We start from the raw sequence: 144,179 nt of genomic DNA, 5'->3' as shown, positions 1-144,179 counted from the left end.
AATTCGCTGAATCTTTGTGCTTGATTGCGTGAATCTGTTATCAGACTGTCATTCAAGTTTTTCTTCTTCTTCTTCTTCGTTCCTTGAATTTGTCGTTTTCTTCTTCGATTCAAGTTCTTCCTTTTTTTCTTGTTGTTCTATCGAATCTTGTTTCGTTATTGTTGAGTTATGCATCTCCTAATTTGTAGGAAGTTAGTTAGAGTGATGGTTGCTTGTGAAGAAGCTATCTATAGTTAGTTAGGTGAGAACTTATATATATACACATATTTTAAGCACAATCATCGTTCAATAAGATTCAATGGATATTTTCTCTTCTATTACTTTTAGGAAATAATTTTGATTTTCTCTTCTTTTACTTTTAGGAAATAACTTTGATTTCCATTGGATATTATTCATAATCCGATATCCACTACTAATGAAATAGGCTTAGTGGAACTGGACCAAATCATTAACAAAATGGAGAAGATTAGCAAATATTATCAATTAAATAATTTTCTTTTTCGAGACTTCCAAGTTAATGATTTTTTTTTTTCAAATAACAATGGCTTATAAAGTCATAGTAACGAAATAAACCATCTTTTCTAAACTAATTTAAATAAAATAAATTATAACACATATATCACACTCAATAAATGAAATAAATAAACTTAGTTATATAATTTAATTAAACGAAGGATGTCACAATTTTCTTAAATTCCTTAAACATAAAATAAGTGGTTGAACCGTTGAATCAATAATAAACTGAAAGGACATATATGATATATATATATATATATATATATATATATATATATATATATATATATATATATATATATATATATATATATATATATATCATGATATTACACCTAACAATGATGTAATAGTGGAGCGACAAGATGAACCATTATTCTGACTAAAGGAGATAACCGAGTTCCGATAGTTTATTTACTTACCACTTGGTGATTCATAACTATCAGGATTCAGGATATATTTGAGTGTGTTGATTTCATCGATTTCGGTGTTATTAAACAATAAGTTGTTGTCTGCAAATAAGAGGTGACTAATGGGAAGGCAACCCCTACAAACTCGAGCACCGTGAATAAGACCTCTGGTTTGATGATTTCAAATAAATGACGAAATACCTTCACAATTGAGAATATATAATAAAGTGAGACGAGTTCACCTTGACAAAGACCACAAATGGAATAATTAGGCTAACTCTATCATTATTAAGCCAAACATGATAATTCACTAAGGTTACTGTTAGCGGGCTCAACCCGAACCGGCCCAAAAGAATTATCTGCAAACCAGTTTGGACAAAGAGCTATATTCTCAAGTGAAGATGGACCAGTGTTATTTAGTTTAGGCCCAAGCCCAATGATGTATTAGGTCAAGAGACCTCTTCCCTAGACTATTTAAAGGACTGTAGCTCTATCTCTCCAATCATGAATAAACTTGCCGTTTCTTTATTTTGTCTTATTTTCTTGTCTTCATAGCAGTAGTCGTTTTCATCTTTCATTTTGCATAACTTAGGATTTTGGTTCTAGCTGATAGCGATTACCATCATTGGTGCTTTCATTAGCTTACTCTATGCCTCCCAAACCCACAAACCTCACCACAAAAGAACTGGAGGAAGCCCTTCAAGCCACCCAACAACGGTTTGAAGACTCCATCCATGCCACCCACACACACTTCAATGAGCAGATGGGGTTAATGAATACCAAGCTTGATAATCAACAACAGCTCCTGGACTCACGAGACGAGAATTTTCACTGCCTCCTTCAAGCTCGTCACGACTCCCTCGCCGCTTTGATAACTGAAGCACTGAAAGCTCGGCCGCCGCCCTCGGATCCGCCGCCGTTAAGCTCACCAGGTAACACTAGTCACCTTTCAAACACAAACCACTCCTCCACCTCCCACACATCTACACCACTCATAACCACAACTTCTTCGATCATCCCTATCACCGTACCACCACCTACACCTCCCCCCTTTTCACTACCCCCACCGTTTTCGCCCCAAGTTATCTCTCAACAACACAACACTCATCCACAAATTACCTCTTCAACCACAACCATACCCGTATCTCTACCCACCCCGTTCACCCACCGGATCCAAGAAACACCTAATATATTCATAAGAATCATAACAGCTTCAAGATATGCCCAATTAACTTTATCAAAAGCTTTACTTACATCAAGTTTTCAGGCCACACCAAGTTGTCTTAAATTTCATATAACAAAGGACTTCAAAGGTAATGAAAGCAATATCAAGTATATCTCTACACAATAGAAGAGCTACCTGAGCATCTGATATGTATTTATGAAGTTTTGAGACGAATGGCTAAGAATTTGGAGATAATTTTGTAAATTACATCACAAAGCGAAATGGGGCACATGTCTCATATACTTTCGGGAATATCCACCTTTCCAACAAGAGCTATGTTAGTGTCCTTCAGATTCACTGGAAAGTTGCTGCTTCGAGCAAACAATAGCATGCTTCAAAAACTTCTCTATAAATGAAGTGCCAGAATTTTCGAAGAAAAAAAAAAAACTAGGTTAAGTACATTAATTACGGCCAAGTGATTTGTTAGGATGCATTCTGAAAGATGCACCACAAAATTCTTCGTAAGTGAAAGGTGAATGTAAGCATATGATTATCTTCAACAGATATATACAAGGCTTCATGGTAGAGATGACAAGAGTATGATCGCCTCGATTAGGAGATTAAACAGCCCAACCTGATATGAAACCACTACATTATCATCCCTTCGAAGCTTCTTTATTGTGTTACGCCTTCTTCCTGCACCATCTGAAGCATGAAAAAACTTCTTGGTAGTGTCACACTCTTTTAACCAAAAAAATTAACGTTGCTTTCAATATTTATCTTCATGCAATAAGACACAAGACAAATATTCAAGTGGTTAATGAGTTTCACAACCCATGTTTGATTTTAGTGGAACAATTATTGGTCAGACTGTAGACTGTAATTATTGCACGACTGAACGCTAAATTATCACGCCCCTTTCCCTAGAAACTGGAGGGTTAACACAAATAAATATATGTGTCTAATTTCTTAAAATATATATATATATATTTTTTGAACAAGCTAAAATGGTATATATATATATAATAATAACGAATCACCCAGCACAAGATGTGCAAAGGATGAACAATCCAAAGTATTTACAGAGTCAAAGTGCTCCTAAACACACGAGCACTAACAAAACAGTCAATACAAATGGAGTCCCATACACAATAATGGGTGTTTCCACCAATCGTGATAACTGTAAGAGAAGGCAACCTGTTTAGATCTAACCCACAAAAAAGAATTTAGTTTTACTTTTTCTAGTAGCACGGAAGGGTTGAAAGCCACATTGTTGAAGACGCGGTTGTTCCTTTCCTTCCAAATCACCCAAACAGATGCAAACCAAATTATCCGTAAATAAAGATAAGAAAAAGTAGGCAAACCAGCCATATGAGTGAACTGCACAAAATGTTGACGAAGCTCACCATGAAGAACCGATGTAATACCTAGCCAATCCAACACTAATGACCAAAGGGAGCTGAAGATATCACACCCTAAGAACAAGTGAGAAGCCGTCTCCACTTCACCGCAATCTGCTGAGCAAGCCGTGTCTGATACTTGAATAACTCTTCTCCTTGCCAAATTATTTTTAGTTGGCAATCTATCACGAAGAAGACGCCACACAAACAAAGACACCTTGGAGGGAATAGACTTGTGCCAAACATCATCAACCATCGATCTGTCAACACCTGCCCCTGAAGTAGTGAGAAAGTGATATGTTCCACGAACAGAGTAACCATGAATCGGGTCAAGCAACCACCGCCAACTATCAGTCGATGTTTCCTGCAAAACAGCGTTATGAAGCATAACAGAACACTCCTCCACACTTTCCTCCTCCCATGCTAGTAAACGACGACGCCACTCCCACGCTCCTCCTCCTACTTCCCACCCAAACCTCTTCATCTCCTCCACTGTTCGCTCTTTATTCACAGCTAAATCAAATAGGCGGGGAAATTTAAATCTTAAAGGAACTTCCCCCACCCAATTATCATACCAAAATAAAGTCTCCCTACCATCTCCCACTATCCTCCTAATATTATCATCAAACCAACTACCAACACCTAGCCCAACCCCCTCCCGAATCATACAAATCGACCTCCACCAAGAAGAACTCAAAATCCCCCCATCCTTCAACCTGGCCCCCTCCTCCCCGTACCGCGATTTCAAAACACGATACCACAACCCCCCCTTATCTACCACCATCCTCCAACACCACTTACCCAACAAAGATATATTAAAATCTCCCACCCTCCTAACCCCCAAACCACCATCCTCCTTAGGAGTACATATAGATTCCCAATTTATCCAGGCAATTTTCCGACTATCCTCACCACCCCCCCAAAAAAAAGATTTAAAAATAGATTCAATAGAAGAAATTATACCTGCAGGGGCTTTGAAAAAGGAAAGAAAGTAAACCGGAAGTGAGGACAGGACAGACTTCAGAAGTACCAGACGGCCACCAAAAGAAAGGAATTTATTATTCCACGACGACAGGCGAGTAACAATGTGATCGACAACCGGTTTCCAAAAGGACAATTTCCTAGAATCACCACCAATAGGGAGGCCCAGATAAATAAAAGGAATGGTACCCCGACGACAATTCATCACTGAAGCAGCCTCCAACAACCAAGAATCTGAGATATTCACACCTGTCAACATGCTTTTGTGGAAGTTCACCTTCAACCCCGAAATCTCTTCAAACAAAAAAAGCACCGCACGCATAGTACGCACGTTCAGCCAACTTTTATCCCCAATTATCAATGTATCATCCGCGAATTGAAGATGTGTCAGTTTAACACCACCAACCGTTCCCACCCCATAACCACTGAAAAGTTGCGCCTCTACTACTGCTGACATAAGAACATTAAATCCTTCTGCAGCTAATAAGAATAAAAACGGAGATAGAGGGTCACCCTGCCGAAGACCCCTTTCAAAAGAAAACTCATCTGTTGGGCACCCATTCACTAAAACCGAACCCGTAGCTGTACCCACACACTCAGATATCCATTTCCTCCACAAAATTGGGAATTTCATTTTAGCCATAACGGAGTCAAGATATTTTAAATCCACCGAGTCATACGCCTTCTCAAAATCAACCTTAAACAAAAGTAACTCTTTTTTCAGGCGTCTGGCCTCATCCACTGCCTCATTTGCAATTAAAATTCCATCCAAAATTTGTTTCCCTTGAACAAACGCAGATTGAGAATCAGAAACAACACTGCTGACAACTTTCCTCAGCCTATTAGCAAGAACCTTCGCAAGCACCTTGTACATACATCCCACTAGGGAAATAGGCCGAAAATCATTAAGCCTCTGCGGACTAGTCACCTTCGGAATCAAAGCGATAAACGTAGAATTAACACCCTTTGTCAGCTTCCCATTACGATGAAACTCCGTCAGAAATCTCATAAAGTCATCCTGAATAAGGTCCCAAAATTCTTTTATAAAACCAAAACTAATACCATCCGGACCTGGACTTTTAAAACTGTCACAGTCCCAAATAGCTTGCTTCACCTCGGCCTGCGAAAACGGAATTATTAAAGACCCCGCTTCCGCACGTGACAGCTGACGAAACTGAAGGCCACCCACTCCTGGCCGATTAGCACTTAAAGATTTAAAATGAGTAGAAAAATGAGTAAAAACAGCTGACCGGATATTATTTACCCCTTCTACATTTGCACCATCCACCGACACCATGTTAATGGTATTATGCCGCTTCCTGCCGGCCATTACCCCATGAAAAAATTTTGAGTTAGCGTCACCCTCCTTCAACCAATTCATGCGAGAATTTTGCCAAGTGATACTATTTTGAACCTTTGCCATAGAATGTAAACTAACAGACAAATCATGAATCTCTTGTAACTCATCTTCACAAAGTTCTGACAACTCTGCTTTAGAGTCTAAAATAGAAATCTGGTTTTTGACTGCCACCATCTTACCATCCAAATTCTTTACATGCTGCTGATGCCAATCCTTCAGACTAAATTTCAACATTTTCAGCTTCTCTTTCAAAACATGGCCACCCCACCCTTGACACTGAAAAGAGCCCCATTTTTCACGGACAAAGTCACCGTATCCTGGAAATTCTGACCAACATTTAAGCATACGAAGCGGCCGAGGCCCCCAATTCGCTTCTTCTGTTATCAACATCAAAGGGACGTGATCTGAAAGACCCCTTTGATATGCAACCTGAATAGAGTTCGGCCAATTCACACTCCATTTATCAGACAACAGGAAACGATCCAGCCTGCTCATAGAAACCCCATCTCCTTTGTACCATGTAAAAAGGCGACCGCAAATAGGTAGATCAATCAAAAAGCTAGTGTCTATAAAATCATTAAACACGTCTGCATCCGCCTGTCTAAAAACCGTACCCTCCCTTTCCTCTCTTCTTCACTACGAACTGAATTAAAATCTCCGCACACACAAACATTCACATCATTGTTGCTAATCACCTTATTCTTCAACCTATTCCACAACTCCCTTTTAGCCGCCATGTCACACGGTGCATACACATTAAAAATCATAAATACTTCCGAAGTAAGAGTGACCTTGCCTTTAATAACCAAAACATTTCCATAATTCATTGAAGACCACACAACTATACGCGACGTATCCCACACAGTAACCAATCCTCCAGAAGCCCCTATTGATGGAATATAAGAGTAATCACAAGGACCATCACCCCAAATATTTTTAATCATCACATCCGTCACCACCTGCCATTTACTCTCCTGCACACACAACACCATAGGTTGCTTCTCAGACACTAACCTCCTAACCTCCGCCCTCTTTTCCCCGCCCCCTAAACCCCTCACATTATAAGTTAAAACTTTCATTAATACCCCACGTCACACCGGCCCCTCCACCACCCTCTAACTCAACACCCTTCCACCACACCCTCTATGCCCCTATCACCCCCATACACCTCCTTACTACTTGCTGCCCTCCACTCCCGCCTTCCCTCCTTAGATAATAAATGAAAACAATTATTGGTCTCACACTCATAAGTCACCCCCACCAGCTTACCAATCTCCTTCACATCCTCCGACACCTTCGCAGCTTTACCATGAACCAAAACCCAATTCTCTAGATCTTTATTAACTGAAGAGTTCGAATTTTTTGAAGAGTCCGACGAAGATATAGCTGCTGCCTTTGACAGATTACTCTCCTTACTTGCCCTTCTCTTGCTCTTATGTTTCTTAAGAATCTTTAAAATTTGTTTCCTTTCAATTGCCGGCATTCTAGCAATTCTTTTCAGAAAACCCATTGAGTAATTAGCTGCACCACTCTTCTTTTTGTTTGGCACAAAAAATTGTGAAACTTGAGGATTCCTATCCACATGAAGCGTCTTAAGATTCCTCCCCTTGGAAGTCGAAGTAAAAACCTCGCCCCCCTCACAAATAGGCTTCTGTGAAAGCCAATGTAGACTCCACGGACCATTAATGCCTTGTTCCTTCGGACTTGTAGGTAAAAAAGATTGATTGCTGCTCACTGGACTCAATATAGTTTCCTTCGGTTCTGGTTGCATTTTTAAAACCGCAACGTGATGATCAATTGCTGAAATCGAGCCAACGTCCGTCGTGACAACTTTGATGCTGTTGTCTGGACTCGTAATTTGTTGCTGATCTGTTGTTGGTTGAGAACCGACAGCTTGCTGCTGAACTGCTGTACTCATCACATTCACCTTCAATTCTGGTTGCGCCTTTAAAACCTCAACTTGATACTCAAGTGCTGAAACCGAACCAACATTCTTCTTGACAGATTTATTGCTGTTGTCTGGACTCATAACATGTTGTTGGCCCTTCTTTGTCGCTTGAGAACCTACTTCTTGCTGCTGACCTGCTGTACTGAACACATTAACATTCGGTTCTGGTTGCTCATATAAAACCGCAGCTTGATGAACATGTGCTGAAACCGAGCCAACATCCTTCGTGACTATTTTGTTGCTGTTGTCGAGACTCAAAACATGATGCTGGTCCTTTGTAGGCACTCGAGAACCTACTCCATGTTGCTGAACTGCTGTACCCAACGTTCCATCTTCCTTCCTTTCAGATTTTGACGAATTCACATCATCATGAGATCGAGAAACAGACTTATTTTTGCCTTGGTTACTCCATTCATTATGCAGATCAGTTACCAAATCATCCAATTCCCAAGCACCTTTTACTTCATCAAAAACATCTTCATCATTACAAAGTCGTTCCTCTTCCTGAAATGGCTCCGAATCAACTTCAGTTAAAAAAGCATCCTCCCCTATATTACATCCCCATTCCTCTAGCATGTTAACACAATACTTGCTGCCATCAATAAAAAATTCAATTGTCTTCTTTATAATTTCTAAATGCGGCGTCGACACTAGAATACGTGCGAAATCAAATCTTGCCTTGTCTGCTGTTCCTTCATCTGTCCGCATAAATTTGCCAACTCCAGAAACACATAAAGTAAAAAAATCATCATTCCACGCATGAACGGGGACCCCATAAACACGTAACCAAGCTCCCCGTTCATATGTGAAGTTCTTTGCCGACCATTTATGGATGTTTGTAAATAGCAAACTGAAAAAAGAAATTGATTCATTGAAAATCTGCCATATATCCTCGTCCCCGTTGCAAGAAAGAAAAACCTTATCTCCCCCCATAGGCGTAACAGTCACACGACTGAAACCTGCGTCATCCATCCGTTGTTGTAACGCCAAGACTGAGTCCCCCATGCAAACTGATGCAACCATTCCGGATTGTGCCCATTTAAGATCCTCAGCACGTGATTTATAAGACGGTATAAAATTAGTAACTGTTTGAACATTTTTCCCTTGCGACAAAGCATCCAGCACCGACCGATACTGCTGCTCCTCTCCCTCCAAATTCTCTATCACCGAACCTCCATAAATCTTCTTCCCCAATACCTTCCTCTCTTCCTTCCCCAATACAACCTGAGAACCCTTAACACCACTCCCACCACTCTCCAATCTCTGCAATTTAAACTTTCCTCCCTTTTCCAAAACCGGCTCCTCCACCTTCCCAATTCTCACTTTATTTTCTCCCTCACCATTCTCCTCCAACACCGCCTTTCCCACCCTAACATTTTTAACACCCTCTCCCTTAACCCTAACCACCGGCTTACTGTCAACAGCAATGTGATTCACACCATGATTAACTTCCCTAACATCATCACCTCTAACCACATCATTGTGAGCAAATCTATCATACCTTGCCTCACGTGCCAAAACTCTACTCTGCCCTAGCCAGATATTATTTAAAGCATGTAACAATTTGGTCTTATTTTTAACGTTTACGTACCTTACAAACCCAAACTCTTGGCCTCGCGCATTTCTGTACCGCGCCACGTAAACGTCCGTCATAATGCCGCAGACTTCGAAAGCTTGACGAAGACGAAATAACGGAAGATTGTCAGGAAAGTTTGTTACATAAAAAGAGACCTTGCTGCCAATCGTCCCTTCAACTATTGCAGACTGATTCCCATGCCATTCTGAAGTTGCCAGACCCCCTCCAGAATTATTGAATTGTCGTACCGAGTTCCTATCCCCCCCCCCCCCCCCCCATTATGGTCATGAATTCTGTCAGAAGATATCCTGTCAAAAACCGATTGCCGAGCCTGTCCTCCTCCCTTAGCCGCTCCTCCGAGCCCATCTGAACCCGAAATCCTAGCCTGTCCTCTGATATCCGATTCCGTCGCTTTCCTCTTCCGAGACCGCACCACAGACCAATCTCCCCTATTCCCCCCCGTTTCTGCCACCCTGGCTGGACCCCACACCCCCCCACTCTCAGCCGGAAAATTGCTCCGACGCGGTGGCCCTAGAATTACCCTAGGGTTACCGCCACTCAAACTCTCACGCTCTCTCATCTTTAACTATTATATATATATATATATATATATATATATATATATATATATATATATTCGTGTCAAGTTGATGATATGATGATATCCGATGGTCGGGTAAGAACAAAAACGAAAATATATTTACCAGCTAGAACTAGTGGTATAAAACATCAAACCAAGCAACATTGATTTTCTTTTTTTTTTGGTACAGTAAACCGAGTATTTTTAATTGATCCTAATTCTTTTTTTTCTTCCAAAAATTAAATCAAATAGGTCATTGGTTTACCATTCAAATGAAACTAATAATTTGGAGCTTTACCCGTTCAACTGAAACTAATCTGACCGGTTCAAATAAAAAAAAAAAACAATTTATCCACGTATTTAGACACAATACAAAACTTTTTTGAAGGAAGGGTTATGGAAGAAGAAATTAATGTGGAAGAAGATGGATTCTACTTTTTTTCTTTCCAAATTGGAAGATTCCATTTCCCATTGGAAGCAACAGGTTAATAAGTTAATTACTTACCTACATCATTACTACTAATATTAATTAAGTAATTATTCCCCCATTTAATTTAAATTGATTCATTCAAATCAGGGAATGAAGGAAATGCGGATCAATTTACCCATGCAGCATTCAAATCTCGTTGATTCTTCTGTTAAGGTATACGTATTTTTTAATTTAATTAAACATTACATAACTTAAAACTTCCATGTTTGGTGAAAAGAGGAGCTTAAAACTTCACTTCAATATTCACCTTGAGTTACGAGTCATACGGGATTGTAGGAATTTTTAATTTATTTATTATTTATTTTAAAGTGTTACTATTTTTATTATTAATTTTATTATAATTAATAGTTACTCTTTTGACTTAGTATACAGCACGTTATATTTTCAGTTAACGGTACAATACTCATTACAAGTAACTTAGTCTTTGGTCAATCCTTATTATTAGGAATTATGGTTTTGCCTATAACGTTCCCATACATGTGTTAATTCTTGCTTATAAATAGGAACTGATATGTACGTGTATAGGGGTATATATAGTGGGTTGGGAATAGAGAAATGACATAGTACTGAAGTATAATTGATTCTTCCATCACTTATTTTCTTTTAGTTGCTAATAACAAATATCAATTAAGTTCCCTTGAGCATCCAAGAGTTGTTCCTGTGCCCTTGCTAGTTCACGTGCAGTGTTAGTGAGATGTGGCTGTTGTATCCTGGAGAGCACTAGCTTTGAGGCCAACTGCATCAGGTCATTGACCTGTGGTGGCGAAATGCTCTTAAGCCCAGTGCAATTGCACGCCTCAGCCAACGACCGATAAGCTCATTCTTTCTTCTTTATTTTACTGAGAATTATATCTATAATTGCTGATATATTTCTTGATTATTATTTCTATGTATTAATTAATTCTGTGTCAATTTTTCCAACAATCTTAAGAGCATTTTGATTGGCATAGAATTATTATTATGAAGTTTAATTATTGCATTTCTAATTTTGATTTGTTTATATTATCGTGAATGAGAGAAATTGCTAACCGTGGTATCTTTTGTTGATTCTGAAAAGCAGTATTCTTTTAACAAAGTTTCCGGACGCTTAAAATGTTGATAGTGGTGGTGACCCTTTGATTTAAAGAATGGAGAATTAGTTGCTGAAAATTATACTATAGATGTGTCACCCAGGTTCTATCTACTTCATTTTTATTTATTGTAAAAATAGGATTTATTTGTATTATTTACAAATCATGTGTTTGGGTGCATGTTTATGCTTATTATACTAAATCATTTGAGGCTATGCTAGAGTTTCATTAATGTGTTTAAAATTGTCACATGAATCATCAAATCAGTTTCGACACTACTGGATATTTCGAAACCATTTAGAGTATACTCTAGTGGTTAATTGTCTCATTGATATTAATCTGGTGGAATGGTTTCAATATTTATTATTAACTCTAAATAATTGATTGATTTAAATGTACTGTAGAATTCACTTATCGACATGCTTACACCTTTATTTTTTGGCTTTGCTTTCATGAGTTAGAGGTAATGAATGATTTTTGAGGTTTATGTTACGGTACCGATACTTTTTTATGTGCGACTCATTTTATCTTATGATACACCTCTAGTTTCTTCTATTAATTGTTAGATCTATTGTGAATTATAACTTGAATGAAATTATGTGAGAATATAGTCTGTGTTCGTTAAATTTGAGGTGATGTATTGGTATATAATCATATCAGTGGAGTGTTTTTGCCTTGATAATTAAAATTTGAATACAAACTCAATTTGAAGAAATGTAACATGTTGAAATGCCTACGGATTTGCAATTAAATTTGAAAGGTTGATTACTTATTTTATTGATACATGTTTGTCGACCTTAATTCTTGAAAATTATCATCTGTCATGAGATTAAATATTAGAAGTACCTTGTGTTGGATGGTTTCATGGTATAGTGCTTATATTGTTCATTGATATATAGAGAAACGTGTGGACCTATAAATGTAGTGATATAAAATAAATTGATGCGAAGGTGTTTGTGATTTAGCTGTCCACTATTGTACTGTGCACTAATTGTTATTTAAGTGATGCACTAGACTAATTGCTATTGAAGGATAAAGATATATGATAATCATGAATGAAACGAGTGAAATAGATGTTATGTTGTCGCTTAAAATTAATTTAAGTAGACCTGAATATATTTTGTGGCACTTGCTAAATGTGATGTATATATTGAGATTCACCTTAAATTATTGGTGACATAGTGTAGATTATCCATTGTATTGATAATACGATGATGTGGACATATAAAATTGTGTGGATTTATTTTCCCCAATGTGGGGGTGTTATCACTTGAAAAATAATTCAAGTAGATCTGAATAAAATTCACACATGAATTTATATTTACCCAATGTGGGGGCATTGTCACTTGAAATATTTTCAAGTAGACCTGTTTAATAAATTTAAAAGTAGACTTTATTCTCTCCTATGTGGGGGTGTTGTTGCTTAGAATTTAATTACGTAAACCTATGATAATATATCATGGATGATCGTTAATATGTATGAGATACTGACCGAGAGACGTCTTAGTCAATGAATTATTTGTGATACAACTGTACAGTGAAAAATATATTTACATCGAAGGGGGATGGATTATGTCCAATACAAAAATTGAGAGTGATGATAACCCAACATAAATTGTGAAAATTCGCAAGGTTATGTTCATATGGGTAAGAACAAGTCGCTTGTCAATTTGATGAGACACTATCCAATTTATTTTTTAGAGTTCATCCCTATGGTGTAGGATAGTGTATACTACAGCGTTGTAGGTTGAGTTAATACTCTTAATAAATCTATAGCTCATATATTTGAGTGGTGTGCTTGACTGTGGTGTACACTTGATAGATTTACCTATATGAGTGTTGGAGGTGGGGCCGCCTCTATGAAAGCTTGGGCAGACTTTCTAGAGCCACTCATGAAATCCAGGCATAGGTGCAAGGCCAAAATGCACCACACCGCGTTGAACAAACTTTGGACGAGAGATCAATGTGAGTGATGAGGTCACTGATTCACATACGGAATGAGGTTCATAGAGGTTATAATCTCACCTACATTCTAGTGGATCAAATTTCATTTGCTCTATGTGCTAGTTCATAGTCCAAAAGACACTAGTGCTTATGCATTGATTTTTCACGCTCTTGGGAACACCTAAAACTTTAAAATAAATAATTGTGGGGGATTGTAGGAATTTTTAATTTATTTATTATTTATTTTAAAGTGTTATTATTTTTATTATTAATTTTATTATAATTAATAGTTACTCTTTGACTTAGTATACAGCACGTTATATTTTCAGTTAACGGTACAATACTCATTACAAGTAACTTAGTCTTTGGTCAATCCTTATTATTAGGAATTATGGTTTTGCCTATAACGTTCCCATACGTGTGTTAATTCTTGCTTATAAATAGGAACTGATATGTACGTGTATAGGGGTATATATAGTGGGTTGGGAATAGAGAAATGACATAGTACTGAAGTATAATTGATTCTTCCATCACTTATTTTCTTTTAGTTGCTAATAACAAATAACAATTAAGTTCCCTTGAGCATCCAAGAGTTGTTCCTGTGCCCTTGCTAGTTCACGTGCAGTGTTAGTGAGATGTGGCTGTTGTATCCTGGAGAGCACTAGCTTTGAGGCCAACTGCATCAGGTCATTGACCTGTGGTGGCGAAATGCTCTTAAGCCCAGTGCAATTGCACGCCTCAGCCAACGACCGATAAGCTCATTCTTTCTTCTTTATTTTACTGAGAATTATATCTATAATTGCTGATATATTTCTTGATTATTATTTCTATGTATTAATTAATTCTGTGTCAATTTTTCCAACAATATTGACACCTACATGTTGATACTGACGACGTTGTAAGAAAATTAACTAATTGAATGTAATTATATGTGTGGATGTTGTATCAATATCAAACACGAACACATAGCAGACACCGCACGCACACGCCTCACGTTCAATCAGAGGTGTCGGCGCTACATAACTCATGTAGCACCTATAATTTAAATTGAATTTGTGTTCGATGTTCAACGCCAAAACCACATTGATATATAAGGTTGTTATATTCAATCGATCTATTTTTTAAATTATTAATATCGGTGACTACTTATAACTAGTTTCTATGTTTATGTTTGTGTTTATGTTCGTGCGTGATTTGGTTATAGGAGTCGTCCCTTTTATATGTTACTCGATTTACAATTATTTTTATTTTTATTTATTTTGTAGGCTGGATTTAAGTACTATCATGCTGAGCTTGATTACTTGATGCTTGGATATCAGATCTCTGTTAGGAAGGTAATCTTTCACGGTTACCTCATTCATTTCTCTTTGTCACCAATCATTCATATTTAAATTTTACTGCCTTGAAAATGGGAAGAACAGCACAAGCTTCACTTGACTTTTCTATGTTAGGCAGTACAAGTTACAATTTCATGGCGATATTAACGATGAGTTAAGAGTTGTAAGAAACACTAACACTGACACTGAATACGATATTGACACTGACATCTCAATATCAAGGAATTAATTGAACATACAGTAGAAACTCTTTGAATTAATACTCGGTAAATTAATAAACTTTCTAAAATAATAAATTTGTCCGGTTCCGACTTAGGCCAATGAAAAAAATTGAAAAACTCGATAAAATAATAAGATAATAATTTTTCGGGAGATCCCTTTATAATTTTCGATCCCAAGAAAATCATAAATTAATAATTCATAGAAACTGAAAAAAAATATATTAAGAATACATTGAACACATTTGTTCCTCTTGTTTACATTTACTGTACTTCAAAAGTCATTATTGATTTCCAATGCATATGAACACAGTAGTTACTAATTTACGTTGAGTCCCAAGGTTCGCTGCAACGTAATTCTAAGAGGCATAGACTAATTTGCCTATTTGTTTGGTATGTGCAGTATAATTACTTAAAAACTCTTTAAATTAATAATTATTAATTTATCAATAAATTAATAACTTTCTAAATTAATAAATTTCTCCGGTCCTGACATTATTAATTTATAGAGTTTTAACTGTAATTATATGTACCAGAGTTGTATCAGTGTCAAACACGGACAAATTCCAGACATACATGCCTTGGATTAGAGAGGTCAGTGCTATAGAAATTATGTGGCTTCGATATTATAGTTTAAATTGATGGTGTATATGGTGTCCAACACAGACACAACATTGATAAATATTGTTGAATTCAATCACTTCTATTTCTTAATTCATTATGGTATCTGTCTTAGGGTCATGCTTTATAAGTTAAGAGAAGCCACATATTAGTTATATGAGTCATCCTTATATGCCACTCAATATATATTTCACTTCAGTAACTTAGCTTAGAAAGTGTATGAATGTGAATGTCATTTTGTTTACTGCAACATTGCTTAGAACTTTCATGTTCGGTTACAGTAAGGATTCGGGAAGATCTGAGAACTAGTTAGTAAAGTTAGGTCTTTGTTTTTTCAAAGTACAAAAGCACAAACTATGGTCGATATTCCCACTCTCAAAACTTCTATGTTTTCGGATAGCTTTTTCACAAACAACTAATTATTTTTAATGATGAAATGAATAATGATTTCATTAATCGCTGGAACAATAGTCAAAATTAGTTAACAATATTTTCTATCACTGAAGAGATTACTAGGCTGAGTCGTGGACTAGGTCGCTCTCTCTAGGACGTTTCGTAGCACTGCCCAAAAAATTGTGCAAGAAGATTATCAACCATGACTCCCCTAGAATAAAACAACCCAGCTACAAATGTATCAGAGTCCTACTGCACTTTAGTATCTGTTCTAGAAATTCACCTTCAGGTATGGTGCTAAGACCAATCCAATATGATATTGATACCACTCTATATTATGGTACAAAGACCACTCTTATATAGTATTAGGACCAGTGGACCACTTTAATATGATGTTTCCACCAGTCCAACCTCCAACTTCTCCAAGGGCATAAAACATACAAAGCTACTATATTCTTAAGATCATTCTTATTTTTCGAAGGGACACTTTATCTCAAAAGAGATCATGATCTCAAGAATACTCTTATTTCCGAAGGGACAAAATTTACCGAATGGACTATGCTCTTAAGACCATTCTTAATTCCGAAGGACATTATTTCTCGAATGGAGTGTGGTCTTGAGAACACTCTTTAAATCCGACGGGACATAAAAAGAGAGAGAAGAAAAGAATGGCTCGTCAACACAAACAAAAGGAGGGAGAATAGAGAAAAGTTTTTTGACAACTCAAGAGAACTTTTTGTGTGAGTAGATATGAGGAACGAGAGCTTTATTTATATGTGAGTAGCCAAAGATAAGTTTCATATCCAACGGTCAAGATCATTTGACCGTTACAAAACTAATGGTTTGACCTCACCTCATAAATGAACAATAATCGAGAAAGTTGACATGAGATTTTTGTTAAGGGAAATGCTAACTTGTGCCCTTAGGGCACATGTTGAAGAACCTAAAGTGGAAATTTTGTCTAGAAAATTGTGCCAATTTATTTTTCTTAAGATTGCAAATTAATGTTTTGTAATAAGTATTTACCAATTATGGAATTCTTAGCACGTGCCTTAAGGGTAAAAGTTAGCATGACCGGTTTAAATAAAACCAAAAGAACTTGTAACATGGAGGTGTAGATTTCATTTGCAATGTTGATACGGATACTATTTTAAAATTCGTCTTTTTCATATGAATATTTTACAACTTAGTCTCAATCCTTAAGAATGTTGAATAAATTAAGCATAATTAGGCATGCTATCATCTCAAAATTATAACACTCATTAGCAATAGAGAAAGAGTTCAAATAAACTTATCTTCCGTTAATATTGTTGTAATTTGATGTCGTATCATGGAGGTGTAGATTTCATTTGCAATGTTGATACGGATACCACTTTCTAATTTGTCCCTTTCCAAATGAACATTTTTCAAATTATTCTCAATCCTTAAGAATGTTGAATAAATTAAACATAAATCAGGCATGAAATCATCTCAAAATAATAACACCCATCAACCAAATAGAAAGAGATCAAGTAAACTTTATGTGTTTATATTGTTGTAATTTGGTGTCGGTAGCAACTAAATGAGTCATGAACTCGGCAACAAGGAACTAAGCTATGTATGCTTGTAAACCCGAGGTGTGATATTGTCCCAGAGGACAACAGACTCTTCTCAAATATGAATCAAACTGAGGTAACATAACAACAAAAACGATCTTGCAATAGGAAAATGAGAACCCACGAAGAATTGGAAGAGACGAATATTGTTTGCTATGCCGGTTAGTATTTATTTATTTTTTAATAAGAGGAGTAGTCCCTCATATTTTATTGTTTTATGCACATGAAAGAATATGAGGAGTGCCATCATCACAAGCTTGTGTGTTTGTTTGTTGTTCCTAATATGGAGGAAGAATAAGTCACACTAATAGTTAGGGAGAAAAAAATTTCGGTGCAAACAAACGGACACGCACTACCACAATTTTAGCCTTTAATACACAATATTAATAGCGTTTATGGATAAATGCTATTAAAAATGCAACTCATAGGCCAGTTATAGCACTTTTCAGAAAGCGCTAAGAAAAACTTGTTAAAAAATGGGTTAGATAGCGCTTTTCTACGAACGCTATTATATTGGTTCGCACTAATAGCGCTTTTTAGAAAGTGCTATTGTTGGAGGGGGGTATAGATAGCGCTTTTCGTAAACGCTATCTTTGGGCTTTATGAAAATTAAAAAAGGGCGGATGGTTTTTTTCATTTTCGCGCACAAAACTAAAAAGCATTGGTCATCAGAACCCATACCTTCATTCCACCGTCCAAAACTCTTTACACTCTCTCTCCAAATCTGAAAAAACTTCCACCGTCAAAACTAAACCCATACCACCGTCCTTCATTCCACTCTCTCTCTCTCTCTCTCTCTCTCTCGAAACCAGCTTCATTCACTCTCTCTCTCTCGAAATCCAAACTAGCTTCAGTCAAAATCAAAGTCAGAAGTCACTCTCTCTCTCTCTCTCTCTCTCTCTCGAATTTGAAGTTGAAATCGAAGTTGAAGTCGAAATTGAAGTCGTACTGAACTTTCAACTCGTCGGACTTAGTCATCGTCCGCCGCCATCACTAACAGGTTTTCATTTCTCTTCTATCTATCGCTTTTTTCATTAAGCGATTCCAACGCAATTTTGTGTTAAAGAATAAAGAGATTCACGTTGTAAATAAGCTGAACTTATTTTCCAACGTGATTATGCGTTAAAGCGTTTTTATCCGTAATTTCGTTATTTTGATTTGTGTCAAGTAAGAATAGAAGCTTTTGTAGTTAGTTAAATTTAAGAGATTTGAGAAATGATGCATTTTGGAGTGAGGGGTTTTACGATTTAGGGGCTTTATGTTGCTACCTCTGTTCTTGTACTAAATGAGGAGTTTTGTTTTGTATGTTACTAAATATTGGAAAATCTTTTGGCTTTGTAAAGAAAATATATATTTTTTAAAAAAGGAATCATGAGTTCTTCGCATGTCACTATTGACCCTGTTGCCATATTATGTTATATAATTAAATTGGGGTATTTATGATTGTGAAAATAGATGAGGCCAAAGCTTGTTTGATTATCTGTTTAAAGAGTTATTTTGACTATTTTTGACAATGAACTCACATTGGTTCCTGATTTTGTTAAAGAGGTACTTGGTTGAGAATCAAGATAAATTTTGCATCTAGTTCATTTTTAAAGTTTTTATCATTAATGATATATTGTTAAAAATTGGGTTCAAATTTGCCCTATTCATTCGCTGAGATTTCTGATCTGTTGCATGGTCTAGGTGTTTTATGGGTTTCATTTGGTTTTTCCATTTCAAAATGTAATGGAGTAGTTTTTTTTGGTTCAAACATAACATGTCATAGTGTTGTGTATACAAACTATGTTTGGTGACGGCGATTTCAATTGCAATTTGTTGTGTTATTCTGGAGGTCATTAGGGTTGTTGATGTATCTTGATTGATTGGTTGGTTTACAATATTTATTCTTGTATCTGCAGCCGAATTGCATTGGAATTTTTTGTGCTTAGGCTGACTTTGTATCCTGGATTTACTTCATACAGTGAATTTTTAGTGTTCCTTTTGATATAACACATCTTTCTTTGGTTTATAAAATGAATTTTAGTGTTTCATAATTTATATGTAGAAGAGTACACTTCATTATGTCTTCTTTTTTCCTAACATCATATGTCTGACCTACACAGAATGTGTTACTATATGTAACCTTGAGGAACAGGCTAGGTAGAAAATAGGGAATTTAGTGTTATTAAGAGCCAGTGAGCCACCAACAAAGAATCAGAATGGGAAATAATAAGATTCTTCAGCTGAATAGTGATATAACATAATAAACATCTTTATTACCTTCAACTAATCAGTTATTATCTTTATGAGCAGTCTTGGAAAATAAATTTGTAAGTAAATTGCTCATTAACTAGTGGGAGTATCCTTTTTTTTTTTTTTTTTTTGCTGATACCAGCTCTGCTTAGGAAAAGCTTTTGTTGTTCTTTAAGTTGATCATCAAATTAAATCATTCTTTTTAACTTGTTGTATTGCTTCCAAACTGGTTCTTCAATTTGTTTTTTTAATGGCAAATGTTAGTTTGTTAGATTAAGTATCAGCTATATACTTACACATTCCATTGTGACACAACCATTTAAACATTGTTTTCATGAGTTTTTTCGGTGTAGCTTTATGGGTGCTTGGGTAGGTGGGGGAGTGTTTTTGCAGCTTTGTTAGATACTACTTATTATAATACCTTAAAGTTTAGCTAGTTAATTTTTGTTTCCATTTTCAAAGTATAATTGTACGTAGTGCTCTTTTAGTTTAGATCAAACTAAGTACTAATGTAAATATATTTATATTTATTTGAGTCATGTCCATATATGCAGTTTTTAGAGTTCAGTCGGAGGTGATGTTTTTAGTTACCTATATCTTTTTATAGGACTTAGCATCAATGTATATGTATTACTACTATTGAATTGAGTCAAACTTCGGTAATAAGTCTATATGATGTGTTTATAGTTCTAAAATTTCTTTGATGTGAATTTGGGACAATAATGAAGTGCTCTACAATTGGTTTTTTTTTTTTTTTTTTGCTTGATACATTGTACCGAATTTGGTTTCAAGTTCAACTAATAAAGGCAAAAGTCATACCACACTTGAACTTTAGTACCCAATAATTATGAAGGAATTAGGATTCTTTGCACTTGGTAAGTTGAAATTGTTGAATAAACATCATGCACCTCATGTTTAAGTTCAATAGATCAAAAATTTTAAATTAAAATTTGAGTCATCTGATCTATGTCCAATTAATTCAACCAATTATTGTGCAACACTGTCAAAGCATAGTTGCCACATACGTAGTTGATCTAGAATAAAAGTTTGATACACCATATTTTTGCAGACAATTACCGTCATTAATGTGCTTTATTCAGTGTTGTTGTGAGATTAAGTCTGGTCAGGTCGCTCACAACTGTAGCACTAAATTATGTTCCGTGATCCATTAGTTTATATATGTCAAAGGATCATCAATTAACCCATTCAACATGTGTGCAGATACAACTTAACTTATTGGATTTGGTCAATCACTTTCACAACAGAGACTTGTATCGTTCCAGTTTTTTAAGGTATGTGTTGTGTTCATTTGAATCTATGAGTTATGTTGTGTTAATGTGAACTGCCGATCATATGAGTTGTGTTGAGTTAATTTAAATTTGTAACATTAAGTTTTTTACTATGTTCAATTTTCTTGAAATGAATTTACTTGGACTGTCGCTATGTGATTTCGTAGATGACTTTTGCTATAAAATGTGGATACAATGGCAAAATATTTTAAGCAGTTTGCTCAATCATATGGTGAAAAACCTGGGAAAGTGATATAGGAACGAAGGACAACATTTTTCTTTAATTAGGCATGGTTCTAAATTCTTGTTATTTGTCTCCTAAAAACAATTCATGTTATTGTGAATGGCATGAAGTGACTGACCTCAAATACTTAGTTGTTGGGCAGTGTACATTGATATCATTATATACCTTTTGTTTCTCTTATCTTTCAACATGATATTCAGACCCAGTTAGACAAATCTAGTGGACGCTTGGTGCATTGTTGAATTTCTTGCTCCCGTAAATTGTGTCTTATCTCCATTTTTCGGCGTCAGACCCATTTTTGTCCCCCTATTAAACCTCTTTACTAGTGATTGTCGCTTGCTGCTGTCGGTTTTGATCTGGTTTCTACTCTCACCAGTCGTGTAGTCTCTTTTGTTGTTTTCAAACACATTTTTAGGTCACCTTCATAGCAATCTACCACTGTCAGTTATTTGTTGATGACTTATTAACTGAAACCTACAGAATTAGTACCACCTCCACCCTATCTACATGCTATCGAAATATCAGATCCATCTAACCATCTGTTCATTCTCCGGTGCTACATTTATTGTCAGTGTTTTATCCCATTGTCCGCACAACTGTTAATTTGTAATCATATATATATAGCTAGGCATTCTTTTTCTAACTCAATTTTTTGCTACTTTTATATTTGAAGTATTTTGGAGATTACAAATGTAAAACCTATTCTAAAGATAAGCTAGTTGAGGTCGAGGAGGATTGGGCAACCTTTATGGCTGAGTATCTTAGTGAGTTTCATTTTCTTTTTCAACAATTTTCATTTGCGTTTTTTAATTGAGTTATTTTAAATCGTAATTGGTAGTGCTGGAAATTCTATGTTAATTAATTTTTCGTTTCATATTATATGATACAGGAGGCTATATTGCTGAAAAACTTAAATTGGGTAAAATGCAACACTGATGGTGCTGCCAGCTCTGTTAAAGCTGCTTGTGGTGCTTATTTACAAATTCAGACTCAGGTTTTTTAGGTTACTTTTACTATCAATATTGCTAGGAACAAGACTGGTTTCCCAAATTAGTACTTTTTGGAGGGTTTTGGTTTTATGTCCCCCCTCATCTTCATCTTTATTTTGTACTTTTATCTATTTATGGAATGAATTCTGAAGATTGTAATGAGATTATCATGAATGTAATTTGCTATATTCATATTTCAGTATCTTATTATAGCGTTTAATTATAGCATTTTTGGTTACAAATTTTAAAAAAAAAAATATGCAGCTTTTATTAGCGCTTTTAGTAAAACGCTAAGAAACCCCTATTTGAGTAGAAAGGCTACTATAGCGCTTCTCAGAAAGTGCTAAGAAACAACTGTTAGAAATGCTACTTTAATAGCAATAGAATAAGGCTATGTTAGCGCTTTTCTAAAAGCGCTATTGACGTGTTGCTATTTAATAGCGTTTAGAAAGCGCTATTATAGGCTCCTGACCTTTTATCACGGGGGCTTTCTTAACACTTGAGAAGCGCTATTAAGAGCCAAAATAAGTGCTATTAAAGGGGGTATTTTGTAGTAGTGACGTCAGACCTTTAAAACCCAAGTATTTTTCTAAATTAATTTATTAATAAAAACAATGTCTATTTGATGAGAGATAAACATTTGACAAAGTAAAATTGAGAGAACAACATATGGTCTGATAAGTAAACATATAAATTGAGTCGAAGTAGACATTAGTCAATAAACATTACCACCACCCTTTTCATCATTATGTTCAAGAAAGCCCTAGTTCATTATCCGATTCAGATAATTTCAAGCACCATAGCAAACATTATGTGGTGTATCTGTCATTTTCTCTATGTTTTTTGTTGGTTCTCTTATGTGTGTATTATGTTCATTTATATCATTTGTGATAATAATTATGACCTATTCTATTCGGTCACCGTTATTTCATGCTATGTTCTAATTACGGTGATCGAAGAGAATATGTCATAATTATTGTCAGAAATGACATAGATGAACATAATACACACGTAAGAAAACTGATGACATCCTGTCATTACGTAATATTAGGGACTTATTGTGACATTTTGATAGAGTTCTCATGCAATTTATACTGTTCTGGAGTGCAAAAAGCTTAAAATTTGAAGTCTGTTCGAAGGAAATCGCGCCACGCCAATTTCAAGCCGTGCTGCGATTTTTGAAGCAAAATTACACACTTCCTGTAAAGAGGAAATCGCGGCACGCCATTATACAAGGTGCGGCACGATTTTGATGGGTCAGGCCCATGACTTCTATAAATACTGCACTCAATCTGAAGAACAAGAGTTACGATTTTGGAGAGCAAAGTGCGATTTTGAGACATCAGAGACGGCTAGAAGGGCGACTTCTTCAACCTTTTACCAATTCATGTATGTTTTAATTATTTCATTGATTATGCTATTTGTAAACTCGATTATGAGTAGCTAAATCTCTCAGAGATTAGGTCAGAGATGAATCTATGTAACCCTAATTGATACATGTTGCTGTGAAACTCTATTACTTATTAATGATATTCTAGTTTTCATTCAATTCAATTGTTCTTAATGCTTTTTATATCCTGATCAAATATAAACATGATTTTGTGAGAACGAATGACTACTGACCATAGCTTTCGACTTAGACCTAATTGAATTGTTCTAATAAACATGGTTAGTCTAGGAATGGATAATCGTTTGTTAGTGATATTAGGTTAGCGTGCTTAAACCTTTGATGATTATTGGACCACCTAAGGAATTAGGGGCTGTAGTTTAAAAAGAGGGTCCTAACTCAAGGGATTGATTAGGGCTAATTTGTTAACTATCGTGAAACTAGAGAATCATTAGTAATAATAGGTGCAGTAACCAATTAGGGGAAACATAGAGGATTCGACAGACCTGATCTCATCTCTCTCTCCATATTTTCTTAATCAACTTTATTTCTTTTATTTGATTTCATAAAATCAAACCAAATCTACTGCCTAGTGGCAAACCAAGAATAACTTTTATACATCCTAATTATATAACGTAATTGAATTATTGAAGTTAAAAACAGTCCTCGTGGGATCGATATTTTTACTACTTTGATAGTTATTGGTACACTTGCCAATCGTCTATCAAAAACCAACCAAAGACAAAGAGAAAATGACAGATCCACAACATAATGTGTCCTATGGTGCTTCGAATTATCTGAATCGGATAATGAACAAGGGCTTTCTTATACATAATGCAGAAGAGGGTGGTGATAATGTTTATTGAATAGTGTCTACTTCTACTCAATTTATATGTTAACTTATCTGACCATATGTTGTTATCTCAAGTTTACTTTGTCAAATGTTTATATCTCTCATCAAATAGACATTGATATTATCATTTGCAAAACGATACAACGAGAAAATATGTAAATGTTTCTTTTATACAAAAATATTTTTCCATGTTTCTCAATGAAAATAGATTGGCACAATCTCACAATCTATTTAAAACTTTTGACATATATACAAAATGTACATCAAAACTTGTTTGAGAATATGTTAGCGCCACAAGAATTATTTCATATACCTTCAGAAGGTTTTAGTGACGGAGGCTAAAACAGTAGGTATTGTGTAGTAATGTAGTTTTTTAATTTCTATTTCACATTTTTATATTAAGAACCCTAACCCTAAAAATCCTTAAGAACCCTAACCCTAAAAATCCCTATTCCTGACTCAATTTCCACCTTATTGACACCGAAAAATTCCACAAAATCACTTAAAAAATCGTTCTCTTTTTCAAAATTTTAATTTTAGATTTATTAGTTTTGTAATGCTTCCTATGTATTATTTGTTATTCTGGCACGTTAAACTTACGATGTTCCAAACGATGTTCCAACACAGAACACAGAAAAGCAGATGTTGTATATGATATTTAGAACATTAAGCTAACAGATACATTGCAAATAATAAACAGGAAAGAAAAGAGGCACAGAGAAATTGTTAACCCAGTTCGGTGCAACGTCACCTACATCTGGGGGCTACCAAGCCAGGAAGGAAATCCACTAGTGCAGTCCGTATTCAAAAGCTCTCATCAAACCACGTTTGCACTTAAGACCTAGGACCTACCCCAACTAGACTTCAACCTAGGAACTCCTAGATTTGAGATCCCATCTCACTCCCTTACAACAGATCACAATCCCATGTGATTCCCAAATTATAGACTCAATTCAAATGAGGTTACCCTCGAAAAACAACAACTTGCAACCTTGCTTAAAAGCTTAGATGCAGTCCACAATCTACCTAGCTCCTTGCTTAAAAGCTTCGGAGTAGTGCACAGTATTACAACTCAAAGCACAGTCCTAAACATGTATCAAGATGATACACGAAAGGCTCACAATATGTATGACTCAAAACCTAAACAAAACTCTATTTGTAAACCAATGTCTTGAGTGAATATCTTCAGGTCTTGCAGCCTTTTATATACTGAAGCAAGGCGTGTCATTCCTTCAATCATGCTTCAGATCGGATCAGTGACTTCTTCATTAAGCAATGGACGGATATAGAAACTCCTATAAAATAGGCTTATTAAAAGTCACATAAAAATACTTTCCTAAGTCATTTCATCAATTCCTTAAGAAATCACATATGTTCTGATCTCTTCATAATTGCACACGGTTCTTACCAACACATGCTGGTGTGGATTCCTTCAATCAAGCATGCGCGTGCGTAAACATAGGTCAAGCCCAGAATGTACATAACAACTCTTGATGTTGGAACATTGTGTTCCACATCTGAAGTGAATATTTGTTTTAGGCAAAAGTGAAGCCAACATACAAATATCCAACAATCTCCCCCTTTGGCAAATTTTTGGCTAAAACAAATTCAGCCCACACCTGTTAAAAACAGAGAGATAGCACACGCAACCTTTCCTTCAATCTTCACAAATAAAATCTTCCTTGAAGAAAGGTTCACATTCTCAGACTTCCAAGGATACCAAAAATATAGTTCTTCAGTCATCACACATAATATTCAGGACTAGAAGAAGTATATTATAAGTCTCAGATTCTGCTTCCAATATTTTCACACAACAATTAACACATGGAAATAAGCAGACAAGAGAACTATAAGGTATCAGAGAGAAAATCAGAGTCTTGCAGCAGAGGACGTATAAGGAAAAATAAATTCCTGTACATCCTAAACAGACAGTCAACTGTCACAACACGCTACTTAGAGAAATAGGAGTATAGTACTCAGTAGCTCAAACCATCAGGATGTCCCAACATCCACAGGAACATTCAGGGACACAGAAGCTTACTCCCCCTCAAGGAGTACAAACAGATATTCTTTACTCCCCCTGAATATATGCACAAAATTATTTTTTTATTTATTTTTTTTTAAACCAACACGAATACAAGAAAATTAAAATAACCAGAAGGCCAGAATCGGATGTTTCAACATCCTCAAGCACATAGTCAGGTAACATATAGCAAGGATATACCTACTCCCCCTTTTTAGCCATAAAATATGCCAAATTGAGATGTGATAAAAGCATAAATTACAGCTAAAAGTACCTGACATTTTGAACAGTGGTTGCTATTCCTCATGGATGCAAACACCCAGCTTGCTTCGTAGTTTCTCAAATTGCTTGATATCTAAGGCTTTTGTGAAGATGTCAGCCAGTTGTTCTTCAGTTGTTACATGCTCCAGAGTTACAATTTTGTCTTCAACAAGATCCCTAATGAAGTGATGTCGGATGTCAATGTGCTTTGTTATGCTATGTTGTATAGGATTTTTGGAAATGTTGATAGCACTTAGATTGTCACAGTACAATGTTAGAACATTTTGTTGAACATCATACTCTTCCAGCATTTGCTTCATCTAGACTAACTGAGAGCAGCTACTACCTGCAGCAATATATTCTGCCTCTGCGGTTGATAGAGACACTGAATTTTGTTTCTTGCTGAACCAAGACACCAAATTGTTTCCAAGGAAGAAACAGCCTCCTGAAGTACTTTTTCTGTCATCTGCACTACCTGCCCAATCTGCATCACAATAGCCAATCAACCTGCAACTTCCACCGTGAGAATAGAGAATCCCATAGTCTGTGGTGCCATTTATGTACTTCAGAATCCTTTTAACTTGAACAAGATGACTCATTTTAGGATCTGCTTGATATCTAGCACAAACCCCTACAGCAAAAGTTATGTCAGGTCTGCTCGCTGTAAGATATAGGAGACTTCCAATCATGCTTCTGTACAGGCTTTGATCAACAGCTACACCATTTTCATCTTTGGATAGCTTGACATGAGTGGCTGCTGGTGTTCTTTTATGACTGGCGTTATCTAGCCCGAACTTCTTCACAATATTCTAGCCCCACAAGACTCATTTCAAATTCAGACTGCATCTGATGAACGAAATGTTGAACCATTTGATTCGACATTCCTCCAAACACAATGTCATCAACATAGATATGTGCAATCATGAGTCGTCCTTTGTCCTTCTTAACAAACAAGGTCTTATCTGTTCCTCCCTTCTTGTATCCTTGATGTGTCAGAAATTCTGTGAGTCTTTCATATCAAGCCCTAGGTGCTTGTTTTAGTCCATACAGTGCCTTCTTCAACTTGTACACATGATCAAGAAAACTTGGATCAACAAATCCTTTTGGCTGTTCAACATAGACTTCTTCATGGAGATATCCATTTAAAAATGCACTCTTCACATCCATCTGAAACAATTTGAACTTCAGGATACATGCCACTCCCAAAAGTAGTCTAATAGATTCCAATCTGGCCACAGGTGCAAATGTTTCATCAAAGTCTAACCCTTCTACTTATGTGTAACCATGTGCTACCAGTCTTGCCTTGTTTCTGGTAACAGTCCCATTTTCATCTGACTTGTTTTTGTAGATCCATTTTGTCCCAATGACATTTATGTCATTTGGTCTAGGCACCAGATCCCATACTTCACTTCTTTTGAGTTCCTCTTGCATGGCTTCAATCCAGCAATCATCAGTGAGAGCTTCCTTAACATTTTTCGGTTCAAATTTTGACACAAAACAAGAATTGGAGACAACCTCATTAGATCTCATAGTTCTGATTCCTTGATCTGGATCTCCAATAATGAGCTCTTGAGGATGATTCATCTGAACTCTGATTGAAGGTCCTTTACTTGATTCTGCATTCTCTAGATCTATATCTTCAGAGTTAGTCTGAGGTTCTTCATCAGCTTCAGGCCTTACTTTCTCTTGAACAGATGTTTTAGGATATGCTTCAACACCAGGTACAACTTCAAGCATTGGTTCTTTAACCATATCATCTACCACTACATTGATGGATTCCATAACAACTTGAGTTCTGTTATTAAACACTCTATAGGCTCTGCTGTTAGTAGAGTAACCAAGAAAAACTCCTACATCACTCTTTGGATCCATTTTCCTTCTGTAGTCTCTGTCTGCTAGAATGTAACATTTGCTACCAAAGACATGAAAGTAATTTACAGTAGGCTTTCTCTCCTTCCATAGCTCATACAAGGTAGTTGTAGTACCTGTTCTTAGTGTGACTCTGTTATGAACATGACAAGCTGTATTCATAGCTTCTGTCCAGAAATAAAGAGGTAGGTGTTTAGCATGTAACATGACTCTGGCTGATTCTTATAGAGTCCTATTCTTCCTTTCCACCACTTCATTCTGTTGAGGTGTTATGGGAGATGAGAATTCATGTCTGATTCCTTCTTCTGCACAAAATTCATGAAACCTGGAGTTTTCAAATTCTGTTCCATGATCACTTTTTATCCTGACAATACCTCTATTTTTCTCTCTTTGTAGTTAGATACAGAGTTCCTTGAGTGAGTCAAAGGTATCAGATTTTTCTCTGATGAAGTTCACCCAGGTAAATCTTGAAAAGTCATCAACAACCACCAGAACATACTTCTTTCCACCAATGCTAGCTACTTGCATGGGTCCCATTAAATCAATATGAAGAAGCTCAAGCGTTTTTGTGGTTCCATGATGTTCCAACCTAGGATGGGACATCCGAGTCTGTTTACCAACTTGACATTCACCACACATATTTCCATCAGTGATTTCCAGTTTGGGTATACCTCTGATTGCTTCTAGAGAGATAGCTTTCTTTATTCCTTGCATATTCAAGTGACCTAGTTTTTGATGCCACAGTGTTACCTCTTCAGCTTTGCTCAGCATGCATGAAGATATGAGAGCCTGTTCTTGAGAAGTACATAAATAGCAGTTGTCCTTAGACCTAGTACCCTTCATACTCACCTTACCTTTTTCATCTATGATCTGACACTCAGTTTTACTAAAATTTACACTTAGCCCCTGATCACATAGTTGACTAATACTAATCAGATTTGCAGCCAGCCCTTTGACCAACAAGACATTATTCAGTCTTGGTGATCCTTCACTAACTAAATCTCCAATCCCCACAATTTTTCCTTTAGCACCATCTCCAAATGTGACATAACTTTTGGAATAAGGTCTGACATTTCCTAGAAAATTGTCCATTCCTGTCATGTGACGAGAACACCCACTATCAAAGTACCAATCTTCACTGGAGGATGCTCTCAAGGAGGTATGGGCTATTAGACCTAAGCATTTAGGTTTCCACTCCTTCTTGACCCCTTTCCAGGTTGAACTAGGTTGAAAGTGTCTAGGTACACCATACAGATCAAAACAAACAGATGTTTTATGACCCTGTCTATGACAAAAATGACACTTCCAAGGGAGATTCTCTTTTACTGAGTCAGTTTTAGGATGTTGTACCTCATGTTCAAACATTGGACCTCTATCAGTGATGGTATCTACTTTAACTGAGGCTACAAACTTAATTTTCTTAACAGGCTTTCCCTTCTTGGCCTTATGATAGTGTTCTAAGGCCTGAATATAGCTACTATTTTGTTGTTCCTGTTTCAGGTGTTCATGTGTAAAGCCTATGCCATTTGGTTTACCTATCACTTGACCTTCTAACATCCTATCTAGAACATCAGTTCCAGTGGTCATCATTCTACCTTGTTTGAGGACATTATCAAGTTGAGTATTTAGTAACATTACCTCTTTGTTTAGGTCAGAGATTTTAGTCAGATGACCAATCCTTTCTTCCTGGAGATGATCAATGACTTTTTCCTGCTCCATCATACACCTGGAAGTGTTGTCCTCATGAATGTCTTGACCACAAGACACAGTTACTTTCTCAGAATCAGAATCTTCATTTTCAGATTTAGGTTCCACTCTCCCAGTCATAGCACTGACACGTTTAGCAGCATCACTATCAACATCTCCATCTGTTCCTTCATCATCAGACCAGGACACAATCATTCCTTTCTTTTACTTCTTGAGGAAAGTTGCACATTCAGTTCTGATGTGACCATAACCTTCGCACTCATGGCATTGCACGCCTTTGTATCGACTGTTTTTATCATCATTTTTCTCATACTTTTGATTAGCTTGTTGCCTGTCAGTGTTCCATCTGATGTTCCGCCCATTCCCCCTGGATCTGCTACTTACTTGTTTGAGAATTTTGTTAAACTGTCTTCCTAGCATCACAAAGTCCTCTGGAAGATTCTCATCCTCCATGCCTTCTTCCAGTCCTTCATCATCAGCAGTGTTTGCTGTGAAGGCTATGCCTTTTCCCTTCTTCTCAGATCTGTTATCAACCACAAGATCAAAGTTTTGAAGAGAACCTATGAGATCTTCCACCTGCATGTTGGATACATCTTGGGCTTCCTCAATGGCCGTGACCTTCATGTCAAATCTCTTTGGTAGAGATCTGAGAATTTTCCTTACCAACTTTTCATCTGATAGTTTTTCTCCAAGAGAATCAAATGAATTGGCAATGTCAAGGACATTCATGTAGTAATCCTTTATAGTCTCATCCTCTTGCATTCTTAGGCTTTCAAATTTGGTTGTCAGGAGTTGAATCCTTGAGCTCTTCACCTTGGAGGTACCTTCATGAGCGGTCTTTAGGATGTCCCAAGCATCTTTGGCAACATCACATTTTTTAATTAGTCTGAACATATTTTTGTCCACTCCATTGAAAAGGGCATTTAGGGCCTTGGAGTTTGCAAGAGCCAGTTCATCTTCAGGCAGTGTCCAGTCATCTTCCGATTTCAAAACCGTGGTTTTATTGCCATCTTTGTCAAGAACAACTGGATGTTCCCAACCTTTCATCACAGCCTTCCAAGTCTTGCTGTCAATAGACTTGAGATAGGCACTCATGCGTGACTTCCAGTAGTCATAGTTTGTTCCATCTAGTAACGGTGGCCTGTTAACGAAACCTCCTTCTTTTTCCATATTGCCATAATAGATCTCCTCTGGATCTCACCCAATAACAGGCAGGGTGCCTGCTCTGATGCCAATTGTTATTCTGGCACGTTAGACTTACGATGTTCCAAACGATGTTCCAACACAGAACACAGAAAAGTAGATGTTGTATATGATGTTTAGAACATTAAGCTAACAGATACAATGCAAATAATAAACAGGAAAGAAAAGAGGCACAGAGAAATTGTTAACCCAGTTCGGTGCAACGTCACCTATATCTGGGGGCTACCAAGCCAGGAAGAAAATCCACTAGTGCAGTCCGTATTCAAAAGCTCTCAGCAAACCACGTTTGCACTTAAGACCTAGGACCTACCCCAACTAGACTTCAACCTAGGAACTCCTAGATTTGAGATCCCATCTCACTCCCTTACAACAGATCACAATCCCCTGTGATTCCCAAATTACAGACTCAATTCAAATGAGGTTACCCTCGAAAAACAACAACTTGCAACCTTGCTTAAAAGCTTAGTTGCAGTCCACAATCTACCTAGCTCCTTGCTTAAAAGCTTCGGAGTAGTGCACAGTATTACAACTCAAAGCACAGTCCTAAACATGTATCAAGATGATACACGAAAGGCTCACAATATGTATGACTCAAAACCTAAACAAAACCCTATTTGTAAACCAATGTCTTGAGTGAATATCTTCAGGTCTTGCAGCCTTTTATATACTGAAGCAAGGCGTGTCATTCCTTCAATCATGCTTCAGATCGGATCAGTGACTTCTTCATTAAGCAATGGACGGATATAGAAACTCCTATAAAATAGGCTTATTAAAAGTCACATAAAAATATTTTCCTAAGTCATTTCATCAATTCCTTAAGAAATCACATATGTTCTGATCTCTTCATAATTGCACACGGTTCATACCAACACATGCTGGTGTGGATTCCTTCAATCAAGCATGCGCGTGCGTAAACATAGGTCAGGCCCAGAACGTACAGAACAACTCTTGATGTTGGAACATTGTGTTCCACATCTGAAGTGAATATTTGTTTTAGGCAAAAGTGAAACCAACATACAAATATCCAACATTATTAACGAGTACCCCCAGGCCACTCTTTAAGCATTGCAATAAATGCACAAACTTTCATAAAAGCTCACCGCTTTTGGTGCTTAAAGAGTGCCCCAATGCCCCAGGGGCACTCGTCAACATTTCCTATCTCTCTATAATGACATTTCAATGATCATCGCTTCTCATGCCATATTAGAAAACCAATATACATAAACACTTTTTAATTTATTTGTTGGAATACTTAAGGCTGGCATGCTTGTTGTATTTTGTTAAAGTATTGATGATATTTTAAAAGTTAACATAAATTGATTAATGACCTCTAAAAAAATATTTAATGACTAATGTCTACTTTTACTTGGTCAAATGTTTATCTCTACTCATACTCAAATAGACATTGATGTTATCATTTACAAAATTATTTTTTAATAATAACATTAATTTAGTAAAATACTTGGGTTTTAAAGGTCTCATGTGTCCCGTTTATTTGCACCGAAGAATTTTTCTTCCTAGTTATTAGGAACAACAAACAAACACACAAGCTTGTGATGACGGTATTCCTATTCCAGTTCTTCATCAGTTCTCATTTACCTATTGCAAGATCGTTTTTGTTGTTATGTTACCTCAGTATGATTCATATTTGAGAAGAGTTTGTTGTCTTCTGCGACAACATCACACCTCGGGTTTCCAAGCATGCATAGCTTAGTTCCTTGTTGCCGAGTTCATGACTCATTTAGTTGCTACCGACATCAAATTACAACAATATAAACACACACACACATAAGTTTACTTATCTCTGTCTCTTTTGCTAATGAGCTTTATTATTTTGAGATCGATGATTATTATTTTTAGATGATTTCATGCCTAATTTATGTTTAATTTCTTCAACATTCTTAAGAATTGAAACTAATTTGAAAAATATTCATATGAAAAGGGGCGAATTTGAACATGGTATCCGTATCAACTGCAACGCCCTCAATCTTTAATTCAATAGGTTAATTTCTTTTATTTATTTATTGATCTTATTATTTGATTGGTTGATAATTAGTTGGTATGACTATAATTTACTATTTATTATTATGTTAGTAAGATTAGTATTTGTACATATAAAATATGAGGGAGAATAGAACCAAATAAATAAATGTATATAATGAAGTGTGTGGCGGTAGGTTGAATTAAGACCATCTACAATGGGGAGTCCTTCCCCTATTAAGCACCATTGCAAATAGGCACTCCTTTTGTGACATCAATGAATATGATGCTTATAAAGGTGGGTGCTTTTATAGACACCCTCTCTCTCTTATTGCTCATGGTCCCACTATATATAATTAATTCTATTTTTTTTTTATATTTAATTATTGTATTGTTTTGATATTAACAAGTAATTATATAATAGTTGTAAATAATAGTTGAATTTGATTCCCTAAAAAAAATAGTTGAATTTAAATTTGCTTGTAGCATATAGCCGTTGAAAATTTTAGTTGACATTTCTTGTATTTAATCACTCCTTAAAAAAAAATTGTACTTAATTATTCTGAGTTGCTGGGTTGGAGAGATTGGATGCTTATTACGTATTAATTATAAAACGAATGACGTGTACAGTCGGAACCCATTTAAGCATCCAAATGGGGTGCTGCATTGTGGATGGTATAAGTATGGAATAAGTGGAATTAAAACAAATTAATTGAAGAAGAATATTTCTTCCCCTTTCTTCCAATATATTCGGTCAAACCCTTAATATGTGGAACAACTACCTCTAATTTTCTGTCAATCCACACCCTTTGTTCTCACACAATCTCCTCCCATTTTCTCTCAACTTCCCTTTATTTTAAGGAAAATGCTAGAGTTCCCGAAAACAAATCTCACGAGATTATCCATAGTGCAAAATAGCCATGTGGGCACCACCTCCTTTTTTTCAATAACCCATGTATTCCAATAAAAAAAACAAATCCAACGGCTGGCAAATCTTCGGGAACCTGTCGAGATGATTTGTATCGTGGAAAATAGCAATGCTGTTATTTTAAGCTGCACTATTAAAGGAACTTCACACTATTTCTTCATTGATATCAGCTTTCTCATTCCTACACCTTATTCCGGTGCAAGTGTGAGGTAAGAATTACTCCATCATCCTTCCTTCCCAACTTTCAATTTGGTCCTAATAGTAAACTGTATTTGTTTTAAGAATATTCATCGTTCTGAAAGTTTCACAAACAACTCATCTTTACTTACCAAATTTCGTGGTTTTGGCTGGTAGGATCTCTAAAAACACTTAGAGGTAAGGGCACTTCCTCATACTATTCAGATTAGATTAATAGTTAGGTATTGTAGAGTATAAATTATGATTCATAATGGTTTGAAGAGAGAAGAAATTTAAATATAATTTTATTCAGTAAAGTTTGAATCTTTGTGAGATAAAATTTAATTATATTATATATGATGTTTGTGTATGATATACCTTGGTGCCTCAAAATAAAGCTTTAATTTCCTTTGAGGTGTTTGACTGTTAAATCACGTATTTATTTACTAATATAGGTGATATAGAAGTTCTAATTTTGATGTAGTTGCATGTTAGTTAGTGTATAAGTTTTATGACTATATGATTATGGCTTTCATTTTGTATCACCCACATATATGGACGTACTAGTTATCGAATTGTTGAACTTTATGATGTGTGTGATTAAATTTATAAATTTTAATATGATTATAAACAAAAACGTGAATTTTAAGAAGAAAGTTTTGGTCTCTATAGTGTTGTATATGAAATTGTATCATTATGAGAACTTTTGTAGTCAAAGTGATTCTTTAATATATGGGTGTAGAAATAGTAGGAATGTCTCCTTGTGGTTGCCTAAGTGGTGGGGTTGCAGTTATGTTTTTCATCAGCATGACATGACATATACATTGCATGGTTGCCTCAGCGGCGGATAAAAATGAATAAAAATAATAAGGATTATGTGTGCCTTAGTGACTGATTAAATAAATTATGTTTGCTTAAGTGGCGGCTAAAAAATTTGTGTGCCTTAGTGCAAGATTTAATAAATTATTTTTTCCTATGTCGTGGTTAAAAATTTTGTGTGCCTTAGTAGCATGATGATTTTGGAGTAGTCCTTTCTTTTTAGTCGTTTATGTCTTGTATGATTTATTTTATAATATTGTACCATATGTTGGTTTGATTTGTATGTTTGGTTTATGGAAGCTGATGACCCCTTACACCAACACTTTAGGAACTCAAGAAGATGCATAAGATTGATGGTTAATGCTTGTCCGCGAATGGGAAAACACTATTTTTTTTTTCATCTATTTTAAAATAAGGATTTTATGGTTCTTTAGTTGTTATTTTGAATTATTTACTACGTTTGGAAATGCGGAAACGAGTTATCTTCTGCTAGGAACTTTAGACTAGTTTCACTATTGTTCTTTTTGAAATGAATAAATTAGACTTGAAAAAAAAATATTGTATGGAAATTTGGAATTCAATAGTAATTTGTTTGAAATAAGAAGAAAAAAAAAACGGTAGTATTTTTCTTATAATAACAAAATAGACGTAATGTCTTGGACCAAAAATCTGAGTCGTTGCAATCTTAAAGATTGAGACTAATTTGAAAAATATTCATATGAAAAGGGACGAATTTGAAAAATATTCATATGAAAAGGGACAAATTTGAAAAACATCCAAGATTTATCCCACTAAGCAGAGTCAACTACATGCATCAAATTACGCCATAATGTTCTATCATAAACCATATTTTGATCAAAATAAAAGTAAATTAGTACGAATATGAAACCACATTAAATATAGAAAAGAATATTCGACAACCATTGTTAAAGGCTTTGGATTATTGTTGTTAGCAAAGTGACTAAAGCTGCAAGATGTTAAGAAAGACTATGAAAAAATATGTCTTCATGTCATTTTTTATTAGTCCTTTGATTGTTTGTCATATATTTATTTGTTTGTTTACTTCCCAACTTGAAAGCGATTCATTTTTGTAGTGAAGAAGATTAATTTTAGTCTTTAGGAAAAACTAAGACTTAATTTAGTTCAAGAAAACATAAAAACAAATTTTCTTCTACAAATATAGTATATAAATATAAAAATATTCAGTAGTTAAATGACGATGTAATACATGATCAGTATTGTTTTATTTTTTTTATTTACTAACATAAGTTTTTTACAGTTTCTTTTTACTCATAATATATGTCGATATATACAAATGTTTCTAAGTTTCTCTATTTTTTATGCTTTTGTTCTCTCTATTTTTTCTCATTCAGAGAATAGGTCTATCCTTTTAAAATCATCTAGTTACGGTCATCCCTCCATATGATTTTTGTACTTCATGAGTATTGAACATTCGATATCATCAGGTTGTATGTCACCTCATTTAAAATATGTCAAATCACAAATTTTAATTAAAAAAATAATAATATGATGGAAAGGTACCTGGATGATTTAAAATGGAGGACCAATTTCGTGAATGGATGAAAACAGTGGGATCAAAATTGTAATCAAGCTTTTTTTTATTAATATAATAAATAGTCTTCCTAACAAGTGTCCAAGGACATTGTTTAAGGAATGCAAAATAGAAACTTTTGTCTTGAAAATACAAATCTCACTAACTTGGGGAAGGTTAGGTAGCTCAACTGGTTTCAACTATGAGATGAAGAGTTGGAGTTCCTGGATTCAAATCCAAGTAAAGGATAAAATTAATTTAACAATCAACTACTAACATGTCAAGAAAAGAAAACAAGTGTTTCCTTCCAGGTTGATAAAACTAAAACTACACCAAAACCATTCAATAACACCCTCTCACAAGGAAACAACACAAAGTTAAATACAAATAATTATATCCGACCATAAAAACATCATTAAAGTTACACTAAATTCACTCTTCCATTTTATAATCATCTATTTCCTCAATTTTACTTTTCTCGACCGCCTAAACAACTTCACCTTTTGGTATATGAATCAAAATGCTTGACTTTACCCAAGTTTCAACATTAACAATCCATCCATTATTTTCTACATGGTATTCCAAGTCACTTTCCTTACCAATGTTTATATAAACCATTGTTGTGTAACCACCTTCTTCTCTAGCCACCTTCTAACTAGTCAGCATCGTACACCTACAGAAGTAACAACCAAAAACTAGTTAGTATTTTTAACCATTTACATATTTTATGTTGTATTCTATAACAAAATGATAAAGATGATATAATGCAGTAACACTTACTGAATCATAGCTCTTAGCAAGTATATAATCAAGTGTTACATCTGTCACTACCAATGCAACTCCTCTCACGACCAGAGGACTAATTATATCCTTCATTTGCAACCCCCCAATTGATCATGAGAATGAGGATTGAGTACAACCACTTTGTCAATTCGATTCAACAATTCCGGCCTGAAATGCCTTCTTATTTCCTGAATTACCCGATCGCAAGTAGTTTGCATAATACATTTTCCAGAAAGACCACTTAGGGTATGCTTCGCACCAAGGTTTGAGGTCATGATAATCACATATTCTCAATGTTACTAAAATCCATAATTCTCCCATCATCTCAGACTTGAAGAAGAGTGTTGAATAAAAATGTGTATTTGCTTTCTCCACTTCATCAAAAAGCACCACATTGTAAGTCATTCTTCTTACATCTTTAGTTAATTGACCACCTTCCTAATGACTAACATACATGAATATTCAATCCATAAAATTAGAAATAAAATACATGTTTCCAACATATCAAGTTCGTCCTTTTATTCTCATAGACTAAATGATTTATATTTAATCTCTTATTAGTCTAAGTAAAATCCAGGCTCTGACCCAACAACTTACCTTGGTGCATGTCAATTATCACTTTGTATCAAGATTGATTAGTGCACCGCCACGGTAAGTCGTTGGAGCAGTACCTAAAATTTATTTAGACAAAAGCCTATCTTAGTAACTAAAGATTAAATATATAAGTGTTTGTTCTATGAGAATAAAAGGAATGACTTGATACGTTGGAAACAAGTATTTCATATCAAATTTTTGGATTGATTTTTCATATATGTTAGACATACAAAAGGTTGTCAATTAACTGAAATTGTAAGATAAAGACCATACAATGTGGTACTTTTTTATGAAGTGAAGAAAACATATACGTTTGTGTTCAAGACTTAGATGATAAGAGGTTAACTAATGTACGAGAAAAACATGTGGATTTTAGAAATACTATAATTATCATGACCTCAAACCTTGGAGTTTAGCATCTTCTAAGTGACTTTTTCAGGAAAATGTACCACAGAAGAAACTTCTCGCGGTCGGGTAATGCAATGAATAAGAAGACATTTCAGGTCGGAATTGTTGAATTGACTCGACGAAGTGGTTGTACTCAATCCTCATTCTCTTGAGCAATTGAGGAAGGTTGGGAGGTTGCAAATGACGGATATAGCTAGTCCTCTAGTTGTGAAAGGAAGTGCATTTGTAGTGACAAATGCAACACTTGATTATATACTTGCTGAGAGCTATGATTCGGTAAGTGTTATTGCATTATATCATCTTTATCATTTTGCTATAGAATACAGCATAAAAGTTGTAAATGTATCAGAAATACAACGAGAAAATATGTAAACATTTATTTTATACGAAAATATGTCTCCATGTTTCTCAATAAAAATAGATTGGCACAATCTATTTAAAACTTTTGACATATATACAAAATGTACATCAAAACTTGTTTGAGAATATGTTAGCGCCACAAGAATTTTTATTCATATACCTATAGAAGGTTTTAGTGACAGACGCTAAAACAAACAGTAGGTATTGTTTAGTGATGTAGTTTTTTAATTTCTATTTCACATTTTTATATTAAGAATCCTAACCCTAGAAATCCATATTCCTGACTCAATTTCCACCTTATTGGCACCAAAAAATTCCACATAATCATTTAAAAAATCGTTCTCTTTTTCTAAATTTTAATTTTAGATTTATTAGTTAGTAATGCTTCTTATTTTCTTAAATGCATGATCTAATAATTTTAACAGCTATTTATTTAACTAGATAAATTTAGGTTGAATATGGAAATCACGCTGGAGATCACGTCGTTTACTGCTACCCTTTGGTTTCATGTAACTAGCCCTTGTAATTGAATTGTGTAACAAATAAAAAATTTCACATGACTGTACATTTACTGTAAAAGGGAGGAGGCTTATCGTGCATTCATGAAGGTAAATTTTTCTGCTCTTACATTATCTTTTGAAATGTGATCGATTGTGTCGCGCGTACATATAACTCAAATTGTGAAAAGAATGTTTGGTGTCATATTGTCTTCACTCAGTAAAATTTCATTTCACTTTGTAGCATTAGTCTTCACTGAGAAAGTGTTAAATTATACAATTTTTCATTGGTTCTTTTTCTTACTAGTTACAGGAGTAGAGATGAGTGCTCGAGCTTGAAAGACATAAAGATCTTCATGCCTATCAGCTGTACCAATCACTCTCTTAGTCGAGTTCTGCAAAGTTAAACATTTAACATTGGTGAAATTCAAATGACAATTTAAAGAACCAGCCAATTTAGACATTGAAATTAGATTAACATGAAAGGTAGGCAGTAATATTGTTAGGGATTGTGTGACCATTAGGTTACTTCATTCCAATAGGTTTAACTTGCAGTAATATTGTTGATATTTGATCTATGATTTTTTTTATTGAAAACCTGGTGGATAGCCAAGTTTGATAAAGCATGTTTCCACAATATGATTATTCATACCACAATGTGTACAATAACGAGTCGAAATTCTACGACCAAAACCAGAATTTTTTCTATCTCTACCTCTATTATTGAAGTAGTTGTTACCTCTACCTCCACCTCCCCCATTAGAACTAGAATTCTGAACTTGCATTTCCATAGTCTGATTTTCAGGAGTTATCTTAGTAGAAAATTGATTGCTAAGTTGTCTTTCTTGACCCAAAACTAAGGAAAAAAATTATCTAAAGAGGGTAATGGATCAAGAAGCATAATCTGAGAGCGTACATGTGAAAATTGCTCGTTTAATCCTTTAAGAAATTTTATAACCCTATCTTGTTCTTTATATTTTCATAAATCGGTTGCAGCACCACATGTACATTGAATCACACAAATACAGTCGCGTATAGGTCTATATGAATCAATTTGTTCCCAAAGAGAGGTCAATTTGTGAAGTACTTAGAGGTATTAAGATTACCTTGTTGAAACACATAGAGAAACCAAACTCTAATACCACATTAGATTGAGGAATTAAGAAACACAAAGAGAGATTAAACTGTATATTCCTCATGGGTATTCATTGATATTGAATGAAAGTATATTACAATATATTTTAGGGAAGATTGCCCCAATGTGAATATATACAAAGGGAACCGAAACTAACTATCCTATAATATATGAAAGAGACTAACAAACTATATCCAATTAAATATAACTATAGTTCACAATAAATGGCCTCTTATAGTTTTTAACAATTTGGTAATGGAAGTGAGATTGCTAGTAATTTGAGGGATATAGAAGACATTGTGTAATTTTAACTGAAAAGTTATGGTTATGGAACCAGAAAAGTGAGCAGTGACAACATAATTCTTTTGCGTATGAACCTTAATTGGATCTATCTTATGTAAAAAATAAAAAAGATAGATAGGAATATGAGTAGAATACTCACCAACAAAGAAGGTTACCTAATTTATTAGAGTGATATTTGAGTTAGAGTAGCTGCAAAATCCCGTTACAACTCGATGTCTCAAAGATCCACACGAATATTTCACAGAACACATACAATCTTTAATAGGACGTAAATCCTCTAATTTGTCCCAAAGGGTTTTCAAATAAGTGAAGAGATTAATTACATATCGTTAACCTTGTTTGAAAGAGTACATTTATTTAAGAAGACCTGAGAACTTAAAATGGTTGTCTTTGGTAAATCGTTCTTTGAGATTATCCCATAGGTTTTTGGCATTGTCGATTTAGTCAACCCTAGAAGAAATTTGAGGTGAAAGACTGCGATTAATCTAAGATACCACCAAGCTGTTGCATCGTTCCCAATAATCGAACTTAACATCATCTTAGTTCCATGGTGGAAGGATTTGATTAACAAAAAGGCATGAATGCGGAAGAGGGAAAAATACAGTTAGAGATTAACTACCCGTGACAAGACTTAAAGAGATTTCAATGAGAATTAATCAAGACACCTTCTAATTGGTTTTGCTAATCAAGACATCTTCATAAAGATGAGGAAGATAGCAGGGACCGAGTTCAGAACCGAATTAATCAAGACATCTTCTAATTGGTTTTGCTAGACCAATTAGAAGATGGCTAGAGAATAAGGTGGTGACAGAACTCTTTGGGATGATAATGAAAGAGGAAATCAATGAGAATACAACGGTTTACATAAATGCTTGTCCTCGTTGTAAAATGAATTTTGAAAGTAGGAAGACCTGGCTCATTGAACAATTTTCGTTGTCATCTGATTCCAAAGTGTTGTTGTTATCAGACCTCCCAAAAGATCCTAGTAGTGTTGCTACCTTCCTTTTTGCTTTCATATGTCCATCTATTTTTTCATAAAATCTAGTTCTGATTTCCAATTTCTTGGTCACTAATCCGTATTATTGACCTCTGTATTGCATATTTTTCGTCTTAACTTCTTTACTTTACAATCTGCTAATTGGCTTCTTTTTGCGGGCTTAGGTCAGTTGGTCAGCATATTAACACTCAAAATTTGAAGATTGTGAAAGCTGAAGGGTTGGATGAACCACATGTTTTTTGGTGAGGGCACCGACCATTGATAAAGCTTCACGGCGGTATTTGAATTCTACTCATCTTTGCTGCTCTTTCTATTAATTAGGACACTTATTTTCTGAGACTCTCGGTTATGTATCTTCTTTAAATAGCTCTGAGAAAGCGGAGTTCACAAATGTGAGTAGAAGTAAAGCCTCCCATCATGAGATAGAAGTTATGTAGCAGTTATGAAATGGGACATCCTAACACTGCCCTTTTTTTGTCTTTCTCACAATGGTTTCTTCCAACTGTGCAAACTTAGAAAAAAATTTGGTCGTGAAGAACATTAGATATCATCACCCAACTTTTGGAGTGAAGATAAATTTGGATGAGTACCTTTTGTTATATCATAATTGAATCTTGTTACGATACTGATCATAGGGACTTTCTGAGACAATGCACTGTACACTTTGGATTGAACTGGTAGTGTTGTTTTATTACGGATAACATTTACATGGGTACCTCAGGTACAAATGATTTTCGTTGGAAAAGCCACCACGGGGCAGATTTCCTTTTTTTCGATTATCCTCGGTGCTAATTTGGATGGACTAATTTTACCTATTTTTGGGTCCTTAAAAAATGGAATGAAGCATACGCATAAGTTATTATGGAGAGTCTATTTTTAAAAGACTTCACCTATTTTTACCAATTTTGAATTCAAAATTAATAAAAATAGGTGAAGTCTTAAAAAGTAGACACTAATTTTCCCAATTTTGAACTCAAGACAGTAAAGGAAAGAAATCTTTTGAAAAACTATGTGGTTAGTAAGTAGTAAAATTCAATTTAATTTCGTGACCATATGTTACACACCTGTTTAGAGTTACATCAATATACAACACTTATTCAAAAAGAATCTTAAACATATATCATCATAGATAGCAGTTTTTATCTATTTTCTATTTCCTATCTCTCTATGATCATCGCTTCTCATGCCATATTAGAAAACCAATAGACATAAACACATTTTAATTTATTTGTTGACATGGCTGGCACGCTTGTTGCATTTTATTAAAGTTTTGACGATATTTTAATGGCTAACATAAATTGATTAATGACCTCTAAAAAAATGTATAATGACTAATGTCTACTTTTACTTAATTTATATGTTTACTTACTTATTTAACCATATATTGTTTGTTTCAATTTTACTTGGTCAAATGTTTATCTCTGCTCATACTCAAATAGACATTGACGTTATCATTTACAAAATTAATTTAGAAAAATACTTGGCTTTTATCCCGTTTATTTGCACCAAAGAATTTTTCTTCCTAGTTATTAGCGTGACGTATTCTTCCTCCTTATTAGGAACAACAAACAAACACACAAGTTTGTGATGATGGCACTCCTCTTCCAATTCTTTGTCGGTTTTCATTTGCCTATTGCAAGATCGTTTTTGCTGTTGTGATACCTCAATATGATTCATATCTGAGAAGAGTCTCTTGTCTTCTGGGACATCATCACACCTCTGGTTTCCAAGCATACATAGCTTAGGTCCTTGTTGTCGAGTTCATGACTCATTTAGTTGCTACCGACATCAAATTACAACAATATAAACACAGATAAGTTTACTTGATCTCTTTCTCTTTGGCTAATGAGCGTTATTATTTTGAGATAATTTTATGCCTAATTTATGTTTAATTATGCAACATTCTTAAAGATTGAGACTAATTTGAAAAAATTTCATATGAAAATGGATGGATTTGAAAATGGTATCTGTATCAAGTGCAACGCCATCAATCTTTAATTCAATAGGTTAATTTCTTTTATTTATTTATTGATCTTATTATTTGTTTTGTGGATAAATTGGTGTGACTATGATTTACTATTTATTATGTTAGTGAGATTAGTATTATTCACTAGTATTCGTACATATAAAATATGAGATAGAATATAACAAAAAAAATTAATTAATTAATTAAGGGTCTTGCTAACTTGTGCCCGTAATTCTAAAAATAGCAAGTATGTATTGAGAATAATTAATTCACATGAATTATTTAACTTGTTGGGAAATAAATTAACACAATTTTCTATGCAAAATGTCTATATTTAGTACATTAACATGTGTCCTAAGGGCTAATGTTAGCATTTCCCATAAATTAATATATATAATGAAGTGTGTGGCAGTAGCTCAGTTGATAGTGACAAAGCATAAAATATGCAACATTTGGGGTTCAAACTTCGGCCACCATCAAAAGTGTGTGGCAGTAGGTTGAATTAAGTGTATGGGATAAGTGGAATTAAAACAATGATTAATTGAAGAAGAATATTTCTTCCCCTTCCTATCCAATATATTCGGTCAAACCCTTAATATGTGGTACCACTACTCTCCTCCCATTTTCTCTCAACCTCCCTATATTTAAATCCTCATACATGTTCAAGCAAAGAACGATTAAAGGAACTTCAAACCACTTCTTCATTGATATCAGCTTTCTCATTCATACACCTTATTCCGGTGCAAGTGTGAGGTAAGAATTACTCCATCATCCTTCCTTCCCAACTTTCAATTTGGTCCTAATAGTAAACTCTATTTGTCGTTCTGAAAGTTTCACAAACAACTCTAAAATTACAAGGAAATCACTTAGAGGTAAGGGCACTTTCTCATACTAATCAGATTAGATTAATGGTTAGGTATTATAGAGTAGAAATTATTCTTAATCGTTTAAAGAGAGATGAAATTTAAATATAATTGAATCTTTGTGAGATAAAATTTAATTATATTTTATACGACGTATGTGTATGATACCTTGGTGCCTCAAAATAAAGCTTTAATTTTCTTTACTGTGTTTGACTGTTAAATCACGGATTTATTTACTAATATAGGTGATATAGAAGTTCTAATTTTGATGTAGTTGTATGTTAGTTAGTGTATAAGTTTTATGACTATGATTATGGCTTTCATTTTGTGTCACCCACATGCATGGACGTACTAGTTATAGGAACTATATATATATATATATATATATATATATATATATATATATATATATATATATAAGTTTTAATTCCATTACCTATATATGTTAATAGGTAAGTGCATCCCAGTTAAAATTTCTCATGAGGAACATGCAATTATATAGGCTAATATATATATATATAAATGGTGTCGTCAACATTTCTGTAGAGTTACTATATTTTAGTTATTTATACACAGTTCAGGTGATCCATCAGAACACTATTTAGTGCCTTATTAGTCTAAGGAAGCATGCAGTCACAAAGTATCTACGTGCTGAGATAACTCATCAAAAACAGAAATAATATTAATGTACATACTATAGAGAGATTAGTTAAAGTTTGGCATATCCTAAGGTGTGACATCAATTCTTTGAAATTAATATTCAGTTCCCATGTTAGCATAATTTTGCAACTGTATGTGTGATTATAAGAATTATGCTATGCTAGTTTTGATCCCTACTACTGTGTGCACTCGAATTGTTGAACTTTATGATGTGTGTGATCAAATTTATAAATTTTAATATGATTATAAACAAAAACGTGATTTTTATGAAGAAAGTTTTGGTCTCTATAATGCTGTATATGAAATTGTATCATTATGAGAACTTGTGTAGTCAAAGTGAATCTTTAATACATGGGTGTAGAAATAGTAGGAGTGTCTCTTTGTGGTTGCCTAGGTGGTGGGGTTGCATTTATGTTTTTCATCAGCATGACATGACATATACATTGCATGGTTGCCTCAGCGGCGGATAGAAATGAATAAAAATAATAATGATTATGTGTACCTTAGTGACGGATTAAATAAATTATGTTTGCCTAAGTGGCGGTTAAAAAATTTGTGTGCCTTAGTGACGGATTTAATAAATTATGTTTGCCTATGTGGTGGTTAAAAAATTTGTGTGCCTTAGTGGCGGATTAAATAAATTATGTTTGCCTAAGTGGCGATTAAAAATTCTGTGCCTTAGTGGTAGGTTAAATAATTATGTTTGCCTTGTGTGCCTTAGTGGAAGAATGATGATTTTTTAGTAGTCCTTTCGTTTTAGTCGCTTATGTCTTGTATGATTTTTTTATAATATTGTACCATATGTTGGTTTGATTTGCATGTTTTGTGGTTTATGAAAGGTGACCCCTTACACCAACACTTTAGGTACTCAAGAAGATGCATAAGATTGATGCTTAATAGGAAAAACACTATGGGTTTTTTTGTCATCTATTTTAAAATAAGGATTTTATGATTCTTTAGTTGTTATTTTGAATTATTTACTACGTTTGGAAATTTGGAAATGAGTTATCTTCCGCTAGGAACTTTAGACTAGTTTCACTATTGTTCTTTTTGAAATGAAATAAATTAGACTTGACAAAAAATGATTGTATGGAAATTTGGAATTCAATAGTAATTTGTTTGAAAGAAGAAGAAAAAAAAACAGTAGTATTTTTCTTATAATAACAAAATACACGTAATGTCTTGGACCAAAAATCTGAGGCGTTACATTCTTAAGGATTGAGACTAATTTGAAAAATATTCATATGAAAAGGGATGAATTTGAAAATGGGGTATCCATACCAACATTGCAAATGAAATCTACACATCCATGATACGACATCAAATTACAACAATATCAAGGACATGTAAGTTTACTTGATCTCATTCTCTATTGTTAATAAGTGATATTCTTTTGACATAATTTCATGCCTAATTTATGCTTAATTTATTCAACATTTTTAAGGATTGGGACTAATTTGAATTCATATGAAAAAGGACGAATTTGAAAATGGTATCCTTATCAACATTGCAAATGAAATCTACACCTCCATGATACGACATCAAATTACAACAATACTAACGACAGATAAGTTTACTTGATCTCTTTCTCTTTTTCTAATGAGTCTTGTTATTTTGAGATGATTTCTTGCCTAATTCATGCTTATTTTGTTTAATATTCTTAAGGATTGGGACTAATTTGCAAAATATTCAAATTAAAAAGGATGAATTTTAAAATAGTATCCATATCAACACCTCCATATATTACAAGTTCTTTTGGTTTTATTTGAAGTTGTTACGGGTTTTTATCGCTTTCTTGTTGTTATTGTGTTATATATGTGATTCTCTTGCATTCATAAAACAAAACATAAACGTATCTGAATTACATTAAATTAAAACTCACTTTTACAGTCATACACAAATTTCACACAGCCTACTTAGGACACTAGTATGATCTTATTTATGAAAACTGCTACATCTGCCCAATAGGATGATCATGGTCATTAGAGTTAATACCACCATAATCCAGCAGAAACACACTCAATAAAACCTTCTTTCAAGAAAAATAAAATTCCTCAATAATATCACTATTATGGTTTAACAACAACAACCGTTTTGTCAAAAAAAAAAACAACAACAATCAAGATTTATCCCACTAAGTAGAGTCAACTACATGCATCAAATTACGCCATAATGTTCTATCATAAACCGTATTTTGATCAAAATAAAAGTAAATTAGTACAGATATGAAACCACATTAAATATAGAAAAGAATATTCGACAACCATTGTTAAAGGCTTTGGATTATTGTTGTTAGCAAAGTGACTAAAGCTGCAAGGTGTTAAGAAAGACTATGAAAAAATATGTCTTCATGTCATTTTTTATTAGTCCTTTGATTGTTTGTCATATATTTATTTGTTTACTTCCCAACTTGAGAGCGATTCATTTAGTTCAAGAAAAAATAAAAATAAATTTTCTTCTACAAATATAGTATATAAATATAAAAAATATTCAATAGTATGGTCATCCCTTCATATGATTTTTGTACTTCATGAGTATTGAACATTCGATATCATCAGGTTGTATGTCACCTCATTTAAAATATGTCAAATCACCAATTTTAATTAAAATAATAATAATATGATGGAAAGGTACCTGGATGATTTAAAATGGAGGACCAATTTCGTGAATGGATGAAAACAGTGGGATCAAAATTGCAATCAAGCTTTTTTTTATTAATATAATAAATAGTCTTCTTAACAAGTGTTTAAGGACATTGTTTAACGAATGCAAAATAGTAACTTTTGTCTTGAAAATACAAATCTCACTAACTTGGGGAAGGTTAGTTAGCTCAACTGGTTTCAACTATGAGATGAAGAATTGGAGTTCCTGGATTCAAATCCAAGTAAAGGAGTAAAATTAATTTAACAACCAACTACTAACATGTCAAGAAAAGAAAACAAATTTAATTTGTGTTTCCTTCCAGGTTGATAAAACTAAAACTACACCAAAACCATTCAATAACACCCTCTCACAAGGAAACAACACAAAGTTAAATACAAATAATTATATCCAACCATAAAAACATCATTAAAGTTACACTAAATTCACTCTTCCATTTTATAATCATCTATTTCCTCAATTTTATTTTTCTCGACCGCCTAAACAACCTCACCTTCTGGTATATGAATCAAAATTCCTGACTTTACCCAAGTTTCAACATTAACAATCCATACATTATTTTCTACATGGTATTCCAAGTGATTCCCCTTACCAATATTTATATAAACCATTGTTGTGTAACCATCTTTTTCTCTAGCCACCTTCTAATTGGTCAGCACCATACACCTATAGAAGTAACAACAACAAACACATTTTTTTCTGTTATATTCTATAACAAAATGATAAAGATGATATAATGCAATAACACTTACCGAATCATAGCTCTCAGCAAGTATATAATCAAGTGTTACATCTGTCACTACCAAAGCAACTCCTCTCACGACCAGAGAACTAACTATATCCTTCATTTGCAACCCCCCAATTGCTCATGAGAATGAGGATTGAGTACAGCCACTTTGTCAATTTGATTCAACAATTTCGGCCTTGAATGCCTTCTTATTTCCTGCATTACCCGATCGCAAATAGTTTGCATGGTACATTTTCAAGAAAGACCACTTACGGTATGCTTCGCACCAAGGTTTGAGGTCATGATAATCACATATTCTCAATGTTACTAAAATCCATAATTCTTCCTTGTCCATCACATAACCTCCCATCATCTAAGACTTGAAGAAGAGTGTTGGACACAAATGTATTTGTTTTCTCCACTTCATCGGAAAGTACCACATTGTACGTCATTTTTCTTACATCGTCAGTCAATTGACCACCTTCCTCATGACTAACATACATGAATATTCAATCCATAAAATTAGAAATAAAATGCATGTTTCCAACATATCAAATTCGTCCTTTTATTCTCAAAGACTATATGATTTATATTTAACCTCTAGTTACTAGTTTAGTCTAAGTAAAATACAGGTTCTGACCCAACAACTTACCTTGGTGCATGTCAATTATCACTTTGTATCAAGATTGATTAGTGCACCGCCACGGTAAGTCGTTGGAGCAGTACCTAAATTTTATTTAGACAAAAGCCTATCTTAGTAACTAAAGATTAAATATAGAAGCGTTTTTTCTACGAGAATAAAAGGAATGACTTCATACATTGGAAACAAGCATTTTATATCTAATTTTTTGGATTGATTTTTCATATATGTTAGACATGCAGATGGTTGTCAATTAACTTAAGTTGTAAGATGAAGACCATACAATGTGGTACTTTTTTATGAAGTGGAGAAAACATATATGTTTGTGTTCAAGACTCTATTTCAAGTGTTAGATCATGAGAGGTTAACCAATGTACAAGAAAAAAATGTGGATTTTAGAAATAATATGATTATCATGACCTCAACCCTTGGAGTTGTGCATCTTCTAAGTGACCTTTTCTAGAAAATGTACCACAGAAGAAACTTCTCGCAGTCGGGTAATGCAAGGAATAATAAGAAGACATTTCAAGTCGGAATTGTTGAATCGATTCGACGAAGTGGTTGTACTCAATCCTCATTCTCTTGAGCAATTGAGGAAGGTTGGGAGGTTGCAAATGACGGATATAGCTAGTCCTCTGGTTGCGAGAGTAATTGCATTGGTAGTGAAAAATGCAAGACTTGATTTTATACTTGCTGAGAGCTATGATTCGATAAGTATTATTGCACTATATCATCTTTACCATTTTGCTATAGAATACAGTAGAAAAGTTGTAAATGTATCGAAAATACAACAAGAAAATATGTAAATGTTTCTTTTATACAAAAATATTTTTCCATGCTTCTCAATAAAAAAAATATTGGCACAATCTATTTATAACTTTTGACATATATACAAAATGTACATCAAAACTTGTTTGGGAATATGTTAGCGCCACAAGAATTTGTCATATACCTACAGAAGGTTTTAGTGACGGAGGATAAAACAGTAGGTATTCTGTAGTGAGGTGGTATTGACACCAGAATTCCACATAATCATTTAAAAAATTGTTCTCTTTTTCAAAGTTTTAATTTTAGATTTTTTTTTTGGTTATAAATTTTAATTTTAGTTTTATTAGTTAGTAATGCTTCCTATTTTCTTAAATGCAGGCTCTAATAATCTTAACAGTTGTTTATTTTACTTGATAAATTTAGGTTGAATATGGAGATCACGCTGGAGATCACGTCGTTTACTGCTACCCTTTGGTTTCATGTAACTAGCCCTTGTAATTGAGTTGTGTAACAAATAAAAAAATTCATATGATTGTACATTTATTGTAAAAGGCAGGATGTTTATCGTGCATCCATGAAGGTAAAGTTTTCTGCTCTTACATTATCTTTTGAAATTTGATCAATTGTGTCGCGCGTACATATAACTCAAACTGTGAAAATAATGTTTGGTGTCATATTTGTCTTCACTCAATAAAATTTCATTTCACTTTGTAGCATTAGTCTTCACCTATGAAGCCCGGATACTCCAAAATGGTGCCGTACCCGTGTCGGATACGTATCGGATACCGATACTCCGCGGATACTCCCGGATACGTATCCCAGAAGTATCCGAATGATTTAATTTAATTTTTATTTAAAAATATATTGGATACCTTAAGGATACGTTAAGGATACTCCCGGATACGTATCCCAGAAGTATCCGAATGATTTAATTTAATTTAATTTAATTTTTATTTAAAATTTTTATTTGTATTTTGATCACAAGTATTAATTTTTGTAAATTGGGATCATTATATTGGCCATTACTTGAAAAGGGTGACTATCTTCATACTACCTTGGTATCATCATATTGCAGGTTGTTTATATGGTATGTTTTGGTTTAAAGGATGCTATCTTAGTTGGTGAATGGTCCATTGTATTTTGACTTGGTGTAATTAGTTTTAAGATTTCACCCTATTTATTTTTTGTGCGTTTATGTCTAATATATATATATATATATATATATATATATATATATATATATATATATATATTAAAAAAAATTGTAAACGTATCCAAGCCGTATCGTATCCTAAATTTCAAATTTTTGACGTATTCGCGTACCCGTATCGTATCGTACCCGTATCCGTATCCGTATCGGGGCTTCATAGGTCTTCACTGAGAAAGTGTTGAATTATACAATTTTTCATTGGTTCTTTTTCTTACTTGCAGTTGCAAATTAGAAGGCAATTTTGTCCTTGAAGGTGAAAACATGGAAATTAAGTGGAACTTTTTTAATTGAGATTGTTATAAGACTTTATTTAGATATTATATGCTAACACGACACTTCTTCTTTATCATTAGTATTGGAACTTTTTTAATTGAGATTGTTATGAGACTTTATTTTGATATGTGATTTTTAGATTGAAAACCCGGTGGATAACCATGTTTGATAAAGCAGGGTTCCACGGTATGACTATTCCTATCACAGTGTGTACAATGACTATTCCCCAAAATATATTGTAATATACTTTCTTTCAATATCAATGAATACCCATGAGAATATTGAGGAATAAAGAAACACATATAGAGATTGAACTAAATTTTCAATATCAATGAATACCCATGAGAATATTGAGGAATAAAGAAACACATATAGAGATTGAACTAAATATTCTCATGGGTATTCATTGATATTGAAAGAAAGTATATTACAATATATTTTGGGGAAGGTGACCTCAATGTTAAGATATACAAAGGGAACCCAAACTAAATATCCTATAATATATGAAAGAGACTAATAAACTATATCCAATTAAATATAACTATAGTTCACAAGAAATGGCCTCTTTTAGTTTTTAACAATTTGGAAATGGAAGTGAGATTGCTAGTAATATGAGGAATATGGAGGACATTGTGAAATTTTAACTAATAAGTTATGGTTATGGAACAAGAAAAGTGAGTAGTGACAACATAATGCTTGTGCGTATGAACTTTAATTGGATCTATCTTATGTAAAAAAATAAAAAATATAGGATTATGAGTGAAATACTCACCAGGGCCGGACCTTGGGGTGTGCAAGGAGCTCAATGGAACCGGGCCTTTCCAAGGTATGGGCCTCAAAAACAATTGTATAGCCCAGTAGTACTACTAAGTACTACCCCATTAAAAAAATTCTTTATTCTCTTTCTCTCTGATACCACGCGTTTCATCACCATCACTCCATCGGACTTTCCTTTTCTTCTTCCCTGATTTGATTTCCTTTTCCTCTTCTGCTGTCTTGTTTTAGGCCTATTAGAATTGAGTCCTCTTGCTTTCGGTGTTAGGTGGGTGTTTTTTTGGGAGGGTGGTTTGAGGTTCATCATGTATACGGTAGCGATTTTCACCTTTGGGTGTATTGCATATATACGACATCTTGTATTTATGTTTTAAAAAATTTAAATAGAACACTGTTCTTTTAAAAAAAATATGTTTTTATTTTATTACGGACCTCTTTTCACTTACAGAACCGAGCATCCGGATTCGTAGAAACGACCCTGATACTCACCAAAAGAGAAGGTTACCTAATTTATGGAGTGATATTTAAGTTGGAGTAGCTGCAAAATCCCATTACAACTCGATGTCTCATAGATCTACAAAAATATTTCACACAACACATACAATCTTTAATAGGGCGTAAAGCCTCTAATTTGTCGCAATGGGTTTTCAAATAAGTGAAGAGATTAGTTGCATTTCGTTCAACTTGTTTTGGCATACCTCAATTTTTGACCTAAGATTCCACTGTCACACACTTTTTTTACCCGAAATATTCTTTGACTTTTCAAAGAAAATTTCGGGAGAGAGGTATTTTAAAATACCTCATTTTTGGTTCGTTTTTGGGCCCGCATTTTATTTTATTTTATCTTTGGTCTTTTATTTATTTACTTTATTTTTATTTTTATTAGTTTTTATTTTATTTTATTTTCCATCTTTAATTTTATTTGTATTTTGTTTTGTTTTTATTTTAGTTATTTCTTTTTCTTTTTTTATGTTATTACTTAGAATAGGTCCAAAAAAATGTGTCCAAGGTCCAAAAAAAATTGTCTCAACTACGCCACCATTTGTGGCCAAGTTTCAAGTGTCAACTTTCACATTCCTCTTTTAAAATTCACCATTCAAATCACCATCAAAATCCATTAAACCAGCTTTCCATTTTCATTAACCTTTGAACCTATAAATAGGAGCCTTTGTTGAACATTTGAGAAGACACCAAAAGTTCTCTTGAGTTGTCAAAGAACTTTTCTCTCTTCTCCCTCCTTTAGCTTGTGTTAACGAGCTATTCTTTTCTTCTCCCTCTTTTTCTGTCCCTTCAGTTTTAAAGAGTGTTCTTAAGACCATAGTCCCTTCGGTTTATAATGTCCCTTCGAAATTATGAATGGTCTTAAGAACATAGTCCCTATTCGGTTTATTATCCATGTTTAGATTGTAATTTAGGAAGTTGTAATATAAAAAATCAAAAAAATATGCATTGTCTTTACTTTATTATTTATTCAGCTTTCATATATTAAAAATGCAAAAAAAATAGGTTTAGTTTGTTATCCAAGGGTATAATTTCTCTTATTCCTGTCTACACTCTTTCCTTTTTCAAAGCTTCGTCAGGTATAATTTCTCTCATTGAATCTATTTTTAATAAAAAAAAAATTGGGGTGAGGATAACAGGAAAATTTCCTGGGTTGCTTGGAGCTCTATTAGTTCTCAAAAGGAGTGCAGAGGTCTGGGGGTTAGGAAAATGGTGTTGGAGGATGTTAGTGGATAGAGGAGAGTTTTGGTTTAGGGTTTTGGTGGTGAAATATGGTGAGGAGGCAGGTAGGTTGGAGGTAGGGGCCAGAGTGTTTCACCTTGGTGGAAGGAGATGTTGTAAAATTAGGCATAAGAATATTTCTACAAATAATAATTAACATATAAATATAAGAATCAATTTATGTTAATGAGAATAATCAAAAGAGGTTTCAAGGAAACTTATCTGTCTTGATCTTGTTGTAGAATTAGATCACCGTTTTTGGACAACTTGAATCAAACTCATTGTAGAATCATCAGCAAAGACTACAAGACGAACAAATGATGAAAGTCTGAGACGTGCTGATCGCACTGTCCTTAAGGATTTTCCGCGTAATTATACGCTAATCCCCCAGGATTTAACAGACCTTTCACGGTAAAAACCGAGGATACAGAACTGACAAGAAGAATTATTTTCAGGAAGTTGTAAGCCCAGAGTTAAGTTTAGACTCATGAAAATTCGGTTAATATATTTGTTACTAGAAGCATAAAAGAGAAGGAGTCCTAATTTTCACTATATCATACGTGTGTGAAAAATCTTCTTTTTTTTATAGACAACATAAAACCTATTGCTTGTTAAACTAATTCAGCCATAATATTGGAAAAGCAACGTCATATGTAACCGTAAAAAGACATAATAGGGAAAATTAATTCTACCAGAAAATGAATGTTGATGATATAAAATGATATCAATAGAGAAAACGGTTACACATAAAAGAAATAGTTTTTGACTAGGTACCATTATTGCCACATTCAAGAGACACAAAGCAAAAGAGGTTACAAAAATTTGGAATTAAAAACATGTCTCAAAACCAAGTCAAACCTTATAATTAATTATAATATGATAATAGTTTTCTATTAAAATATTTTTCTATATTTTTCAATTAAAAATACGGGACACAAAATATTTGAAACTTTTGAAATATAATCAAAATTTACAACAGGAGATAGCGAGGATTTGGGATGGAGTAGGAGAGATTGATGGGGGCTGGTTTGAAGAGAGGGTATCGAAAGTTTTAGGGGATGGAACAAACACTCTTCTGGTTGGATAGATGGGTAGGCGATTTTCCTTTATGTAGGAGGTTCGCTCGCTTATTTGATCTATCAACGAATAAGTTTAGTACAGTGGCAGATATGTGTGCGCTTGGTTGGGAGGTTGGAGGTGAGGCTTGGAGTTGGAGGAGAAGTCTGTGGGTGTGGGAGGAAGAGATGGTAGAGGAGTGTAGGATTTTACTTGCTAATGTTGTTGTGCAACCTAATGTTTCTGACAGGTGGCAGTGGGATCCGGACATTCATGACGGTTACACCGTCAAAGACGCCTACCATGTTTTAACATCTATGGCCCCTCTTACTGCTGACGCATCAGAGCACATTGTCTGGCATAAGCAGGTACCTTTGAAGGTTTCCATTGTTGTGTGGCATTTACTGAAAGACAGGTTACCAACTAAACTTAACCTTCAACGGCGAGGGATTGTTCAGGCCGCAGACAACTTATGTGTTTCAGGGTGCAGCAATGCAGAATCCGCAGCACACCTGTTCCTTCATTGTCAGGTTTTTGGATCGCTTTGGAATCGTATCAGATCGTGGATTGGTGTGTCTGGAGTTGATACTGATAATATTCGTGAACATTTTCAACAATTTACTCATTATTCAGGTCATCGTTCGTTCTTACAATTATTATGGCTTCTTTGCATTTGGCTGGTGTGGAATGAGCGAAACAACAGATTGTTCAATAACACAGAAACATCTATTGAGCAGCTCTTAGATAAAATTAAAATTCATTCGTTGTGGTGGTTAAAAGCTAATAAAACCACTTTTGTGTACGGTTCTCAGAATTGGTGGTCGAACCCTTTACTTTCTTTGGGTATCGATTGACCTCCCTCTTGTATATATACTGTGTAACTGTTTATTTGTCGGGTTGGATCCTCTAGTACACCTTGTACTGAGGACTTTCCAACGTCGTTGTTAATATAATTCCATTTTGATTTCTTCAAAAAAAGTTTGTTATCCAAGGGAAAGGGGATTCGCTTTGACCCAGTGTCATCGCGGAACTCTCACTCGTTTCATCATCATTTTTTTTAGGCTTTAAAAAAAGAAAGAGAAAAGGAAAAAATAAACATTCAAATAGTCAAAAAACAAATTTCACAAAAAGAGTTCCTTTTCTAAAAAACCTTGATTCTTATCGAGAGACTTTTTCATTTAATTTTCTTTAATATAATGCATTTAATCATATTCAAACTTTTTTCTAAAAATAAAAAACACCAAACAAATTTTATTTCTGCCATTTGGCTTTTGCTTTTAAAACCTTTTCAAAATTAATAAAAAAATACAAAACAAATCACTGAGTCTTTTTACCTCGACCTACGTGGTTTTGATCCCTCGCGGGTACGTAGGCAAAAGACACTTGTCTTTCCAAATCAAAAAAATAATAAAAACATTTTTCTTTCTTTTTACTCATCACTTTAATTTTCCTTTTAATCAAATAAATAGCCAAAGAAATAAATAAAATCAAGTGGTTCCTATAGGATACTATAGACGTTTAGGGTGCTAACACCTTCCCTTCACGTAAGTAACCCCCAGACCTAAAATCTTTAAAAATAGTGGGTTATTTCGAACTTTTCCCCCTTTCCCTTGGAAAAAATTAAAGGTCGGTGGTGAACCTAAATTTGTGAGTCAACGCTAATCAATAGCTTGATCTCCGAAAATCACCGCGACATGTTTGAAAGAGTGCATTTCTTTAAGAAGATCTGAGAACTTAAAATGGTTGTCTTTGGTAAATCGTTCTTTGAGATTATCCCAGAGGTTTTTGGCATTGTCGATTTAGTCAACCCTAGAAGCAATTTGAGGTGAAAGACTGTGATTAATCTAAGATACCACCAAGTTGTTACATTGTTCCCAAAATCGAACTTAACATCTTCTTAGTTCCATGGTGGAAGGATTTGATTGACAAAAAGGCATGAATGCGGAAGCATAAAATGATGCATCTAATACCATATTAAGAAAATGATTAACAGAATGAATATAGTTCATTGATTGTAAATGATCCAGTTACAACAAATTGAAGAAGGTAAAATACAGTTAGAGATTAACTACTTGTGCAAGACTTAAAAGAATTGCGTCAAATATGAGTATTGTCAAGTTATTAGGCCTGGTATTTTGTGCAACGGTTGTTGTAAGAAAATAATATGACAATTGCTCTTTAGGCACCAAGTGATTGCTCTCATGCACCCACCAAACTTCAATTAAGTATTAACTACTGTTTGGCTCTTTTGAGATCGGTTTAGACACTCTTTAAATCAGTTCACCCGATTTAAAAAGTGTGTCGAACGATAGTTAACTAAGGTTCGGCTTTTCTTGGATGCCTAAAGAGCAATTGTCAAATAACATAATTTCCTCCGTTGACTAACTTTCAAAGCCGTAAAGTTCAAGCCACATGTTTACAACTAACATCGCATTCGATAAAGATAATTTTCTAAATGGTAACCTCATCTCAAATTCTAATTAAGAGAGAGATTATCTTGTTTGTATTTATTGGAAAGTGATAGCACCATACATGTGATGTGATACATTTATGGTTGATTAAGATAAAAATTAACTGTTTTTTAATACAAATATATTCATCTTTTTCATATTAAGAAATGTGCAAAACGTACAAACTCTGTGTGATAATTACTTTAATCAAATGTAAATAAACCACTCATAATTTAAATTATTTATATGTATTACCGGATATACAATTGTTATTTTTGTAATACGGTGATATGTTGATAGAAAGTTTAATTTATGATCACAATTTTAATGTTCCTTACATGGGTTCTAGCGAAACTTCTGTTCATTCCAATACTTTTTTCCCATTGAATACATACGGTCTGTAATTGGTAATCTCATCTTATGTTCTAGTATGGTGAGATATTGGCATGTCTGTATTTCTTGAAAGTAACACCACAATCCATGTGATACAACCAAGGTTGAGCTGCATGAAATTTGTCGTTTTTTATCAGGATGATCTCAGTCATATCTCTTTACCTATGTTATTTACTAAAAAGTAAACTTTTCAAATTTAGTAAAAATAGACTATACACTTATTTTTCATCTTTAAAAAATTGTGGGTCCTATTTCAACACAAGTAAGTTTAGGACATTTGTTAGTATACCCTATCAAATAATAGGTAAACCATGAACAAAAGACTCTTGGAAAGCACACATGTTTAGGCAAGTTTTAGTTTGCTTAATAGATTGAATAGTTTAGTCAAGAAAAAAATTTGATTGGTTAATAAATACATTTTGTAGTTTTTTTTGAAGAATCAAAAATGGAATTATAAACAACGGCGATGAATCCTCTTTAGTACAAGGTGTACTCAAGAGGTCACCCCAAAATTACAATCTGTCTGTGAAAAAAACAATTACAAAGGTCAGTCGATACCCAAACATTGTAACGGGTCCGACCACCATCTCTGATTACCAAATACAAAAGTGGCATTATTAGCTTTTAGCCACCACAAAAAATTAAATTTAACCTTTTCCAACAACTCTAACATAGTACTTTGAACATTATTAAAGAGCCTGTTGTTTCGCTCATTCCAAATAATCCAAACACACAATAGCCAAAGTAACTGCATGAAGGATCGTTGAGTCCTCCGTGTTCCTATGGCATTAGTAAACTGAAAAAAAAATGATCATGAACAGAAAACGGATCAGCTCCTGAGACACCGAGCCAATTCCTGACATGCTGCCATAAAGAACCAAAAATATCACAATGAAAGAATAGATGAAGCGCCGATTCTTCATTTCCACACCCCGCCACACAATTTTTGGCCTCAATTTGAATGATTCCTCGCCGTAACAAGTTGGTTTTTGTTGGCAACCTGTCACGCATCAGCCTCCAGGCTAGAATAGAGACCTTCAGCGGTACCTGTTTATGCCAAACCAGATCTACCATGTCGTCACCTACACCATCTGGCTGGGTCGTAAGAATTTGGTAAGCTCCACGAACAGTGTAACCCCCCACGGTGTCTGGGAGCCACTGCCACCTGTCAAAAACATCAGTCTGCACAACAAAGTTATTAAGACAAATGCGACACTCGCGTAACAACTCCTCCTCCCACTCCCACAACCGTCTCCTCCAACTCCACGCTGCTCCCCCAACCCCCCACCCAAGAGAGAACAACTCTGCCACCGTACTTGACTTATTCAAGGATAACTCAAATAAGCGGCTGAACCGACGACACAAAGGAACCTCACCTATCCACCTATCTTGCCAAAATAAAGTGTCTGTGACATCCCCTACTTTTCTAAACACCCTGTCAGCAAACCAGCCCCCCCCCCCCCCATCCTGTCCTACTCCATCCCTAATCTTCGCTATTTCCCTCCACCAAGAAGAAGCACTCCGGCCCCCAACCTCCAACCGCCCATCCTCCTCACCATACCTCGCCACCAAAACCTTATACCAAAAACCACCTCTATCTACTAACATCCTCCAACACCATTTTCCTAACAAGGCTAAATTAAATTCCTTCCATTGTCTCACCCCCAATCCCCCATTCTCCTTTCGTAAACAGATAGAGCTCCAAGCGATCCAGGAAACTTTCCTGTTATCCTCACTCCCTCCCCAAAAAAAAATTTAAAAAATAGATTCAATGGAAGAGATTATACCTGACTGAGCTTTGAAAAAGGAAAGAGCATAGACAGGCAGAGAGGTCAGGACAGACTTGAGAAGAACTAATCGACCCCCAAAGGAGAGGGAACGACTTTGCCAACCAGTTAATCTAGATTTAATAGTGTTCAAAACGGGGTCCCAAAATGCCAATCTCCTAGGGTCTCCCCCAATCGATAATCCCAAACACAAGAACGGAACCTTACCAACCTTACAGTGGAGTATTGACGCTGCCTCATTCAACCACGAATCCGCGATATTAATACCAACCAAGCAGCTTTTATGAAAATTCACTTTTAAACCTGACATCATCGCAAATAAAGACAAAACCGCGCGTAATGCTCGCACATTAGCCCAACTCTTGACACCAAGTAACAACGTGTCATCTGCAAACTGAAGATGGGAAACAACAGTTGTGTTTGCGTGCCCCACCCCATAACCTGTGAATAAATTATTCTCCACCATCGCTTTCATCATGACATTCAGCCCCTCAGCCGCCAACAAAAAAAGAAACGGCGAAAGAGGGTCACCTTGACGCAAACCCCTCTTTAAGGGAAACTCATCTGTAGGGCTGCCATTAACTAGTACTGAAGCAGTTGCTGTTGTCACACACTCTTTTATCCACTTTCGCCATAAAATTGGGAACGACATTTTACGCATTACCGCGTCCAGATACCCCCAATCCACCGAGTCATAAGCTTTTTCAAAATCTACCTTAAAGAGCATCAATTCTTTCTTTGATTTTCTCGCTTCATCTACCACCTCATTAGCTATAAGGATTCCATCAAGTATCTGTCTGTTTTTTACAAAAGCCGTCTGAGTCTCAGATATGACTGTCCCCATAACCATTCTCAAACGATTAGCTAGCACTTTCGACAAAATTTTGTAAAGACATCCCACCAGAGAAATGGGTCGAAAATCATTTAACCGTTGGGGGCTATCCACCTTTGGAATAAGAGCTATAAAAGTAGTGTTTATACCTCTTGTTAACTTGCCATTCTTGTGGAAATCTGTTATAAAACGCATTACATCCCCTTTGATATCCTCCCAAAATTCTTTTAAGAAGCCAAAATTCACACCATCTGGTCCTGGACTTTTGTAACTTTCACAATCCCAAATTGCGGCCTTCACTTCTGCAACTGAAAAAGGTTTAATCAGACTGCTTCCTTCAACGTGAGATAAGTTTTTAAAAGTCAAATTTCCAATTCCCGGCCTGATTGTATGTGAATCCGCAAAGTGTTGTTTGAAGTGAGATAAAACTGCATCCCGAATAGGGTGAACCCCTTCAACCAGAGAGCCATTCACCATAAGTGAAACAATACCATTACGCCTCCGACGACTAGATAAAATCGAATGGAAATACTTAGAGTTCGCATCCCCATCCTTCAACCACAGTAACCGCGATTGTTGCCAGCTGATACTTGTATTAACCCGCGATAGAGAATGGATGTCATGAGATATACCCCTCAATTCTTCTACTTCTTCTGCGGTCAACCCAACTTCTGCGCCTTTCTTATCAAGATCCGACACCCGAGCATTTAGAGAATCAATTCTACCCGGAATATTTTGCGCATGAGATGAGTGCCACTCCTTCAAAGCGGACTTAATCAAATTCAATTTTTCTTTCAGAACAAAACCGCCCCAACCCTCTATATGATAGGAATTCCATTTCTCTTGCACAAATTGTTTGTAACCCAGCATATCTTGCCAACATTTCAGCATCCGAGAAGGACGCGGTCCCCAATTTTCCTCATCAACCGATAATTGAAGCGGACAATGGTCAGAGAGGCCTCTGAGAAGAGCTACTTGAAAACAATTAGGCCATTGAATGCACCATTCTTCAGATAACAAGAAACGATCAATTTTACTCATTGACAAACCATCGCCCTTAAACCACGTATAACTGCGACCACATAACGGCAAATCTATCAACCCATTTTCTTCAATAAACTGGTTGAAAAATGGACTATCTTGCGCTGCACCATCCCCCCTTAATGATTTTCTTTCCTCCGCACTTCTGACTGCATTAAAATCTCCACACACACAAACCTTCCGACCCCGTAACAACTGCAATCTCACTGACAATGCTGCCCATAACTCCTTTTTAGCTCTAAAATCGCAAGGTGAGTAAATATTGAATAAATAAAATTCCTCGTTAGTCTTGATAAATTTTCCATGAATTTGAAGAACATGATCTTGACTAAACGACGACCACACCTCCACCTCCGAAGTATCCCACACAGTAATTAAACCTCCAGAAGCGCCCACTGAAGGTCGGTAAGAAAAATCAAAATTCGAATCTCCCCACAATGAAGCACACATAACACCATCACACGCCATTAATTTAGATTCTTGGATGCACATAATAAAAGGTTGTTTCTCCCTCACCAACTTCCTTACCTCCCTCCGCTTCTCCAACCCACCTAACCCCCTCACATTCCATGAAATCACCTTCATCTCAACACCCCCCACGCCTCAACCTCCACAACCGCCACCCATCACTAGGCAGCCCCCTCAACCACACCTTCTCCCTCCCCCACCGGCATTACCACTGGCCCTGAATCAACCTTCTTAGAGCGTGACAGAGCACTGAAACTATTATGAAAATTACCCGGAAAAGAAACACCAACAACTTTACCAATATCCTGAACATCCTCTTCAGCAGCCTTTTGACTTCCTTGTAAAGTAACCCAATGTTTCCAGCCATTACTTACCGAAACCAAAGATGCAGATTCATTGTTTGAGCTTTGAGTCACTTCCAGAGACTTAGTTACTCGCTTTCTTTGACGTTGACGATTTTTAACTTTTTGTTTCAACACTTTCATGACATTAGAATGTTGAAGAACTTTCATTACCTCCTCTCTATCTTTACTTGGCAGTCTTGCAACCTTCTTCAATGTAAACACTGGGTGTCGAAGCACTCCTCTCACTTTCTTTTTAACTGTTTGTGACATGTTTCCCCCACCATTTCCTCCCTCTTTCGGCAGCACCTTCCTCATTCGTTTTTTCTTCGAAGAAATAAGGCCAACGTCACCTCTTTGAACATTATGAAGCCATTCCACACTCCACGGTCCAGTCCGTGAAGACCTTGAATCCTCTTGCGAACACGACATTGATTTAATGCGTCGTTTCCTTGAAACCACCTCATCTTGAACCTTTTTAGCATCCAGAACTTTTCCTTTGCGGCTTCCTTGAGCTGTCTTCCCACTTCCTTCTCTAAACGGCTGATTGGGTACAGAAAAAGAATGCTCCTCATTTGAACCTTTGTTGACAGAAATATCGACATCATTTGTTGAAGATGCATCCACTTGATTAATAATTTTAGGACTGTCCGTAACTTTAACTAAAGACACTTTTGAGGCGTGCACTTCAGTTTGTTCCGTAGTCTCTAAGTTCACATATTTATCCGGACGTTCAGAAAAAACCTCCTCCTCTTCGACTTCAGCCAACTCTTTAACAATTTTATCTGCCAATATGTCCGTATTTTTATCTAATTCAAAGCCATCATGAATATCAGGGCCCTCCGAGCCAGACTTAACAGACTTAACGTCCTCCTCATACAAACAAGCATCCTCCCCCATACAAAAACCCCATTCCTCAATAATTTTAATGTCCAACATCACCCCGTCTACCAAAATTTGCTCAGTCACATTCACAACATCTAAGGAAGAAGTGGATATCAGCACCCTTGCAAAATCAAACCTTTCCTTACTTAACGAAACTGAATCCGTGCGTAAATATCTACCACACTCCATTACACATAACTTGAAAAAAATTTCATTCCAGGCATGTAACGGAATGCCATACACACGAAGCCATGCACCTCTCTGAAAAGGCATCAACTCTGTATCCCATTTTACCAGGCTAGAAAATATGAGATCAAAAAATTGTCTAGCTTCTCTGACTATGTCATAAGCACTCACTTCCGATAAAGATTGAACAAATACCTTGTCTGCACCTAACGGAATAATCTCAATGTCATTGAACCCAGCATCCTCCACTCTGTTCTGAATAATTTGAATCGCTTCCCCATTTAACACCGTGCCTATCAAACCTCTCCTAGCCCAGTTTAGATCCTCCGCACTTGACTGATACCGTCGAACAAGTTTTTTAGGTACACTATGAACATCCATGCCATCTTCCTTCCATCCCTTCTTCACAACCTTCCGCTCCTTCCCTCTCTCACCCTCCATCCGCCTAGCATTCCCTCCCACTCTCACTACCACCGACCCCACCCTCACCTCTCGCTCCTTCCCCTCCTTCGCACCCTCCACCTTCTCCCTCTCCTCTACTTTCTCCATACCCGCAAACCTCACGCTTTTTTCTCCCTCTAACCTTACACTTTTTTCTCCCTCTACACACACATTTTTTTCTCCCTCTAACACCTCCTCCCTCCCCTTACTCACACCGCGTTCACCCTCAGAGACAACCTGACCTACAGCCTTACCTCCCTCACCCTCTCTCTCCCTCTCCAACGTCACATCCTTCGAAACCTTTTTATCAAACCTAGCAAGTTTAGCACGTACTTTATACTGGCCAAAGCATACATTATTTAAAGCTCTCAACAGTTTATCCACATCACGCACTTTAGCATAACGTACAAAGCCATAAACCTCACCATTCATATTTCTCTTATTTGCGACCAAAACATCCTCAAGAATTCCACAAACTTCAAATCCCTTCCGCAAGAAAAAATTCGATGCTTGTGGAGGAAAATTAGTTATATAAAAAGTGACAAACCTTTTAAAAGAGGAGTCCATGACTGCACCTTTTCCTTTCACCATACCATCACGCACTAGCTGTTTATTATGCACAACCACCGCACTCCTCCCTTGCTGGCCATTCCTCAACCGCCTCGGTGCATCTTCCTTCATCACAGATTGTCGTGACACATCATCTTCAAAGCCATCATGAACATCCAGCACAGGTCCATGTGATAAATGTTTTGGAATCACAGCCTCCGCGTGCCTCTGCTGTTGTTTGCCTGATATCTGTCGCGGTGCAATTCTCTGCAGCACAGGCTGCTGCCCCACCACTTCATCATACTCAGAATCCGCAAAATCACTGTCCCCCCACCTCAAAGGGTTGTCGTAGTAAGCAACAGAACTTGTATCAGAATTACCAACATACCAGTCCTCCCTAGAAGAAACCCTAAACCTAGATTTACGCTTAGCAAAGTCGTCCCTTTGAAGAAGCCGATCACCACTCTCGTACATGTCCTGTCCAGAGCCATCCTGTCGCAACGCTTTCCTCCGTCGCGGTCTCACGTCGATCCAATCCCCTTCATCCCCCCCTTTTAGTGGCACCCTGCCTGGAACCCTTTCCCTCCCAATATTCCTCACTTTCGGCGAAAGATACCGGCGTGATTGCCTGAGGCGAAGCCCTTGGCCATCACGAAACACTCGCTCACCCCCTCTCATTCGCTCAGAGCTATTTTTTCGTAATTCTATCCAAAAAGAAAATTTTTGGACACGATGTGACTTATTCAACACGATGGAACAATACATTTTGTAGTTACAATGAATTTTCTACTCCCTCCGGTCCTATTTATAAAAGACAATTTACTTTTTAGATACATTAAATAATTTATATATTTGGTTTAGGTTCTTGACTAGATACATACATTATTCAATGTATCTAAAAAGTCAACTTTCTCTTGTAAATAGGACCGGAGGGAGTATTTCAAAACTCTTCACGCGCAGTTGAAATCTCAACTTCCTTATAGTAAACACACACAGATATGAGTTAAGATCCTCTCCATTTAAATTTTTCTCCATTTCTACCATTTGGAGAGATATAGACACATCAAATGGATGGTGGGTCATATCATTAAATAAGTCTCACTATCATTAATTATTTTCAAGAATTTATGTGTCTATATCTCTCCAAATTGTAAAAATGGAGAAAAATTTAAATGGAGAGGATCTTAACTCCACAGATATATAGAGTCATGAAAATATGTCATATAAGTCAATTGGTAGGATCAATACAATATATATATATATATATATATATATATATATATATATATATATATATATATATATATATATATATATAGACACACACACACATACATACATATATATAGGTTTGATTTCAATCCTCGAATTTCACACTTATTCGATGAAATTCTAACCAATATACTTGACGAAAAAATTGAAACAAACAACTTTAAACATATGACACTCGTGCCTTATAATAATTTTACTCGGCTTATTGAATATTTAATTAAATAATTAAATCTGTCCCTAATTATAAGACTACTTACAAAAAAAAGTGTTTGTCCCTTAATATAAAGATCATCTACAAATATCAAGATGCATTTATTATTCTTTTTCCAACTATACCTTTAATTAATACTATCAATGTATCACGGAATATGAAAAGTTAATACTCCCTCTGTTCCTATATGTAAGCCCCCTTTGCTTTTTTCACACTTCTTAATAAAAGTTGTCAGTGTAATTAATGTGTCTGTTTTGTGTGTTAACATTACCAAATTATTCTTTGTTTGTATGTATATTAAATTTGACTATTCATATTTCAAGACAAGTTAGTAGTATTAATTAGGGGTATGTTTAGGAAAAAATAATAAATGCATCTAGTAATTTGAAAAGAGATTTACATTTAGGCACAAAAATAAAATCAAATGGATGCTTAAATATAGGGACGGAGAGAGTATTAAATATATCTATACACAAATGACAATTTGGTAATAAACATATATACCTTGTTAAAACGGAGAATAAGTTAATTAATATAGATCATTTACTTAATTAAACATGCAACTCCCTCCGTCCCAAATTCTATATATCATTTACTTAATTAAATGTATCTTGAAATATGAAAAGTTAATATTAAATAATTAAAAATGATACTCCCTCCATCCCAAATTCAAAATATTTGTATAGATCATTTACTTAATTGTCCCCATGATCTTAACTCAGTTGGTAGAGACAATACATAATATATGCAAGGTCCAGGTTCAAACCCTTGCCACCAAAAAAAATATCATTTACTTGATTATCCTTTTTAAAGTTAATTGTCGAGGTGCCCTATGGGCCACATATACCTCTTTCCCAATGATGATTTGTGCTGCAAAAGATAAAAAACAAGAGGAAAATTCCCTTATGATCTATGATGAAGATTGCAGGACAAAAGAATTGAACAAGAAATGTGAGGATTTTATAAAAAAGATGAAAGCAACGTTCTGTTATGAGGCGAGAGCTTATTATTTTGATTATTATCATAAATCTCTTGTGTTTGTTAATTAATTGAGTAGAAATGAAATAAATAAATAAATAATCCTCGTCCTTAAAAAGAGGAATTATATCAAAATAATTCTGAGTTTGACAAAAATAATAATAATAATAATTCAGTGAGTGGACTATTTGGAAGGAAAGAAATAATAGGATCTTTAATCAGAGGAGCGGCGAATTGGATCAGTTAGCAGACAACATCAAACTTTTATCTTTTTCTTGACTAAAGGCCAAAATGCCTACTATCGCTTTCAGTTATAATGACTGGTGCCGGCATCCGTTGATTTGTATGGGTGTTATTGTGTAGTTTTTTTTCTGTACACTCTTCCGTTGTGTTATTTTGTGGGAAACAGACTTATAACTCTGTATTTTGGTGGGTGGTTCTCATTTGCACACCTTGTGTGAGGTGAATCGCCTCTTGTGATTTAATATATTCCATTTTGGCCTGTTAAAAAAAAAAAAAAATTCACTGAGTGGTACACAATGGTAAAGTATGAAAACTACTTATAGGATGACTAGTATGAAAACTACTTATAGGATGACTAGTATGCAAATTGTAGATAACAGTGCAAATTGTAATGTGATTTTTAACCAACATCATTCGTTAATCTTCCAAAATCCAAAAATACATTTTATTTACATACTTAGAAGAAAAATGTAACCTTGATGATCACAAGTCTCTAAAGATTGATAAGATAAGTACTTAACAACTCATGCCTGCTACTTTATTTGCATCACTTAGCAAAAATCAGAAATCAATAACAAGTGTCTTAGTGGTATTGGCTTGAAATTTGGGAGTGTGCTCCTCCTCGAGATTTCAGGTTCGATTCTCTCCGGTGCCAATTTAGGTATTCAGGTTCGATTCTCTCCGGTGCCAATTTAGGTATGTTAATTTAGCTTCTTTAAAAAATAACAAGTATTAGAAAGTTAAACACTTCTATTAAACACTTCTAATTTGAGCTATATTGTTTACACCATATGTTGATAAACTTGTAAACAACAAACATTTCATTGTTACAAAACTTTGCAAGTTGAGCTATATTGTTTACACCATATGTTGATAAACTTGTAAACAACAAACATTTCATTGTTACAAAACTTTGCAAGAATGGTCAATACCTACCTAACTTTACTGTACAATGGTGGACTATCCTTTGTAAGGATAGATCTGAATTTCCTTTTCACAGGTTCTCCACTATATGACTCTGTTGTATTGGTTCAAGCATCTCTTGTCTTTCATGTCTTTTATATTTTAGTGCTTTGATCGAAAAAATTTACAATCACCCCTAATACTCATTAATTTTTCCAGTTGAAAAACTTTCTTTACCAAGGACCACATTACCATGCTCCCAATTGAGTTCTTCAATATTTTCCAACTTGGAAGCTAAGGATTGGTCTAATTGAAGATTATATCTGTAAATACAACTTCAAAGTCACCAAGGAAGACCAATCAATTGTCATTTCTACCAACTTATTAGTACCAACATTTTGTTAAGAAAAATTAATAAAACAGAAACTAAAGACTAACATAACATCTAATTTCCACTTTCACAACCATAAACCATTAATATAATAATGTTAGGTTACAAGTTTAGAAACATTCCACATTCACTCAAATTTCAAACATTGTTATAAATTCTAAATAAGGAACATACATAACATGTATCCTAAATCTACTTGCTACAACCATATCAGAGCTGCATTTAACCAAATACCTACTAGTACATAATATAACAATTTCTTATAGTCAAGAGAATCAAACGGATACTTCGTCTTACTATAAAAACTTTAATCTCTTCATCGGTCAATAATTCTAAGAATCAATGAGTCAAGCATGAGCATCTTAATGGCTAGGGTTAGACATGCTCATCATCCGCAGATGATGATGAGTTTCCAGAGCCTTGGCCATTGCCGAAAGAAGCAAAGTTAAAACCGGCCGGTGACATGATAGGCTTCATTCCACCAATATCAGTTCTCAATTCTTCGGAAGAAACATGATTATTAATATGAGATGATGTAGGAGGGGCAGTTGGTGCCGAATGATCGACCCTTTGCCTCTTTGGATTCTCCTTTTCTGGAAAAAAACTCGCAACCACAACCTGATGCGTAAAACAATGAGAGGGAAAAGTGATCAGTCAAATGTAACTAATAAACTTGTCAAAATATAGATCCAATATTTTTCTAACCATTTTCTTTTACAATTTTTTATAATAGATCCAACATTTTCAGAAATCTTGAAAGTGTCGAAACACTGTTTTCATTGTTTACAAAAAAAGGATTCTTCCTATGTTCTCTATCAGAATTGTTCACTACATGAGTTTTTCATCACCTTTTTAGCAATTTAAAATGAAAACAGATGTTGGAAAATGAAGACTGAAAAATGTTATTAGAAAATCTGCAGACCCTAAGTTTTTCTTTCATTTAAGTAGTTGATAGCATTGCATAAAAATAAGGAATATGCTTGTTATCCCGAATTGGAACCTCGGGACAATTTCCCGAGCGCTTATTTCAGCAAAATCAGTAAATTTCTGCCTTAAATTACACCCATGCCCCCCCCCCCCCCCCCCTTGTTTTGTGGCCATGAAGCAATTATATTGGTTAATTGAGCTTTCGGGATGTGCTCGGGATAAAACCGTAAAATAATGCATCATCGAAATTCTAATTATCCTTGCCATCATCAATCAGCACCAGTGTTATTTCCTTCTACAACAAAGGTTAATTAAAATGCTCTTATTAACAATTTTTCACAAGCTATGCAGCAACGACAGTTCAGATTGAAGGCGTGTTCGGTGTCATACACGACACCGACACATGTAATTACGTTCAATTATTCTATCTTCTCAAATTATTACATGTGTTGACTTGTGAGTCCCGTGTCCATGTCCACGTCAGTGCTTCATAGTTCACAAGTTTTACTAATATTTTATCAGATACTAAAATGAAACAAATGTTACCTGCACAGAACCAGCAGCTACCAGCAAACCAGCCAGTGCACCCCCAAAAACACGACCATTTGGACCTGCCAATGAGACACTCATTCTACCAGATCTGCTCTTTGTCAATCCATTCTCAGTTGGCACAAATGAGCCGCTCAAGGAAAGAATCTCAAAAACTCCCTGTAAAAGCACATAAATATCTGTCACCCCTTTTTATTTGATGGTTTCATCTAGTGCTGTAATTAGGGGGAAAAATGGTAACAGTGATGTTGAAGATCCGCTATTTGACACTATTTTTGGTGTTGGAAAGAGATTGTAAAAGAGTCTGTTGTTAGCATTTCTTACTAGGAAAATAGCAGTGAATCAACTCGGTGTGAAGTTAGAGCGAGTTAATGGCAAAGAATTTCGAATCAAAACGCAAATTCAAAACATGAAAGAAGTTTTATGTTGATTATACAACCATTTTCCCTTGGAATTGTTGCATGCCACAAGTACAATACAATGTAGCCCCGACACTTAAGATCGAAGATGTGTTCGATGTCCAACACATGTCTGTGTCTAACATTGGTATGACACCGGCACATGTGGTTACATTCAATCACTTTTAGTCTATTAAATTATTACCTGTGTCGGTGAATGTGTTTGTACTTCATAGGTCATAAGCCATATTTACAAGGGACAATCATAAAAAGTATTGAAACTAGGGAAATTCTTTCAATGAAAGGGATGGAATTATGTCAAAACAATGGAGCATAAAAGACCACTTAGCACATAAATAATAGGACACTTCAAAAAAAAAAAAAAAAAACGCATAGATTTTCTCTCTAAAAAATTAACATTTGATATCTAATGCATACAATGGCAGAAATAAAAGGCTGCGTATAAACCACACATGCATTGGTGTTAAATGCTTAGATATCCGAATTAATGTGAAGTTTTAAACAACAATGAACTTCTTTATATCCCTGCTAAAGAAATAGGAATGAACTAACCTCATACGTTGAAGTACCGCCACAAGCATCCGACTGGCGAAGTGTTACATTCGAAATTGTGCCAGTCGCAGACAGAATAGATATAGTATGATATTCTTGTTGAGAAAGAGACATTATTTTCATCGAGACATCCTAGAACATGCCAAAGGAAAATCAACAATACAATTAACAAATATATTTGGGTTTTGGGTTGTACACATCCATACTAATATAAAGAAAGTACTACAAATGAAAGGAGAAAAAAAAAAACGGATCGGTAATTTTGGTAATAAAAAAAGTGAAATGGCAATTAACAAAGGGCATGGCGGCAATCCCTTTCTCTTGCCGCCGGTTTCTTTATTATTTTAAGGAAATTGTTTTCACGCTCATTCCAATTCCAATCTCATGCTTCATATCCAATGGAGCCGATTGTTGTCACAATCTTATGCTCTGCTATTTCTCTTGAAATGTTTTATTTCGAGGAATTCGATCCCTATCCGTGTTTATCATCAGTTTTCGTTGTGTTTTCACAATTCTATATCTTCCGTTAGTAGTAAGGAATAGCAATGGCAGGTTTGATCAAGTAAGTGATGTTTTCTTGTTTTTTTATCTTCGCAGGCTATGTTTGCTTACATTGAGTTGATTTTGTGCTTCAACTTATCGCATTGAAATACTAGGTTTTTCAATTTGGACCTGTGTCAATGCTATTTCTCTACAAACATTTATTGTGAGGACTTCAATCCATACCATGTTTATAATCGGTTTATTCTCATAATTCAGTATTTGTCGGCGGTCCTCATAAATTGATCATAAACAGGATATAGATCGAATTCTTAAAAGTAAAACATTTGAAGAGAATAGCATTGACACAGGTCCAAATTGAAAAACCAATTAAGTCAATATGAACAAATTAAAAGATAGAATCAACTCAAGGTTAAAAAAAAAAAAGGCGCCATGCTATTGCTTACTACAAATGAAAGATACAAAATTATGAAAACACAACGAAAATTGATGATAAACACGGATATGGATCAAATTTTTTAAGAGAAATAGCAAAGCCTTAACGAAAGTTTACCGATAATATTAAAACGATTGGCTACATCGTATCTGAAGCATGAGATTGGAATTGGAATGAGCGCGAGAACAATTTGCTGAGCAGTGGCAAGGGAAAGGGAAAGGGGTTGGAGTATGATTGAGTGAGGTGCAAGTGAAAGTAAGCAGAATGTGTGAGTGAGTAAATGTGAGTGATTAGATTAGGTCAACATCTAGGTCTGGCCACCACACTCTGTTAATTGCCATTGCACTTTTTTTATTACCACAAAAATTGTCGGACCACTTTTTTCTGGCAGCACATACAAAGAAGGGGAAATATCATATATTTTAAAAAGGGGTTTATATTAGATTGTAAATCCGGGGGACCAACCCCACCGACAACTGGCATTTAACAAAATGTATTAAGTTTCAATGAGTAAACAAAACTGATTAACCATTAAGCTTCTTTTGAATATGGCATTCAAATAAGTTTGTAGGATATAATCTAAATATTTTCAGAATATAGGCTTAAAAGGAATGAACAGATTACCTCTCCAGAATTTACAGTAAGCACATGCGTTTTGAAATTGGAATCGAAGGGTGATATTCCATTATCTACAAAATAGACAGGTAGTTAAATCGATAAACAAGTAATAACAATAATAAGTTCTTATTATCTAATTCACAAATAGTTCCAAATGCATAAATCATAGTCATTTTTTTTACATTTACACAAAATGTCATATTAGTCTGTATCCAATTATATCAGCGAAATAGATTCACCCTGCTTCACTAAATCATCATATGCATAAAGACAAAACCAGGTGATGCATTAGACACAGAACTCGCCGATGACTTGAAACGTCTTCATGCAATTAAATGACCAGATAAATCAAAACTGTCATTTTATAAAACCATTACATTCTGCAATGAAGAATTTATTTAAAGATCTAAACTAAAAAAATCAGACAACTAGGCTGTAAGTAAAACTACTGAATTTTCAAATATGCGAATACAACCATCATCCTTTTCACATCACAGATTATACTATTTTGAGTCCTTATTTAGCAATATGTCATAATACAAAGTCCAAATCAATATCCTGCAGGACAATTATTGCCTATGAAACACTAGACATGACACTCACACATCAACACCGGTAAAAATTTGAAAAAATGAATTAACTAAATGTAATCATGTGTGTCGTTAACCCCTGATAAAAACTAATCCCTTCAACTATGAAGCACAGACACTCCTCAGATTAGGCGTGTCCCGGTATCGGACATGTGTCGTGTTCGACACTGACAAGACACCGACACATATAATTATGTGATTTTCTCAAATTATTAGCGGTGACGGCGTGTCAATGTCCGTGTCGTGTCTGGTGTTCGTGCTTCATAGCCCTTCAATTAGCTCGATTTCCGAATCAAATAATATCATTTACCCTCATAGAGGAAAAAAATAATATCATCAAATATATCATGTGTTAAATGATCTGAAAACCGACCTCACATTACTATGACAGCAAAATATCCCCTTCCAACACCCCACATCTTCAATTTAAGATCTGAAAGGGAATCTAAGCTAAGGGTCCACACATACCACTTCTAAACCATGAATCAAATCAAATCCAAAACAAAACATAACACATAAAACATAAACACACATTAAGATTAGTAACTAACAATTACTATTTCCAACAAATGTAACAGTAAAACTAAAAAACATAACAAAAACAAACATAAAACAAACTAACTAACCAGATCAAAGGCTAAAAATAGCAACTTTTATTCCTAAAATTGTCATGTACCTTCATCAAAATCATTCAACTTCAAAGGCTTCTTAATTGATTCAAATGGCTTCACTACACCTCCACCTCCACCACCACCACTTTTCCAACCTGAAAAATCTCCGGTCAACGGAATGGAAGCCGAAATTGGCATCGGTGACAACGCCGGCTTACTTCCAGATTCACTCTTTCTAGGCCTGCCCCTCTTCTTCTTCACCTCCACACCACCGCCAGCCGGCACCGGAGCCGGTAACTCTCCAGTGGACCCAGCAAAATTCAACGTATTTTGAGCCAAATTGAAGCCAGGTGGGGCCTGGTTAACATTAACAGCATGCCCAGAACCAAAAATCTCTCTTTCTTCCATTTTTTTTCTCAGAATCAAACCAAAACTATCACAACCCAAAATCTGAAAATCTTCAAAAATCAAAACTTTAATCAAAAAACACAAACTTCAATGCAAAACTAAGATACCCAGAAACACAAAAATTTCTAACAACACAAAAAAGCTTCAAAGATATAAACTTTTTCAGAAATGATGAAAACCCAGAAGCAGATTTTTCAATTTTGATGGTAAAATCTGAGAAAAACGTAACACTGTAGCTTAAACATTCACCATTGAAGCGAAAGAAAAAAGCTTCAAAAATAAAAATGATTTTTTTTTTAAAAAAAAAATTGAAGTATAACAGAGAAAAACTACAACCCTAGTTTACAGATTCTAAAGAGTGATTTATGAGAATTAGGGTTTGTAAGAAAAAGGTAGAGTAAATAAATAATAAAGTAGAAAACTATATATATAATAAATAATAAAATTAAAGTAATTTCTTAGGTAAAATAATTATGAAAAAGTAATTAAAGAAAAAAGATTTATTTAATTATTAAATGATATTATTTAATTGGTTAATTAAAAGTATAAATTTTGGTTATGAAAATGGTTCATGTCCGTATTGAAAATTCAATAAAGGCATTTCAATTTAATAAATGAACGTGAATATAGTATAGTAGTATAGTACTACTTGATTTGAATGCATTAAAATAATAGGGATAGTTTTGGAAAAGAATGGAAAAATATGTTTTTTTTTTAATATAAGTTGTTGTTTGTTTATTTAATTTTTAAAAAAAAATCAAAATTGTAAAGTTCGGTGGAGCCATTGAACATTATTCCAAATTCTGACAAGTTTTGTTTAGTTTTTTCAATTCAATTAAAGTTGATATGTAAACAAAAAATAATAATATTAAAGTTGACAATAAACGAGTATTTGACAAGAAAAACAATTTTTCTACGTAAATTAAAGTTATACATGTGTAATCGATAATTAGGTCAGTGGAATATGTCTTTAAGACTCTGACTCAACGAACATTAATGTATGTACATATAAATTATCTATTAGAGAGGTCATCATGCTCATGGTGAAAGTTAATGTTCGTAACTTTGTGAATGAGTCGATTTCTTATCGAATAAAACAACTTTTATAAAAAAAAATTGAAAAATATTAACATATTTCTTAAGGTCATGAGTTAAAGTAGTACATTTACTAATTATGTTTTAAAATTATGTATTCAAATCCTTCAAAATATAAAAACTGATTTTTTAATGCAAAATTTATATTTATAAATATCCTTACGAATATCCTTTTGAATTCTCTTTTAGGTGGGGTTATGTTTCCAAGTTTTGTATTTTTTTTTCTTTTTTTAATCTATTTTGAAGCTTATAAAAGAAAAACGTACAAGAGTTTTACAAAAATAAAATTAAAAAATTATAATATTAAATTGATTGAAATGTCCTCCAAGTTAGGCGAATCTACTCAAAAATACATGCACCAACCTCCCTTTTTTTCTCCCACTGTTTTAGCAACCAAAAAGGGAGAATAAAAATTTCTTTGAATGGACTATTTCTAAAATAAAATTAGCAACCAAAATCGTTGAATGGACTATTTCTAAAATAAAATTTCTTTGTTAGACTTTGTTAGCATTTCCCATCAAAACTTGGGATAGTAAAATCAGTCAAGTCTTATAAAAGAGAATAAAAATTCAATTGAAAAAGTTAATTAGTATTTCCCCTCAAAAAAACATTACATGTTTTTATTAATTTTTTTCACAATTATAACATTAAATATCTTCCCCTCAAAAAAACATTACATGTTTTATTAATCTATTTATCTTAGATAGTAAATAAAAAAAGTAATGTCAAAATGAACAAAAGGTTGCAAAAGTAAAGGTAATAATATTCAAAGCACATAGTGTTAAAAGTGTACAAAAATTGATCTGGTGTTTGGTTTGATTCCATTTGAAAAAAGATAAAATCCAAAGATAAATAGATTATTCAAAACAATCTGAGCCAATCAACTTGAATCACTTAATTACCCCTCAAGATAGCTAAAAATAAATTTATTTTGCTAAGTTACTCTAAATGTACCCAAAAAAATGTTGCTCTAAAGTGAGTTTGACCTCAAAATATAACTACTGTTCATTTCCTTTGGTTTCTATAATATATACAAAATGGATATTAAACTAGAATGAATAACACAAATGGTAGAAAATAGCAATGACAACAAAATATTTTTCAGATGAAATTTTTTATTTTGATTGCAAAATTGAAAAGCTCTTCGAAGTTCTAACACCCTATTCCAAGTCTAGTTCAAAGAAGTAGACTATACAAAATCAAAATGTCATGCTAACAAAAAACCAAGCCTTATTTACTCAAAAAAAAAGAAAAAAACCAAGCCTTATTTCCTCAAAGGAATATTCAATATATTGAATCAAGTCACCTCCTAAATGAGCCGGAGTCGTGGCCGTATTCATAGGAACTGACACTGTCTTTGGTGTAGTAGTGGTAGTAGTGGAGACAGGAATAGACTTTTCCTTTGGAGTTCGATTTTCTTCATCGACCAACGTGTCTGTTTTCGGGATAGTAGTAGTAGTGAGTGGCAAATTTTTAGCTGCTAATGTTTTCTGCAAATTCTGCTTCTGCATACTTAATTCATCTGCAGCATTTTCTACATTCTCTTGTGATGATATTGTTGAAGAGATGGTAGTAAAAGGTTGTCGAGTCAAAGGAGATTCGATATCCCGAACAATTCCAGCACCAAATGAGTATTTTCTCGTAGGAAAATCAGTAATATCGAATCCTCTTCTAGCTGCATGAACTCAAGGAAAACAAGCACTTGTAAGAGATTTAGGTGCATGCAAATGAGAAACACAAATAAATTATGGGAAATCTACCAGCTGAGATGTGGCTTTGACCTCCACCTCCAACAACATCAAACAAAAAAAATGCCTAAACCGTTCCATGTTGCCACATAGAGCCTTATAAAAAACCCACCATCAAGAGTACTTGGGAGAATTCGGTGCAGAATCTTCGTCTAAAACAAAGGAAAACATAAACATGTATCCAACAGTCTGAGGTTGTATTTTAAATGATAACTGTGGGAGAATCTATAAAACAGGTATTCGACAATCAAAGGTTAAAATTAGATGGGAATCCAACGCATAACTACATCGATGGAGGCTGCTTATGTCATTGGTTTTAACAAGAAATATTACAGAATGAAAATGCTATGCTATTGGTGGAGACAAGAAAGATACATTTACATTTTTCTTAGCGGGATCTGCACTTAGATAACCTACCAGTCTACCACATCCAAAACAACCCCCTTATCTATTGAGTCAAAACTAAAGGCGACAAAGTCTTAAGAGATTTGCATTATAAATAACTGTTAAACCCTTACCAAGTGAGAAATCTGCGAGCCGGAGATGCAAATAAACAGAAAAACAAAAAGGGAGTAAAGTATAAAGAAAGCTACCTGATGAGAAACATGAAATGGTATCGTCTAGGTTATTTGTTTGCTCAATTTGGTTTACTTTGCCAGTCTTTCTTGTGGAGCTTGATTGAGTAGCTTTTGAATCAGGTTTTAGAACCGATCCTCCAAAGGTACCTCTTCTATTAGCTGCACTTCCATTGGGTGTCCTAGGCGCTTTTCTTGCACTCTGGGCCTTTGAAGGGCTCTTTGACCCGTACAGTACTTCCTGTTCTGCTATCATTTGTACCTGAAGTTTCTTCAAGTCCTGAAACAAGTCCGGATAAAAGAAAATATACCATTATTTGCTGGAATCATAGATCAATGACTTCAATATTTTGAGACAAAACGCGAGGTTCTATAATTAACTATAGGGCAACTTGGTGCTATTAAGTATCTGCCATGGAATTATCTGTGAATTTAGTATAGGAAGCCTTACACATGAACTCGTAAAGCCCTAGTCACATAGAAGCAACTTCATGTATCAAGCTAAGGGTCTCCTTTTCAAGGTTTTCTTATGACTAGATAATAACTTATTTTGGAGAAACATTTAAATGCAATTAGTAATTCGTACCCGCTGTCTACGGCGTTCTTGCTCCTTCTCTTGCCGTAATGAGATGTAGTCTTCAAGCATAGAAACTAAACGGACCTAGAAAGCGACATTTCAATAAAAATAAGTTTGACATAGACTTGAGCAACCAATAGATGCTGAGGTGATATTGCATGCATCTCTAAGAGGGTACTTACACCATCATATACAAACTCGGTGCTTTTATCCTTTTCCCATGCTACTGTTTTTGAAGTCAATTTGTCTGTCATTGCTATGGACATACAAAAGAAAATTAAACGACATTCTGAACTAAACAAACACTCGGTTAAAGAAAAGCAAAGCTGTTTAGTAATAATATCATTGAGCCATGATGATATTCTATAAATACAACTTACAATTAAGGTCTAAAAGTACCTGGAATTTTGTTCACCAAGATACGAGCTTTCTCAGCTCGCTTAAGATTTAGATGAGTACCTCTACCAGCATTGTATCGGTTTTCATCCTAGAAGAAACAAGTGTAGAACAACATTAATAAACTGTGCGATGATAAATATGGCCTATGGGAGTTGGGATCCATTTACGTTGTTCAATAACATAAACATTGAATTTCACCGTCAATCCAACCGTACAATTACACCGTGCATTGTTAATGATAAGCGTCAAAACTTGATGTAATTTACTGAAACAAATATATGAAAGAACATTAAGAAGAAGAAAGAAAAAACTAACTCTGCTATACTCCTCCAGCCAAGACTCTTCGTCACATGCTGATAACCACTTCTCAACATTTTCAAGTATTTCTATTCTGCTAAAAGCTTCCTCTTTGACTTGGGAAATCTGATGCTCAATTTGTTCAAGCACATAAGCAGGGTCTACAGATCCTGCATGAGAAAAGAAGATGCAGGTTTAGGAGTTTAAACAAGAAAGAAAGAATGGCACTCATCCAGTGGTATCGCTCTTGGACATTACCAGACTCAATAGCATTTTCGATCGCAACATCAAATTCTTGAACCAAATGAGTCTTTCTACAAATCTCCTCTAACTCTGCTCTTTTTTTCCAAACAAGCTCTTTCATTTTGCTTGATTTTAAGTCCTCTAATCTAGATACTTCTGCTTCCACCTGCGTGAAATTATTACTTCTCAATGAATTTTCAACAACATAAACAATAAAAATCGCTCCTTCTTTCTACAGTAGCTTATAACTCACATGATTAATGAAGTCTTCAGACAAGGTGTTTGGCTCGGTTACTTCATGTTCAGAAGCTGCGATGTTACATGTAACATTCTGAAACACCTGTTGCTCTTCAATCGGTGTATCCATCAAATTCCAGAGTTCCAATAATGATGTTGCTAGATCTTGAAGCTGCCAGATCATAATCGATTTATGAGTTTCGACCAGAGAAAAAAAAATCATGAAATGGAATTATAAATCGAAGTTATGTTCCATACCTTTTGCATTCTCTGCAATTTCACTCCTCGCAGTTCTTGTAGAACTAAAGCCAATTGGCTTATGGTATCATTATTTACACTCCTGGATCCTTCCGAATTTCCTAAACTGGGATGAACTTCGCTGACTGTCTGCTTAAAGTCTAAACCAAGTACCGAACAGAGAGAACTTAAAGTGTGCAGGTTTTCTTGGACCTTCTTCATACGATCACTCTGCATTATTAAAAATTAAAAATAAAATACTATCACTCAATATGATATTTTGGGTTCATAGAACGATAATACCCCCTCACAACACACACGCAAAAAATAGAAAAATGAAGAGAGAGGGAGAGGCGAGGCATTAACCTTCTCCTTTTGAAGTGTATGAAGTTGTCTGTGCAATTCTTCAAGTTTCCGCAATGACAAATCGGTTTCATCTACAACGAATGAGACATTTTCTCTGGGACCAGAAATCTCGTTTGATATACCATGAATCTGCTCTTGAACTTCTTTGAATTGATTTCTCCGCTCATGCTTTCGCTTTTGCATTTCCTCCAGCTCCAGGAGAATCATTGCTAGCTCTTCCTTCAAGCTTCTAGCCTTTTGACCGGACTATAAAAATGAGAGACATGAATGAACAAATAATCTTGGCATCATAATTTGACAGTAACAACGAACAGAACTACAAAATTTGACAAATTTGTGTATAAGAACAGAACTACAAATTTGACATTAAGCACTGTTTTATTAAACTTAAACTATTTTCTCCATCAAGCAGTATATAGATACATACATATACATACATGCCGTAAATCAGTAATCGAGAAACGAGCAATACATAAAAATATCTAACCTGTCTATTATGTACGGGTCGCTCTCCCATTTCGGAACAGATAGCTGTAAGTTCTGCCTCGGAATCAGCAATTTCTTGCCTAACTTGAGCCCTAGAGCAATTAGCTTTATCTACCTTTCTTCTGTATACTTCTAGACACTTTTGTTCAAGCTCATACAACATCCTATCTTTTTCAGACTCAGACTCCCCAACTTCATGCCATATTATCTAGTTTCGAAAAATAAACAAAGACAAACAATAAGAATTTCTCCGAAGTTTACAATATAATCATTTAAATTGCAGAAAAAGTTGGTTTGTACCTGAAGTTCTTGAAGAAGTGATCCACATGTGGTTTCAGCTTGCGGAAGAGGATGATCGTTATGAGGTTTATGCATTTTGGAGCACCTTTATCATCTAAAAAAGAAAATCCTCTTAGAACATTCCCATTAAAACAATCAAAGAAAGTGAATAGAACTTGATGCATCTCACATAACTAACCCTTGATTAATAACTCAAACAAATCAAGGGTTAGTTATCAAAAGGGTAATCAAATCTACTTCCAATGTGGAACTAGTTATCAAATAAATGGTAGTAACAAAAAGCATGGATGTCATTTAAATATTATCGACTAAAAATCACATTAAATAACAATACAATCATATTTTATTCAGGTTCGATGAAAAAGGTTGCTGCCACAAGAAATCATAGTAAAAGGACCATTTTTGTTGAAGTCAAAAGTCGATAGTCCTATCTCACCATCTGGTTATGTCTCAAATGACGAATTGTTAGAATTAAAGCGTCTACTAAACAAACAATCAGTACTCACAAGCAAAACCCAACACCAACAAAAAAAGTTCATTCAAAATTCCACATAAGTCCTGGTGATTGATCTCAATGTTTATCTTTTTCATTAAAATTTTGATTTCTTTGTTATTAATCAAATGTTAAGAATCAAAAGTTAAGGTTAGTTTGGTCCTGATAGCGCATCAGGATCACAGAAAAGTCTCAAGACTCAAAGAACACTTACAAAAGAATTTATATACTACACACCAACAAGGTCCTCACAAGTCAAAATGGAATCGAGATTAAAACCCATATCCTTGTGAGATATTAACCAAACCCATAACCTTGTTGAAACCTTTAGTCGTTTGAAATCATGATTTTTAACACATATAATTGCGTCGTTTGGTCGATGTAATTATCTATGAAGCACTGACATAGACACTGACACGCCTGACACGATACTAACACTCGTAAAAATTTAAAAAAATTAATTCAATGAACGTGATCACATGTGTCGTGTTGGGGTGTCTGGAACATGCCTTCCACCAGAAGTGTCGGTGCTACAGAGCCAGTTTTTCCTAATAACAGGTGCAAGACCATCTTTCCTAATCCCAAAGGAAAAAATAATAAAAATAACCAAACTCAGAGAAAATTAAAATTAAACCCAGAAATTCATTCATAACAAAGTATCATCAAAATTTCACACGTTTCAAAACAATGTAAAAAAACAAAACCGTAACCAAATTCATGCATTTACGACGATATTCTTTCTTTTTGTTCTTTGCAAGAATTTTTGGAACCTGAATTAGAAACTTTGGTGTTACAGTTTTTGGTTACATTGCTCATAATCGAAAAAAGAAGAAAAGATGAGAAAGTTACCAAGTTTAGTGATGAATAGGGAATTGAATGGCTTTCTTTTTTCTCAAGAAAATGAGAATGGGGTTTTCCAGGAAAATGCAGGTTTGTGAGAGAGAGAGAGAGAGAGAGAGAGAGAGAGTTTCTTTGTTTGGACGGAAGAGAAGTGACGAAGACGTTTTAAGTGGAATGACAACCGTTGAAGAACTCTTGAAAAGCACTATGGGTTTTTATTTTTATTTTTATTTTTTTTGCATAATTTTTATTTTTAGGGGATTTTGATTTTGATTTTGATTTTTTTGATAGATGAAGGAAAATTATTTTGATTTTTTTAGATTAGGCTTAAATGCAATTTTTACCCCCCTATTTTGACTCAATCGGAATTTTACCCCCCCTATTTTAAAACTCGGAATTTTACCCCCCCCAATTTAATGTTTTTCGGAATTTTACCCCCCTATTTTAAAACTCGGAATTTTACCCCCCCAATTTAATGTTTTTCGGAATTTTACCCCCCCACCACATTATCTTATTATCCACCTAATTAATTATTTAAATTAAATAATTTTTAATTACAAAAAATAAATAACTTTTTAAAAAAAATGGAAAAAAACTTTAAAAAATACCTTAAAATGCAGAAAAAAAACTAGAAAATAAAGATAAAATGTAGGAATTACAAAAAATAAATAACTTTTTATAAAAATCGAAAAAAACTTTAAAAAAATACCTTAAAATGCAGAAAAAAAAACTAGAAAATAAAGATAAAATGTAGGAATTACAAAAAATAAATAACTTTTTATAAAAATCGAAAAAAACTTTAAAAAAATACCTTAAAATGCAGAAAAAAATACTAGAAAATAAAGTAAAATGTAGGAATTACAAAAAAAAAATAACTTTTTATAAAAATTGATTTTTTTTTTAAAAAATACCTTAAAATGCAGAAAAAATACTAGTATTTTTTCTGCATTTTAAGGTATTTTTTCTAGTATTTTTTCTGCATTTTAAGGTATTTTTTCTAGTATTTTTTCTGCATTTTAAGGTATTTTTTTTAAAGTTTTTTCGATTTTTTAAAAAATTTATTTATTTTTTGTAATTCCTACATTTTATCTTTATTTTCTATTATTTTTTAGAATTTTTTTCTGCATTTTAAGGTATTTTTTAAAGTGTTTTTCGATTTTTTTAAAAAGTTATTTATTTTTTGTAATTAAAAATTATTTAATTTAAATAATTAATTAGGTGGATAATAAGATAATGTAGTGGGGGGTAAAATTCCGAAAAACATTAAATTGGGGGGTAAAATTCCGAGTTTTAAAATAGGGGGGTAAAATTCCGAAAAACATTAAATTGGGGGGGCAAAATTCCGAGTTTTAAAATAGGGGGGGTAAAATTCCGATTGAGTCAAAATAGGGGGGGCAAAATTGCATTTAAGCCTTTAGATTATGTTAAAGTGTTTTTTGCCGGCTTGTATCTAAGGGTGTGTTTGGGAAGAGGGTTTCGGAGGGGAGGACTCACTTTTATTTTTTAAAGGGTTAATAGGTTTTTACCGCCCTGCCATATGGGGGACTTTTGGTATACTCCCTGCCAAAAAAAAACTTGGAGATTCCCTGTAAAATGAAGATTCTTTGGTTTACCCCCCACAGCCAACAGTCAGCATCTGACTGGACAAATTTGATGATTTGGCATGCTGACTGTGTAACGATGGGTGACATGGCACTGACACGTCATTTTTTTTATTTTTTATTTTTTTAAAAATGTTAAAAAAAGTAAAATACCTAAAATACCCTTAATGATATTTAATTTTTTTAATTTACAATTAAAAAAAACTTTAAAAAAAACCCTTCTTCTTCTCTCTTCTTTCCACCGTATCCTTTTCCTCCTTCCTTTTCTTCTTCTTCTTCAACAACTTCCCTTTACCTTCATCTTCTCATCAATTTCCATCATCTCTCATCATCAACACAACACAACACAGTAGCAGCAACAACAACAACCCACAACAATAACAACAAGAACACAACAACACAGCTAGGCACAGATCCAGTGAAGATTTCAAACTCAAAAAAACTCAGTATTTCTCTTCCCTTTCATCACCAAATTAGATTTTGAGAAATTTGAGAAAGGGAAAATTCGATTTCTCTCCCTCAGATTCGATTTCTTGTTTCTAAATTTCTAAATCCAGCAGCAATCCAACAACAATTACAAAACCAAGAAACATAGCAACCTTTGTCATTGATTTTCTTGTTTCTAAATCCAGCAACAAACCCAAACGCGATAGAGAGGAAAGGAGCTTTCTGCTGTTGTTGTGTTGTTGCTGTGGGTAGTTGTTGTTGCTGTGATTTGAGAGGAAAGGAGCTTTTTGGGTTTGTGTTTATTGTTGTTGTGGTTTGTTGTTGTTTTGTTGTGTGGTGTTGTGTTCTTGAAAGAGAAGATGAGATATAGAGAAGAAGATTATGAGGGAAAAGAATTGGGGATTGAGTTTGATAAAAAGATGAAGAATGTTGGTGGGAAGAAGAAGAGAGTCGCTGGAGAAGAAGAGAAGAGAGAAGAAATTGAATTTTTTTAATGGGTTAAATGATTTTTAATCATCAAAATAAAAAGATAAAAAATAGAAAAAAAATTAAAAAAAGTTCAGTTTTTTTTTCAAAATTAAAAAGTTTTTTCTCTTTTCTACAAAAAATAAAAATTATGTAAAATATTTTAATTTTTAAAAATCTGGATATAATTTTTTAATTCCAATTAAAATTTGAAAAATTATTTTATTTCAATTGTCAAAATATTAATTTCAGGTTTTTTTTTTAAAAATTAAATATAGAAAAAATTCAGATTTTTTTTTGGAAATTTTATTCCATAATTTTTATAAAATATTTTTCGAAATTAAAAAATTAGAAAAAAAAATTCGTATATTTTTATAAAGTTATTTTTTAATTGTTATTCGAAATTTTTTAAAGTTATTCGAAATTTTTTTAAAGTTATTTTTTAATTGTTTTTCAAAAAAAAAATTAAATGTAAATAAAAAAAAGATATATAAGTGAGATGTAAATAAAAAAAATTAAAAATTAAAAGAATTATACAGTCAGCGTGCCATGCAATCAAAAAAAGCTGACTCAGCACGCCACATATGCATTGAGGGGGTAAACCAAAGAATCTTCATTTTACAGGGGGTATCTCCAAGTTTTTTTTTGGCAGGGGGTATACCAAAAGTCCTCCATATGGGAGGGGGGTAAAAGCCTATTAACCCTTTTTTAAATTACTAACAATGTAAAATGTCTTTTTAAGATAAATTAAGTGTTTTTGAAGCATTATATGATCATTTATAATGTTGTTAATTCAATTTTTTAAAAATCATTTTATGATGTCTTTAAATTAAAAAAGGTATGTAAGCTCTCCCCTCCCTTCCTCTCCTAAACCCTCTTCCCAAACACACCCTAAAGTTTTCATGTTAAAATTAATAAACATGATGCTTGTTCGTATATTTATGGCATGAAAAAAACAGTTATTTAATTGAAAAATTATTAATGCGTTAGTATATGTTTGCTTCAGCTGTGGGAAAGTAAAATAAATGTTCGATTGGAGAGAAGCTATATATTTGAGCTTTAGAAAACCACGGCAAAATTAGGTTACAAACATGAGAAAATATGATTTAACGTCAAACCAAACACATTATTAGTATCATTTGTGCATAATAAACAAATTATAAAATTACATAATGTTTCAAAAAAAGCATTTTAATTTATTTTTGAAGAAAAAAGCATTTTATTGAAACAAATTATGTTTAAACTAATTTAGAAATTAATTAATACTAATAAAGTAATTAGAAATTAATTACAAAATTAAGTATTAAAAAATGTCATGTCTTCGTTTTTGTAATCAAAATGTCTGGGTGACTGTCAAATGCAAAAGGGTAGGACAAAATCGAAACTTAAAGGACCAAAAATGTATTTAAATCTAGTTTATATGATTAATGTTGTTTAAAAACATCGCAAGTTCAATAAATGATTAATGAATGTATTAATTTTTACAACTCATTAATCAACCATCGAACATAATTAACAATGATTTTATCAACTACGATTTTGAAAGTTGATCAACTATGTCAAATATAAATGAATTCAATATAATCATTGTAATCATGTTCAAACATACATGATTTTTCATATTTTTATATATATTCTTTCTATTGAAAATAATCACATTCAAGATATTGTCAAACATTGAGTGAAGACAATTCAAGTATACACTAAAGATTATGGATAATAACATTCAAAATCAAGTTTAGTGAATATTTGATAAATATCTATACTTTTGTTATATATCTATACTTTTGTTATATTTGTTAATCATATTTTAAACACAATTAACTATATATTTTCACTACATTAATTATCCAAATTATTGTTGAATCTTATTGTCCCTTTTCGTGTCAAAATAACTCAAATAAAAAAAAATATGATTAGTAGTTTTAGAGAAAAAGTAAGTGGGATACTTTAGTTCTTACCTCCTCTTCAATACATGATGTATTTTTTGTTTTTTTTTTTACCAGGAAAAATATTTCATTATAAGGTGTCTGGCAATAAATCAAACTCCAAGACAGCATCAATACAATTGGGAGCCTCTTCAATCCATACATCCTCATGATTAGATGATGCATATTTTGCTAAATAATGCGCAGCCTGATTGGCTTCACGCCTAATGTGCACATATTGTAAATTTTGAAAATGACAAGCTAAAAGTCTACAATCATCAACAATGTTACCCATGTATGAAAGAGGCGATTGGGAATCCGTGACAGCAGATATCACATTTTGCGAATCAGATTCAACAATCACGTTCAAAAATAACATATCTTTTGCGAATTCTACACCTTTTTTCATCGCCATAGCTTCAGCCATATCATAATTTGGCAGAATCGGTGTTTTCCAACATGCTACGGCAACAACAACACCCTCCGAGTCCCTAACAATCGCAGACAGACCCCATGTTCCGTCCTCATTCTGTCTAGCTGCATCGGTGTTGAGTTTATACCAGTCGGGTGGAGGGACAGTCCATCGCACATTTGATGTAGGTATGGGACAACCTTGATTTTGCACTTGCATCAGTATCTTACTAGAATTATTGTACTGCTGGACCGCTAGCATTGCATGTCTCAAGCTCACAACTGGATCTGGCACATTCATTCCTTCAAAACATATTTTATTTCTAACAAACCAAATCTCATTGCAAATAGCCATAATCAGCTTATTTGTTTCATTATCACCCTGCTTAATAATATTTTTAATCCATTCCACAAAGGAAATAGGTGCAGGCATAAACTCAGTTGTTATTCCAAGTGGGGAAGCAAACCATAATACCTTTGACCAGTCACATTGAAAGAAAAGATGATCTATGGATTCACAATATTGATCACATAAATTGCAAATAGGATGACAATTAATACCTCGTTTAAACAGAGCTGTCTTGACTGGAAGTTTCCCATGAAGAATTCTCCACATCAATTGAATATGACGAGGTATTGTTTTGATTTTCCATAATTTCGACCACACCGGCTCTTCGCTTAATTCAACGGACCTGCTGGAATTAACTACCTCATTTCTTTTTTTCAAAAAATTGTATGCAGATTTAACAGAGAAAAAACCGTTCTTGTCAGGCCCCCAAGTGAAGATATCCCTCGGCTGGTTATTTAAAAGGGGAATTTGAGTAATTTGTTGCGCTTCAAATGGAAGAAAGAGACCATTTATTAGCTGTAAATTCCATTCTCCATTCTCTTCATTAAACAGATCAGCTACAAGCTCAACATTGCAGTCACGAGGTTTCGGAGTCCAAATTTTGTGACCATATTGAGAAGGGAGCCAGTTGTCCTTCCACACTCTGATACTTCTTCCATCACCAACTCTCCATACACTAGCTTTATCAATCACCTCAACTTTTGCATGCATTATGCTCCTCCATGTGTAACTAGGATTATAACCCACTGAAGCAGTTAGAAAGTCCCCTCTTGGAAAATACCTACCCTTCAAACACTGAGAAAGCAATAACTCTTCATTCTGCAATATACGCCATCCCTGCTTAGATAACATAGCAAGATTGAACTCTTTGAAAGTTCTGAACCCCATTCCTCCATCCTTCTTGTTTTTACAAACTTCATCCCATCTAATCCAATGTATCTTCCTTTCACCTTGCTATCTACCCCACCAAAATCTACTAATCATACTTTCAATGTGCTCACACAATCCATCTGGAAGTTTAAAACAACTCATTACATAGGTAGGGATTGCTTGGACAACAGCTTTAATAAGTTCCTATCTTGCTGCAAAAGACATAATATTTCCTTTCCACCCCTTAAGCTTCTTCCAAACCCGATCTTGGACAAAATTGAACACTTGATGTTTTGACCGCCCCACAAAAGCGGGTAAACCCAAGTATTTCGAATGACACTCCACAGCCTTAATTTGCATCCAACCTTGGAACATGATTTTTTTCTCTTCAAGAACATTTCGGTTAAAGGAGATTTCAGACTTGTCTAAGTTTATGAGTTGACCGGAAGCTGTTTGGTAAAGATTTAGCACCTTATTAATCGTCTGAGCATTTTGAAAAGTATCCCTACAGAAGATAAGACTATCATCTGCAAAGAGGAGATGACTTATACTTGGGGCTCCTCGTGCAATTTTCAGACCATGTAACACGTTATCCCCTTGTGCTTTGGTGAGGAGACCTGAGAATACCTCTGCACATAAAATAAATAAATAAGGTGATAAGGGGTCCCCTTGACGTAACCCACGCTGCGGGGAAAAATTCTGGCAAGGACTACCATGAAGTAGCACGGAGAAAGAAACAGATGAAATACAGTTTAAGATTAAATTTTGCCATTTTTGCGAAAATCCCATGGAATCAAGTACAACAATAAGAAAACTCCATTCTATGCGGTCATATGCTTTAGCCATATCCAGTTTTAGCCCCACATAACCCTTCTTCCCATTCTTTTTCTTTTTCATCCAATGAAATGATTCGAAAGCTAATAATGCATTATCTGTAATTAGCCTTCCATGCACAAAAGCACTTTGATACTTCTCAATGATGTCAGGGAGAATAATTTCCAATCTATTTGCAATGGTTTTAGAAATTATCTTATAAATCACATTGCACAAATAAATAGGCCGGAAATCACCTGCTTTTCTAGGCTTCTTTATCTTGGGGATGAGACAAATATGAGTTTGATTCACAACATGGTTGTCAAAGCGGAAACACGGCGCGGCGCGGCCACCCCAAAAATTGACGCGGCGCGGTATGCGGGCGCGACGCGGGCGCTTTTACATGACGCGGACACTAAATATTTAATACTAAAATACTATAATGTTGAAAAAGAAATACTAAAATAACTTAAATATTACTCAAAATTCATAATGTATTCATAATTTGAAATAAAACATGTCTTATGCAACTTAAATAAGAGGATCGTGTATAAATTATAAAAAGCAGTAGCACAAAAATTTTGCACAAAGAGAATAGTTTTAAAAAAATTTAGTAAACATCTTTTTATGAATTGAGATTAACGTTTACTGTGTGCATAAAATTAAGATTTAGAATATAGTTTTAAAAAAATAAAAAAAAACCAAAAACGAAAAAAAAAAAGTTGAATTAAAAAAGAACAAAAACGAAGTTGAAAAAGAAAAACGAAAACAAAAAAAGATGAAAAAGATTTCACAAAAACGAAAAAAAAAAAAAAGAAAGAAAGATGGAAGAACAAACCTGATAAAGAGGTGAATAGATGAGGTGAAGATCTGATCTAAGCAGCTGAGAGATGGAATGATGGATGAGGTGAAAGATTTGAGCAGCTGATGAAGAGATGAGATGAAGTGTTGAAGAGATTCAAGAGAAGAAGAAGCGGCTGTGTTGTTGTTGTACGATGGAATGGATGAATGAAGAGAAGAAGCGGTTGTGTTGTTGTTGTACGATGGAATGGATGAAAGAAAATAGGGTTTTGCAAAATGACAAAATTAACCCTTCTAAAGGAACTTAAGTGAGGGATAATTCCGTAATTTCGTTTCGACCCGGAAAAGCGGGCGATTTGACCCGCTACCGCTCCATGCAAAGCGGCCGCGTTACCCGCTTTTGGTCCGCTTTTCCCTAATGCGCGAAGCGGTCGCGCTCTGACGCGCTAGGCTGTTTTCAGCCGCGCCGCATTGGACCGCTTTTGACAACAGAGATTCACAATACCTGGACTAACACCGTTGTTAAGAACACCAAGCACAAATGTAGTAACATCTTTCCCTACGATACTCCAGAATTGTTGGAAAAAGAAAGCTGGCATTCCATCCGGACCAGGAGCTGAATGTGGTTTGAGGCTTTTTGCAGCACAACACACTTCTTCTGCTGTGAACTCAACATCTAAAATCTCACGCATGGCATTTGACAACCTGTTTTGGACAACATTAACCGCTTCTTCAATTCTCTCCGGATTACTTGAAGTAAAGAGTTCATGAAAGAAATTATTTAGCACACGGGCAATTTCTTCTTCATCCGTGAAAACTTCCCCATGATCATCGATAATGCTCTCCACCCAATTCCTAGCTTTCCTTTGAGACGCTTTTTGGTGGAAAAACCTTGTATTTTTATCGCCATGTTTCAGCCACATAGCTCTTGAACGTTGTGCCCACCATATTTCTTCACTTTCAAGCAAATCATCCAATATCGCCTCTTGTCTCCTAATTTCGGTAATAATCCCATCTTGCCTGGACCGACCATTAAGCTCATCAAGTCTCTTCTTCGTGTTAACAATTTGTTTAGCGATAACTCCAAATCTATCCTTTCCCCATTCAGTGAGATCTTTTACACAGCTAGAAATTTTGTTGTGAATATTATTTTCTTCATTGTTCCAACCCTCCTTTACTGCATCAGTAATGTGTCTATCTCGTAACCAGCCATCTTCAAAACGTAGTACTTTTATTCTTTGTCTTCTCATCTTTGGTTTTCGGGGCGCCAATCTCAACAACAGAGGCATGTGATCAGAAGTGTACCTTGTCAAGTAAGAGACCGAGGCAGTAGGATAAGTGAACCACCAATCATGAGAAGCTACCATTCTGTCTAGTCTTGCCTTAATATTTGCATTACCATCCTGGTTGTTATGCCATGTGAATTTGTCTCCCTCATACCCCAAATCCACTAGACCATGATTCATAAGAGTATCTCGGAATAAAGAAATTATAGAAGAATTCCCAAAATTGCCACCTTCCTTTTCATCTTGACTAAGAATGAGATTAAAATCTCCAAAAAGAAGCCACTTTGATGTGTTATTTGTTGTAGCAAGATGTTCAATAAGCTCACAAGTCTTGTGTTTGTCATGAGATTTCGGATAGCCATAAATTCGAGAGCATCTCCATTTCTCCTCTCCTTCCTCTAAGGAGATTAGAAAGTCGATATGGTGAAGAGAGTAAGACAGGACCTCTACCTCCACCCCCTCCTTCCACAACAACGAGAGACCGCCAGCTCTATTTCTACCTTCCCCTCTACAACTCACTGACAAAATCCCCGAAAACCCATTGAAACTACGAAAAGAATTCATTTCAACATCCTTCCTTCTAGTCCCTGACAGAAACACACACCTAGGATCTTTATCAATTAGAACCTTCTTCAGTGCTTTAACTGTACGTGAATTCCCCAAACCTCGACAATTCCAAGATAAGCAGCTCATAACTCATAAATACCCAAATGTACAATTAGATGAAAGACCTCAAAACCCTTCAAAAAATAGAAATAAAGCATACCAAAAAAAAAAATACAGAACACCGAAACAGCACAGAAATGAAATTCCTTTTAAATGATCTCTGAATATACTACTTCTCACAAAGGAAAGACAACCAGCAACATCTCACAAAGGAGAGACAACCAACAACCATCTCACAGAGGAGAGAAAATCATCAAATTCACAAAGTATAGAAGACTGAAATTCTGGAAATTGTTACTTGCAATACTGACAGCAAGCTTATTTAATTTCTAATCAAGACAGGAAAAGGGGTGGGCGGAGGAACCACTGGTCACGGCGGCGGCAGCGACGGCCGTAAGGATGGAAGGAGAGATCGTTCACATCTCGGAGTGCTGGGTTGTTCCTTGTCATGACATTACTAAGCACTAATGTTAGGAAACATGGCATCCATGGAAGGAAAGAGAGAAATATAGAAAAGCTCTTTGTATTGATGGAAAATGATTATTACAATTGATGAAGTTATCCCACTATTGGGGTTATTACAAGTATATATATACTACTACAACTAGTATCTCTAATAGTCCCCCTCAAGTTGGAAGGTGTTCAAAACACTTCCAACTTGAAATGAGAAAATACAAGGAAATACATCAAGCAAATGAAAGTACAAAGAAAGATGCCGGGAATACATCGGCCAAGAGAATAGCAACAACACTTAACCACCATCCGGTAGAAGCCAATCAACCACAAAGCCATAAAAGGCACAACGCTTAACCATCAAGAGTTCTCAATAACTCAAGACAGAAGCACAAGAAGAAGAAGATAACGACGCTTAACCATCCTTGGACAGAAGCACAACGCTTAACCATTCATGACAGAAGCTTATCAACATAGCTTAACCATCATGAACAGAAGCACAAGACAAGAAAAGAAGTGCAAGGAAGGGCCATAGTCTACAATGGAAGGAGGTCATATGTTGAACAAACTTCACACCAAAGGTATCATGAAGCAACAAGACCAAAGGTTCCAAAGATAAAAGTGATGCCCTCCTATGCCGAGCCGAGACAAGAAAAACCAAAAGCAAACCAATAGAGATGCATAGCCATGTGATGTGTCTTCAAACCATAGAAAACATATCCATGTTGATGCATTCAAACCATAGGCCAAAACCAATGAGAGAGGCACAAAATGTACAACCCTACTATATCCATATATTGGTGGCAGAACTAAAACAAATTGAAAGGATAATTCCAAGTCAGGCCAAAGCTTGAACAGGCCAAAGCTTGTTAGAAATCCAAATCAGCCTCACAATTTCACTTGTTCCTTTCACAAATAAACTGCAAGCTTATAAGATCCTCCAAGAAAAACAAACCAAATCCAACCATATTTAACAGCCCAACCAATCCATTGTCTTACAACGCAGATACGATTAGATTTCCATGAACAACAAATGGTTGTTCAATTGCAGTAAGGAGGCAGAATTCAAAAACAAGGCAAATATAACATGAATAACCAAAACATTGCTAGGTAGATGTGAGGATGCAATTGTCCAAATAGCAAAAACCAGAAAGCCACAAACAAATCTTCCTCACAATCAATCAATTCCACTAAGTAGCACAATACCAATCTGACACAATGAATCATATGCAATAACAAAGCCAATAACCTCAATGGAAAGATAAAGGATAGGTAAGTGTGCAAACAATTTTTTTTGGATGCAGCTCAAGGTTTGAACCAATTGCAACAAACTTCCAATTCAGAACCAAAAGCCACATAACCAAATTGATACACCAATGCACCAAAGATCAATCAAGTAGAGAAAAAGAAATAGAAGGCTTGCCTCATGTACCATACCAGAATGTACAAAATGGATAAAACTCTCACAGCTATAATGCACTAATCACCATCTTCATCGAAGTGTACAAGAATTTCAAGTTGAAGCTTCAGAAACTCGTTGCAGTATGTACACTTATCCAACACAAAATTGAACCAAAATAGATGAACGTTCACATTCTTTCTTCATGATAACAACTTCTTCAGAAATTTCACTAACATCATCACCAATCCATTTTCAATGAAGACTTTTAGCAAACACCTTGTGTGCACAATAGAAAAAAAAAGGCTGCGAGAATCAAAGCACAAACTAAAGTCTCAAGGTGCGTAAAGCTTATCAAAGCTGAATTTGTGATCTCAATCGAAGCATCAAACAGTGAAACATTTCAACAAACACCTTAGAAGTGGGGAAAGGTGAGAAGAAAATTATGACGAAAACAGAATTTTGATGGTAAAAGCATGAACAGACTCGAATCAACTGTGAAATTGAATCATAAAATGGATTCTGATCAAGAAATAGAAAACGAATTCAGAAATTCTAACAGAATCGCATACTTGAAGGAAATGCGATGGAAATCAAACTCATAAACCCTAGAATTTAGGATTGGGAACATTGGAGAACACAATGTTAAAGAAAATGAATCTCAAAATAGAATTGATTGGAACATAAAAGGGATTGAACTGAATCAGAAAGTTGATTCGAATCAAGGAATCGAAGCAAAAAAAAAAAAAAACAAGAATTACGAAACAGAGTTGCGAAATTGAATCACGCAAGAGACCGCGCTTGAAGAAGGAAACTGAAGATTGGGGGAAAACGGTTACAACGAAGATGAAAAATCAAGAACAATCGAAAATGAAATCGATCGATCGAGTGTAAAAGGAAAAAAAAAAGTGAAAATGGAATCAGAAACAATAAGCAAGGAAGAGAAAACAAAGGAAAGTGAGATTAGAAAAAAGATTGAAACGAGAAAGAAAGTGAAGGTGAGAAAATTATATTTTCTCGAGAAAATGCAGCGGAAAATATCCTTCAAGGTGGATACCAAGTTTGCTCTGATACCATGTTAGGAAACATGGCATCCATGGAAGGAAAGAGAGAAATATAGAAAAGCTCTTTGTATTGATGGAAAATGATTATTACAATTGATGAAGTTATCCCACTATTGGGGTTATTACAAGTATATATATACTACTACAACTAGTATCTCTAATAACTAATTCAATCCAAGAATTTTTTTATGTTGACTTAGATATGTCCATAACAACATAATAATTTTGCAAATGTTATCTTTTTTTTTGTTTTGAATTAAATTTTATTCTTTTTCTTTTATTTAGCAGCCAGTTAGAAAAAGTGACATGATCCCTCACCAAAAAGGGACAAATTAGTTCTTGTATTGACATGTGTAACGTTTTAATCCAACATGTCCATTCAAGCAACCACTTTAGTCCCTATTAGACAAGTTTCGATCTTTCACAAACATTGTAAAACCATGTTTGGCTCCTAACGTGAAGAATGGAGCATCAACATCACAAGACTACACGACAAGATTGTAAGAGTGATAAGTTATTTTTTTTTTTTTTAAAGAGTGATACGTTTATGATTCTTCGAAATGAAAAGTGAGTATTAAAAGATTATTTTTCATCTATATTTGCAAATGAGGGCAGCAACAATAATTGTTTAAGGTTCTTCCACCTAGAAGTCTATGATTTGAAAAAGAGACTATCTAAATATTTAAATTTAAACCAATTATTGCGACTAAAATGATCATTTTCTAATATAATTCTAAGAGTTTGGTCTATTGATAAAGAAATTGAGTTTAGATTCAGATGTCTTAGGTTAAAGTCAACCCGTGTTTTTGAAGAAGGTAATAAACATACATTTTTATATATTTTTTGAGCCCTAAAATTTTTCTTATCTTAAAATGAGGTATCATCTCTTCATTCTAAATTGGCTTAAATATTACACTCGTCCCTGCAAATATGTCTCGGTTGAGTTTTGGTCCTTGTAAAAATAAAATTTTGTTTTTCGTCCTCGCAAAATTTTCTATCTTTTAAAAATACCCCTGGGACCAGTTTAGTGATGATTTGGCAGATTTTCATCCTACTTGGCACATGATGACTGTATCAATTCGTCCACATGGCATTTCATTATTTTAAAATTATTTATAAATCAATTAATAATAATTAAATTGTTTTTATTTATTTTTCAACCAAATTCATTTGCATAAAATCAAAAAAGAAGGAAAAACCTCCTTTTCTCTCTTCTATCTTCAAAATCTTCATCCAAAATTCCAAATTCATAAAACTCTCCCAAACCTAGGATGCTCGACGGATTTGTCACCTTGGTGCAACAACAAGAAACAACAAATTCACCCTGTCACCTACGATGCTCCAAATTCACCATTGCAGCAGCATAAACTACAACAACAACAATAAATTCATATCCAAGTTCAACCATCATTGCACTGCAGAGTGATCATAAAAAAAAAAATTTACACGTATGAAACCATCATTAAAATACTTGGTAAAAAATATATAGTATTAAAATACTACTATAACTTAGTCTTGCATCTTATTAAGTTTGGAATAAAATTGAAACATTAGAGATTACGTGACCACAATTAGCAATCAAAATCGTTGAATGGACTATTTATAAAATAAAATTTCTTTGTTAGACTTTGTTAGCATTTCCCATCAAAACTTGGGATAGTAAAATCAGTCAAGTCTTATAAAAGAGAATAAAAATTCAATTGAAAAAGTTAATTAGTATTTCAAATGTTTTTATTAATTTTTTTCACAATTATAACATTAAATATCTTCCCCTCAAAAAAACATTACATGTTTTATTAATCTATTTATCTTAGATAGTAAATAAAAAAAGTAATGTCAAAATGAACAAAAGGTTGCAAAAGTAAAGGTACTAATATTCAAAGCACATAGTGTTAAAAGTGTAAAAAAATTGATCTGGTGTTTGGTTTGATTCCATTTGAAAAAAGATAAAATCCAAAGATAAATAGGTTATTCAAAACAATCTGAGCCAATCAACTTGAATCACTTAATTACCCCTCAAGATAGCTAAAAATAAATTTATTTTGCTAAGTTACTCTAAATCTACCCAAAAAAATGTTGCTCTAAAGTGAGTTTGACCTCAAAATATAACTACTGTTCATATCCTTTGGTTTCTATAATATATTCAAAATGGATATTAAACTATAATGAATAACACAATTGGCAGAAAATAGCCGTAAAGTTCCCGCATACGCAGGGTCCCACCATCTGGTGTATTGTACGGAACCTTACCTGTTTTTTACACAAGAAGTTGTTTCCAGGACTTGAACTCGTGACCTTTCATGACAACATCTTTACCGGTTGCGCCAATGTTACCCCTTAGGCAGAAAATAGCCACGACAACAAAATATTTTTCAAATGAAATTTTTATTTAGATTGCAAAACTGAAAAGCTCTTCCAAGTTCTAACACCCTATTCCAAGTCTAGTTCAAAAAAGTAGATTATGTATATACAAAATCAAAATGTCATGCTAACAAAAAACCAAGCCTTATTTCCTCAAAGGAATATTCAATATCTTGAATCAAGTCACCTCCGAAAGGAGCCGGAGTCGTGGCTGTATTCATATGAATTGACACTGTCTTTGGTGTAGTAGTGGAGACAGGAATAGGCTTTTCCTTTGGAGTTCGATTCTCTTCGTTGACGACTGTGTCTGTCTTTGAGATAGTAGTAGTAGTAGTGAGTGGAAAATTATTAGCTGCTAATGTTTTCTGCAAATTCTGCTTCTGCATACTAAATTCATCTGCAGCATTTTCCACATTCTCTTGTGATGATATTGTTGAAGAGATGGTAGTAAAAGGTTGTCTTGTCAAAGGAGATTCGATATCCCGAACAATTCCAGCACCAAATGAGTATTTTCTCGTAGGAAAATCAGCAATATCAAATCCTCTTCTAGCTGCATGAACACATGGAAAACAAGCACTTGTAAGAGATTGAAGTGCATGCAAATGAGAAACACAAATAAATTATGGGAAATCTACCAGCTGAGATGTGGCTTTGACCTCCACCCCCAACAACATCAAACAAAAAAAATGCCTAAAACGTTCCATGTCGCCACATAGAGCCTTATAAAAAACCCATCATCAAGAGTACTTGGGAGAATTCGGTGGAGAATCTTCGTCTAAAACAAAGGAAAATATAAACAGCTACCCAACAATCGGAGGTTGTATTTTAAATGACACAAGTTAAAGCATCACTGTGGGAGAATCTATAAACATGTATTCGACAATCAAAGATTATCATTAGATGGGAATTCAACGTATAACTGCATCGATGGAGGCTGCTTGGTGGAGACATGAAAAATACATTTACATTTTTCTTAGCAGGATCTGCACTTAGATAACCTACCAGTTTACCACATCGAAAACAACCCCCTTATCAGTTGAGTCAAAACTAAAGGCGACAAAGTCTCTAGAGATTTGCAATATAAATAACTGTTAATCCCTTACCAGGTGAGAAATCTGCGAGCCGAAGATGCAAATAAACAGAAAAAGAAAAAGGGAGTAAATTATAAAGAAAGCTACCTGATGAGAAACATGAAATGGCATCGTCTAGGTTTACTTTGTCAGTCTTCCTTGTGGAGCTTGATTGAGTAGCTTTTGAATCAGGTTTTAGAACTGATCCTCCAAAGGTACCTCTTCTATTAGCTGCACTTCCATTTGGTGTCCTAGGCGCTTTTCTTGCACTCTGGGCCTTTGAAGGGCTTTTTGATCCATACAGTACTTCTTGTTCTGCTATCATTTGTACCTGAAGTTTCTTCAAGTCCTGAAACAGAAATAAAATACACCTTTTATTTACTGGAATCATAGATCAATGAAATGTTGCCCAGACTAAAATATTTTGATACAAAACTCGAGGTTTGTTATTAACTATAGGGCAACCTGGTGCTATTAAGTATCTGCCATGGAAGTATCTGTCAATTTATTATGGGAAGCCTTACACAAAAAACTCGTGAACCCCTAGTCACATAGAAGCAACTTCATGTATCACGCTTAGGGTCTCCTTTTCAAGGTTTTCTTATGACTAGATAATAACTTATTTTGGAGAAACATTTAAATGCAATTAGTAATTCGTACCCGCTGTCTACGGCGTTCTTGCTCCTTCTCTTGCCGTAATAAGATGTAGACTTCAAGCATAGAAACTAAACGGACCTAGAAAGCGACATTCCAATAAAAATTAGTTTGACATTGACTTGAGCAACCAATAGATGCTGAGGTGATATTGCATGTATCTCTAAGAAGGTACTTACACCATCATATACGAACTCGGTGCTTTTACCCTTTTCCCATGCTACTGTTTTTGAAGTCAATTTGTCTGTCATTGCTATGGACATACAAAAGAAAATTAAAAGACATTCTGAACTAAGACAGAAACATGCTATCTGCAAACATAAAACATAACGAAAAAAGACATTCTACACTAAACAAACACTCATTGCTTCATGCTGATATCAACCAAGACAACAAATACAACTTACAATTAAGGTCTGAAATTACCTGGAATTTTGTTCACCAAGATACGGGCTTTCTCAGCTCGCTTAAGATTTAGATGAGTACCTCTACCAGCATTGTATCGGTTTTCATCCTAGAAGAAACAAGTGTACAACAACATTAATAGACTGTGCGATGATAAATATGGGAGTTGGGATCCATTTACATTGTTCGATAACATACACATTGAATTTCACGACCAATCCAACCGTACAAATACATCATGCATTGTTAATGATAAGTGTCCAAAACTTTATGTAAGTTACTGAAACAAAGATGTGAAGGAATATTAAGAAGAAAGAAAAAACTAACTCTGCTATACTCCTCCAGCCAAGACTCTTCGTCACATGCTGCAAACCACTTCTCAACATTTTCAAGTATTTCTATTCTGCTAAAAGCTTCCTCTTTGACTTGGGAAATCTGACGCTCAATTTGTTCAAGCACATAAGCAGGGTCTACAGATCCTGCATGAGAAAAGAAGATGCAGGTTTAGGAGTTTAAAGAAGAAAGAAAGAATGACACTCATCCAGTGGTATATCTCTTGGACATTACCAGACTCGATAGCCTTTTCGATCGCAGCATCAGATTCTTGAACCAAATGAGTCTTTCCACAAATCTCCTCTAACTCTGCTCTTTTTTTCCAAACAAGCTCTTTCATTTTGCTTGATTTTAAGTCCTCTAATCTAGATACTTCTGCTTCCACCTGCATGAAATTATTACCTCTCAATGAATTTTCAACAACATAAACAATGAGAATTTCTCCTTCTTTTCTAAGTAGCTTATAACTCACATGATTAATGAAGTCTTCAGACAAGGTGTTTGGTTCAGTTACTTCATGTTCTGAAGCTGCTATGTTACATGTAACATTCTGAAACACCTGTTGCTCTTCAATAGGTGTATCCATCAAATTCCAGAGCTCCAACAACGATGTTGCTAGATCTTGAAGCTGCCAGATCATAATCGAATTATGAGAAAAAAATCATGAAATTAAATTATAAAACGAAGTTATGTTCTTTACCTTTTGCATTCTCTGCAATTTCACTCCTCGCAGTTCTTGTATAACTAAAGCCAGTTGGCTTATGGTATCATTATTTACACTCCTGGATCCTTCCGAATTTCCTAAACTAGGATGGACTTCGCTGACTGTCTGCTTAAAGTCTAAACCAAGTACTGAACAGAGAGAACGTAAAGCGTGCAGGTTGTCTTGGACCTTCTTGAGACGATCACTCTGCATTATTAAAAATAAAACACTATCACTCGGTAATAAAGAGCAACAAGTATGATATTTTTGGTTCATAGAACGATAATACACACGCACAAAGAGAAAAAGGAAGAGAGAGCTGGAGAGGCGAGGCATTAACCTTCTCCTTTTGAAGTGTATGAAGTTGTCTGCACAATTCTTCAAGTTTCCGCAATGACAAATCGGTTTCATCTACAACGAATGGGACGTTTTCTCTTGGACCAGAAATCTCGTTTGATATACTTAGAATCTGCTCTTGAACTTCTTTGAATTGATTTCTACGCTCATACTTTCGTTTTTGCATTTCCTCCAGCTCCGGGAGAATCATTGCTAGCTCTTCCTTCAAACTTCTAGCCTTTTGACCAGACTATAAAAATGAGAGACATGAATGAACAAATAATCTCGGTTGCATAATTCGACAGTAACAACAAACAGAAATATTAACTTCAACAATAATACAAACTATTCCTCTTTATTCAACATCTTCATTTGGTACATAGTAATCACTGAAAACAGTTTAGACACAAATTTGTGTATAAACTTTTATTAATGTCACACAAACAAGACATTAAACACTGTTGTATTAAACTTAAACTATTTTCTCCATGAAGAAGTATAGATACATACATGCTCTAAAACAGTAATCAAGAAACGAGCAATACACAAAATATCCAACCTGTCTACTATGTACAGGTCGTTCTCCCATTTCTGAGCAGATAGCTGTAAGTTCAGCCTCGGAATCAGCAATTTCTTGCCTAAGTTGAGCTCTAGAGCAATTAGCTTTATCTACCTTTCTTCTGTATACTTCAAGACACTCTTGTTCAAGCTCATACAACATCCTATCTTTTTCAGACTCAGATTCCCCAACTTCATGCCATATTATCTAGTTTCGAAAAATAAACGAAGATAAACAATAAGAATTTCTCCAAAGTTTACTAGATATTCCTTGAAATTGCAGAAAAAGTTGGTTTTCACCTGAAGTTCTTGAAGAAGTGATCCACATGTGGTTTCAGCTTGCGGAAGAGGATGATCGTTATGAGGTTTATGCATTTTGGAGCACCTTTATCAACTAAACAAGAAAATTCTCTTAGAACATTCCGCATAAAAACAATCAAAGGAAGTGAATAGAATTTGATGCATCTCATAGTAGTAATAACTCAATCAAAGGACCATTTTTGTTGAAGTCAAAAGTCGATAGAATTAAAGCATCTACTATGCAAAAACCAACATCAACAAAAAAAGTTCATTCAAAAATCCACATAATCCTGGTGATTGATCTCAATGTTTCTCTTTTTCACTAAAATTTTGATTTCTTTGTCGTTAATCAAAAGTTAAGGTGAGTTGGTCCTGATAGCACATCAGGGTGACGGAAAAGTCTCAAGACTCAGAACACTTACAAAATTATTTATACATTTACACACCAACAAGGTCCTCACAAGTCAAAACAGAATTGAGATTAAAACCCATATCCTTGTGAGATTTTTTTTTTTTGAAGAAACTAAACTAACCCATCCAAACTGGCACTGGGGAGAATCGAACCTGAAACCTTGAGGAGGAGCATACTCCAAGGTCTCAAGTTAACACCATGAGGCCAATCCAAGTGGGTTCTATCCTTGTGAGATATTAACCAAACCTTTTCCAATAAGACCAACCTTTGTTTGTTGAAATTTGATTTTTAATACAGAACAGTTGTGTCATTTGGTCCATGTAATAATCTATGAAGCACTGACATAGACACCAACACCAGACACGACACTAACACACCCGTAAAAATTTGAAAAAGTTATTTCAATGAACGTGATCACGTGTGTCATGTTGGTGTTTAGGCATGCCTTCCACCAGAAGTGTCGGTGCTACAGAGCCATTTTTCCTAATGACCGGTGCAAGACCATTTTTCATAATCCAATGAAAAAGATGATAAAAATAACCAAACACAGAAAATTAAAATTAAACCCAGAAATTCATTCATAACTAAGCATCATCAAAATTTCACACGTTTCAAAACAATGTAAAAAAAGAAAGAAAAAAACAAGAAACCTAAATACAAACAAAATGAAGAACACAGAAACTAAATTATGAATATATACGCTAAATTTACGACAATATTCTTTCTTTTTCTTCTTTGAAAGAATTTTTTGAACCGGAATTAGAAAATTTTGTGTAACAGTTTTTGGTTACATTGCTCATGAACGAAAAAAGAAGGAAGATGAGAAAGTTACCAAAGTTTAGTGATGAAAAAGGAATTGAATGGCTTTCTTTTTTCTCAAGAAAATGAGAATGGGGTTTTCCAGGAAAATGCAGGTTTGTGAGAGAGAGAGAGAGAGAGAGAGAGAGAGAGTTTCTTTGTTTGGACGGAAGAGAAGTGACGAAGACGTTTTAAGTGGAATGACAACCGTTGAAGAACTCTTGAAAAGCACTATGGGTTTTTTTTTTTTTTTTGGATATTTTTTATATTTAGGGGATTTTGTATTGATTTTTTTCATAGTCAAAGGAAAATGATTTTGATTTTTTTAGATAATTTTTTTTTGATAAATAGTCTACGGACAAGATCACACACTTTTTAAAATGTAAAAAAGTGGAGAATCTAGGTTTGAATTTAAACTCCTGTAAATAATGTCTGGATAGTTACCAATTAAGCTACGCTTACGAGATTTTTTGATAATATTTTAAGGCATTACATATACCTAAAGTGTTTTTTGCCGGCTTGTATCTAAAATTTTCATGTTAAAATGAATAAACATGATGCTTGTTGGTATATTTATGACACATAAAAACAGATTTTTAATTGAAAAATTATTAATGAGTTAGGATAATATGTGCATAATAAAAAAATATAAAATTAAATCATGTTTCGAAAAAGCATTTTATGTTTTTAAAGGAAAAAAACATTTTATGTAAACAAATTATGTTTAAACTAATTTGGAAATTAATTAATAGTAAAATTAAGTATTAAAAAATGTATGTCTTCGTTTTTGTAGTCAAAATGTCAAGAGTGAAATGCAAAAAGGGGGAGGACAAAATACAATAATGGTGAAACTTTGAGACCAAAAATGCATTTAAATCTAGTACTCCATCCGTTTTAAAATGAGTATCGTTTTAGCCAATTGCACACATATTAAGGAATGAAATAAAGTAATCAAATGTCATAGCAATTTTACCAAATTATCATAACCAACTATTGGTTTGTTTTTTATTAAAGAAAAAAATAATACTTTGAAAGTAGTGTAACATAGTATTAATTGAAGGGTGGAATTGAAAAGAAAAAGTTATTATTGTAATGGAAACTAAAAGTGACATTCATTTTGAAACAATTTTTTTTGCTAAAACGACACTCATTTTAAAACGGAGGGAGTAATTTATATGTTAATGTTGTTAAAAAACATCGCATTTCCAATAAATGATTAATGAAGTATATTAATTTTTACAACTCATTAATCAACCATTGAACATAATTAACAACGATTTTATCAACTATGATTTTGAAAGTTTATCAACTTATGTCAAATATACATGAATTCAGTATAATCATCATAATTATTTTATAATAGAGTTTTTCTATCATGTGCAAATTTGCACATGTTAAGAAGTTTAAAATAGATTGCATTTTTGGTCTCTTAACTATTTAGTTAGTATCGTGTTGGTCATTTCCGTTAATTTTAATTCAAAAACGTTATGTTTTCTTCATCTTCTTCTCCTCTTTTTCATCTTCATATCATCTCCATCAACCTTCAACAACAAGAATCCCAGAAAAATTTCAGAAGAAAATGAAGAAAATCTAACATTTTTGAATTAAAACTAATGGAAAAGACAAAAATGTGTAACGGAAAGAAGTTAAAGGACCAAAATAAATCAAATTTTAATTAAGGGACTAAAACGATACTAGCTAAATAGTTAATGGACCAAAAATGCAATTTAGCCTATTAAATATGTATCTCTTAAGTAAATAATTGTCGATTTTCTATAAAAAAATTACTACTTTTAGTTGCCTTAATATGTGCAATATTGCACATGTTAGACAAACCCTTTAGAATATACTACATGAGTTCTATTAACCACGATAATTTTTGTTTATTTTATAGATTCTCTCTATTGAAAATAATTACATTCAAGATATTGTGAAACAATGAGTGAAGACAATTCAAATATACACCAAAAGTTATGACTAATAACATTAAAATCGTGTTCGGTTCTTGTTAAAAAAAAATCGTGTTCATTAAATATTTAATAAATATCCATACCTTATTATATTCTTTTAATTATATTTTAAATATAATTAACAATGCATTTTCACCTATATTAATTATCCAAATTATTGTTGAATCTTATTGTCCCTTTTTTTTGTGTCAAAATAACACAAATAAAAAAAGAATATGATTGATAGTTCTATAGAAAATGTCTTTTTTTTTTTTTTTTGGTTACAAGAAAATGTCTTTTTTATGTTGACTTAGATGTGTCTATAACAACATAATAATTTTGCAAATGTTATCTTTTTTTAGTTTTGAATAAATTTTATTCATTTTTTTATGTAGCAGCCAATTAGAAAAAGTGACAAAGGGGACAAACTAATTCTTCTATCGACATGTGTAACGTTTTAATCCAACATGTCCATTCAAGCAACTACTCTAGTCCCTATTAGACAAATTTCGATCTTTCACAAATATTGTAAAACTATGTTTGGCCCCTAACGTGAAGAATGGAGCATCAACAGAACAAAGACTACGGACAAGATTGTAAGAGTGATATGTTTATGAAGAAACGCTAGCAACACTCTCTTTTCAACACTCTCTAATATTCACTCTCTTATTAGTTTAAATCATTGTGGATGTATACTTTGAAAATTGAACCCACACAAAATGGTGGGACATACATTGATTCCATCTAATAATAGAGTTAGTATTAGAGAGAGTGTTGAAAAGTGAGTGTTGCTAGAATTCCTACGTGTTTATGATTCTTGTGCATGTAGCATGTTGAAACTTTACAAAAATAACATTATCACACATTTGTGATTCAAGCGTAATGAAAAGTTTGCAATCTCAAATGATTTTTCATCTATACTTGATAACGAGGGCAGCACCAACAATTGTTTAAGGCTCTTCTTCCACCTAGAAGTCTACGATTTTGAAAAAGATATTATCTAAATATTTAAATTTAAACCAATTACTGCGACTAAAATGATCATTTTCTAATATAATTCTAAGAGTTTGGTCTATTGATAAAGAAATTGAGTTTAGATTCAGAAGTCTTAGGTTAAAGTCAACTCGTGTCTTTGAAGAAGGTAATAAACATACATTTTTATATATTTTTTGAGCCCTAAAATTTTTCTTATCTTAAAATGAGGTATCATCTCTTCATTCCAAATTTTTCTCATAAAAAACTAAAATATTTCTTCGTATTTATTGGTATAGATCAAAGAGAAACACTTGCTTGGTAAAATTACCCCTTAGTTTGGGAACATGACATGTGTCTAGCGTACTAACGGACAAGAATGACATGTTGACATAAAAGGTAATTGATATAAAAAACTCAATTCTTAGATTTTTTTTTTTGTCAAAAACTCAATTTTTAGATGAAAATTTAGTTATGTAGTTTATTTTTCCCGACGACTAACAAAATAATTACGGTTCTTATTACCCAATGTTCGACCGTGAGTAATTACAACTTGACCAAAAATTGTTCCACAAGAATCAACTTGACCGTGTTTTGGTGAAGTTTATTAATCACACAAGTCCAATTACTTGGTTAATTTTCCTTCTCTTCTTTAGTCCATAAACAAATGTCTATATGTTCAAAACTAATTTTTGAGAAAACTAATAAAACATTTTTAAGACGAAGGTTTAAACGTTAAACATCGATATATGTCATAATTTTGAATTGCATGAAAAATCATAAACTTTTATACTTCATGAACTTCTAATTCAACAATCTTAGTGGTTAATTTTGTATTCTATAAAAACCTTTTAATTTATGTAAATGTTAGTAAAGTTTAAAAATCTGATATCATTTCATCATGTCCACGTTTCATAACATGTCAAATAACTCGTTATTTTTTTTTTTTTGAAGGAAAATAACTCGTTATTATATAGTATAGTTTCTCCATTCAACCAGTTTCAAACATGTCAAATTTCACCAAACCAACCATTAGATTAAAAGAGACAATCCTCATTGAAATTCAGTTTATGCAAATTCTGTAGAATTCAAGTGTATATAGAGTTGAAATATTGTATTCTAGACTATGAAAAACATAATCATAACACTCCTGTTACTATAATATCTCTCAAAAAAAAAAAAAAACTCCTGTTACTATAATAGTTTAGCTAGACAATATCAGGAAGAGCTTTTTCTTCAAAAAAAAAAAATATCAGGAAGAGCTTAGAATGCACAATTCTTACATGTATATGCGATATATTCGCGTACTATATAATCCGGTAATTATGATTTACGATCTCTTCAGCACAATTTTTTCTAAGAAAACACACAACACACACCACGGTTTTGGAGATTCTGCGTTCCCATCGATTAGAATGTTGGCATTCCAATTTCAAAACACAGGCTTCAAAATTTCAATGCATCTTACATATGAGTGTAGAGATGCTTGCATACCAACAATCCATTAAACTTTTCATCTTCATTACTGCAAGATCTGTTCGAAGCATATTAAAAATCAAAAGTATCAGCTACGAGAAAAATCCATGCTTATAATCAGAGGAGCAAATTTAACACCACAAGTAACAATACCAAGTTTCTATTAAAGTATGTTTATCATCATAAAAATAAAAATCCTTGAGGATGATAAACATTTATCACATGCTATACATGATGATTTAATGACTTAAGCCTAATCGGATTAAATTCTAGCTAATGGAAGTTTCTCAATAAACGTTATGTTTCTTTGCTTACAATTTCGAATGAGTCATTTTAAGGTTAGATATGTTTTTGGAGAAGTTAAATGAGAAAGTTTCTTAAAAAGTTCAGATGCAGAAGTTAATTTCAACTTATATGATAAGCTATTGTTCAAAAAGTCATGGTTATTTTAATATTCTTTCAATAGTACTCAATGCAAGACCATATTTAAAAATTGATACGAGTTTATATTGGTCAAACAAAACATCAGAATCGTGAACATATTTCACCTGATTACGGATACCGAAGATCTTGAAAATTGAGGAATGTGCTAACCATAGTTCTAAATTGTGATCTACAACTAACTGTGGCCGCAGTATAAATTATTTTTTAGAGGTCTCTGTAATGGCATCACAACCAAAATTGCATCCACATTTTTCAATAGTATCAAGGTTTGCAGCATAATCGCGGCCGCAATTTAGAACCATGGAGCTGACAACTTATCATATTAATCTTTTAAAAATAATTAAATGCTCTATAATATGCTTCTACCAGAAGGGGAAATTGACTAGTCTTACCCTTCCTTAGACAGGCGCGTTGCTGCATAAGTCACCGTCTTGAGCTTAGAAGATGAATGCAGCTTGGCTGTTGAGGAAAAAAATTTCATGATATGTTATTGCCTTCGTATTCTCTCTTAATGATTTCAAACACAATCTCATTCCAAGTATCCACAGGTCCCGGCATGCACCAGTGCAAGCAATCCTGTGGTGGTGGCCTTCCATCTCGGCCTCGTTTCGTAATTTTGTTAGGATCAGTGCTCCTATATGGACCAGGATGACCATCATGCCGGTATTGAAACGCTTCAGTAATATCCATCAGTATCATCTTCGATCTATTTGTCTCCTTTTTTGCTGCACGGTTAAAACCTGTAACCTGTTGCTCATACATCGAAGCAAGATACTTATTTTCCACCAATTCACCGGGGGCAAGAGGTTTAACTTTCCCAGTGCATGACCCACCGGTGTTCCATCCTCCACCCTCATAATGATCGGGTGAATAGGAACGTAAAATTGTAAGTCCGGTATAATTCGGATGCGTAACAAGGGCAGTGAGAATTGTTTCAACAGATATACCAAATGCTTCGATGCTGTTGATCTTCGCATGCCGAGACTTGTCCGGCCACCACAATTGTCCTCCAACTATCTCATTGTTCAAGATGTATACTGATTGTTTAGTAAACCAATGACCAGATGAAAGAACAACCACATCAAATGTTGGGAGAAATTTCATGAACATCTCATCAGGGGATTCGAGATAGATTTTCTCCACACCAGCTGGAGCAAAGTCGAATGGTTTTGAATTGTGTTTGACAAGCCATGACGACCATATCCGAACAATCGTTACAGATGTTGACTCAAAATAATACCGCTGCATGTTGCGAGTTCCCTGATTTTTCGGTTCCTCTACCTGAAATATCGTTTGCAATTAAGTATTTAATTTCTACGAAGCACTGCCACGAACACCAGATACTAGACACGACACTGACACCGACACGTATGTAACCATTCTATTAGTTATGCAAATAAAATTTGTAAGGAATGAAAATGACCTGCCAAAGAATACACATCATGGACTCCATCTGGTTTCGAGCCACAGAATCTCCAATGAAAGCCAATGTCTTGCCTCTCATAAGCTCCAAAAACTTCCTCGGATCAAATCGTGGGATATCACATTGAAAAGGCTTCCATCGCCAGTTCTCATAATCCTTATCAGGCCTCCCATTACCCTGACAATTCTGCGTCTGTGTCAATACAGGGCAGGACTTGTTTGTGTATAACGGTCCCGATGAATCATATATCCAATTTCCATGGTACAGATCACAACCTACTTGACAATAAAAACAACTATTCAAAAAGCAGATAAGATATAAAAACTTGTAGAGTAATTTCAAGAAAATCAATGGAAAGAATTGTCCATGTGAAATTCTTTCTTACAAGATACAAACACTAACAATTACGGCTGTATTGTATTTCCAAAAGAGAACAAAGCAAATCAAACTAACATTACCTTTCATAATTGAGGAATTGGTACTAGCCATTGGAATAGGTTCTTTTGAAGCCGAATCAGAAGTTTCTAAGCCACTCACATCCTTAGTTACTGGAACGATTTTCGGTGAAGCAGATTCACTCAAGGGTGGTTGCGAATTTGAATTAGTATCAATTTGTTCTATCTTGCTACTATTATCACTTAACACACCACTGGAAACTATGGAAGTTTGCATATCAATGTTTGGTTTATTATCTACTGAATCTAAAGTTGAATTCTTGTGAAGATCAACAGAAGTTGTATTGATTTTCTGAGAGACTGATAAACCAGAAGTTTGTGAACTCTCTACACCATTGAAATAACCATGAACAGTTGAACCAATAGGGTATGATAGAAAAAACCATGAAGCAAAAGTTATGAATACTGCCACTACTCCAACTGAAAATATAATCCGAGAAAGTGGTTTCGGATTTGAAGAACCTTTGGGAGATGCAACCCTCCAATTCATGCCTTTCATTTAACCCTATTAGTTTCAAATTTCACACTAAACTAAACCCTGAAGCACATGAAAACTTTCTAAAATATAGAAACAATCCACTCCACAACTTTATACAATATAAGCTTGAAACCTATCTAGCACTGACACTTCAAATCGAAGGCGTGTCTGACTCTATGTCAGTGTCTGACACAAACACGATACTATCACATGTAGTATCTTCTGAGTTCTGAATGCTTACAATCACTTTTATTTTCTCAAATTATTCCACCGTCCCTATCGTACCTGGTGTCTATGTGTTTGATAAGCTTGAAACAATGAATAGTTCAGTTGTACCAATATCAAATTACAATCAATCACCATATACAAACCTGCAATACCCACCAAAATAGATAAAACAATTAATCAAAGATGAATATGATGGATAAACTATATAATCAATAAAGCAGAAAGGCTCATACTTGAACTTTGAAAAAAAATTCTAAACTCATAAACAAAATAAAAAAAATCATAAAGAAACAAAATTTAGCTTCAAGATTCAAACCCCACAAGGAACAAATAAAATTGAAATACCCAGAAAGAAAAAGTAACATTAACTTATGACACTTCTATTCAAAGGCGTATTCAACACGTGTCAGTGTCCATGTTGCGTCCCTGTCATATCAATGATTCATATCTTGAAACAAAGAGTAATATCATATTACCATCAATCACCAAAGACAGTTCTGCTACATCCACCAAGACAGATAGAAACAAGTAATCAAAAAGTAAGTGAAAATGACTATAAACTATATGATATAAACATCTCAAATATATCAGAGAAATTCACAGATCATAAAGTTACAAAAAAAAAAATTGAGAAAATTACAAAATTTAGCTTCAAGATTCAAACCCCACAAAGAAAAAACACTTTTTTTCAAACAAATCTTAAAAAATCCAGAAAGGGAAAGTAATAAAAAAATAAAACCAATTAGTTTCATTCAATGAATTCATCAATTAACATAATATTGAAAAGAAAAAAAAAGATTAAAAAAACTACCTAGATGTTGACAAGCTCTGACTAGAAATGGTCTTCTTTTTAGTGTCAACTGAGTATCCTCTGCGTACAAATGTAAATGCTCATGTTCCAGTCAGATATGTAACTGACCGAACACAACTGTAAAGACTAATCTCTCGAGTCAGATAAAACCGTAATGACGGCAAAGTTCTACCTCATGACAGTGTACTACGCTTTCAAGTAAGTGAATGTGTATACAGATTTTAAGAAGTAATCAATGAGGAGTTTGAATGAAATTTATGATGCATCATGTGGCAGGGAGCAAGATTTGTTATACAGTAACTCTCACTGACACACTCTTCAATTATACATTCTTTATTCTTCTTTCTTCACTTAGCAGAAATGTGCACGTGAGAGAGTCTGTGGGTGAAGTTATTATTGGGATTCATTGATGATGAAGAAATTCAAATTTTAAATAAATTATAAAGGATAGATTAATAAATAATTTTTTTAGGAAAATATAATTTCCTTTTTTAGTATTCTTAATCAGTGTCTAAGGGTACCGGTTAACATTTCCAATATTTTTATTTGAAGAAAGATAGATTCATTGAATATTTTTTTAAGAAAACTAAGAGTGTACAAACATGTTAAGAGTTCAATGGAAATGATTTCAACTCCCTGATAGATGTATACACCTTTAAATAAAGAGTAAAAGAAACTTATCTCATATTTTGATGATGTGATATAAAGAGAGATATGGAAATAAAATGAGATGTTGAATTGATTTATGAAATTTAAAGGTGCAAATTTATCATTGTTGTTTTTTATAAGAGTATTCAATTGTATCTTATTTCTTAACCAATTTTGATTTTCAATGAAATAGTTTTTAGTCAAATTTTAACTATCTTCCCGAACTTTGAACTATTAATGTCTATTTTCTTAAGTACTAAAGTGTTTATGCCATAAAATACAACTAGACTAAATATTTGTTGCAATATGAAAAATAAGCTTAAGTACACTTTTGTCCCATTATTTTTTGAAAAATATATAGGGTTAATATGTTGGTCCTTCATTTTAAAAACCAACATTTGATCCCCCAATGTAAACTTTTTTTGTGTTTTGGTCCCTTGTATCATTTTGGGTCATTTTTATCATGTGACATGTTCATTTAGGCAAGATTACTCCAATGATTTCCTATCTTATTTAATTGTACCATATCTATCTTTTATCTTCTTTTTTTTAACATAGGTCCTTTGTCGTAATAAAAGCACACAAGTTTTTTTTTTTTTAACAAGATAGAAGCACACAAGTTAATTTTTTTCTTCCAATTTTTATTAAAAAAATTGATGAGGTGTCAATCCACATAGGATAATTTACTTTTTAAAATTTCAAATGCACCTTTAGCCCTCATAATGATTTTTACTTATAAAATGATTTTACATAAAAGAATATTTTGCATGAAAAGTATAATTTTTTTTTTGTGGTGGCCAGGGTTTGAACCCCAGACCTTTCATATATTATGAATTGTCCATACCAACTGAGCTAAGCTCACGAGGACAATTATTTATTTATTTGACAAAGTAATAATTATTTATGAAAATTGAAAATTATTTTTACCATAAAAATATGTTTAGCATGCATTGAATTCACATACTCAAATTATGGTGAAAAAAAGTCGTTCTCGTTGGAATTAATTTTTTCCCTACCGTTGGATATATCTTATTTTAGCATATTTGTTTTTGGATCATTATGGGACAATATTTCAACTCTATGCTTTTTCAAATCATAGTTGACCATGCAATAATTTCAATTGATTATGTATCCATTGGTGGTTTATTTTTAGAATAATGCTAATTTTAACAGCTAGTTCAAATATTAATTGACCAACGGCTATTTGTTTAACAACATGTTGTTTTCATATTTCACTATAAATATGATGTCTTTGTGGCATTTTTTAAAGTAAAAATGTATATAGCATTACATTAATAATAACTTGTTCAATACAATGAGGTACATGATAATAGATAGTGGGACTAGTTAATAATGGGGCAACCTCCGCTAGGGTATGAGATACCATATGGGCTTGTCGCCTGTGAAACTCGACCATTGAGTTTGTAAACTGAGAAGAAAATAATCTTCGGCAGGCAAAGAGAATGCATCCAGTCTCCGTAACATCAATCATGTTCTTATGAAATGCATCAATAATGACCTTTGAATCTGAACTGAAATCAACATTATCAAAAGCCATTTCACTCAGCCATTCCAATGCATAAAATAAGGCCAAGGCTTCACCTGCTGCAACCGAACACATAGGTGATATAGGAATAAATTTAGCAAGCACAAAAGTACCCATCTTATCACGTATGCAAATGCCTGCCATCCATGTTACATTTAAAACTACCATGAGCAGGTGCCTGCCATCCTAACATAGCCTCAGATCTGTTCACATGAGGGTGCGTAAGCTGGCTGCTAGCATTTAAGTGATCTGTCGCTGTTCTGCCGAGCTGATTGTTGTCTTTGCCGTGTGACTGCAACAACATTTGCCATTTTCCAATCTTCTAACATGCGAACAGCCCTATCCACCACCTGTGCAATTGTTTCCGTAGCATTCTTCCATAACTTGAGGTTCCGGTGTTTCCACAAACTCCAAATGGTAATTGTAAAACGCTGGGCTTGATCAGTTGTCAAATCATGCAACAACTTAAAAATAGCCTCAGTTGCTGATCCTGTCTGAATATACGCCCGGTTGATCAAGTCCCAAAGGCCGCTACGGTTCCATACCTGAATAGCAAAATAACAATTGAAAAATATATGGTTAAGGTCCTTAGGATGTGCTTCGCAAGTAACACAAGGAAGCGGGTACTGCACCCCTTTGTCTTGAAGCCGAACTTTGGTAGGTAAGCAACCTCTACAAATCCGCCAAATTAAATGCTTAACTTTTTTGGTGGAACTTTCAATCTCCAAATTCCAGACCAATACCCGGGACATCTAAAACGAGATGTGCCCATCAATTCCTCAACACATATACGATACACGCTCTTGACCGAATACACCCCATTATTCTCACCTTTACAAATCAATGTATCTTCCTCCACTTACTCAAATAAAGGAGTTGTCAAAATAGCCGTAGAAATATTTCGACTGAACACTTGTTGATTGACATAGTGATTCCAAGATTTTGAGTCTTGATTGATCAAACTACTAACAGCAAAATTATGCACAAAATGAGCACCCTCAATATTGTTATTAATTCTATTTCCTCGAAGCAACCAAGGCTCATTGAGAATCGGAATAAAATTTCCTTTACCAATGCACCACCTTGATCCACCACGAAGAATAAAGCGAGCCTTCAAAATACTCCGCCATACATAGCTTGGATTGTGTCCCAAGGTGGCTGTCATGTAACTACGTTGAGGAAAATAACGAGCTTTAAAAATACGAGAGACTAGAGTATTTGGTTCAGTCTTGAATTTCCATCCTTGTTTCCCAAACATAGCCAGATTAAACACAGATAAATCTTTAAATCCCATTCCACCATGGACCTTCTGCATCGATAATTTCTCCCAAGATAACCAGTGAATCCCCCTATTATTATCACCTCCATGACTCCATAAATAAGAGTTCATCATTTTTTCAATAGTGGAAATCAGAGAGGTTGGTAGCAAAAAAAATACTCATAATATACGATGGAATAGCTTGCAGAACTGATTTAATCATTACCTCACATCCATCTTTTGATAAACACTTGCTACTCCAAGAATTTATTCTCTGTCATACACGATCTTTAATATAGTCAAACACGACGTTGTGATCTCTACCTACCATAGATGGTAAGGCTAAATATTTACCGATTCCTAAGACAGCTTGAACCCCCATAATATTAGTGATGAAAATTTTGTGAACCTCTGACACATTTCGCCTATAAAAATTTCTGATTTGGGAAGACTGATAGCTTGCCCATAAGTCACTTCATAAATTGTAAGAATATTCTGCATAACTTGAGCATGTTGCTCCTCTGCTCAGAAAAAAAAAAAGAAATCAATCATCAGGAAAAAGAAGATAAGTGACTGGAGGAGCACCCCTGCAAATCGATGTACCTCCTAAATCTCCTCTATCCTCAGCCCGTTTGATAAGGGATGATAATCCTTCTACACAAATGATAAAAAAGATAAAGGGAAAGGGGATCCCCTTGTCTTAGACCCCGACCAGGAATAATAGGACCCACCACTTCATTATTAACAAGCACCGAAGAATCTACGGACTCAATGCACATGGTAATCCAATAGATCCACTTCTCATTGAAGCCCATCCTTTGCATAATGCCCTTCAGATAATCCCAATCCATGCAGTCATACGCTTTGATGATGTCAAGTTTAAGAGCTACATAACGATCTTCTCCTCTCGTCTTAGTTCTCATGAAATGAATTACCTTAAGAGTGACCATAGCATTATCAAGGATCGATCGTCCCAGAACTAAAGAGGACTGATTATCAGAGATAAACTTTGTAGCATTTTTTTAAACAACTAAGATTTGCACTCAAACTTTGTAAAAAATCTTAATTCATCACTTTCATTATTTTTACACTTGTTAATTTATTATCTTGAGAGCTATTTTATACTGAATAGTTGAGTTGTACCATTTATGCTTCAATTTGTTTATATCTACACATTTGGTGTAACTTTTTTATTATTGTAATTCTTATTTGTATTGGGTGTGATCCCAAGGTTTCAAGATAAGGGATATCTCTTGGGTTTAGAGGCTTTTCTACAAAGGGTAATTTTGTTTTAAGAGTGTTCGTTATTTTGTCTTCACATGGATAATTGCAAGTTTTGATTGATTGCATGATATGAGTAGTTATTTGATTGTAGGAAAATAAGAAAGGTTCATTTAAATGTTTATAGGCAATTAGGATTCTTCGAATTCCTTCAATGTTTTTTGTTGGATTACCACAAGTTCAATATTGATTATGACCTAAGAACTGCATAATTGATGTCTTTTATTATCAAATCGTCATGTATCTATAGAGTTTCACATAGTAATCGTGCCTAGACGAGGTGGACTTAAGCAAGTTTGAAAAGGATGAATGGTAATCTAACTATCATACTTAAAATCCCTAATTAATTAAAGACGAATATGAAAAGTTCATATTGGTCTTCTTCCGATTAAAGCAAGGTTGTCATTCTTAAAACTTAACCTAAAGCGCATACATAGATATCTAGGGTTGTTAGACCTAAGGTTTAAATGCATTATAATGATCGAAACAATTGAAAATTAAATAAGACTTAGATTATAACTGAATATAGAAATTGTAGTAATTTGATCCAAAAAATAAATAATTGTTCATCTTAGAACCCTAATCATAGAGTGCTTAGTAAATCATGGCAACCGAATACAAAAGCAAAGAAGAAATACAAAACATACTTGAAACAAAGAAAGGATGGGACTCGTCCTGCTTCTCCTTGATGCTTGCATTCACCTTACACTGCTAGATTTATGAATGAATAATAGTGTGTGAAAGGCTCTATATTTATAGGAATAATTCAATATGGGTTCGCATAAAAATTATGGGTTGTTTCCACTGATCAAGCTTGAAAAATAAGTAAAAGGAAAATTTTATCTAGAGTGATGCACTAGGACGTATGGCAGACGCCTGCTTGGGTGCATGGGGAAGGGAAATACTTCTTTATGACAGTGTCATGCACCTGGGCGCATGGCCTCGTCAGATGTGCAGAAAATGTCGTCTATCTTCGTTCTTTGTGTGTTTTCCTTCCATGTTATTGTTGGAGTAAGCCCTAATAGCCAATCTATATTGATTGGGTTTGGCTTTGTATCATGATATTGATATAAATATATATTGTGAATATATAATAACAAGGCATTTCTTTGTTGATTTTGTTTTGTTTCAAAATAACAAAATCCCTAGAATCGTTAGTTCGTTTAATGGAACATTAAGTATAACCTAATTGTGAGACCCCATTAAACATAGGGACAATATTCTTAAAGTATCTGTAGTCAGGCTTTATTGTGAAGTGGGATATCATTAAAGCATAGAGACTATTATGTGGAAAGACTGATGATCACATCTCACAGATCACGGATAAAGAGTTATCAAGTCTTCACATAGATATAAATATTAGGAGTAATATTTATATTGGATTGACCCACCATGAGAATACTACATAGTAAAAGTTATGAAAAGTGTCATAATATATTCTCATAGTGATAATGGTCTATTCCATCCTTTGACCTGAAACCACTATGGACCCTAGATGTTGGAGTCGAGTGCTTTGTCACCATTCAAACGTTGTTTGTAACAAGATGACTATAAAGTTGGTTGATGGGTACTCCACGAATCATGCTGAGGGACATGAGTGACCTAGATGGAATTTGCCCCTCCTACATAACAGGAGAAATGTCTACGGGCCCAATATTGAACTTGACACGGGTGACATGTTATGCCTTGTGTTCAATATAGACATGAGGGCAAAAGGGTAATTATACACACAAACATTATCACATAAAAGGTTTCGTCAGATCACATGACATTCTCGTCACTTGGGTAGCAGTGATGTGTTGCTAGATACCGCTCACTGTTTATAATATTAAATATGTGATTTAATATTATTGCCAACATTACGGGAACCTATATGGTCACACACAAAGGAAAAATAGATGAGAGAAATAAATAAGACTTATTTATAAAATAATAAGTGAGACTTATTATTTAATTGTGAAAATAGAGAAACACGGTCAACCGTAAGGTACAGTGTGTTTAAGTGAGATATGGTGCACCGTAATGTACGATGTATTTAAGTGATTGACTTTATGACCACACAAGTGGTTCTATAAATAGAACACTTGTGCTGAAACATTTTCTTGGTCTAAACACTTAACCTAATTCACAAGAGTAAACCTAGCCGCCGCTCTCTAAATCGAATCTCTTTGAATCTGCGTTGGAATTGGCTAGCACCGGTCATCAGAGAAATTCTGTTCTTGTGGAATGAGTAGAGGCATCGCTGCTTTGCTTTGCTCGTGATCAGAAACAATTCTGCTACAAAGGTTCTGCGCTTCAAGAGGTAAACACATAATCCTTAAAGTGTTTGAGAATGTGTTCTCGTTGATTTATGATTAATAATTTAATCAAGATCTGTTTTCAATGGAATTTGTTCCGCTATGAGGATAAATTTTGAAAAACCTCTCTTCAAATCCCTTTAGTTATGTTCTTAGGAGTTGGGACATAATTTCACCACCTTTCAATGTCTTCAAAATCTTCTCAAGCTCCATTGTTCTTAATTCTCTTGCTTCCATAACTCCATGAGATGTCATGTTTTTTTGAATTACATGATTTATCAATAAAAAAGACTCAAAACACTTATGGAGTTGTCAGTTTTGTGAAGAAATAGAATTACAAAGACTCAAATGAAAACAATACAAAATGTCTCTTAAAACATGAGAAACTCCTCTAAAAAATCTCTAAAATAACCTCCACTACTAAATAAATATTTGGGAAGCATAGCTAAAATATTATCAGATAAGTTGTCAACCGCACACTTAAATTGTTGCTTGTCCTCAGGTAACAAAATGGCAAGTTAGTATTTGCTCAAATTTTTAAATGACATAATTTTATGGAATGAATTCTCAGATCATTATTCATTCCATTTCCGACTTTAATTTGTCCAACTTACCACTTTCGCTCAAGCGGGACAAACTTCAAGAAGATAATCATAAAGTAAAAGTTGGTCTGCATTGTAACCCTTTAAATTTTTGGCTTCTTATCAATCTTGACAATCACAAGAATATAGAAAAAATATAATCACGAGAAATGGGGGTTTGAATCGTGACCCTTTAAAATTTTGGCTGCTTCTCAACCTTGAGAAGATGTTCAAAACTGATGATATGAAGTATGTATCAAAATGAATTTGATACAAGAACAAATTGGATGATTGAACTTGCTTTTGAACTATCAAATAAAGAAGTTTAGGGATAGAGAAGATGACACAATGAAGTTATATTGCTTCACCCTAAACCAGCTAGTCCAGTCCCCATAATCTGTGAGATTTTCCAATATATTGCATGAGATGCCTTATCAAATTCGACACTCTATCTATTCTTTTCTACATGACCTTACAAGTTTGGACAACTTCTTCAGACTCTAGCTACCACTAAATCCACTTTTATACTCTAAAGTGAATTAGTGGAGCTTTACAACTAATTACACAATTGTTTTCTGATCTTGATCTAACAATGATCAATTTGATCTCACAATGATCTTTCTCTCTAAGTTCAACTTGATCACCAAAAGGTGAATATGAACTTTTCTATTTAAGTTCAATATGATCAAAAAAGGAGATCTTAAATAAATATATCTGAAATCTACAAGCAACACCACTAAGGGACAGAGAATGGAGACTAACAATAGAAGATGAATCAATGATGCACTTAAGCTTGTCGCCCAACCACTTCCAAAGATCCAAAGCAAATCGGCAATGAGGAATATCAGATCTGAAGTCATCGTCCATGCAAAGAACTCAAAAGGAGACCACAATGTAACCTTTGAAACGTAAATTCTCGTCCTAGGCATTTTACCATGCATAAGCCTCCAAAACACAAAACAATGAGACAAATCCAAATCGAAGCGGCCCAATCAACAGGCGCATGCAAAGGATGTAAAAATAGAATAGTTCCTTATTCCGTAACAATAGAATATTTGTTAAATATACATGTCAATCAATTTTATCCAAATAAAATTATCAAAATTTTAATATTGTAACCAACTTTTTATTTTTGTTTAAACCTAGTATCCTTCGTGTACAACTAGGAAGACTAATACCTCGATCCTTGTGGGACTCAAATGATAAAATATATTTTTCACTTTAAATCATTAATCCTATGGATTAATTTTAATGTAAATTATTTCCTTTCATTCTCTTATCAAATCTTCAATGATATTTTTACCTAAAAATATTCATTCATTTTGCATTTTTTAAAATCATATTATCAGTCGTTTTGTATATTGAAATTCTCAGGTAAACTGTTGAAAAAAGTAGACCAGTTATTAAACTACAACAATGATAGATTTTAATAACTATGTTTATAGAGGATTGCTTTTTAGCCCCCCCCCCCCCCCCCCCTAAAAATACAAAATTAACCTTTATAACTAAAAACTAGATTGCACCTCCGGAATGTAACTACCGGATGCACATTTTGGAATTTCCACATTTAACACATACGGTAGTTAAAAATATAAGCCATTGAATAATTAATTGCTCAAACAACATTTATCTTTCTAACTTTCAGTTAAAAATTAACAAACACAAGATTGGTAGTTAAAACACGAATTGTTACAACCTTATAAGTTCTTGTATCAGCATGGCCAACTCCCAACAGGATGTTATGAAAGTCTAATTTGTAACAGAAAACCACTCATCTGATTTATGGAAGTGTATATTAGAATTGAGTAAAGGACCTCTTCTTTCATATCAAACCTGTATGAAGCAGATTCTTTGATTAACGTACATATTTTCCCACAGGAGCTTTTGTCAGCAGGAAACACTTCAGACATAAATTTAATCACTGCATAATCATCTATCCTTCACTGCGGATAAAAAATTGTGCATAATGAAGAACAATTTGAGAAAAAAAATTGTGTTAGTGTGTTATGTTACCTGTACATTAGACTACGAAGTTTGAAATACATCTCATGAAGGTTTTAAAAAACGGTCCGTTAACAAGAAAAAGGCCGCGACAAAAAGGTATAGGTAGCCGGTGTTACCGTTTTCACCGTTTTTAGGGAGTGAACAAAAATCACGATGAAATGTTATGATTAATTCACACCGACAACCGCAATCCATCACACAATATCCGTAACAGTCGAAATCGTGAAATCCTATACGCGACCGTTATTTGAAAACTTCATCATCATAAAATAGGTGACAATAGGACAACCTCCCATCCCTTCCGGCATGTCCTATCTCCTACAATGCCCATTATATTTAATAAGAAAAGCAATTGAAAGAACATCTTACAGTGCTACTATTAGAATTTAGAAGAAATCAAATACCTGTACATACTCTTCCAGACTTCCAGGTAAACTGTAATGGATTACCTAAACACAATTATGACAATTTCAAAATGAATTACTGTAACATACAAGATCATTTATATTCCAAAGCAAATAAGTAGTGTGGATAACAAGATAAAAGTAACTATCAGAACATTATCATTACTTGGTCTCTGTTCATGCATAAAAGTAACTTTTCTCCAATATTTCCTTTACTAGGTGATTCTCACAGTTTTGACACGCTTGGAGCTGCGTGACGTGCAGTACTTACACTACATTTACTTCCACAGACAAATGCAACGTGTGCTCTGAATTTTCATAGGGTGCATGCAAAGAGACCTTCAATTGCATGTAGAATATGTCATATCATACTAGATAAATTCAGTAACCTACTTATCTAAAATGTATATTTAAACTATAGTATAATTTATGGATTGAAAAGATTTAGATACGTCAATCCAATCTTGTGTTTGTTAATTTTTAACTGAAAGTTAGAAAGATAAATGTTGTTTGAGCAATTATTCAATGGCTTATATTTTTAACTACCGTATGTGTTAAATGTAGAAATTCCAAAATGTGCATCTGGTAGTTACATTCCGGAGGTGCAAAATGTGGAAAATTAAATTGCACTACTGGATTTTATGTACCGAAAGTTCTGGTTTTTAATTATAAAGGTTAATTTTGGATTTTTAGGGGACCTAAAGAGATAGGGGGTGAAGCCTATTATTTAGCTAATTGTGTTTTGATGATGTTCCTTTTATATTGATTATGGTTGTTAATTAGTTAGGCTCTTAGTTTGTGTAATAACACCCTAGTTGATCAAGCATTCATAAAAAAAGTGTGTCAACTTGTCTCTCAAAATTGCATTTCGTGTGTCTTAAGAAAACATGCATTTGCTCTTTGACTCTGTATGAATCGTATCAAACAAGGGTTGAATCGATTCATATGTCTTTCAAAATAAACATGATGGTCTCTGACTTCTTATGAATCGTATCACCCTCATAGTGAATCGATTCATGTGTGAATCGTATCATTTATTGGTTGAAAGGATTCATCAAACTCTCTGACATGCTCTGAATCGATTCACAAAGGTCATGAATCGTATCAATCTCCTTCTGGGCAATTTGAGTCGTTTCAAATTTCACTTGACATGTTTCATTCTTCAACATATTTTTCCCTTTCCTTATTTTTTCTTATGTTGTTTGAATCGATTCAACCATTAAGTGGATCGATTTATGCAGTTAAATTTGTGCGAAAATCTAGCCTTTGTATCTTCTCCTATATATTGTTCTCTCCTCACAACTCCACATTCATTGAATCATTTGCATATATTCTCTCTAGGTCTCAAAAACTCATTGCTCATACATTCTTCAAGATTAAACACTTTTTCTTAGAATCACTTTGTCTTTGAGTGTGTAGATTCTCTAGGGTGCTAGTAGGGATTGTAAGTTGGTTCTCAAGAAGATTGATTGGGCTTAATCAAGGCTTCAAAGGAAGTGAATAATTTCATTCCACCTCCAAAGGTCTTGGGGGTCTTTCTAACCATTCTTGAAGTCGGAGGGGGTTCATTTACCGGACGTAGCATTTAAGACTCGAGTGAAGAGATCGAAGGAGTGCACGGGTAATTCAAGGATCCGAAGATTCAAGGAGCATCAAATTCAAGGGGTACTTAAAGTTTGGGGGAGCTTTGTTTTACATAGGAGTTGAAGAATTAAGGCTTTAATTTGAAGGAACTCTTGTAAACATTGTAATCAACTTTTCATACATAGTGGATGACCTTGGTGAAGGAGTACTTCATCAAGTAAAGTAGAGGTAGCCCTTAGCGAGGACGAACAAGGGTGAACTACTATAAACATCGGTGTTCTCTCTCTCTCTCTCTCTCTCTCTCTCTCTCTCTCTCTCTCTACTTTTAATATTGCACTTGATAAATTGAATAGTTGATTAGTGAATTGCTAGTTTTGATCTAAGTAGTGTTTTCTCAAAAGGTTAATCTCAATCCATTTGATTTAGGTTAAATCAATTTTACTTGGATCAATTAATTGCAATACTCACTCAATTATTCAATTTCATGTGTATTGAATTTTCTCTTGATAATTAGGTTTTTTGTCATATAGGTTTGGTTTGAAATTGTATATTATTTTGTATCTTGTTCAAGGATTGTTAATCATTGATTGTGTTAAAAAGATTTGTATCGTGAATCTCTCAATTCTAAGATAAAATCTTATTCCACATATATTTGATATTTGTTGATTCATTGTTTGTGATTGTTCAAGCAAATTTCAAATAGTCAATTTGTTAAATCATTTTTCACTAAATCTCCGAAAAGTTTTTCAAAAGCGCTATTCACCCCCTCTAGCTCGGTAACCATCTAGCCATATAGACCAACGCGGGGGGGGGGGGGGGGGGGGCGCTAAAAAGCAATCCTCTTTTGTTTATATGTACTTATGCATAAGTCAAATGAGGCTTGTGGTCACGTAAACCCATTGTATCCAAATTATATAGGCCCAACCCATTGTAACCCTAAATCCATATATTGTTTCTTGTCTCTCATTCTATATAAACATCGGCGCCTCCTCATTTCTCCTTCATCTCTTCTTATATTTTTATAGAGTATTTGTTCTTTATTTCTCCATGTTTTCTCCATTTTATTTGTTTTTTCTTACACTGTCACGGCTTTTTTTCTTCCTGTTTCCATGGATTCACTATTTACTAATTATTTTTGTATAATCATAATACCTCTTTAGGTCAATCAATGATTTCTTATGTGATTCCTCCAAATAACTAAATTGTGTAAATTCAAACGAGTTTTAATTTGATCTAATGATGTCAACTCTTGTCTAATAGAATTCTCGATATGATAGCATGATCAATTTGCATATGTTCATTGTGTGGTCAAATTGGTTAGAATAATCGATCTGGTCTAGGTTTTATAACATTAAATATAGGTGAATGTGAAGATTGCAACGAAGATGTACTTATAATCATAATCATATATCTCAAAAAATAAAATCAATGAAGTCCTCAAAGGTACATCAAAACGAATCCACGACCTGATTTTCATTTTTTTATCATACATACCAATATGAATATCTTAATTTATCCTTAGTATGGATAATTTATGTTAGAATAATATATTTTTTTATTCATACTCATTATTATCCTTATTAATGAATAATTTTGCTGCCATTGTTTCTACAAGAGCATGACCATGTTGGCGAAACGACAAAAACAGAGGGAGGCCCGTTCGTTGTCAACAGATATTCGTGGATCGAAGTGGAGCGATGTGAGTGATATGTGGAGTGGTTCCCATCTTTTGGAGAGAATAGTTGTGGAGAATGCAAGTTTGGTATGGAGAAAAGAGAGAATATGAGAGGTAAGGTGATGATAATATTAATGGTTGTTGAATTCTCCATTACCGGTGATTAGTTGCTATGTAAATGAATTATATTTTATTTTGGTCTAAAGAAGAATTGTTTTGGACAATCAGAAAAATTGTTTTGAATTGGCTACTAGCTAGATAAAATACAACTTTTAGTTTCGGAAAATCTATAATTTGGGCATGTTTGCAACTAAACCTAGCTACTAGAGTATAAGTAACTTTTTTTATTTGATGACGTGTAGATTATATCTTTTTTTTTATCTTTTTTTTTCTTAAAAAAAAAAATATAATCTACACGTCATAAAAAAATTTTACTTATACTCTAACAACTAATTAAGTTTAGCTACAAACTTGTCCGGAATACAAATTGTCCGAAACAAAAAAAATGTACTCTATCTAGCCGCCAATCCAAATATTTTTTTTTTTATTGGCCAAAACAATTCCACTCAAACAAAACCAAAATCTAATTCATTTATATATCAACTCATCATCGATTATGGATTATTAATCACCCTTTAATATTATTAGCATCTTACCTGATGAGGTATTGTCTCATATTCTCTCTTTTCTTCCAACCAAACTTGCATTCTCCGTAGCTATTCTCTCCAAAAGGTGAGAACCACTTACATATCACCAACATCTCTCCGCTTCGACCATGAATCTGTTGAGGACGAATGGGCCTTCCACCACTTTTGTCATTTTGTTGACACAATCATGGTCTAATAGAAATAGTTTGTCAGCAAAGTTATTCATTACTAAGGATAAGGATTGACTAAGAATATATTTTTATCCCTTACTCAATATTATTTATTTGTTATATGTTTAGATTCTTCTAGATGTGCCTTCAAAATGATGGCAGGCAAAGAAAACAATTGAGCTTTGTACTACATCTTGAGCCTATTCAAATCAATATTTAGTTTAAAAAAAATAGCCCACCCTATGAAAGCCCTATTGAAAACATGAGTTCATACATGCTTGATGAACACTTTAACATAAAATTAAAATATATTTTTATGTACTTTAACTTTTATTACTATTATTATATATTTTTTCATTTTTGTTTATGTCATTATATGCCTATCCATTGAGACTTGAGAAATAAGGATAGGAAGATCCTATCCTATTATTATTCAAGACAGACATTCAAGAGTATCAAATAGAGATCAAGAAGATGTATTCAAGAGATAAGTTTTATCACCCCTTTTTTTTATCTTTAAATTATATATAATGTTCTAAGGGCTCGCAGTTTTGCATACTCTTCATACAATTTGGTGGGCTCGTAACTCTGTAAGATTCTCAGTGGTGATGCCATCTTTGCATTCAGCCAAAGTCCGTATTCATTCCTTTGCGGCAATGTCTGGTAATGTTTCTAAGGGTAAATGCTTGCATGTGGACTTCGCATTTCTTGACTCCTTTGCAGTTTCACATCATTGCCGCAGAGTCAAGGAAATGATTTTGGTTATGGAAGGCCCCTACCTCTCCTTGGCTGAAAGTAAATACGGATGGTTCAGTGATCGGTGGCCATGCTGCTTGTGGGGGGCAGTTTCGTGACCATCTAGGTACCTTTCGTGGTGCTTTTTATTGTAATATTGGTTTACAGTATGTTTTTTATGCGGAGGTCCTAGGAATCATTCTTGCTATTGAGTATGCTGCCCGGGAAAGGATGTGGGACATTTGGCTTGAGAGTGACTCCACTTGTGCTCTTTTGATTTTTTCTAACCCTCTGTTGGTTCCTATTATGTTACGAAACCTCTGGCATAATGCTCGACAACCTGGGATTCAGGTTATTTCTTCTCATATTCTCCGTGAAGGCAACTGTCGCGCGGATAAATTGGCTTCTATGGGTCATTCCATGGTTGGTGCGGTTTGGCTAGATACTCTTCATAGCGATTTGAGTCTTGATTTCTTTCGGGATAGATGTGGACTTCCAAACTAAAGATTCCCCTAATCTGTTCTTTGGATGGTTTTTGTTGTTTCTTCTGTTTATTTTTTTGTTTCCCTTCTTGTCTGTTTTTATTTTTGAGCGTTTCGGTCTAGTCCCCCCTCCTTTTGTAATTATTTTCCCCCCTTTTTTAATAAAATTTTCCTGAGTGTAGCGGCATAGGATGAAGGTCTCTCGGGGTGCCAACCTAGTTGAGATGTCGATGATGCCTCTTGATTCCTGTCCACACTCCTTGCTTGTCAAAAAAAAAAATCTATATTCATGCAACTAGATTCAGGGTTAATTGTTCATGACAAAATACACTATATGATTATGATTTTTCGCTCTTGCCATGATGTGCAATTTATTTTAATTTATGACATTAGAACATTTCATTTATTTCTTACATGTGGTATCAGAGCCATAAGTGTGTGATTTAGGTCCATTTATTGTTTGAACAAATTATGTTAGGGTGCAATTCATGCAATAGGACTTTCGTATCCATGCATGGATTTAGACGATTTTGTTTAAATTATTTTAACACATTTTGAATGATATATCATGTTGAAATTATAAGATTTTTATGGGTCAATGAAAATGATAATAAGTAATGAATTCATAAACTTATTTTAATTGAATAATTTTGCATGTTAGTTTGAGACTTTGGATTTTGTTCCTCCTCAAGGTCTAGGTTCGATCATCTCTAATGTTAATTTGGGTGGACTAATTTACCTTTTTAAAAAAGATAGAACTTTTGTGCACTTTTTCACCTTCAGGTTCTTTGTAATCCATTGCTTTCATGTGTTATTTGGGCATAGAAATGGGCATAATGTTTTCAATCCCATAAACCACTTACAGCAAAGGGAATTTTACATCAATTGTGTATAGAAAGATGAATCAAGGTATACCAGACCAGTTTCAAAATTTTCCTAATGCCACATGTCCAATCAATTTAATTTTCTTCATCAGTTGACATGTTTGGCAATGGGTGGCGACTCGATTGGTAGGAGTTTAATATAGTTTTAAGTTCCCATTATTTCTCAAAAGCCATAACATCTGAATCATTAATCGACATATGCTCTGTTTGGTAAAAATAGTAGATAGTTGTTAAGCTAGATTATAGCTTATAGCGGATGACTGATAGCTGATAAACTAATTGAACTGTTTGGTAAAATTAACAGTTCAACTAGCTTATAAATGTAAAATGACATAAAAGGACATTCTTAACTCACACTAAAAAATTTCTCAACTAATTATTAAATATTTAAAATTTAGCAATTTAATTTTATTAATTTGATATATCTTGTATATTATTATTATTATTAAATTAATTTTATTACCTAAAAAGTTATTTTACTTTTATTTTCAATTTTCAGTGTCCATAATTTATAAATAATTAAACGTAGCAATAAAATATACTCAGCACATAATAATAATCTTTGACATATAGTTTTTAAAAATAAATAATAGTGAACTTTTTTAATACAAAAATAATTCAAAATTTATTAATAAATGTTTATATTAGTTTAATTATTATTTTTGAATAATTATCTTTTGATGGGAAAAAAATCGGTACTATTAAAATTTAAAAGAGTCAAATGAAAAATCAATTGGAACAGATCGTAGGGATAAATAAAACACAATGGTTCAAGTACAATTAGAGGGATAAATAAAATGGAATGGTTCATGTACATATAGAGTGGCTACATGCCTCCGTTGATATATGTACATCCTGAAGGTGAAAAAAACACAAGAAGGGGGGTTGAATTGTGTTTTGGAAAATTCTTCGTTTCTCCTAAAAACTGAACACACTGGTCAGAAGCTAAGTGAGACAGCTTCTGAAGTGGTAATCAGAATCTAAATGCAGCGGAATAAAACAGAGAGAGAGAGAAGAAGAACGACACAAAGCAATTATACTGGTTCCTTCCACAATCCGGAAGTAGTCCAGTCCCCCTTGCACTTCCAAGGAGATTTCACAAAGAGTAATATCTGATTACAATTGCTCAAGCACACCTGCAAGAGACTTCCTTTGTTCAAGCACACTTTGCAAGAGTCATCCTTTGCTCAAGAACACAATCAAGAGACTTCCCTGCTCAACCACAACTGCAAGAGACTTCTAACTAAATAAAATTACATAGAAAATTGTTTAAGGTTGAACACTTGATATACAATCAGAGGTGCTCACAATACAAATCAGATACAGACTCAATGACTTAAGAATTTCTAAGATATGACTTTGAGACACAGAAATTCTAAGTGAATGTAGAACAATTTCAGTAGAGGTTTGGCACTTGTAAAAATGTTGTGAGTCTTTTGTTCAACATTACCAATTCTCTAAGTCTTCACTCCTTTATATAGAGGTGTGAAAGAGACGTTGTGAAATTGCCAGCACATCAAAGAGTCGTTGTTGAAGCTTGATCTTTCACCAATGATCTTTTCCCTGATTTGGTTGTTGTCCTATGAAGAACCAATTTGAAATCCATTCCCATTGTGAAGGAACATCTTTACAGGCATAGCTGTTATTCTGGAGCTGTTTTCTTGTCCATTAGCGTATACACAAAACAGAGTAGTGGAGAAGGTGGTTGTACAGTTCGTACAAAGTACAATGTCAACACTTTCGTCCAAAATTGCAAGCACATGCCTTCAAACACCTTTGAAATGACCGTTGCAAAGTTCCACTAATCTTTTGCTGTCCTTTGATGAATTTCGATCCATGACACAGCTCTTGAATCCTTGAATTTCTCAAATTCAGTTGATCTTCAGCTTCTGGTGAAATGGCTTCTGATGAGGCAGCTTCTGATAACGCAGCTTCTGATGATGCAGCTTCTGATAACGCAACTTCTGATGATGTGGCGCTTTTGCACCTCTTGTCTTCAGGAGCACTATTCTTCAGGAGCACTTTACTCTCTTCAGGAGCGCCTTTTCTCTTCAGGAGCAAGTTGCCTTCAGGAGCGTCTAAGCTTCAATTTTGTTGATTCCTTTTGCTCTTTATTTGCTCATTCAGAACCAATAAATGATGTAACTTTTTAATTATGGTCATGTACACTTGAACAAATATTAGTTAGTCCAATTTACAATTTTTAATACCTTGTTATCATCAAAACTCTTTAAGGTTCATTGTTAAACACATTTTGTTCCAACAATCTCCCCCTTTTTGATGATGACAAACAATAGTATTTAAAATTGATCGATTGTTGTTAATCTAATTAACAAGTTGACTTTGGGGTTCTGAGGTTTGTAAGCTCAGAATTTGAGGTTTGTAAGCTCGAACTCCCCCTGAGTCTGATAGTCTTTAAGGTGAGGTTTGTAAGCTCCCCCTAAGTTCTATCCAGGTTAATTAAATTCATTTAGTGCGCAATAATAACATCAGAGCTTTAAATGAAATGAATTATAGATGAGAAGAGTGGTTCAATTAATTTTTATTTGAAATTTGATACTCCCCCTTTTTTGATGCACCCCTTTTTAGGTAAAACAAAAGGATAGAAGTTTTTCAAAATTTTCAAATATCATTAATGGGGCTCAGAGCCTTTAAATACTATCACATATACTGCCCCTTTTGTCATTAGCAAAAAGCAATTAAGCAATAGAGACAAAAATATTTGAGAAAAACTCAAACAAGAAGAGAGTATAACTATAATTAGAACCTATAATCTCATCAAAAATATAATCAGAGCATAAATAACTAAGTAAATCAAGGCAATGAATATGTATATGAACAAAAGATATCAAGGCATGCATGAATCAAAACCAACTAAGCATTCAGAAGCAGTAAAAAAATAAAACAAGAAATGTTCAGAAGCAAGAACTGAAATAACTAAACAAACATCAACCAAAAAATTAAACACTAGGGTGTGCAACTAAGGGTTGGTTTGTTGTTGTTTCTTCATTTTCTCTAATTCTTCTGCTTGCTTCTTCACCAGTTCTTCAAGAGCTTGTTGCCTCTGAAGAAGTTCTAGTTCCCTTGCTTTAGCTTCCTGCTGTTGATGTGCCATCCTCTGCCTGAGCAGCTTGAACATCCTTGCCTCCCTTGTCAAGTAGTCAGCTTCTGAGAAGAATGGCTTATTTGCCAGAAGCAGTCTGGGACCTCCAGCTCTAAGTCTTTGCTTCAGATTCTCTAGAAATCTTCTGACAGTAGCTCCCTTGACTCTGATGCATTTGTTCTTTACAACCTCTATCATTTCAGTAGCTCTCTTCTGAACTGATGCCCATTCTTCCTCGTATGCATTTGTTAGATCAATTGTCCTTCTTTGATCGACCAGATCATGCATTTGAGAGAGAATCTTGAGTAGCTCTTCATCAATATAATCAGATTCCAGGATGTCCAGGGGTGGTTGTTCAAGGGTTTCTAGGTCTGAGGATTGGTCAGAATCACTAAGAGAAGGGTCTTGAACAGGGTTGGACTCTGGAATGGTGATTTGCTCAGATTGAGTTGAGGATGATGGTTGGTCAGGAGCAATTTGTGAGGTTGAGGTTGAGGCTTGGAGATTGACTTGCTGAGTGTCAATATCCATTGGAGTGGGGTTGGGTAAAGTTTGCTCTGGTTGTTGGTTTAGTTGGGAGTCAGTTTCAGTATTGGTTGGTGGTTGTTGTGGTGAAGATGGTGTTTGAATGTTGAGTTGGGGGTCAATGTCATCTAATGGTGATTGTTGTTGTGGGGGTGATGTGGGTTTGTGTGGTTCAGGTGTTTGTTGATGGGGGGCTTTCTGAAACAACTTTTTCAGAAGCAGCTGCTTCTGGGGTTGTTTCAGAGGCTTTCTCTGAGTTAGGCTTAACTAGATGTAATTCACCTGAATAGTGTTGAACAAGATTATCCAAGACAGAAGTGTCTTCTTCTTGCTCAGGTGCTGGTGGTGAAGAGGGTGAGATGGGGGTAGAGGTGACTGGAATCTGACATACCTTGATTGAAGTGCCAGCTTCTGAAGTAGTAGCATCTGGTGCTTGTATAAGAGCTTCTAAAGTTCCAACTTTCTTCGAAGCTTTATCAGCCACTTCCTTGACTTCTACGAATTTATCCTTGAAGAATTCATCACATTTTTCATGTCCTGAAGCCTTAAGCCTTTGATCCCTCTCTAAATTGTACTGAGCTTCCTTTCTTTTCAGTTCAGCTAACATCTGAACAGCTTGCTCATCAGCCTCCATCTTCATATCATAAGTTACTTCCATCATTGGAGTGAAGATGGGTGCAACAAGCTTTGTCTTGCTGACATCAGTTTCTTCTCTATTCCTCTTCTTCGTAGGAATAGAAGCAGCAGCAATTTTCTTCTTCTCCTTTCTATCTGCTATCTCGTCAGCAACATATTCCTTAGCCATTTTGGCCTTGGCAGGAGTCATTTTAACCATAGAAGATTCCATTTGTAAAGGTGCCTTCTTCTTCTTCAGCTTGGGCTCAACCTCTTCTTTCTCTAGCTCATCCAGAGCTTCATCCACTTTTTCTTTATGGAAAACAGTTTCAGCTTTCCCTCTCTTTCTCTTAGCAACCTTCTGTTGCTTGCCCTTTTGAGTAGCAGTTCCTGATGCAGTAGCACCCTTGACTTTCTTTCCTTTAACAGGAGCAGCTTCCTCCTGAGAGCTTGCATCTTCCTCCAACACATACTCAGCTACTGATTTAGCTAAGATTTCAGGATTTCTTTCCTTAAAGATGGAAGGAAAGTCCCTGATAATCTCAGTTTCTTCTGTGGTCATCTCCAACCACTTTTCATCTTGAAGGGCTTTCTTGAAAATATGCATGGAATGCAAGGTCTTGCTACTGATAGTTTTCTCAGCAGTAGAGGCCTTGAAACATTCATCAGAAGCATCCCTTGTTTTCTTCAGAAATTCCAGCACTCTTTCTTGATGAAAGATCTCAGACAACAATCTTCCATAGGGCACTTGTTTCCTTCCTTTGACAGTGCCTTCATTAATAGCCCAGCAGAGATGATCCTTGACATATCTTGGAAAGTTTATCTTTTCAAACATAGCCATGAAATAGACTGCTAGCTTCTGTTGGTTGTTGGGTTGATCAGACCCTCCTGCTCTTTGAAAGAAGCAGTCAGTGCAGAATTTCACCAACATCCTGTTGTGAATTTCCATTTCTGAAGGCTTGGCTTCTGAGTTTCCACCCAGAAGCATGTTGTAGTAGCTTTGCAGCAGGATGTCATCTTTCTTTACAATTTCTTGGAACCTGCCTTCAGCATCCAATCTGCATGCTTTAGCTATAACATCCTCAGTGATGGTTATAGGAATGCCCATCACTTCAGACCTTATTTCTAAGCTACTGAAGGAGGTGGGATTCTTTTCCACCGTCATCTTCCCTTTCTTTGACCCAACTTGTTTACCTACGACCTTCGCAGGCTTTCCATTGAAGACCTCAGCCCTTAACCAGAAGTCTTTGACCAAGTTCACATAAGTTGGCCCATTTAGCATCTTGAAGTACTCAGATAGCTTCTGAGTATCTACCAAACCTTTCATGTCCACATCGTACTTCTTAAGTGAAGCAAAGTCCACTGGTGATTCTATTTGGACAATCAGAGAGTTGATTGGAATAGTCATAGTCTTTTCTTTGTAAACTGACCCAGATTCTGATGCGCCTTGCATGCTTGAAGTAGATTCTGAAACTTTTGAGCTTGATGATGCCATTGATGATTGAAGAAGATGATGATTTTAGGGTTCTAAGGTTGAGAGGGTGCGCTTACTTCGCAAGTACAGGTTTGAAAGCAAATGTGTTTGTTGTGAGTGAGTAGTGTGTGAATTGACAAAGTGTTAAGAGTAAAAACGATTGCAATTCAAAAGAGACAAACAAACATAAAATTAATGACAAATTGGGGGCGCGTGAAAGTACTTTTCAAATGTATTAAATCATCATTGCCCTTTTTAGTTATACACCAATACAGACAGGCCACGTCAGAAACTTTAAGAGTAACTACCAAGTTAGTGGGCCAGAAGTTACCATAAAAAGTAACTCCCAACGTTTCAACTAACTCTACTATTCAGAAGCATAAAATCCAGCTTCTGGATTTCAAATGCTGACGTCATCATCAGAAGCGTGTTTTCCTCAGAACCTCAATAAAGAGCTTCTGATGGACTACTGCTTCTGAACTAACTTCAGAACCTAAAATCCTATTCAGGAGCAAGCAAACATTTAATCAGACACAAAGTGCATGTTCAAATTTTTCTTTATAAAATCAAACCTTTCAACAGTTAAAGGCTTAGTAAATATATCTGCCCATTGATTTTCAGTATCAATGAATTGTATATCTAAAATTCCTTTTTGAACATAGTCTCTGATAAAATGGTGTTTGATTTCAATGTGCTTAGCTCTTGAATGCAAAATTGGATTTTTAGACAAACAAATAGCAGCAGTATTATCACAATAAATGGGAATACTGTTAGCAATTATCTGATAGTTTTCCAACTGATGTTTCATCCAAAGTAGTTGTGTACAACAACTTGCAACTGAGATGTATTCTGCTTCTGCTGTAGACATAGCAATAGTTGTTTGTCTTTTGCTAGCCCAGGATATAAGATTATCACCCAGAAATTGACAATTGCCACTGGTTGACTTTCTTTCAATCCTATCACCAGCATAATCAGCATCACAGAATCCAATTAGCTTATAATCTAAGGATTTCCTATAAAGGAGTCCAAGATTAGTTGTTCCCTTCAAATACCTGAAGATTCTCTTGACAGCAGTCATATGAGATTCTCTAGGATCTGATTGAAATCTTGCACACAAGCATACACTGAATAAAATATCTGGCCTAGATGCAGTGAGGTATAACAAAGAACCAATCATACCTCTGTACAACTTCTGATCTACTTTAGCTCCTTCATCTTCTTTGCTTAAGGTGCACGTAGGGTGCATTGGAGTGTTCATCACTTTACAATCTTCAAGCTTGAACTTCTTCAGAAGCTCCTTTGTATACTTTGATTGATGAACATAGACCCCATCTTTGCATTGCTTAATTTGAATGCCCAGGAAGAACTTCAGCTCTCCCATCATGCTCATTTCAAATTCATCCTGCATTAACTTAGAAAATTCCTTGCAAAGAGATGCATTAGTAGAACCAAATATTATATCATCAACATATATTTGCACAACAAGAATATCTTTCCCAAGGCTCCTTCTGAAGAGTGTTGTATCAACCTGTCCTCTTTTAAAATCATTTTTGATTAAGAAATTACTTAGTCTATCATACCAAGCTCTGGGAGCTTGTTTCAAGCCATATAGTGATTTCTTCAGTTTAAAAACATGGTCAGGATATTTAATATCCTCAAATCCAGGAGGTTGCTTGACATACACTTCTTCTTCTATGACACCATTATGAAATGCACTCTTGACATCCATTTGATATAATATTATGCCATGATTAACTGCATAGGAAAGAAGTAACCTGATTGCTTCCAATCTTGCAACTAGAGCAAATGTTTCAGTTTAATCAATGCCTTCTTGTTGACTATACCCTTGTGCAACAAGTCTGGCTTTGTTTCTTGTTACTTCTCCTTGCTCATTCAACTTGTTTCTGAATACCCATTTTGTTCCAATAATGTTCTTGTGTTGAGGTTTGGGTACCATATCCCACACATCATTTCTTTGAAATTGATTCAACTCTTCTTGCAGAGCTAAGATCCATCCATCATCTGAAAGTGCTTCATCAACTGTTGTAGGTTCAATCATTGAGATCAGTCCAATCATTGATTCTTCTTGTTTAAAGTATGATCTTGTTCTTCTTGGACTATCTTTGTTTCCAATGATTAGCTCCTCAGGATGTGAAGACTTGTGCTTGAAAGTGTTTCTGGGAGGATCTGCTTGATGTGAGCCATCTTGTGCTTCATCAAAAGCTGCTTCATCTTGCGCTTCTGATGTGGGTTCAGCTTCTGGACTTTCTTCAGATTCAGCTATCTGATCAGGTTCTGGAGTAGCTTCAGGAACCTGTATCTCTGCAACACTTTCACCTTGCTTTGAAGTTTTATCTTCAAGCTCTTTGTCATCAAATTTAACGTGCATAGATTCTTCAACACAGAGTGTCTCTGAATTATACACTCTGTATGCCTTTGACCTTTTAGAGTAACCTAAGAAGATTCCTCTTTTGGCCTTGGCATCAAATTTCTTTAGGTAGAGCTTGTTATTTAGAGTGTAACATGTACATCCAAATTGATGAAAGTAAGAGATATTGGGTTTCCTTCCTTTAAAGAGTTCATATGCTATTTTCTCCAAAATAGGTCTAATATAGATCCTGTTTTGAACATAACATGATGTATTCACTGCTTCTGCCCAAAAATGTTTAGCCAAATTATTTTCATGGATCATGGTTCTGGCCATTTCTTGTAAAGTTCTATTCTTTCTCTCTACAACCCCATTTTGTTGTGGAGTTCTAGGAGAAGAGAATTCATGGACAATTCCATGTTTTTCACAAAAAGCTTCAAATGGCTCATTTTCAAATTCTCCACCATGATCACTTCTGATTTTCAAAATCTTTGACTCTTTTTCAGTTTGAATTTGTGTGCAGAAGTTACTGAATACATCATATGCATGATCCTTACTTTTCAGGAATTTCACCCAAGTCCATCTGCTGTAATCATCAACAATGACTAATCCATATTTACTTCCATATAAGGATGCAGTACTCACTGGTCCAAATAGATCAATATGGAGTAGTTCTAAGGGTCTGGAGGTTGAGACAATGTCTTTGGTTTTAAAAGATGATTTCACAATTTTCCCTCTCTGACATGCACCACAGAGTGCATCTGAATGATAATCAATGTCTGGTAGCCCTTTGACAAGTTGTAACTTACTAAGCTTAGAGATTAACCTCGAGTTAGCATGTCCCAATCTTCTGTGCCACATCCATTTCTTATCATTCACTGATAGAAGGCAAATCACCTTCTGATCAGCCAGTTCAGAAAAATTGATTTTATAAACATTATCAACTCTCTTTCCCTTGAACACAATGGATTTGTCTTCCTTTTTGATTACTGTACAGTTGGTTTTCTCAAAAAGCACATCATAACCATTATCACAAAATTGACTAATGCTCAAAAGGTTATGTTCAAGACCATCTACCAACCATACATTATTAATTGAGGTAGAGGAATCACCAATAGTTCCCGTACCTATGATCTTGCCAGATTAGTTGCCTCCAAATTTCACACTTCCTCCTTCCTTCATTGTTAGGCTGAGGAAGCTGGACTTCTCTCCTGTCATGTGTCTTGAGCAACCGCTGTCTAGGTACCATGATCTTTGCTTTGGTGCTGCTCTTAGACATACATGCATCATTGACATTTTCAGATTTAGGTACCCATTGTCCTATGGGTCCTGGAAGGTTAGTACTTAAGGCTTTACTCTTCACTCTCTGTACCTTGTGCTGTGAGTTAGATTGCTTTTGATTAACCATCACCTTAGGTTTGAAAACCTTTGGTTTTGGTACTTCAGAAGCAGCAACTGTCTTCTTCTGAAACTTAGACTTCAGAACCTCAGATTTTGGTTTCATCAGACTCTGAGGTACAGGTTCTTATCTTTTCAGGATCCTGATCTTTGTAGTCTTGGAATCAGATTTGATCATAGCATTTGGCTTAGAGTTCTTTGGCTTTGAAGTAATCTTAGCCTTAGAGCTAGAAGCTTCAGGTTCTGATTGAACAACAGTTTCCAACTCAGCACCTTCAGGTACAAAAACTATTTTCAGACCTTCCTTGATGCATTCATAACATGCTTTGAGACTGATTTCATTTGGTTTCCCTCCTGAAAAACCAATCCCTTTGCCATTGTTTCTGTAAATGCTATAAATCATAGAAGCCACTCTGCTTCTGTCAATGCCAGATATGATAAAATCTTCAAGAGCAATTTCATGATTGCTTAAAGGTTTTTCATTACACTTTTCTTGTAGCTTCTGACATAAGAACCCGAGCTTGTCTTCATATGTTTTACAAATGAAATCAAAGCCCCTAAGTCCCTCTTCAGAAGCTTTCAGATCCAATAGAGTTGATTTTTGTTGTTTCATTAAATCAACATATGTTTCTTTTAAATCCTTCAACTCATTGGTTCTTACTTCAAAATGTGTAAGAAGTTCTTTAAGTGACTCAACAAGTTCATTTTTGGGAATTTTGGAATATACCTCATTTTCATCTTCTGAGTCTGAATCTGATCCAGCTTCTGAAGTTGCTGTTGCTACCAACCCAACATCTATCTTTGCATCTTCATCATCTTCCTCTTTCTCAGATCCAGATTCACTTCCCAAATCATCCCAGGTTGCCATTAAACTCTGCTTGATCTGCTTCTTAAATTTGCTTGGTTTGAATGTAGACCTCTTTGACTTGTCCTTTGACTTTTCTCTTTGAAGATCAGGGCATTCAGCAATGAAGTGTCCAGGCTTCTTACAGTTGAAGCATCTCTTCTGATATTCTTTCCTTGAGCTTCTGGAGTTACTCCTCTTGGTTAGAAACTTTCTGTTCTTCTTGGCCAGATACTGAAGTCTATTTGAGAGCATGGCCATTTCAGCAGCATCTGGTTCAGAATCTGAACTAGATTGTTCTTCCTCTTCGGATTCAATCACTTTGAGAGCTCTAGATGAATTGCCTTTGGATGAAAGAGCTATTGATTTACTCTTCTTAGTAGACTCATGTTCATTAAGACTTAGCTCATGAACTTTGAGAGAACTAACAAGATCTTCGACACTTAAAGTGTTTAAATCTTTAGCTTCCTCAATGGCAGTCACCTTTGGTCTCCATCTAGCAGGCAAGCTTCTGAGTATCTTGCTCACATGGTCAGAAGCAACATAGCTCTTCTTTAGAATTTGTAGCCCAGAGACTAAGGTTTGAAACCTTGAGTACATCTCCTCAATAGTTTCATCATCCTTCATCTTGAATAACTCGTACTGATGTACAAGCATGAGAGCTTTAGCTTCTTTGACCTTCTTGCTGCCTTCGTAGTTTGAACAGAGAGAAGCAAACATAGCTTTAGCAGTGGATTTGTCACTCATCTTCATGTACTCTGCTTTGGGTATGGCAGTGACAAGAGCTCCTCTGATAATGTGATGCTTCTTGTAGAGTTTGTTCAACTCAGGAGTATGTTTCTTTCTATCCACAGCAGCTCCTTCTTCATCAAGGACTAAGCCACTAACACCATCTTCTAGAATATCCCCTAGTTCTTCATCCAAGCTCATGATATAACTATAGAAGTTGGTTTTCCACCAAGAAAATTCTTCAGCATCTCCGTTGAACTTTGGAATCTTTCCAACACTGGATTTCTTACTATCACTATAATCATGTGAGACATTATTATAGCTAGTTTCACCAGGAATAGGAGTTGGAATAGGACCAGACATGTTTTTCTCAAATCTTTGATTGTTGCACGGTTAAGTGTTACACAACAGACCAAGGCTCTAGATACCAATTGAAGGTGAGAAAAACACAAGAAGGGGGGTTGAATTGTGTTTTGGAAAATTCTTCGTTTCTCCTAAAAACTGAACACACTGGTCATAAGCTAAGTGAGACAGCTTCTGAAGTGGTAATCAGAATCTAAATGCAGCGGAATAAAACAGAGAGAGAGAAGAAGAACGACACAAAGCAATTATACTGGTTCCTTCCACAATCCGGAAGTAGTCCAGTCCCCCATGCACTTCCAAGGAGATTTCACTAAGAGTAATATCTGATTACAATTGCTCAAGCACACCTGCAAGAGACTTCCTTTGCTCAAGCACACTTTGCAAGAGTCTTCCTTTGCTAGAGAACACAATCAAGAGACTTCCCTGCTCAAGCACAACTGCAAGAGACTTCTAACTAAACAAAATTACACAGAAAATTGTTTAAGGTTGAACACTTGATATACAATCAGAGGTGCTCACAATACAAATCAGATACAGACTCAATGACTTAAGAATTTCTAAGATATGATTTTGAGACACATAAATTCTAAGTGAATGTAGAACAATTTCAGCAGAGGTTTGACACTTGTAAAAATGTTGTGAGTCTTTTGTTCAGCATTACCAATTCTCTAAGTCTTCACTCCTTTATATAGAGGTGTGAAAGAGACGTTGTGAAATTGCCAGCACATCAAAGAATCGTTGTTGAAGCTTGATCTTTCACCAATGATCTTTTGCCTGATTTGGTTGTTGTCCTATGAAGAACCAATTTGAAATCCATTCCCATTGTGAAGGAACATCTTTACATGCATAGCTGTTATTCTGGAGCTGTTTTCTTGTCCATTAGCGTAGACACAAATCAGAGTAGTGGAGAAGGTGGTTGTACAGTTCGTACAAAGTACAATGTCAACACTTTCGTCCAAAATTGCAAGCACATGCCTTCAAACACCTTTGAAATGACCGTTGCAAAGTTCCACTAATCTTTTGCTGTCCTTTGATGAATTTCGATCCATGACACAACTCTTGAATCCTTGAATTTCTCAAATTCAGTTGATCTTCAGCTTCTGGTGAAATGGCTTCTGATGAGGCAGCTTCTGATAACGCAGCTTCTGATGATGCAGCTTCTGATAACGCAGCTTCTGATGATGTGGCGCTTCTGCACCTCTTGTCTTCAGGAGCACTATTCTTCTGGAGCACTTTACTCTCTTCAGGAGCGGCTTTACTTCAGGAACGCTTTTTCTCTTCAGGAGCAAGTTGCCTTCAGGAGCGTCTAAGCTTCAATTTTGTTGATTCCTTTTGCTCTTTATTTGCTCATTCAGAACCAATAAATGATGTAACTTTTTAATTATGGTCCTGTACACTTGAACAAATATTAGCTAGTCCAATTTACAATTTTTAATACCTTGTTATCATCAAAATTCTTTAAGGTTCATTGTTAAACACATTTTGTTCCAACACATCCGTTTTATTAAATTCAAGTTAAAAAATATTTTTAATACAAATATGGGTGCTATTGTTTTTAAATAGCACCTATATTTGAAATTAAAAAGGTATATTTTTTAAATTTGATGTTATTTTTTACTTGAATTTAAAATATCTGTTCCAATTGATTTTTCATTTGACTCTTTTAAATTTTAATATCCCCAATTTTTTTTCCCTTCAAAAGATAAGTATTCAAAATTGAGGACCAAAATTGTGTAATTTAAAATAGGGGGACCAAAATCGCAGATTTGTTAAATGAGGGAGACCAAAACTGCACTTAAGCCTAACTATCAATACAGATAAAAAATTGACTTTGGTGTAGCCTTTTTCCATTCCAAAACTACCCTTCACCCATATGACACAACTAAAAGTAACTTCCAGTCAAAATAGACAATTTAACAGGTTTGTTTAACTTTACAACCTCCTGTCCATAAGAGAGGTTAACCTTTTCCCTTTAAAAAAAAAGTAAGGTTAATCATTAACGTTCTTCTTTTTCTTCTTCATTACGGAAAAGGGCAACCCATCTCTCCCATTCTTCATTGTTTTTTATGTACTAATGTTTATGTTTTTTCCTCTTTGATAGGATTAGTGCATGGTTTGTAAAAAAAAGGAATAATGCATGGTTTGTCAAAAGTAATAGTGCAATAAAAAAAACAGATAGTTAATGAAAAGTTGTGTATGTACCTGTTTTGGAGAACAATTTTGGTTTACACCATTTTGAACCGATTTTGGATGAATATTTGCCCATAAAATTACTCCTATTAGTTCTTTATTGTTTAAGATTTAGAGCCCAGTGATTTTGAGATTAAAACAGTACAAAAGTTGATGGCAAATCACATTGATAAATCAAGGGTCACAACTGAACCCAATTTTGAATCATTTTTATTTTCAATATTTAGGCTCTATCTTGAACTTAGTTCTGATGATTTCGTGGCATCAAACTTGTGCCATTGTGATCCTTGTTTTTAGTACGATGAAATTGGTTTAGGAAACATGTAAAAAGGTATCAAAATGAGAGTTAAAATTGGAGATATATATTTTATCAAAATATTTTTGTAATTTTGGATCCACATTTGATAACCACTCTCCCTGTTTATTTTATCAAAATATTCATTGGATAAAATTAAAATGATTATATTATGTGTTTTTGAACAAATGTTATTTAAGTTTGGGATTTCATCGGTTGAAGTGAGTGTATACCATCGTAGTGGACCATTGATGAACATTTAATGACTTTTTCTATGATCAATGTGTAGATGATATGTTTCTGATTTATGATTTAATTTACTCATAGGAAATTAAATCGTGAATTGTTCTTGAGACATGGCTTATTGAAAATATGTAACAATTCAAAATCCTTTTTGTCACATGTGTTGGAATTTTCAACCGTTATTTTTGTATAATATACACTCCAGCTAGTATTCATTGTTTGTTCATGATATTAATCATTTTTATTAATCATTGTTTGTTCATGATATTAATCATTTTTATTTCAAATGTAATTTTTATTGCAAATAGCTCAGATCTAGATATCTTAATTCTTCACCTTAGAACTTAGAGTTTGTCGAAATTTTTCAAATTCTTACTTGTTCATCTCAATCGATTATTTTTCTTCTGTCGAAAATAGTGCAGATCTAGGGATGTTCATTCTTCACCCAGAAGTTGTTTACAAAACTCATATAAATTAGGGTCATTTTTTATGGATCATGATGAATCTTCTCTTTCAATTTCTCTTAAAGATTTCAAGCAGTCTCTGACATATTTTGTTGAAATTTGTATATGGTATTTGGTTTCATATATAAAAATGTATAATAAAAAGTAAATTATAACCCAGATGAATGAAAAGAATGGAAAAAGGTAGAGGAATTTTCAAAGTGAACCCAAAGCTAGAAAAATTGAATGTTCATAAGAGAAAATGGAAAGACAGGGAAGAGATGAATGAGTGTTGGTAAGGAAAAAATTGAAATAAGGAAAAGCCGATTCCCCACATTCAAGTTCAATTAATTTGAAAATTGGAATTGCAGCTACTCCACCCGTCACACAATTATTGTCTCTTTAGCATTTTATCTTTTTCTTAAAATAATTGTCACTTTACGATACCAATGCAACATTTATTAATTTTTTCCACTATTATACCCTTATTTATTGAATTACATCCAACTAACTACTCCACTAACTGCAATTAATAAGGGTGTTTTAGTAAATGCTACTAATTTTACCATTGAAATCAACACAATTAATCATTTCCTTAATAACCGCGCACAAACCTTAAACGACTAATATTGCGAGACGGGGAGTATAATAAAGAAATTTGTCTTCAATTATTCAATCCCAACAACAATTGGTTCATCCTTTTCCTTTTTCAAAGTTCTCCAGTTTTTTCTAATTCAACCTCCCATTATCACATAATAATCAATATTATTATTTTGTATTCATGGAGATGATGAATACGGTGGAGAAATGAGAGCTACAAAAGGTTGTGTCTTTGTTGGTGTACTGGATAGAGAAATAGAGTGGGATGGATGCGATATGGCGTGAAGGGTGTATAATAAGATCATAAATGGATCTGATGGTAAAATACACTCATGCAGGTTCTTAATACATAATACATTTTTTTTAGCCAACTACTCATCAACAAGGATGAATGTTGTGTTCAACCAACCACTCAACTACTTCAACAATCTGCAAACTATTAATATGCAACATATTTTGAAGCTCGAAAACACATTTAGAAAAAACACTGAGCAAAATGAAATTTGCATCTCGAGTTTATTTTGTTCTTTGTTTTTACACTGAGCAAAATGAAATTTGCATCTCGAGTTTATTTTGTTCTTTGTTTGTACACTGAGCAAAATGAAATTTGCATCTCGAGTTTATTTTGTTCTTTGTTTTTTCACATATGCAATTGGATATGAATACGACTACATTGTCGTCTCGTTCCAGTAGCAACCCGCCACTTGTAGGGAACCATCTACACGATGCAGAAAAAACCCAAGAAATGAGGATTCACGGGCTTTGGCCCACAAAATATTGGGGTCCCGGTTGGAAAATGGGTCCGTTCTTATGCGCAGGTGGTAAATCGTTTGACCGCTCAGTGGTAAGTTTTATTGAATGTTTATAGTTCTATAAAATCTTTCATGCCAATTTTGGTTAATTAATAATCAAATGTGCACATGGGGTGTATTGAATTGAGATTTCAAAAGATTTTAATAGACTTTTTTAAGAAAATAAAATCTTGAGGTATTGAATCAAGACTTTTATGAAATCTAAATAAATCTTGTGGTATTCAATCGAGACAACTAAAACTTTTTTTTCAAGACATCAAAATCCATTGGTATTCAATTAAGATTTCTAAGAACTTATAATATGGTATCAGATTTTCCCTCAAGGGAAAGTTTGTTACGGTCCTTGTAACCGTTTTCCGTTGTGCCTTGTCGATGAAGTTTGTTGAATCTTCATCTTCTTCCTTCGTTTTCCGCCATTTTAGTTGCTTCATTTGCAGCGATTCTTGTTGATTTCTTGTTACTTTTGTGAAGAATATTCGTGTTCTTCTTCGTTATTGAGTTGATTTCACTCAATTTACCTTTTCTGTTATCGTTTTGATCTTCGCCATTTCTGCACCTTCTTCCTCCTTCTTTCAATTGCTTATACTCTATTTTCGTTATGGTGCGCAACAACAATCAACAGCAACATTCTGATTCTGAATCAGCTTACTTCGTCCATCCAAGCGAAGGACCAAACTCTGTAGTTGTTTCTCCAAAGTTCAATGGATCAAACTATCTTTCATGGAGTCGTTCTATGCAACGCGCTTTAGGAGCTAAAAACAAGCTTCCTTTCATCAATGGAACCTTACCTGAACCAGATAATGATGATCTGAACCGTAATGCATGGGAACGTTGTAATCATCTCGTTCATTCATGGCTTATTAATTCGGT

At 34.5% G+C, this 144,179-nt stretch overlaps 7 protein-coding genes across 11 annotated transcripts; 2 read left to right on the top strand and 5 right to left on the bottom strand.

Moving 5' to 3' along the window:
- The first annotated feature begins 10,292 nt into the window (after positions 1-10,292).
- LOC146916704 (nudix hydrolase 10-like) lies at positions 10,293-22,523 on the top strand. Of its 2 annotated transcripts, XM_085718672.1 has the most exons (6): positions 10,293-10,420; positions 10,514-10,579; positions 14,706-14,774; positions 21,061-21,131; positions 22,046-22,136; positions 22,262-22,523. In XM_085718672.1, the coding sequence occupies exons 1-5, from the start codon at positions 10,349-10,351 to the stop codon at positions 22,089-22,091; spliced, it is 324 nt and encodes a 107-aa protein (XP_085574798.1). In that variant the 5' UTR covers positions 10,293-10,348; the 3' UTR covers positions 22,092-22,136; positions 22,262-22,523. The 2 variants fall into 2 exon arrangements, with proteins under 2 accessions (XP_085574798.1, XP_085574799.1); XM_085718673.1 differs by lacking the exons at positions 21,061-21,131; positions 22,046-22,136; positions 22,262-22,523 and adding an exon at positions 15,532-15,721.
- An 8,142-nt stretch (positions 22,524-30,665) lies between these two features.
- LOC146916703 (uncharacterized) lies at positions 30,666-31,631 on the bottom strand. The gene has a single exon (XM_085721711.1). The coding sequence runs from the start codon at positions 31,629-31,631 to the stop codon at positions 30,666-30,668; it is 966 nt and encodes a 321-aa protein (XP_085577837.1).
- A 23,999-nt stretch (positions 31,632-55,630) lies between these two features.
- On the top strand, positions 55,631-56,371 carry LOC146916702 (uncharacterized). The gene has a single exon (XM_085721710.1). It carries the CDS (start codon positions 55,631-55,633, stop codon positions 56,369-56,371), a length of 741 nt encoding a protein of 246 aa, XP_085577836.1.
- A 12,575-nt stretch (positions 56,372-68,946) lies between these two features.
- On the bottom strand, positions 68,947-74,898 carry LOC146916701 (AT-hook motif nuclear-localized protein 6-like). The gene is made up of 5 exons (XM_085718671.1): positions 74,157-74,898; positions 72,897-72,961; positions 71,336-71,467; positions 70,362-70,523; positions 68,947-69,506 (listed from the first exon to the last, which is right to left on the bottom strand). The coding sequence occupies exons 1-5, from the start codon at positions 74,497-74,499 to the stop codon at positions 69,264-69,266; spliced, it is 945 nt and encodes a 314-aa protein (XP_085574797.1). The 5' UTR covers positions 74,500-74,898; the 3' UTR covers positions 68,947-69,263.
- Positions 74,899-76,691: 1,793 nt separating this feature from the next.
- On the bottom strand, positions 76,692-82,530 carry LOC146916700 (65-kDa microtubule-associated protein 9-like). Of its 2 annotated transcripts, XR_015015220.1 has the most exons (14): positions 82,402-82,530; positions 81,060-81,153; positions 80,761-80,967; positions 80,274-80,519; positions 79,929-80,138; positions 79,687-79,842; positions 79,449-79,599; positions 79,209-79,360; positions 78,894-78,981; positions 78,677-78,750; positions 78,504-78,578; positions 77,936-78,197; positions 77,355-77,494; positions 76,692-77,269 (listed from the first exon to the last, which is right to left on the bottom strand). XR_015015220.1 is itself a non-coding variant. In XM_085718669.1 (13 exons), the coding sequence occupies exons 2-13, from the start codon at positions 81,132-81,134 to the stop codon at positions 76,833-76,835; spliced, it is 2,133 nt and encodes a 710-aa protein (XP_085574795.1). In that variant the 5' UTR covers positions 81,135-81,153; positions 82,402-82,530; the 3' UTR covers positions 76,692-76,832. The 2 variants fall into 2 exon arrangements, 1 of the variants encoding a protein (XP_085574795.1); XM_085718669.1 differs by lacking the exon at positions 77,355-77,494.
- A 14,783-nt stretch (positions 82,531-97,313) lies between these two features.
- LOC146916699 (65-kDa microtubule-associated protein 3-like) lies at positions 97,314-103,094 on the bottom strand. Of its 2 annotated transcripts, XR_015015219.1 has the most exons (14): positions 102,910-103,094; positions 101,666-101,759; positions 101,367-101,573; positions 100,812-101,057; positions 100,469-100,678; positions 100,241-100,396; positions 100,003-100,153; positions 99,763-99,914; positions 99,457-99,544; positions 99,210-99,283; positions 99,037-99,111; positions 98,485-98,725; positions 97,942-98,081; positions 97,314-97,856 (listed from the first exon to the last, which is right to left on the bottom strand). XR_015015219.1 is itself a non-coding variant. In XM_085718668.1 (13 exons), exons 2-13 carry the CDS (start codon positions 101,738-101,740, stop codon positions 97,429-97,431), a joined length of 2,103 nt encoding a protein of 700 aa, XP_085574794.1. In that variant the 5' UTR covers positions 101,741-101,759; positions 102,910-103,090; the 3' UTR covers positions 97,314-97,428. The 2 variants fall into 2 exon arrangements, 1 of the variants encoding a protein (XP_085574794.1); XM_085718668.1 differs by lacking the exon at positions 97,942-98,081 and having other exon boundaries at positions 102,910-103,090.
- Positions 103,095-106,811: 3,717 nt separating this feature from the next.
- On the bottom strand, positions 106,812-111,419 carry LOC146916698 (protein YLS7-like). Of its 2 annotated transcripts, XR_015015218.1 has the most exons (5): positions 111,112-111,419; positions 109,598-110,443; positions 109,140-109,414; positions 108,109-108,997; positions 106,812-107,330 (listed from the first exon to the last, which is right to left on the bottom strand). XR_015015218.1 is itself a non-coding variant. In XM_085718667.1 (4 exons), the coding sequence occupies exons 2-4, from the start codon at positions 110,091-110,093 to the stop codon at positions 108,194-108,196; spliced, it is 1,575 nt and encodes a 524-aa protein (XP_085574793.1). In that variant the 5' UTR covers positions 110,094-110,443; positions 111,112-111,419; the 3' UTR covers positions 107,984-108,193. The 2 variants fall into 2 exon arrangements, 1 of the variants encoding a protein (XP_085574793.1); XM_085718667.1 differs by lacking the exon at positions 106,812-107,330 and having other exon boundaries at positions 107,984-108,997.
- Between the last annotated feature and the right edge of the window lie 32,760 nt (positions 111,420-144,179).

The sequence above is a fragment of the Medicago sativa genome, chromosome 6, assembly GCF_051527215.1.
Source record: "Medicago sativa cultivar Bolivia chromosome 6, Bolivia_mono, whole genome shotgun sequence".
Lineage (NCBI taxonomy): Eukaryota > Viridiplantae > Streptophyta > Magnoliopsida > Fabales > Fabaceae > Medicago > Medicago sativa.
This window is presented reverse-complemented; position numbering and strand designations above follow the sequence as displayed.

Coding starts and splice junctions, on each gene's coding strand:
- LOC146916698 (XM_085718667.1), bottom strand. CDS start 110,093: ATGAAAGGCATGAATTGGAGGGTTGCATCTCCCAAAGGTTCTTCAAAT. Junction 109,415..109,597: donor CAATTCCTCAATTATGAAAG/GTAATGTTAGTT, acceptor ATTGTCAAGTAG/GTTGTGATCTGTACCATGGA. Junction 108,998..109,139: donor TGATGTGTATTCTTTGGCAG/GTCATTTTCATT, acceptor ACGATATTTCAG/GTAGAGGAACCGAAAAATCA.
- LOC146916700 (XM_085718669.1), bottom strand. CDS start 81,134: ATGCATAAACCTCATAACGATCATCCTCTTCCGCAAGCTGAAACCACA. Junction 78,579..78,676: donor CCGAGTTTGTATATGATGGT/GTAAGTACCCTC, acceptor GTCGCTTTCTAG/GTCCGTTTAGTTTCTATGCT. Junction 78,198..78,503: donor AAGAACGCCGTAGACAGCGG/GTACGAATTACT, acceptor GACTTGTTTCAG/GACTTGAAGAAACTTCAGGT.
- LOC146916704 (XM_085718672.1), top strand. CDS start 10,349: ATGTGGAAGAAGATGGATTCTACTTTTTTTCTTTCCAAATTGGAAGAT. Junction 10,580..14,705: donor TCGTTGATTCTTCTGTTAAG/GTATACGTATTT, acceptor TTTATTTTGTAG/GCTGGATTTAAGTACTATCA. Junction 14,775..21,060: donor ATCAGATCTCTGTTAGGAAG/GTAATCTTTCAC, acceptor ACATGTGTGCAG/ATACAACTTAACTTATTGGA.
- LOC146916701 (XM_085718671.1), bottom strand. CDS start 74,499: ATGGAAGAAAGAGAGATTTTTGGTTCTGGGCATGCTGTTAATGTTAAC. Junction 71,468..72,896: donor TTACTGTAAATTCTGGAGAG/GTAATCTGTTCA, acceptor GGCATGTTCTAG/GATGTCTCGATGAAAATAAT. Junction 70,524..71,335: donor GCGGTACTTCAACGTATGAG/GTTAGTTCATTC, acceptor GTGCTTTTACAG/GGAGTTTTTGAGATTCTTTC.
- LOC146916703 (XM_085721711.1), bottom strand. CDS start 31,631: ATGGAAAAAGAAGGAGGTTTCGTTAACAGGCCACCGTTACTAGATGGA.
- LOC146916702 (XM_085721710.1), top strand. CDS start 55,631: ATGTGTGCGCTTGGTTGGGAGGTTGGAGGTGAGGCTTGGAGTTGGAGG.
- LOC146916699 (XM_085718668.1), bottom strand. CDS start 101,740: ATGCATAAACCTCATAACGATCATCCTCTTCCGCAAGCTGAAACCACA. Junction 99,545..99,762: donor GGCTGGAGGAGTATAGCAGA/GTTAGTTTTTTC, acceptor TGTTTCTTCTAG/GATGAAAACCGATACAATGC. Junction 97,857..98,484: donor CATTTCATGTTTCTCATCAG/GTAGCTTTCTTT, acceptor GTGTTCATGCAG/CTAGAAGAGGATTTGATATT.